Below are 144,179 nucleotides of genomic sequence, written 5' to 3'. Positions count from 1 at the left end.
TTCTAAATCATTTCACACTATATGTGCAGTATTTCTATGAGATTAATTGTGGGTCTACCAATCACCATCAGAGGTCATGGCTCGGTTTGGGTGCTTGTAGATGAGTTGACTAAACTTTGTACAGTTTATTCAATCCACTATTCCAATCTAAAGTTAACCAAGTTAGTTGTCTATAATCTGTATTGATTTTATGAATTACTCTAAAATATTGGGCATTGTTGTGACCCATGTTTACCATTCTTTTTTTGAAGACTGTTTGTAAACGGTTGGGAAGAAACAACTCAATATCCGTACTTCCACTATTCCAAAGATGGATAGGGAGTTTACAAGTGTTGATCTTGTGCTAAAGGATATGCTAAGTGAGTACATTAGCACAAAGAAATCCAATTGAAAAGGCTCTCTAGTTGGAGCTTGCTTACCACCATGAGGCAAACCATGTTACGCCGTCTAGGTTTAGTCCCTTCATGCTTAGGTTAGGTTCTCAACCTCGATCACCAATAATGGTGGGGTTGCTTACTGATTAGAAATGATAAAAGTCAAGGACTTAATCTTTGCTGATGATTTATGTGAGCATGTTACTTTCATGGAAAGTGAGAAGGGATACTCTTTAAGACAAAAAATACTCAAGTGAATTATAAATAGGCTATGCACATTATGTTGGCTATAGGCTAATTATACAAACGATTGCAAAGGGACAACAATGTGGACAATCAAATGTTTTTCTTGATTGCATTGAACCTCCTATTGAACTGTGTATCAATCAAATGACACTTGGATTTGTGAGGGATACTGCTGTGGAAACATTAGTGTTCTTACAAAGATATCACCACTTTTGTTTTTGAGGACAAAAACACTTCTCCAAGGGGGGGTAATGTCAGGCCTAGGGTAAGACAAGCCAAGGCCAAGGGCCAAGACACACATGCTATATAGAGGGCCTATATTTACTGGGCAAGGGCCTATATTAGGCATGGTTGGTGGAGATGTGCATGTGATAGTCCCCAATCCCTTACACTCCTATTTTACACAATGTGTACATGCTTTAAACATCCAACAATCCTTTGCTATATGTTTGGGTTTTCTACATTTGTTGCGTTTCTTGATACCTTTATTGGATGCAAAACTAGATGTGGTGCAAGTAAATGAAAGACTAAATGCAAGGTTGGTTGATGGTGATGGTGCTCCTCCCCTTGAAGATTTACTTTGATTTTCTCTCATGGTGCCAAATGGAGCGGTCTTACCACTTGAACACTCTTCAAGGGAAATGTCTATCTCCGTACATTAGCACAATATCAAATCATCTCTATAGACAAGAATGATTGCATACATTGCAAAATTTATGCCTTGGATGCAAAGATTTAGCTTTGAAAATTTAGGGCTAGAGTAAGAGAGAATGAGAGACCGTGGAAAGGGGGGGGGCGGTAAGGGGAAGACCCAAAAAATAGCTTGAGGGCCTAGGGCTGACCGTCAGACGGGGTGGAGAATAACATGGCATGTGATAGCACCTCTGCAGACCCGACACGCCTTATTCTCCCAATTTGAGCACGTGTTGACAACCATCCATAAGCCTAAATTGGCTATGGGCCTTGAGCCCACAACCCCACAAGGGCAAATGCCTTAACTTGGGTGAGCTACACCAAGTAGCCCATGTGGGTTGCTTACGTGAGGTTCCAAAAAAGGAATTTTAATTGTGACCATGCAGTGGTGTGCACACACATAAACACAAGGAAAAATCCTCACACACCCCTTTATAAAGCAAAATAATTAAATTAGCCAGGTGTGTGGATTAGAGAGCATAGGGGCTCATTGAAAAGCTTGCAAAGAGTACTTCAAGAGGATGTGAGTGATGCACATGAAAGGTGGAGTCGATAAAATTAATTTGAAAATCAATCTAATCAAAATTGACACAAAAGCAACATAATTGCAAATGCAAGCTAATGCACTTACTAATTGCTTCTATGTTCCTCTCATAGATGAGGGTAGTGGCTTGCAATGAATGTGCAGAAAATCTATTAGAGTCACAACATGATTGCATTGGTTATTGATACTAACGCTTTTGATAGAAAGAGAGGGTTCAAGTGTGTAATTAAGAGGATCAAGAGAGTGATTAGAAAATGTGAATCATGCCAAGTGGATTTGATACCGGTTAAAAGGATTAGGGGGGATTAGCAAGACTAGCATTCATGCTAGCATGCTTAACTATTATACTAATACTCAATGGGTACTCAATGAGAGAGAAAGTGTGTGTGTAGACTCAAATTCTAACTTGATTAATGATGAACTAACAACATTCTTGCAATGTACAAGAAGTAGCTACTTATATAGTAGCTACATGTGGCAAGGTGCACCTCTCTCAAGAGTCACATATCCATGTTCAAGGGGAATCTCCCAAAGTGCAAGGTTGAGTCCAGAGAATGGGGAAAGGTAGGGCAACTGGGAATAGTTTTTGGACTCTTGTGAAACTCACCATGCCATTTGTGCAAGGCCATGTTGGGATTCATGCCAATTGGCGGACATCCCACTTACTACTAACCCATCTACTAACTTAACCATATATACACTTATTCTTTAATACAAAAAGAATAAGGAGTTGCAACAAGTTGTTGTGCGCTCCACCCAATAGTAGGTCTCTCTCTCTCTCTCTCTCTCTCTCTCTCTCTCTCTCTCTCTCTCTCTCTCTCTCTCTCTCTCTCTCTCTCTCTCTCTGCTCTTGCACTTGCACTCGCACACGCTTCTCGTGGCACCTTTAATTGGTATTAGAGCAAGGTTTGTGCTTGCCGTTTCGCATCCAAGCGCGCTTACTTTCAAAAGTGAAAATAGGTTTTCGATTTCGGCATCGGCAAATTCAGCGTTCCGAGAGCGTTTCCATCAAGTGTCCTGGGGTTTTACCCCCCTTTTGAAGTTGTTCGTACAGTCAAAAGCTTCATCCGAGCAACGATTCAGGAGTTGTATTTTTCAACTCCACTTTTGCTACAGGTACAGGAATAGGTAAAGGACACAGGTGCAGGTTGTTCAGAGACTATTTTGGGATTGTATATAGCCGTTTTATGGCTATTATGTGCTATTGAGATGGTGTTTGGGCGGTGTTTATGGGCTGATTAGGAGCACTTTTTGGCATCGATATTGTCTCGAGTTTTTTTCAGGCATCCATCTCCTCACACGTTCTTGCATACATATGGGACATCCAAGTCTCTTACAGGTTGTAGTGTTTTGCATCAACACAGATTTCAGTGGCAGTACTTGATGCACATATGCATTGTTTTGGCACTTTTGATAGTGCTTGAGCTCTTTTGAGAGCAATTTACTCCCCGCAAGGATTTGTTTATTGCTTGCACATTTTGTTTGGCACGTATATGAGCGCGTATAATGCATCTTTCAGTATTGTTGACAGTGGATGTACGTTGAGTTGCAGAAACTACCATATGTACCTTTTGTGGAGCCGATTTGGCTTGTTTCTGGCAGTCCCGATTGTTTCTAAGATACGGTGCGGAGGCCCTTTCTGAGATTGGGCTGGTTTCTTGTCTACATAACCTTTTGTGAGGGTCAATAGCGTGAGGTTTTCTTGAGCTAGGGGATTTGTGAAATGTTGAGATCCTTTCGGTGATACAAGTTGCTCCCCTTTTTCGTGGCCTCGCCATAGGAAATGTATAGAGTGAGCTAGGTGCATTTGACGTCGTGTTGGCAGTCTTGGGTTAGCTTTTGACTTTTTATGCATAGTTAGTGGTTGATGCGCCTATCTTATGCTCTAAGAGCATTACTTTTGATCGATACTGATCTCTCGTGATAGTTTTAGATTGAGATTCTGTCAGTTTTTTTGGGGAAATTCTGCCGAATTTTTTCCAAAATTACCAATGTTTATCGCCATATTATCTTTATCTTGCAGCCATGTCATCTAGCGGTGAAAAGGATATTTACAATATCCAAAAATTTGATGGGACAAATTTTTCTATCTCGAAAGAGAAGATTCAAGATGTTCTCATACAAGGCTAGTTGGATCCTATCATGGAGTGTCCAGAGGGTGAGTTTACATATGTTGAGTGGGAGAGACTTGATGCTAAGTACAAATCTACCCTCCGTTTGCATTCAGCCAAATCTGTGTACTTTAGTATAGTTGGAGAAAGGACTACTAGAGATGTATGGGATAAATTGTGTTCCAGTTATGAGAACAAAAGTGCCACTAATAAGGTTGTCTTGATGAAGAAGCTATTTGACCTTCATATGAAGGAAGAGGGCACTATTTCTACTCACATTAATGAGTATGTGATGCGTATGTTGCTAGTGATAGACAGAGGGGCCTCACTCAAAGTCGTGCCAAAAGCAAGGAACATGGGGACTCACGTAGTAATTCTCAGGGTTCTATGCCTAATGTTGAGTGCTATCACTGCCATAGAAAAGGGCATGTGAAGAAGGATTGCAGGAAATGGCAGCAAATCAAGAAGGATAAACAATCCGATGACACTTGTAAGTCTAATGATTCAAACAAGGGCAAAGAAAAGTTAGAGGAAATCAATGTGTTAGAGTCTTCAAATGCTCCTATTGTAGAGACTCTTACAATGGTTGTTATGCCACTTACCTCTGACGTATTGGTCTTCACAGCAGATATACCTATTGAGGCTCTTGTTACAAAAGATGCGCAGTATGCACAGATTGGATAGTAGATTCTGGTGCGAGTTTCCATGTGACACCACATAGAGAGTGGTTCTCTACTTATTCTCACTCTTGTGGCAAAGTGAGACTTGGTGATGCTTATGAACTAGACATTGAGGGTGTCGGAAACATCAAATTGCATCCAAGGAATGGCACGCACTTTACTTTATGTAATGTCAGACATGTGCCCAAGTTGACTAAAAGCTTGTTTTCTGTTGGTCAACTTGATGATTTTGGGTTACAACACCACATTTGGCAATGGTTCGTGGATAGTACGCAAAGGTAATCTTGTTGTACTCACAGGTCAAAAGCATGGTACCTTGTATTTCATGCATGTGTTAGATGTTGCTCATGATTACATATCTATAGCCGAGCTATCCTCTACTGAGTTGTGGCATTGCCGGCTAGGTCATATTAGCCAAAAACGAATGAGAACTCTGACTCATTTTGGCTACTTATTAGTCTTGTCTTATGTTGACTTTCCTATTTGTGAACACTGTATCTATGGAAAACGGACTAGGTCCGTCCACTCACCATTGGGTCAAAAGCGAGATGAACCTCTAGATTTAGTACATAGTGATATTTGTGGTCCTATGTCAACCCAAAGCTCCAGGGGGGGTAGCTATTTTGAAACATAAGGATCAAGTTCTTCATGTGTTCCAGAAATTCTTGGCACTCGTTGAGAATCAGTCTGGTAAGAAACTCAAGAGGTTGCAAACTGACAACGGTGGAGAGTATGTCTCTAAGGAGTTTGACAATTTCTATGCTAAAAGGGGGATTAAAAGGCAGTTTACTGCACCATACACACCAACTCAAAATGGAGTTGGTGAGCGCATGAATCGCACGATTCAGGAAAGAGTCACAACCATGCTTTTTATGGAAAATCTCACACAAGGCTTTTGGGCAGAAGCCGTCTTGACTGCAGTGCACATTATAAATCGTTCGCCTAGTACGCCATTGAATTATGAGATTCCATAAGAGTTATGGTCTAAACATAAGCCCCACTATGACCATCTACGTGTTTTTGGTTGTGAAGATTATGCTCACGTGCCTAAAAAACTTCGATAGAAGCTAGAGCCAAGTTACACAAATGTATTTTCATTGGATATGGTGCAGATTGAGAGATGGGATATCGTCTCTCGCACCCGGAATCTCGTCGAGTCATCCGTAGTTCATATGTGATTTTCAATGAGTCAAAGATGCATAAACAACCCATCAAGGAAATAGAGGTTCGGAGAGTCACTTTTGAGGATGTTGCCTCAGAGAAAGTGAAATCAACTCAGCGCGCTAGTGATGTACCTTCCACTAGCAATGCTCTAGAGGGAGCGGATAGCAATGATCAAGGAGTGAGATGATCTACTAGAGTCTCTCGTCCACCTGCACATTTTGAGCATGGTCTTGATTACATCATGTTGACCGATTGCGGTGAGCCAAGCTACTACATAGAAGCCATGATGATGGATGATGTGGTGAAGTGGGAGCAGGCTATGGAATCTAAGTATAACTTGATTCTAGATGATGACACTTGGGACTTGGTAGAACTGCCAAATGATGCAAAAGCTTTACCTTGCAAATGGGTTTACAAGAAGAAATTTACCTCAAGTGATCCAAATCCAAAGTACAAGGCTAGACTTGTAGCCAAAGGGTTCAAACAGCAAAAGGGAGTCGATTTTGATGGAATCTTCTCGCCTGTGTTCAGGATGACAACACTTAGAACCTACTTGGTCTTGTAGCGATTGAGAACATGGAACTTGTCCAAATGGATGTGAAGATAGAATTTCTTCACGAGGATCTTGATGAGGATGTTTACATGCAGCAGCCTGAAGGGTTTGTTTAGGAGAACGCATCTCGTGAAAAGCTAGTATGTAAGCTCAAAAAGCCACTTTATGGCTTAAAGCAGGGTTCAAGGCAGTGGTATCATAAATTTGATGCATGTATGAGGTCTCAAGTGTATAAAAGGAGCGAAGAGGATCACTGCTTGCACACAAGAAAGCTAGATGATGGCTCAATGATCATCCTAGTTTTGTATGTTGATGACATGTTTATAGCTGGGAAATCCATAGCGGAAATTGCCAACTCACTTAGCAACAATTTTGCAATGAAAGAGTTGGGGGATGCTACACACTTTCTTGGCATGCAAATCAAAAGAGATCACAAACGTTGTATTCTTGAGTTATCTCAGGAAACATACATTGAGAAAGTTTTGTAGTGTTTCAATATGCAAGGGAGGAAAGCATTGAGTACCCCAATGCAGGCATTCTTGAAACTCAATAAGAAGATGCCCAAACCTGATGCTGAGCGAGTAGAAATGGCTAAGGTACCATATTCTTCAGTAGTGGGAAGTCTCATGTATGCTATGGTGGCCACAAGACTAGACATTTCTTTTGCAGTGGGAGTGGCGAGCTGTAATGGGAATGGCCTAAGAACTTAGAGAAAAGCGAAATTTAGAGTGAGCAATTTTGAGAGCATAGAGGGTGAACTTAATTGGTAGTAGCAACTCTATCATAACACTTAATTAACTAGGCATGAACAATACTTTTACAAGAGAGAGAGTGTAGAGAATATGACAACAGTTGAGGACCGGATTTATGTGGAGCCGGTCCCCCCTCCAAAAGGCATTTGTATTATAGATTCTCTCATTAAGAGAGACTTGGTACAATACAATCTTTGTGTTCCTTGAGTCCTCCTTGGCAATATGGAGATGGAAGGTTCACACACCAAGCTTTTGCATAATTTCAACAATCAATCTTAGCTTGAAAACAATCAAGAACTTGTGAACATCATTAATCTTTGTGTTCCGTAAATCATTTGAGTGCATGAAGATGTATACTTTTATGCATCAACTTGTGCTTAAAGCAATAATTAATCTACCTTGCAATACAATTAATCTACTTGCATTAAGTAATTAATCTACTTGCAATAAACCATTAGCCTTCTTGCAATAAGCATAACATGCACTTGTAGAAAGCATTAACTATCCCAAGCCTCAGTCCCAAGACCTCAAACACCTTCGAAGGTGGAGAGAGCTAGCAGGGAATGAGGGTAGGGAAGAGGAAGAAGAAACATTTCGTAGGAGAAAGAATTAGTTCCTCACTTATCATACTCTTGTTGCTAGCATACATAATAGCATAGTAATGAAGAAGAAGGATATGGCAAGCTTAAGCATTGAAGCATGGCTCTTGGTTGGATTTGCACTCCATAGCCAAGAGTGTTGGTGTAGGCTCTCAACCTCTACTTGCTTGGAGAGGGAGCTCTTGCACTTTGCATAGCACACAATGAGAGTGTTTGTGAGTGCGTGTGGGTGAGTATACCCCCTAAGCACCCCCCTAGCTTGCTTGGGTCGACCCCCCCTTGTAGCTCATGCTTGAAGCTCATTGGACCCCTCCAGGCCTAGCCAATCACAAGCAGGAGCCATTACAAGCAACATGGGTAGCCTTGGGACAAGTGTCCCCCTTTCCCCTTTGAGAGAGAGGACTTGATAAATGAAAAATAAATTAATTAAATATCCTAAATTATCATTGGACCCCTTGGGTGGCCAACCAATAGGCTTCAGGCACACCATGAGGGCAACATGGGGAGGAACTTGACAAGTGTCCTTGCTGCCTCTTCAAGCTGGGGCTTCCCTTGTGTGTGTGTGTGTGTGTGTGTGTGTTCTCTCTCATCCCCCCCCTTGTAGGCTCGCCCCCCTTCCTTGTAGGGATCTTTTTGACTTTGGATGAGCAAGCCCCTTAGTCATCAAGCATGACAAAGCACTTGAACTAGGGGGTGCTTCCACAAGCATCTCAGGCAAGCATCTCAAGGCACCTCAAGCACCTTAATCATGTAGCAAGTGAAGCACCTCAAGCATGGAGCCAGTCAAGCACCTCAAGCATCTTAATCAAGCACCTCAAGCATGTCAAGCACCTGAAGCACGACAAGCACCTCAAGCAGGACAAGCACCTTGAGCTTAGGCCGGGTTCCCACCTCAAGCTCAGCCCTAGCTTGCCTAAGGTCAAAGGACTTTTACACACATTATTGGAGGTCTTCAATGAAGCTAACCCTAAGGTCTTATGCTCCATTGGTTAACCTTGCTCTTTGATAGACCATCTCTCATTTGGGCCCCTTAACCATTGGCCCCGTGTTGAGATAGATCTATAAGCACATGTCTATATCTTAACCCTTGTTCCCGTGTATTCTCCCACATTAAGTGATCAGTTTAATATGAGAAAATCATTTGGGTTGGATAGATATTAATTTTTATGACATGAGCTGCTATATGGCAAATCCTGGCAGCAAGCATTGGGAAGCAGTGAAGCACATTCTTAGGTACCTCAAAGGTACGGTCGGCAGGTGTTTACGCTTTGAGAACAATGATGCATCCATCGTGGGTTATGCGGATGCAGACTATGCGGGTTGTGTCGACAATAGGAGATCGACATCTGGCTATGTCTTCATATTTGCTGGAGAGTAGTATCTTGGAGGTCATGTCTTCAAGATTGTACATCATCGTCCACTACGGAAGCAGAGTACATTGCATTGTCGGATGCAAGTAAAGAGGCTATATGGTTATCTCGCTTGGTCAAAAATATTGGCATTGATGAGACTCTAGTGATATATTATGATAGTTAGAGTGCTCTTGCATTGGCAAGGAATCCCGTGTTTCACTCCAAATTGAAACACATTGAAGTCAGGTATCATCTCGTGAGAGATTTCTGGGCCAAAAAGCTCATTGATTTGGTCAAGGTACACACTAACAACAACCTAGCAGATGATTTGACGAAAGCCTTAGCTTTGGAGCGGTTTACACATTGCAGTGAGTTGATGGGTATAGGTTGAAGCCACTAGATTGCTTCATGGTTGTACATACCAGGTCACTTGGGCTACGTTGGCCTTCAAGTGGGAGTTTGTTGGGATTCAGTCCAACTGGCTGGACACCCCACTTACTACTAACCCATCTACTAACTTAACCATATATACACTTATTCTTTAATACAAAAAGAATAAAGAGCTGCAACAGGATAACGTTGTTGTGCGCTCCACCCAACAGTAGGTCTCTCTCTCTGCTCTCGCACTTGCACTTGCACATGCTTCCTGCGGCACCTTCAGGCCATGTGCTCTCACATGCTCATATGATGACCAAATTGTTGGTTGTAGAAGAGATGATTCACATACCAATTGTTGTTATAGGCAAAGGGCCATAATGCCAACACAAAAATAGTTGTACTAGTGCTATTACAATTGAAATTTTGTGAGGGAATGACTGTACAATCCTCCATCCACGAACCAATCGCCACCCTGACTGTATCTAGTGGGACAAAATAACATTGCACCAAGCGTTAAGAGACCACACCCTATGCTAGGACAACAGTCATGTTAGGTGTGAGCTTTGTCCTAGAGTCACTAGAGTATGAGTCAAGGAGAGAAAAGGTGGAATATCCCACATGTAGTGGTGCAAGATTGTAGAGCTACTTAAAGATCCTTTCATAAATAAACCATTCAAAGTTTGCATTACATGTCTCTTGCTTATGGGGGTGAGTTGTGATGGGTTAGCAACTACTCAAGATCTTGTTTATGAGTGCAAAGTAATCTATCTTAGAACCTAATTTTCTTGAGTGATAATCTAGCCTACACACACTCACTTGTTTGTACAATGTTTGTCTTTCATCCACCCTAGCTAGTATGATCCCATTCCCATCAAGTGGTATCAGAGACATTACCTAGACTAGTGTCTCCTAATCTAATTAGATGCTAAGCATTTGAATTACCCTATGCTAGATTGCATTGGCACCTTCTCTAATTAGCCATTGCAATTGTAAATTTAACACCCACCTTTTGCATTGCATTTAGGTTTATGCACGAATCACTTTTCTTTTTTTCTTTTGAGATCGGTTAATGATGGGATATATACCTCTAGAGTGCCACTACCCACATTATCTGATAAAAAGGGGGGGGGGGGGGGGGGGGGGGGGGGGGGGGGGGGGGGGGATCTAGCTTGGCATCTAATTTCATGCACTTATGAAGTGATTAGCACCATTCTAAGCTCATTATTAGTTCAATTATACTATCAACATTTTCATAGTTTTGTGCAACATTGCTTAACTATCCGTCAAATTCAAGATCACGCTTTCTTACATTATTGGTGTGTGTGCATAGCTCTCCATGAGCGCACTCAGTAAAGCCATGAATTGCTCAATCTAAATATTGTTAGCTCCATTAATTGTTCTCTAATCAAGTTACCACTTTTAGGTATGTGTGTGTGTGTGTGTGTGTGTGTGTGTGTGTGTGTGTGTGCGTGCGTGTAATCTAATGTGTCTCGCGGAAGCCACCTTCTGCAAAAGACTTTTGTTTTTGTTTTTCTTTGGTATTGAGGACAAATCAAAGTCTTTGTCCACATGCAACCTGTCAAAAGCCAACCGCAAGCTTTCATATTGCCAAGAGCTACCCCAGCCATTATCGTAAGCTCTTGCTGTGAAAACGCTCGTCAACAACCCCCATCCCCGTTTTGTAAGCCTATCGACTGAGCCGCCTATACTTATACATTCCCTAAAAGCTTCCAAGCTCAACTTCTACCTCGTGCTCATCACAATTAGCCTAGCAGTGTACCAGCAATGCTTGCAATTCTCCCTCGGTGCCATCAGCTCTTGCGAGTTGCGCCCATCCAGTTGGTCAAAGCCATTTGCTTTGTTGGACTTCATACTTGCCTACGTTGAGTGTTGTCTAGGATATGACATCTTCATTTCGTTGTTCGAGCTGCTGCAACACACTCGACCTGCGCTCTCGCGTGTGCAATCTACACCTTGGCACCCCTATTCAGCACTATCATCATCAACTGCCACCCTTAGAAGGCCTCTCCTTGCACGACTTGCTACTCCAAAACAAACACCCATGCCCCTTTCCCAAGAAGAGACTCCCGTGGCACCGCCTCATCGTTGGCTCACTAAATCTCCAAGCTCTAGGGGCTCCTTCCCACGAGTTTTACTGCCTAACCTTAGCGCGCTAACAACTCCCAAAAAAGGCCCTTCCTGTGGCCAATCATGACCAATTTAGCCATTTTTTTAACTCCAACAAGGGCCCGGGGCGGTCACTTTTTAGAATGTGTATGATATCACGTGAGTTAACCGGAGAGGATTATTAAAAGACCAAAATGTATAAAAATGTATACATACAGAGGGGGGTGGGGTTTTTTTAAATAGGCTCACAGTGTAAGTATAGTATGTATATCGGGGTATTATTAATTACCTCTTGAACGCACGTGATATAGGGGTCTTTTGATAAGTGACTGCCCCGGGAACAAGGGCCTTTTCACATGACCTGGCCCAAACTTCATTTCCTTGCTAAGCTAAGGGTCTATTCCCACAAATTCAAGAGCCCCTTGTAGACAAGTTGTTCCCACCTACAGTGAACCTAAGGAGACTAAAGCGTTTCTACAAAAGACCAAGGTCCATAAGGTTATTTCAAAGGGGTATTTTTCCACTGCCAGAAGCTTTTAAAAGCTCCTTCAAACATCAAAAGCAGAAAATTCCAAGAGCTTCAATAAGCAAACTCAAAGAGAGGCCAAACCTTTCCATCATTTGTTCTCTCTCTCGGCCAAGAGAGTCTCCTAAGCTAAGACCCCTCTATTAGTACAATGGGGGAGAAGGGAATATAGAAATTTAATGGGGAAGGTTTCCACACATGACAGACGAAGCTTAGGGGCCACTTGATGAAGAAGACACTACGGGGAGTGGTCAAAACTTCACTAGATGAACAAGAGGGAGTGCATACCAGGTCATTTAGTGCACAAGCTATTGAAAAGGACGAATAAGCACTTGGGATCATTAGCACTGCACTTCATGACAACTATATCCACTTCATTGATGAATGTACAAGTACATAGAAAGCATGGGTTGTTCTTGAAGAAAACTTTGGGGTTAGAGCTAAAAGAAGTAAAGTAAGCCTTAAAAGGCAACTTTACAAAACCACAATGTATGAAGGAGAGGACATAGCTAGCCTTGTGAATAGACTTAAAAGGATCATAACCTAGCTTAAAGTAAGCCTTAAAAGGCAAATTTACAAAACCACAATGTATGAAGGAGAGGACATAGCTAGCCTTGTGAATAGACTTAAAAGCATCATAACCTAGCTTACTTACATAAAGTGTGATGTACCATAAGATGACAAAGTGGCCATGCTTTTAAGTGCACTTCCACCCTCTTATGATCTCTTAGACACCATCCTTGAAGAAAAAGAATCAACTCCATCATTACAAACGTCATCAAGTCTCTTCAAGCAGAAGAGAAGAAGCTAAAGGGCTCATCGACATCATCAGGAGGAGATTTTGTTGCATCATCACCAAGGGAAGGATATTCAAGATCATCATCAAGTGTAAAGAAGTGTTATGATTGTGGGAGAATGGGACATGTAGCAAAGTATTGCTACACGAACAAGTCTTACAACAAATGTAATAAGAAGGGACATCCTCCTTCTTGATGCTACTCAAGTGGAGAAAGCAGCAATGGCAGCAGCAACATCAAATATTACAAAGGCAAGAAACCTGCAAGAGGATCAGCTCATGTAGTGGAGGATGAAGAAGAAGACGAAGACCAAGGCGAGAACAACCTAGTATATTGCGACAATATATTGTGAAGATTTTAGCCTCTCTAGTTCAAGGGGAGGATATTTTATCATCCTTTGTGGATATGTATTAACATCCTGCATGGATACTATGTCATCCTTTGTGGATATAAGAATCTTCAATGTATTGTCCTAGTCCAAACCTCAACAGGAGGGCTGTAAGGTGTGAGCTTTGTCCTAAAGTCACTAGAGTATGAGTCAAGGAGAGAAAAGGTGGAATTATCCCACATGTCGTGGTGCAAGGCTGTAGAGCTACTTAAAGCTCCTTTCATGAATAAGCCATTGCAAGTTTGCATTACATGTCTCTTGCTTATGGTGAGCTTGTGATGGGTTAGCAACTACTCAAGATCCTGTTTATGAGTCCAAGTTAATCTATCTTGGAACCTAATTTTCTTGAGTCATAATCTAGCCTATACACACTCACTTGTGTGCACAATGTTTGCCTTTCATCAGCCCTAGCTAGCACGATCCCATTCCCATCAAGCCACCCTTTCCTAATGACAATAGAGTTGTTGTAAGATACGCTCAATCAATATTTCTACATCTCCTCTCTTACACTCTTACACTCTTTCATTATCAAGCTTATGTGTGTGCGTGTGTTGTCATAGTTTAGGTGTGTGTGTGTGTACTTGGGTTTCTTGGAAGAGATGGTGATAGGTTGATAGGTGTGTGTAAGAGCAAATTGGAAATAAAGCAACCGTTCTCCCCATCTCCTTCCCACACAAGATATATCCCTGAATACAAATTTTGATATTTGAAGTGCTACAAAGGTAAAACATATTCAAGAAAGAAATCTCGGTGTTGATTATTTTATCTTTTTTTAAAGACACAAGAATCTAAGACTTTCCTCTTTGGTTGCATGACCATGTGGACTCCATAGCAGCCTTATTGGACCGGGTGCTATTCATTCTGAAACTGCAGTGGTTTGGATCGGGTTTGCATATAAAGGTTTGCACACTATCAAACATGACCAGGCCCATTCCCAAGTACCTGGATCTAAAAATGGGTAGTTTTGGCGCCTTTTGTTAGGAGTTAGCATTTGCGTCATTTCCAAATGCCTGTTACAAATGTCTCAAAATTGGCCACTATGCTAGGGACTACCCCAAGGTAGAAGCTCTCCACATTCCAATGGTCAGGACAACATGGAGGCGTGTTGCCAAGGATGTCAGGTCCTCTGAGGAAGACACTAGGGCAGAAGTAAATACCAAATAACATGAATTGTCTTGCAAGGAGGTTGCTAGAGAGACAGGTTGCTCGTCAGTAGAGATGCAAGAGATACCAGATTCGCATGTGAGACCGCTAATGGCAAGGGAAGCATTGAGACTGAGAGACCATCTAAAGTGTTGCAAGATAAACTAGAGTTGCTAGCTAACACGCCTATGGAGGCTCAAACATCCAATGAATCTATGTCCAATGAACCCTTAAAGCCCTCCACTAATATTGATAGTTCACATGACTTAAAGTTATATCTAGTTAGCCATATTGTTCATGTCGCGGGTGCTATGACCCACACTGTCAATCTGTTAAAAAGGAAGATGAAAAAAAGTGATAATCTTTGCTCCTCTCTTTGGCACTATGTTTCTTTGTGTTGGCTTGACGGTCAAGGAGTGTGATGTGGTAGGGCTATTAAGAAACCTATATTTATTAGTGTAATTCCACCTAATAAGCTTTAAATGCACCTTAGTGATCGAACTTCGTGATCTACTCCATGAAGTTTGTTCCAAATTTTGGATCATGAGATGAGAAAACACACAAAATGATCTTCAAAATTTGTCGTGCATATACTGTTAACATAGAAGGAAGGAAGCATCAACCATCGATGCATCTTGATTGGTAGGTCATAGTGATCCTTCAATTTCCCTAGCAACAATCTCGATTGGTGTGGCCATGTCAAAAGCTGATGACTAGAATTTGGAGGGGGTAGCTTCTCATGTAACATGATGCAAAGATTATGATGTCAACTACTATGAGACTTTAATGCCTATCCATGAGGGCTAGGTTTTCAATTTTGTTGCTACCGATGGTAGCCCAAAATTTCTTGTATATTGTTGACAATGATGTTTGATCAAATTACTTTTTGATCCCCCAATCCAATGATCAAAAAATGTACAAAAGAAATTTAGGCACCCGCATTACTGATACAGATCTAATTGCTGCAAAAAATAATAATCATAGCATCCTCGTCTGATATCAAATGTGATGTTGTACTATTAACAATATTATGGCCAGCTTCATGAATACACTATGTCTATTACATGACAACGTTTTTTGCTAGCACAACATCTCAAGTAGAGCTGGCGAACACACACTACTGGCATGGAGTGAGGCAATATAATCAAGGGGGAAGCTTCAAGTTGTCTATGGGCCAAATCACACATACAAAAATACCAAAATTAACCGAAAAAAGAGATGAAATCATAAGGCGCGCCCATAAGGGTTTTTTTGTTTGTGGGCCAAATCACACATACAAAAAAACCAAAATTAACCCAAAAAAAAGATAAAATCATAAGGTGCACCCATATGAAGATGCATCTGAACAAAATGTCATCGTGCTTAATTCAAAAAAAAGGGTGAACTCTGATGCATGAGGCAAGATGATATTTTCCCTCAAAATTTGCATGGGTTCAAGAGATTTATTTCAGTTGCTGCCTGTCAACAATTTGCACTATCGAGAAATTAGCAAGCTACTGCCTGCTGAACACATCTACATGCAAACAATTTCCTAGTGTATGAACTGCACATAGAGGCATTTTTAGTTTTGCATCACAAAATATTAGTCCACGTAATTGATACAACTTGAATTATACTTATGCTAAGGACACACATGCACACTTACCCTATTGACGTTGTCTTCTCTTTTAGCCCCATTAGGTTCGTTCATCAGCTTTTTCATGTATGCCTCTGATCCAAGCCCTGTTGGAGATCAGTGCACATGGATGAGCTTGATGAAGTGACTGAATGATAAAGGCCCTATGTGGCTGGAAATCAAGCTTGCAGAACAAGTGATTTCTTTCTTTGAACCTGCTAATGGATAAATTGTCTTAATTAGCCCTCATTGAGGGATTGATTTCCAAGCTTGTTAATGTTGGGGTAAAGGCATATATGCCTTGCCTGGCCACCTAGGCTATGGGCGCCCGCCCACTAACCACCTTATTACTTGTACATATTTACAACAATAAGGGGTAGCTCATTTGCCCGAGGGATTCACTCTATATATAAAATGAGATGCCACCTGCGAGTGGACAACCCCATATATACCACTCAAATTAGGGAATATGACCCCCTTTCTACTCTTATACGACAATCAATGAAGAAAACTATCATACCCCTATCTTATATATTAAATGTAGGTCTCACATGATCTAACTAAGTAAAACTAGTCAAAGAGTGTGTAGCATAGTGTTTGGCAATGTACTAAGGAACCACTGTTGTTGATAACTAGATGTACCCTCAATGTATCTTAGTTTGACTTTCAAACTATGTGCCCGATGAGCCTGCACTTTGGCTACTTGTCCAATTTTGACCCATCAGAATTACTCAAAAAACATGGTTATAACATTGTGCTAGGTTCTCCGTGTAAATTTGCATCTATACAAACTCTTTATAGATTTCATCCCTCAACAAATGAACTATAATCAGAGAAGAATCAATTGATACAAAATAGTGTTAGTTCTTGCATGTATCTTTGTAGCTATTGACTCACAAGTTCGAAGGTAGACTCTTTTGGGAAGCCAAGATTTTGAAACACAAATCCTTCCTCTCATTTTTTCCTTTTCTCACTCCCCTCCCTCCTCCAAATATGATACCCCTCTCCCTTATTTTTAAGCTTGGGAGATAAATTATTGGGGGCCTGCCCCTAACTTATACGCTTATGTGACTTGTTTAAAAAATCCCCTCCCCTGCACTTACATGGTGCGGTAAGTTTTCCATGGTGAATCCCCCGGGCTCATTTGAGTCTTGATCCACCCACACAGCACTCTAGTCTCTCCCTCTCCCCTTCTCGCACACGTCGCATTGCATCCGCACGCACACTTCAACTGGTATCTGAGCTATGTCAGCGATCGGCGCATGTGACGGCTTCTTGGCAAGGGACGGGCCGAGCAGGTGCAATTGGGGAAATTGTGGGCAAGCAAGCACTTTGACATCTCTGCCCATCAAAGGCTTGTAAGTAAGCTTGCATGCAACAAAATCAAGTAGCATTTCTCGGAGTACTAAATTAGAAATCCCTGTAGTAATTGAGTGAAGAGTCAAAGCTTGGGAGCTTGGGTGTGTGTGTGTGTGTGTGTGTGTGTGTGTGTGTGTGTGTGTGTGTGTGTGTGTGTGTGTGTAAACCCTCTGTCCATAGATGGAGAGAAGATTCAAGGCTTAGGAGAGCAAAGTCGGCCGAGCAGGTGCAATTGGGGAAATTGTGGGAAAGCAAGCAATTTGACATCTCTACACATCGAAGGCTTGTAAGTAAGCTTGAGTGCAACCAAATCGAGTAGCATTTCTCGGAGTAGTAATTTGGAAATCCCTATAGGAATCGAGTGAAGAGTCAAAGCTTGGGAGCTTGAGAGTGTGTGGTTGTGATTACACACACACGCGCGCGCGCACACACACTCGGCGCTTGCAACGAATCGAGCAACAGTGGCTAACGAGTAGTAATTGAGGCAGATATGCAAGTGAGGGAACTCGGAGTAGTAATTTGGAAATCCCTATAGGAATCGAGTGAAGAGTCAAAGCTTGGGAGCTTGAGAGTGTGTGGTTGTGATTACACACACATGCGCACGCGCACACTCGGCACTTGCAACGAATCAAGCAACAGTGGCTAACGAGTAGTAATTGAGGCAGATATGCAAGTGAGGGAACCAAGCATTGAAGGGAGTGAGCTTTGGAAAATCAAGCAAACCTAACGATTGAGAAGATGTGTGCTCATGTGTACACACACAACACAAAAATCAATAGAGTTCAAAAAGCACCATTTGAGGGCAACAAATTATAGCAGGGTAGCTCGAGAAGCACTGACAGCGTCACGAAAATTGGACAATTGGCTGCAGCGCTGGTAATTGAAGTTCTTTTGTGTGTGTGTGTGTTTAAGTATGAAAAATCCCCTCATAATTGAACCATACTTAGACAATTGAGTTAGATAATATATTAAATAACAATATTTTACAACAAGATGTCATAAATCATTTCATATACACCAATACAAAATTCTGTATTTAATGGATAATACAATCATTTAGATCAAAAATTTGATCTTTGATCACTACAATATAATATTTGTATCGTATGTGCCCATCCTTTGGGATGAGCTTCCACTACATCTACATGTAGAAGGATCCAACTGGTACATTTGTTGGTACATTGGACGATCTTCCATTATTGCTGTAGTTTTTGTTGTAATCCCAAGGAAAGAATCTCTTACCTGTCACCATCCAAGAAACACAAGCCCGTTAGAACTGGCATTACTTGGGAAGATAGGTGTCAACGACTCCCTCCCCTTGTTATTGGTGTCAAAAATTACAGCAAAAACTAACAACATAACATAGATCGAATATTATATTAAAAGACTGAGCAATTTATTTCCGATATTGTTTTACATCATTTAATTCCAAACAAAATCGGACAGCATCTCCTTTGTAAATTGGATCAATTTTCAAAATTCCAGTCTACTGCCATCTCATCCGAGACCCCCACTTGAGGATTAAGGCTCTTTTTACATTCATTGAACTAATTTCAGAGTAAAAGTTTGCTTCAAAAATTATGCATCTATCCACTAAGAAAATATAGCATCAAAAAGTATTTTATAATTGTGAATTCACCACTATATACTTACCTTCATCCAAAGTGAGTTCCTGCATACAAAGATAGACGTACATGTCTGTAGGACCATTTTGCTAGGCGGATGTTTAAGTTGGGTAGCATGTTACTCATATACAGATTGCATTTTCAAAAGATCCAATCGTTAGCTCCTCTTCCAAGATCCTTACCAGAGGCATAAGCATATCTATAAAACTAATTGAGCTCGAAAGATCAATAACACCTCAAGCTAGTAAGTGAAAAATCAATTTAACCCAATCTATGTAAACCAGATCTGAGTGTCGAATTGCAATCCATGTGGGTAACCCAATGGAAGTTGTATGTCTACTGTGTGTGTGCTTAAAGGATCCCGCACCTAGCCTACCAGAGCCATCCTGATAGGTAGATGTTTGAGTCTTAATTTGCCTTCAGCATGTAAAAGTTTAAGAGAATATCAGAGCTAAAACCATGTTTCTGATCAACCCAAGAACCAGACAATGTTTATTTTCAGCATAAAGTAAAAATCCACAAGAAATACCAACAATCCAAAGTATTTTCATCGCAAAATGTTAGTATATGAAAAGGCCAAAACCACCAGCATCTAGAATGGGCTATTTATTTGTGATAATGTTTCATCCTTTAATTCTAGAGAAAATCGGACAGCACCTCCTTTGTAATTTGAACCAATTTTCAAAAGTTCAATCCAATGCCATCTCCTTCGAGACCCTCACGTGAGGATTAAGGCTCCATTTTTAAAGAATCTTGGAGTATGTTCAAAGTAAATTCTTAACCCTAGCTTCAACATTATGCATCTATTCAACAAAGAGAAAAAATGTTGAAAATCAGTTCCCAGCACTGAATTTATTGAAGTGAATAAGCTCAGATATATCCCTACAGCTATAGTCATACATATACCACCATAAATGTGAAAAAAGGCTAGTATCACCTGCAAAAGACCATCTCAACGTATTAGCAGGTTACATATACCTACCTGTATGCCGATCACATATACAGTCAATCCAGAGATAATAAGGAGGTGGGAGAGATCACTTCCCAGTACTTAGGCAAACCAATCAAGCCAAAGAATAAGAAGGTGAGAGAGGTGGCGTCCAAGTATTTAGTTCATGTATAAGAGGATACCACAAATCATACCAGTAAACCATATTCACATCAACATCTTGTCCATTGAAGAGAAAACATTAATTTCTGCAAGTAATATGCATTGTAAGGCAGTTAATTGTATTGAATTCTGTATTTTTATGTATCGACACGTATGACCATGAACTCAAACCAGGTGAAGACTGATATAGTCCAAAAATTCAAGCAATACAGATCAGCCATACTCTATCTATATGTAGACCAGCCTTGTCAGATATGTATCGCCTTCCAAATCCCAAGGCATACGATTTATAACCAATCAGAACTTGCAGAAATATATAGTATGCTGCCTATCACAGACAAACACCACCATTGTGCCTCTTGTGGATCATTACCATCTCTAAGAAATAGTGCCCAATACCCAATTGCGTCTAATCCGCAGCAAGGTACAACTAGCCATAGGGCACAACATATTAGATTCTCATATGACTGAATATAAATCTAAATGAGCAATTATGTATAAAAAACATTTTTATTAATTTTCAGTTGATTATGAATTTTGCCCGTATTTTGTCATTGCTTCTGACATTTTTCCAAAAGAAACCAGAAGACCATCATCAAAAGACATAAATGTGTGTGTGTATGTATGAAATGTTGGAAGTTCATGCATAAGCCTGAGTTGAAGTGCGTGTTCTCTCCTTACCACAACTCTTGTGTGCTTGTGTGTGTGTGTTTGTGTGTGTGTGTGTGTGTGTGTGTGTGTGTGTGTGTGTGTGTGTGTGTGTGTGTGTGTGTGTGTGTGTGTGTGTGTGTGTGTGTGTGTGTGTGTGTGTGTGTGTGTGTGTGTGTGTGTGTGTTTGCCATTTACTCAAGGTTCGATGGCAAACATGACATGTAGGTGAGGGGTTGTGGGACCCAATCAAGGTGAAAAGCATGTGCAAGTGCATGTCAGAGAAAAAGGACTCATACGCAGGAAACTTACCCAGCTCAAACATCTAAGCCTAATCTTTTGAATCCATTTAAACTGTAGATAAAGAACTGAGTAGGTGCAATAGCACCTACCTGAATGTTTGGGTTGAACTGTAGATGCCGGTAGTATGATCAATTTGTTATTCCAATCAGCAAGCCCGTAGGAGAGGTGATCCTCCACAAGTCCCAATAGTTTGTCAAGGTATGCCATTTACTGCAGTAGCCAAGCTCGTCCCCACAGAGATCTGATCATTGAGTCTGCGTGTGTGTGTGTGTGTGTGTGTGTGTGTGTGTGTGTGTGTGTGTGTGTGTGTGTGTGTGTGTGTGTGTGTGTGTGTGTGTGTGTGTGTGTGTGTGTGTGTGTGTGTGTGTGTGTGTGTGTGTGTGTGTGTGTGTGTGTGTGTGTGTGTGTGTGTGTGTGTGTGTGAGAGAGAGAGAGAGAGAGAGAACCATCATATGCTTGTGCAAGAAATACCGAGAGAGAGAAAGCTAGGTCCAAAAATTCACCATTACATACCTGCTGTGTACCAGATGGGGGAGGAATCGAATTCCACTAAGGCCCAGGAGTGCCAAATAATGACACGATGAAGGATGCCAAATCTATAGAGGAGGACTGTTTGTGTGTGAGTGTGTGTGTGTGTGAATACACTTCGCATGGCTTGAGGATGTCGGTACCTGAGCGCAGAGGATGCTCTATGTGCAAGTGGGCAGCAGAAAAAGACCCTGTGTGCTTAGAGATCCCGCTTATGTGTATGCGGTTATGCGCAAGCAAAAGAGACAGGCCACAAACGAGGGGGCGAGATATAATGCACTAGATTGCTTTTTGGTGTGAAGGCAATACTCATGAGAGCAGTAGAGACCACCGAATTTGATCGCTTTTTTGGTATGAAGGCAATACTCATGAGAGCAGTAGAGACCACCAATTTTCCACCAATTTTGGACACGGGAGTTCAATACAGTGGGTGAGAAAAAATTCTAAGATAGGCATAGCATTGAAAGTTGTGAAGTTAGAAGGAATGATGTAGGTAGTGAGGAAAGATCTGTATATAATCACAGCTTTGTGTGTGCCCTCTCACATGCTTGTGGATGGGTGTGTGCGTGTGTGGGTGTGGGTGTGATCACACATCTGAGTCCGTTCAGAATGGGATTACCTTATTCGAGAGTGAGTGCTTAGGTGAGCGTCTCCTCAAGTAGGGTCGATTGTGCAAGAGTGTCGATTGTCCAAGATTAAAGCACCAAAAAGGGAAGCTGTCAGCCAAGGGTTAGCCAAGGACTTGTCAGCTAGATAAGTGTGTGTGTGTGTGTGTGTGTGTGTGTGTGTGTGTGTGTGTGTGTGTGTGTGTGTGTGTGTGTGTGTGTGTGTGTGTGTGTGTGTGTGTGTGTGTGTGTGTGTGTGTGTGTGTGTGTGTGGTCTTATGTCCCATTTGTGGCAAACTCATGCTCTGAAAAAAGGCTTACGCTTGATGTCAATGGAGAAGCTTTGCACTCCTTAAGGTCTTGGTGGACTTAATATCTTGTATTTGCACAGAAATGTTCTTGCGAGAAAAGCTATGTTGTTGCCTACTCTTGTGCAACAAATTCAGCCTTGGACTCTGATGTTTGCATTCCTCAGTCAGCATGTTGTTACTTCTACTTTTGGCCATTGGCAACCCTCTCTCTGGGAGGTGGTTTTTGACAAGATGGAAGGGCACATTCCTGGATGTCCTCTTGCTTCCACTTTAGTATCTACCTGAAAAGAGGTTACGATGCATTTATCGTGGAATCCTTGGCAGGAAGGTGATTTGATCCGTTTGGAAAGTCTCCATTGGAGCCAGGCATTCGCTGTTACTTTGGTTGACCGCTCCCCTCATCAAGCTTACTTTCTCTTTGGACGTGGCATTCATGTGGTTGAGAATGTGGTGGATGAGGCCGGATACATTTTTCAGTTTCCCTTTGTTGCTCCCCGTTTTGGATTGGGCATGCATTACCGTCAGTTTTGGAGAGAGCTTCAAAGCATGCTGCTCAACTTTTTGCTTGTTTCACCTTTGCCTGATGGTGATCGCATGTTTGATTGGGCCCTTCGGGACACGCCTTTTCAAGATATTTTTGCATGTCAAATTTATGCTCTTCTTCTACCACAACTACGGCTTGATGGTCATTGTAATGCCCTTTGGTGCATGCACAAATCTGACCTCTGGTGGAGGAGGCTCCTCTCTGCCTTGTGGAAAAGCCATTTGCCTTTGAAAGAGCGCCTGTTTCTTTGGCACTGTTTGCTTCGAGTGCTTCCCGTCGGCACTTTTCTTCGGGTGCTTCATAATCGTCCTTCTTCTTGTGTTTGTTACTCGACTGCAAAAGAGGATATTTGTCATTTGTTTGGGATTGTTACGTTACTAGAGACTTCCTTCGCCGTGTATCGGCCTGTATGCGGCTCCGTCTTCCTGGGGTTGTCTTTCACAAAAGGTTCTGGGCATTTGGCATTTTCTCACCGACACTACAATGTTTTGTGGTCTTCCTTATGTGGGTCAGATACTGGACTTATTGGACCTTATGGAGTCAGCGTAATGCTTACATGTTCCATCGTACTCATGCGGACCCATTCCCTCTCTTCAAGCTTTCTCTTAGGCAATCGTTAAGGTTTGCTTTGGAAGTTGATGATATCACCTTAGAGATGCATCAGCTTTCATATGAATGTTTTTAGCTACTCTCTACAGCTGAGTAGTTATGTGCTTTTCCCCTTGTATATGATCTTTTCAGTGGGTTTTCCTCGCTTTGAGGTTTCCCACTAATAAGTTAATCAAATCAATTTACAAAAAAAAGTGTGTGTGTGTGGTCACACACACACACACACACACAAAGAGTCATCGATAATCAGTAGAGAAGAAGAGCATTTTTTTTTTCTTGGGGTGTGTACACACGCACTCTTCTCAAAGGAAAGCACAAGAAAGAGAAAAAGCCGGCATAGAGTAGCTTGGACAAAGAGAGCGAGCTTGGGAACAGAGAGGGTGTGTGTGATGTGTGTGCTCTTGACACATGCATGCACACATAGGTGTGTGTCGAAACGGGCGAGTAAGCTCGGGTTTTCCTCGATGTCGGCTTTGGGCATCGACTTTGAGCGTCGACAATATTTTCTCGTTTTCTTGGCATTTTCTTCTCAACATCGATGATTTGCATTGGCTTGGCACCACGATTCGTATTGGCTCGGCATTGGCGGCTACGATTTTGGTGATCGCTTTCGTCTGGCTGCGAAAGGTGGGCTCTCCTCTAGTGTAGCTTCACCCACGTGCCCATTCCGGAGCAGATTTGCTCAGACAGACATCCCCCGACATCCCAGGCTCAATCTAGCATTTTGGCTTTGACATTCCCTAGTTTCCAGGTTCGGCAACACATATCGATGCATAGTGGCTCCGACATACCATTTTGGAACAGTTTCTCTCGTGATCCCGACTCTTGGACGGAAATTTTTGCCCATGTGCAGTTGGTTGATTGTGCTTTGCAGTTGGTTTTCGATCAACGTTTTTTTCGACCGATAGTGTGCCAGTTTCTCAAAATTTGCTCACGGGGTGCGCTTTCTTGCAATGCAGACTCATGTATAACTATGTGGAGCATTCCAGAGAGTGGTTTTAGCACGGTTTTGTGTAGCCTATGCTATGTATGCATTTGAAAATACAACTTGAGCTAGGTATAGCTCACAAGGACCAGGTTCATAGGTTTACAACGTTCTTGGACAGGTACAGGTCCATAGAGCTGCTCGTTTAGGAGTGAGCTTGTTTGCCAAGGCCATTTGTGGATCTATTTATTAAGACACTGAGTGTTCGTATGCTTAAGTGGTATTGTTGAGATTTTTTAAGTTTTCACTCAGTTTTCAGGGGAAACTCTGTTGGATTTTTCCTCGTTTCTTGCCATGTTCTATGCGTAACTGTAGTTTTACTCTCTGATGGTTTAGTGGTTGAGTTTGACTCCCACTTTGATAAATATTGTCAACTTGGATACAATTTAGTGTCCTTGTACCTACTCTCGCAGGAGTGAGGATTGCGTATGTTTGTGTGGCTACAAACAGACAGTCATACGTTTCACAATTTTTTTGCAGATTTTTGTAGGCAGTTTGTCTTTTGGGATGCATTTTGAGCTAGTTTGCTCACTACTTGCGTATATGGTTATGTGCTTTACGCTCAGTTGAGCTCTTTGTCCTAGATTGTGTGCTTGCAGATAGCAAATTATGGAGCTAGTTTTATGCATATCTGAGTATTGATTTTGATGCGTTTGATCCATTAGGTTTAATGGCCATGTGGCCAACCGCCCATCACTAACTTCTACTAACCCTAAGTGTACAACTATACTCTTGTGTGAACCACTAACACAAAGTAGAGATTGTATTGTGCCTAAGTACATAAGATAGAGAAGAAAGAAAGGGGACACACAGTGTGTGTGTGTGTGGCTATAGTGGTGTGTGTGTGTGTGTGTGTGTGTGCATATTCATCTTCTTCTGCTGTTGTGCTCCCAAATCCTCTCCTTCATTTGGTATCATGGCTGTTTCAATCCCAAAATCTCTTCCACGCGCGCGCACTTTTAAGAGTGCAAACAAGGTTCCGACTTTGATATCAGCAAATTCAGCATTTCGAGGGCGTTTCCAGTAGGTGTCCTATAGGCGTCCTGATGTTTTACCCCCCTATTGGAGCCATTTGTGCCATCAGAAACCTCATTCGAGCTACGGTTTAGGACTTGCATTTTTCAGCTCTCGTTTGGTAGTTTGTGTTGCAGAGCTTCCATAGCCATTACAAGTACCATTGTTGTAGTCTCATCCATCTACGAGAGCCCACGGCCCATTCAGGAGTGTGTAGCCTCTTTTGGAGTGGCCTCATACACACACATAGAGTGAGAGTTTGACGGCATTGTCTTCTTCGACTACAGGTACATAGAGCGGCTTGGTTAGCTTCCTCTATGCTTCTCGGCCTTGATTTTGGCTTTGGCTACGGCATCAACATCGACTCACAGGCTACAGGTCTTAGCGCTTGTGATATTCAGGTTCCAGTGGGAGCAATTTTTTACGTGTAAATGCATATGTTGGCACTTTTGACAGTGTTTGAGCTCTTTGAGAGGAGTTTGACTCCCCGCAGGGATATTTCTTTGCATGCACATGCTTTTGGCGCATATTTGAGTGTCATGACAGACTTCTACGTCTTTGTGGATTAGTACTACCATTGTACGCTTTTGTGGAGCCATCTTTTGGCTAGTACGGCAATCCCGGCCATTTCTAAGACTTGGTCCGGATGATAGCCAATTCTGAGACTTGGCTATACGTTTTGCTGCATAACCTACATTGTTGAGGGTCAATAGCATGAGGTTTTCATTGAGCTAGGGTATTCTCAAATGTGGAGATACCTTTGGTGACACAGGTAGCTGGAGCATCGTCACGAGGCCTCGCCACATAGGACATGTATAGAGTGGTATACGTGCTTGTGACGCCGAGTTGCCGGTCTATGGTCAATTTGACATTTTATGCGCCTTAGTTGGTCTCTATATAGTGTGCTTTTGAGAGGCATTTCCCTCTTTTATGCTTTGTGAGTGACATACTTGATCATTTGTCTCGGATTTTGGTTAACATAGTCCCAAATACAAAGGAGACACTGCCAAAATTTTCCCAGAATTTTTGGTAGTTTTGTCACCATGTCTACTAGCAAAAACCGTGACATTTATGACATAAAGAATTTTGATGGCACTAATTATCAGCTTTTGGAAGAACCAAATGCATGATGTGCTTGTTCAAAAGAAGCAAAAGTTGCCTATGCGGCTAGAACTGAAGATATGCACATGACTCAGTTTCAGTGGAGGAACTTGATGAGCTATGCAGGTCTATGATTAGACTGCACCTTAGTGAGTCGGTGTACTTTTCAGTGCTAGAATGCAAGGCTGCTCATGCTTTATGGCAGAAATTATGCGACACTTACAAAAAGGATACGGTTAGCAATAAGGTTTTCATTATATGAAAACTTTTCAACCTTTGTATGGAGGAGTCAACTAGCGTTGATAGCCATATCAATGATTTTGATTCTCTTTTTGCCCAGATTCGTGCACAGCGCATGACCATTGATGATGAGATGAAAGCAATCTTTTTGCTTTGTGAAGGATTGTTATGCTTGGAAGTGTGACAAAGAGGAGGGCAAAGGTAAAGGAAAAGATCATGATGATAAAAAGGAGAAACCAAAGAGTTGGGTTAAGACTGAAGAATTGATATAGTTCGGGATGAGAGTGATGCGCAAGACATTAATATGTTGACTAAAAATATTGATGTCTTTTATGACGCACATGAAACTCTATCTTTGCAGAGTTCTATGCCATTTGAACTCCTTATTAGTGGGGAAGTATCCGTACATGGATTCTTGATTCGGGTGCTTCGTTGCATGTCACACCTCATAGGCATTGGTTTACTACCTACGAGGAAACCATTGGCTCTGTTACACTTAGTGACACTTACTCTTGTGACATTGTTGGCGTAGGTGATATTGTCATGATTATGGAAAATGGGGTGAAGTTTATCATCCATAATGTGCATCATGTTCCAGCCTTGACACGCAATTTGATTTCAGTTGGACGTCTTGATGACTTGGGTTACAAAGTCACTTTTCATCAACAGTCTTGGCGTGTTGCAAAGGGTCATCTTATTATAGCCCATGGTTCTAAAGTTGGTTCACTTTATCCACTTTATGTATCTGATAAAAACAATGTTCTTTCTATAATCAAGCTGCCAACCGTTGCTTTGTGGCGATTAGGGCATATGTCAAAAAAGGGAATGGAGATACTCTCTCGTTTGGGCTACTTACCTTCTTTGTCATTTTTTAATTTTCCTTTTGTGAGCACTGTCAATATGGAAAGCAAACACAGACACATCGTACACATTCTTTTGACAAAGAAAGAAAACCCTTAGAGCTTGTGCACAGTGATTTATGTGGGCCTATGCCTTCCAAATCCCATGGTGGTGCGTCTTATTATGTTACATTCATTGATGATGCAACAAGCATGTTTGGGTCTATGCCATGAAGTCTAAAGATGAGACCTTTTCTTGCTTCAAGAAGTTCTTATCTAGTGTTGAAACTCAGTCTGAACATAAGTTGAAAGATTTGCGCTCAGACAATGGTGGAGAATATGTCTTCAAAGAGTTTGCAGATTTTTGTTCAAGTAAGGGAATTAAGCATGACTTTACAGCTCCTTATAGCCCTGCACAAAGTGGTGTTGTAGAACGAATGAATAGGACCATCCAAGAGAGGATTATGTCTATGCTATCATATGCTAATTTACCGCAAGCGTTTTGGGCTGAAGCATTATACACAGTCATGTACTTGATCAATAGATCAACACATGCTTCATTATAGTTTTGTGTACCCTTGGAGTTATGGTCATGACATAAATTGTCTTATGAAAAACTCTGCACGTTTGGCTGTGAAGCTTATGCACATGTACCCAAGGAGCTGCATGCTAAGCTAGAACCTAAGTCCACGAAATGCATCTTCATTGGCTATCAATAAATAGCCCTTTTTAAGCATTATTCTTAATACAAAAAAAACAAGAGAAAAAAATAAAAAGCACGCAATCATGACACACCTTCCTCAGGCACCCACGCTTGCGGAACAACTTCAAAATCTGCAACAGTCACTCACATATGAACGCATGCGAAGGCAAGAACTTGAAGATAAATTATTACATTGTGCATGCACCGAATCTGTACCGGCACCCATGAAAAACAAAATTAGCAGAAAAGCCTTCACTTTCAAGGATTTTGATGGCACTAAAGATGCTAGCACGGTTCTAGCATGGGTTAGTCAACTAGATGACTATTTCCATGATGAAGACTTTCCCGAGTGTGAAATGGTAAAATGTGCATCAAATCATCTCATTAGCAGCGCCGCATTGTGGTGGAACGCCACCAAATAGCATGGGAGAAGACCATGCACCTAGCATGCATTTAAAAAAGTGTTTTTACCCCAATTTTTGCGCACACAATACAAAGCTAAAGCACGACGTCAGTGGGATTTAATTCGACAGGGTCGAAATGAGATGTACAGGGTTACATTGACCGTTTTTGGACTTGTTTAATTCAATTGCAAGCTATTGAACATGTTAGTCGCAGGAAATTGAAGCGTAAGTACATATCAGGCTTGGCACTACAAATTGGTGCTGAGATAGATATGTTCGAACCAGATTCTCTGTCAAAGGCTATTAATTTGGATCTCAACGCAGAAAAGAAGAAAGGTGGACAACCCTCTCACACTGATCAACCTGCTAACACTAACCACAACAAGAGATCTCCTTTCTCTACTAACTTTGACAAAAACAAACACCAAAGCCATACTTTTTTCAAGAGGCGTAGATTCGACAATTCTCCTACAACTGCTCAACCTCATACAAGCAACAACAACACCCAGCAACGAGGCAGCCAAAATTCTTTCAACCAACGTTCTCCTCCAAATTCTAATGGTAACAAAAAGGTGAAGTGTTGCTAAAGGCAATGGTCAATCCAATGGCTATTCCAATGGAGTCAACAGAAATTCAAGTCAAAACCCTTCAACAACAACCGTCCCAATGGAGGTACTCTTAACCTCATCGAAGATGCTACACCCGACGACAATGAAATGGAAGCTAACTACGGTGAGGGATATGATCCTGATTATGATAACGATGACAATCCATCCTTAGGTACTCTTATATCTCCTCACACTTTGTTTAAAGTGCAAGGCACTGTTAAGGGTGAAAGTGTCACCATTTTGGTAATGATGGTAGTAGCCATGATTTCATTTCCACACGATTGACACAGCAACTATCTCTCTCTGAAATATCATCACCTCACAAGGTCAAAACTATTTTTAATAATCAACATTTTAATTGTAAAACCCAAGTCACTGTTGAAGTTTGCATTGGTGAATTCACACAAGCACGTACATTTCTGGTAGCACCATTGCATGGTCTTGATATGACTTTAGGAATGCCATTTTGTCATGAATTTGACCCGTTGATTAATTATAAAACACGTACAATGTCTCTCACTCATAATAATAAAAATTTCTCCATCCAAGCAACACTGGCACATCAAAAATTTCCACTCCTCTCTCACACTCAAGACAAAAGAGAATTCAAAAACAGGGGAAAACATATCTAGTATTGGTAAATTAAATTTCTACTGAAAATGAAACTTCACATAACTCCACACACGATGAATTTCTCTCATAATTTAAAGATTATTTCATGCATGATCTGCTACCTGGAATTCCACCATCACACAGAAGACCACAAAATTGACATTATACCGGGTAGTGAACCTCCTTGTAGAGCACTTTATCGTGTAAATCCTACCACACACAGGGAAATACAAACTCAAATCACTGATTTACTTGACCGAGGCCTAATCCGACCTAGTAGTTCACCATACGAAGCTTCAGTACTTCTTGTCAAGAAGAAAAATGGAACCTTTCGTATGTGTATCGACTACAGGGCTTTAAACAAAATCACCATTAAGAATAGGTTTCCAATTCCTAGAGTGGATGATCTATTAGACAAACTGAAAGGGGCAAACATATTTAGCAAAATTGATCTCAAATCAGGGTATCACCAAGTTAAAATGTTTGAACATGATGTCTACAAAACTGCTTTTAGAACACAAACTGGACACTATGAATTCCTTGTCATGCCATTTGGTTTGACAAATGCACCAGCCACCTTCACACGCATGATGAATAGAATTTTCATTGACCATCAAGATTTTGTGATTGTATTTTTTGATGACATATTGGTATTTAGTAAATCTGAAGAAGAGCATAAACAGCATTTAACACGTGTATTTGATCTGCTTGCACAAAATCACTTGTATTTGAATCCTGAAAAGAGTTCATTTTTCCAATCTGAAATTGAATATTTGGGACATATTGTATCGGGTAAGGGAATACATATCGATCCAAAGAAAATTGAAGCCATTCAGTCATGGCCTAGACCCAAAAACTTGCATGAGCTACGTTCTTTTATTGGTCTTTGTAGCTATTACTGGAAATTTGTTCTTAATTTTGCTTACAAATCACATTATTTGACTCTCCTGTTGAAGAAAAACACGACTTATGAATGAACTGATTTGCAAGAAAGCTCATTTAATGCACTTAAACATGCTTTGACTAATGCACCTATATTGCAATTGCCTAATTTTGAAAGACCATTCTTTGTGGTAGTCACTGATGCTAGTGGAAAAGGTATCGGTGCAGTCCTTATGCAAGATAACCATCCAATTCCTTTTGAAAGTCGTAAATTCAAACCGTCTGAAACAAAGTTCAGTACTTATGATAAAGAGTTGACTGCTGTGGTACATGCATTGAAAATTTGGAAACACTATGTAATGGGTACTGACTTGATCATTGAAACTGATCAACAAAGTATCAAATATTTACTTTCTCATCCCTTAATAGATGATACATATTAAGTGGGCCGCTTTTATTCAAATTTTTCAGCCCAACATTCAACCTGGTAAAGAAAACGTTGTAGCTGATGCTTTGAGTAGAAGACCCTCACTTAATCACCTATCAACCATTACGGGAACTTCATTTGACACTATGCCTGACACTTATGCACATGATGATGACTTCAAAACGACATGGTTGCATATGCTTGATAATTCTGTGCACACATTCCTCGAATACACTATTTAAGAAAACTTCCTTTATTTCAAACAAAAATTGTGTGTGACTCAACCTTTCTGTACATTAATTATTGACGAATTGCACAAACCACCTTATGTTGGACATAGAGGATTTGCTGTAACTTTTCAAAATTTATGTCGTGATTTCTATTGGCCTACTATGAGAATGGATGTTAAACAGTATGTTTCAACTTGTTGGATTTGTCAAAAAATCAAAGCAGCTACTACAGGTAAGAAATTAGGACTTTTACACCATCTCCCCATTCTTGAAAGACCTTGGGAACACATTTCAATGGATTTTGTTACTGGTTTCCCACTTACAATGCACAAACATGACAGGATTTTGACTATTATTGACCGTTTTTCTAAATAAGCGTATTTCATTCCTTGTAAGAAAACACTCACAGCACATCAAGCTGCACTTTTGTTTCTTAAGACTGTTTTCGCACATCATGGTTTGCCTAAAGTGATTATTTCTGATCGAGATTCAAAATTTTGTAGTGCTTTTTGGACTACTGTGTTTGAAAATCTTGGCACTACACTTGACTTCACTTCTGCATTTCATCCTGAATCTAATGGTCAAACTGAAGTCACCAACTGCACTATTATTGACTTGTTAAAGGCTTATGTTTCTTCTCAACCTAAGAAATGGGATGATTACCTGCATATTCTACAATTTGCATACAACAACAACACTCACACTGCCACGGGTAAATCTCCATTTGAAGTTGTATATGGTCACTCTCTTCCTACTTCTGCTTCACGTCTTTCTAATGTTATGCCTGCCGCGCTGATAATTTCACTACTGACTTTCATGATATTTATGCAAGTGTGCATTCTGCCATTAAACACTCACAAGAACTTTACACCAAGCATGCTAACAAGCACCGCAAGGCACACCAATTCAAAGAAGGTGATCATGTTTTACTTTGCATCAAAAAACGAAGGATCAAAAGTGTTGATACCAATGTCTTTGCTAAGCTTGCTCCTCGTTTTTATGGACCTTTTAAAATTTCAGCTGCCATTAATGATGTTTCTTTTCGTTTAGACTTACCTGCACATTGGCACATACACAATGCCTTTCACATTAGTCTTATACGCCCATTCAGAGGACCCCTACCTACACACCACATTTATGAAGACTCACCTTCACCTGTAGACCAAGAAGAGAAACTCATCCCTGACAAAATAGTTGATCACGAGACCACCACTACACGCACGGGCATGGTTTATAACCGTTACCTTTTGGCCACCCTAGAGAGGATGCCAAATGGATGCCTGAAAATATTTTTCGCAACTTCCCCGACCTTCTGCACAATTTCCATCACTCACGGACCAGTTGATTTCTCTATTGAGCAACTGAGAACAGTTGCTATCCTGGTGGGAGGGATGTTATGAAACTGGGCACTCTCCTGTTGTAGTGGTCAGCTGCAATTGGGATAGCTGGCATAATGGTTAATTATGTGTTGTCTATTTATTTTCTAATTGAGTTGATGATGATTTTGTAGAGTGGAATGCGGGGAGTTGATGAAGAGGCGCCGGCAATTAGTCTTGGCCATTTTATATTTGCATAGTATTTTAGAATATCATTTCAATAAGCCACTATGGCTCTGTAAATAGTTGTAGTGGGAACTCCCCTTATGGGTCATGCAAGAACTAATGAGCTTCACTCATTTACAAAAGTGAAGTGGTTGTAAAAAGAGGGGCCTCAATTTTTGGCACCTTAAACTCAAAAATAATATATTAAATACCAACTCCACAAGAGAGGTGCCGTGGAGTTTGGGGCTAGATTTAGGCCTTTCTCTTGCAGATTCTCTTCTCTACTCTCTTATGCTATGGTTATTTTTTATGTGTACTCTCTAATCTAGTCTCCATCTCTTACACATCTCTTACACTCTCTTACAAGCATGTCTATGTCAATCTTTGTTCTGTGTGTGTGTGTGTGTGTGTGTGTGTGTGCGCGCGCGTGCGCACGCGCTTAGAAATTGGAAGAAGAGATGGACAGGTTGATGGTGATGTTTTGGAGCATATGTTGAATAGCTTAAGCAGTCGGTCTCCCCCTCTTCTCCCAACAAAGTATGTGCTATTTTGTATATGATATGTTAAGTTGATTATTCATGTGAATTATTATAATAAACTACATAGATAGCATTTTGTGGCTACAATCATGTAGGAGAAAGAAGAATTTCCTACTACATGGTTAGTTAAAACTCCCATATAGCTATAATATTATGGCTACAGCCATCTAGGAGAATCGAGACAAACTATTAAGGAATTCTTGCTAAATGGTTACTTAAAACTCCTATATAGCTATAATATTATGGTTACAACCATATAGGAGTATTCTCATTATTACATGTTTGCACTCTTACTAGATATGTGTATTCAATCTAGTAAGTTGCCTAGTAATTATATATTTTTTTCTATATAAAAATGCATCCAAAGCTCCTTGTGTCGGCATCAATAGCTGCTACAAATGGGGACATGTTGGTGGGTAGTATGAATAGACTGGGGTTGGGCTACGTGATTGCCATTACACTTGGCATGTTGGCATCGCTATCCGTGATGAACAACGCTGACCATTGTAACGGCTGCTATAGTTGTTGAATCATGCGGTAATAGTGATGCAAAAAAACGTGAGGAGAGAGGGTAATTGAAGTGTAGCGGCTAGCCATAGAGAGAAATAAATCAATAAATGAGAGAAGAACAACGTCAATATGATGGCAGCATCAATAGCTGCTGCAAATGGGGACGTGCTAGGCAATATGAATAGACTAGGGTTGTTGGGCTATGTGATTGCCATATATTGCAGTTGGCATGTTGGCATCGTTGTGCGTGATGATGCTGTTGTGCACACGGCTTCACGCCGCAGTATGTCGATCAATACCCTCCCCCTCCTCCACATTTGCTTGTTGCCCGAGCTCAACACCTCCAACAAGTAGCTATATATGCAGGCGGCAATAGAATAAGCAATAGTGTGCCTCAAGGGGAGGGCACTATAGTTGTCATTCATCAAGAGCAACTACAAGTCACATCGCCTGGGGGTGGCTTAGATGAGGAGACGTTGGCCTCCTATCCCAAGTTCTTGTACACAGCTACAGAGCAGGTTGCGACAAAGATGCAAAACCCACGTCGGGCGGCTTCTTTGCCATGTCAGTGCCTGCATCACGCACCATCAAGGATTCCTGTTGCCCCATCTACCTGGTTAACTACTGCGAGGGTCACACGCTATGCCTTCTCCTCGATATATAACCACTGGCCGCCTTCTCCTCGATATATAACCACTGGCCGCCTTCTCCCCGACTGTGGCCATGCCTTCCACGTGCATTGCATCGATGCCTGGCTTTGCTTGCATGTCTCTTGTCTCGTCTCTGTAGATCTTCTCCCCTGCCCTCTCCCATCGCGTATACCCTTCTCTCTGAGCTCATTCCTTTGGCTCGTAATCCCTTGGGGTAGGCTAATCTATGTTTGTGTACTTCTACATAATTTCTTTTTGGATTTATAAAGCGTACTCATTGTTTCCCATCACATTTCCAAGGGAAATAGTACCATTTTAGCGCCAACGCTCAACTCAACTCCATCCCTGCATTGCATGTGGTGGATAAAGCTTCCACTGGCATTTTGGCATTTGTTTTTTGGCCTACATAAGGCCTTCGTTAAGCATGGAACCCTTGGAAGAAATTGCAGACCATTGATAAAGCTTGCCACATGATCACAATATATAGAAAACCTTTTTTTGTAAAATGGCAAGCAAGTAGGGGGTTACCAGCTGAAGTTAAATTTAAAAAAAGGCCAAATCAAGTGAGATTCGGGGAGTAAGCACACCTTGCTGGCATCACAGAGGAGGGGGGAAAGACCAACAGGCATCGTATGAGGTAGGTGAAAACCAGTTCAGGTCGCACGAGGTAGGAAAAAAGGAAGAGGGCATGGTGCAAGTTCTGAAGCAAGCTTTTTTATTATGAAGGATGTCATTGGAAGCAACAAATTCATTGGGTTAGTATCTCCGTATCTGGTTCGTGTGCCAGAGTTCGAACACCAATTTTAACTATCGGCAATTTTGCGTGCCACAAGGTGGAGCGAGAAAATATTCATGAAGGTATCTACAAAGGCCACTTAAAATGGCAAGCCAGGTACGAAGTATCGGTTGGGGTAAACTCAAAAAACAACCAGAATCTCATCGAGATGCCCGTCTAGAAAGCAAAAGGTGTGGACAGAGTAGGTTGATGAGCTACAGACGAGAGCTACAGACGAGGAAGGGGCATGGGGGGCATGAGGCATCATGCAACGCAAGAACCGGACAAAGAAGACCTGCGAGGCTAGTTTTGGTTATATTTCGGCCCGCTTGCCCTCGTGGCAAAGCAGTTCATGCCGGTTACGAGTTGAATGTAGCCGTTAGGTGACCTTTGACCAAAAGGTCAACCTGCGAAGCTCACACACATTCTCGAACCCCCGACCTCGCAACCCAAAGGCACTACCCTAACCATTGCGCTGCGTGCGTGCAACTGCACAAGCTATGGTGCATATTGTACATATTTTTAAAATGTGTGTTGCGCCCCCAAAAAGCGACGTGACCGGCTGGGCAGGTAGCCTCCACCTACACGTACACAAGCAGGCCGAAATTTATCATGAGCCAGCGAGGCTCAAGCAAGGGCTGGAGTTGGCCGTTCCAGGATTTTTTTTTTTATTGTATTGTTCGCCTACAAAGGCAAGGTCACCTAGATGGTGGGTTTGCTATGATACTCACGACAAGGCGTACAATCTTTTGAGTTACACGTGTTCGATCCCCCCATCCGTTTTAGGGGTGAGTTCAAAAGCTTAGATTCGGAGGAATCTTTTGGAATGAATGAATAAAGTAGAGTGTCGCCATATGGAGCAACTTTTTTTTTTCCCCTGTGAAAGGGACATTAACTAAGTGTTTATGTAGGCTTTTCTATCTCGTTGAGGAGTGGGTCACACAATCTCACACAGTCTTTCTTATTATTGTCCTCCAGTGCAGGCCATTGTGAAATTTCACCTTGTTTAGTTAAGGCTTTAAAGGATACAGCATCCACATGTCGCCATGCTATGGCACGGTGGCTAAGGGTGTGCATCAGCTTTGCGCAAAGAGAGAGAGAGAGAGAGAGAGAGAGAGAGAGAGATGCCCTATAATGGTGCATAAGTGTAAGAGAGAGAGGGAAAGTCACGGTGGTGAGCCGAGTGGGTGTGCATGTGTGTGTGCCTGAGAGATTGAGAACTGTGTGACTTTTGCTTCACTATCCTTGTCCTTGTGGGCTTCTTTCTAAGGCCATCTCCACTTCTCTGATGGGTGGTGATGCTATGAGCTCATTTTTGCTTCTCGCAAGCTATCTAAGAGAGAGAGAGAGAGAGAGAGAGAGAGAATCAATCTATCGAGCATGATCTTCATCGAATACAAAGGGCACCAAACACAAACCTAAGCTTTGGGATAGATAGACCAAAGTGTACACACACACACAAACACAAACACAGAGCATGCTTACTAGATTGATCTTAAGAGAAGTGAATATCCTAAGGCCACCAGCCCTTATCTCTTCACACCGTACAGACATTACTTGGTGAAGCTTTTTGTTGCAAATTATGTGATGATGTGCGCTGCTGTAGTTTCTTGCTCACAAGAAAGAGATAGAGATACAAGCCAATTGGAAAGACAACAAAGGTGTCGGGACCAATTGCATTCCCAATGTGTTGAAGCCAAACACAAACATTTGGATCGAGGGGTGGAGATGGATAGAGTGAGACAACGAAAGGAGGAGGGTTTATGCTGCTTTTGTCAATGGTGCCCCTTATGTGAGTTATGCATGTATGTTGTCCCTATGGTACACAATGGTGCATCCAATGGCCATGGCTCCTTTTTTTGCCGTGTTTGTGTCACTATTATTAGTCAGATAGAGAAACTTATTGATATGCATGTGAAAGATTTTCTACCGCAATGAAGAAACAATTGTAAAATTGCTATTGCATAGTGAGAACACAAAGAAAGCATTCCACTTAGAAGGAATATTTGCACTATAAGACTAAAGGCCATGCTTTTCTTATTGTGGCAAGGCATGGATCACATACTTGTGTGTGTGTGTGTGTGCGTGCGCGTGCATGCACACACGTGTATACGTGCACGTGTGTGTGTGTGTTTATTTTTTTTGAAATATATTGTAATCTAAATAGTTCATTTTTACATTTCTTTTTAATAATCTCATACTTTATTGTGACAACAATGTTTTGAAATACTAGTGTCACTTTCTCTCTTGTAATTATTAAAGCCCTCTCAATAGCCTTGTGTTCTCTTCCATTATTTTAGTGAAGATATCATAGATTTGGTTCATTAGATATTATGCACCACTTTATTGCACACCTTTTTTGATTCATTAATTTAATATGAAAATTAAAGCTAATTCGTAAACCTAGTATTCCATGCTCTCTTTATCTTGAGGTATCTGGTGTGTTGTGTGTGTCATGTGTGCACATTTTGGGGTGTGTGTGTGTGTGTTTTGGGGGAGAGAGAGAGAGAGAGAGAGAGAGAGAGAGAGAGAGAGAGAGAAGATTAATTGCTTCACACTTTGATTTCATATATACAAACACCACATTTTAATAGTTTGTTGCTTCTCAACTTTGTTGATAAAATCACAAGGCCAAGATCCCAGTGTAATATAGAGAAGTCAAGGCTGATCTCCCTATCGAAAAATGACTCCTTTGACCCCTCTGCCTGGTCGGGGAGGTTGTTACAAAAGGGAATATTTTCAGACATCTAGGGTCCCCTTGGGGATGAATGTAAATCACAAACAAAGATTTCAGTGGGTCCTCGAAAAAATCAGAACAAAAATGAGTAGGTGGGGCTATGCTCTTCTTCCATTCCCAAGTCGGAAAAGTGATTAATGCATTTATGCTCCCTTATATTGCCTTCACTAGCCCGCTTCTCAAGATGGCGAAGTGTCACTGTAAAGAATTCTTAAAGCCAGTAAAAAGATTTTTATGAAAAAAAACCACGAAATCCTCTAGGCCATGGCAATGGGCCAGTAGGGAGTCAGTCGCTCGGCCAGTGGATCAAGGAGGCCTTGGAATTCTCAACCCTGTGGACCATGTAGAAGCTCAGTGCACAAAATTTGTAGTCTCATTGGCTAAACAGGATCAAGCTTGGGCTATTATAACCAAAGATATGATAGAAACATGTAAACTTGGTTCGAAAGGTGGTAACTGGAAAGAGGTAGAGGTTCATGACAAACTATTAGCCTCGACATGGTCTACTCTTAGTCTGGGGGGCATCTCAGGGGAATTGGTGAGGAAATGCAACAGAGCAACGAGAGTCTTAGAGTGGGGAGAAGAAACCAGATACTTCAAGAACTCCATTTTGCATTGGTCCCCCTGGCTCTCTAAAGTTGTAGTTCCACCACAAAGTCCCTATTAGATAGAAACAGCCAGGAAACTGAATAATAAGGGATTGAATCAACTTAGGCACTTTTGGGATGGTGACAACAAGAGATGGAAAACCATTGACCTTCTGGTAACCCAGTTCCAACTTAATGGCTTGGAGACTTTACTGGTCAACAAAGTGATAAAAGAGCTTGACAATGTAGTGATGCCAATTTGTGAATCGGGGTTTGAATGGAATGCCTGGAGATGGCCTAGAAGCAGACTCTTAGGAAACCCCATTCTAAATGCATATATCATGCAATGATGCACAAGAAGAATAGGTCTAGCACCCTTAACAAGATATGGAAAAAACAATGGCCGGAGGAATGGTGGGAGCAAGTGACGGAGAACATCTGGAAGCCAAAGTTGCCGCAGTACATGAAGGTATTTCTATGGAAGGTAATGTGGAGTGCTCTTCCGATGGGGGTGAAGATACAAGAGAGAGGGATTGGACCAGATCAATGCTTGGGGTGCAGGTTAGCTAGTGAGGATCTGGCCGGTACAAAGGACATCGAAATTTGGTTTTTTCAAGGCTGATCTATTCCTTGGAGGTAAGAAGTTGGGAAGTCTTGCCCTCCTAATCAGCACTCAAATTGTAAGGTACTTCTTCCATAATGTATGGCAGACAAACTGCCGAGTGTTCGAAGGAGATCCTGAGGTGGCAAGCTTCGCGGAGATTATACAAGAAAGCAAAGTGCTAATATGAACGCTTGGGCGAAAGCAAAATTTGGAAGATTGGTCTAGGACTACTCATGCCTTCTTGTCAATAGACAGTAAGTAAAGCCTATAAATTTTGTTCCAATTCGGTGGTGAAAGGCCTTAATACGAGGCGGCAAACATCCAGCTTGTAAACTTTTGCACCTCAAGTCTCGATACGAGCTTGAGGTTCGTTTTGTAATTTTATGACGTTGGAGAGGGGGAATGGGGGAAACACCCGGCACAACAACAAAGGCCTCTCTATAGCTCAGGGTATCTATCCACAACACCCCTATCCTCTCAGAAAGCACCTTCAAAAACACACTTCTCACTAGCAGACCACTACCTGCTCTTTTCCCAATGCCTACACACTCCACAAGTCCACCACACAATGCACACCTATTGCCACAGTCAGTCTCCACCCTTGCACACACACACACACACATACAGCCGCTCAATCTCACTCTCTCACACAAAACACCGTCGGTCCGGGGGGCCACACACATCCACACTGTCGGCACCGAGGGGGAACACAAGAGCAGGAGAAAGAGAAGGGGTTAAGGGGAAATGACAACAAAACAGGGCAACAATGACTTGATTATGCTTCAAAAGGCATGTACAGAGCTTGCAATGCCATCACAATGGCCATTCTTAAGAGAAATTACAAAGGGATTGGACAAGCACACTCCTCTCCCAAAGAACTCCACTTTGCAGGCTTCAAACAGCACAAAAAAACCCCATTTCATTAAAAAAATGGCTTTCATAGTGGGGGGTCTTCAACTTTGGAAACTACTTCCTAATTGGCCATCTGACATCTTAATTTGGTATCTTTTGGAAGGGGGGAGCTGCTTTGCTTCTATTTGCTCTCTAACTCTCTTTTTCTTTTTCACTTGAGGGGGGGTGCACTAGTGACATCGCTAGTGCCCCTTGGCATTTTTTATTATTTTTTACTTTTTTCCTTCTTAACCTTACCCTTTTTACCTTTGAATTTGGCCCTTTGGGCTTTTGACCCATCTCCACTCCATCTGCCCACCTGAGTTTGGCTTGGCTTGGCCTGACCATCCTTGGGTTCCCTTCTTTTCCCGTTTGGTCCGCCCTTGGACTGCCCCTGCTTGGTCTTCTTTATGGGCCTTTGTCCGGCTTTGTCGGTCGCCCTTCGAGTCTCTTACTCCTTCTCCCCTAGGCTGATGCCCTTCCACTCGACTTGGCTCAGGCCCGGTTGCTCTGCCAGGCCACTCTCTCCCTCTATAGAACTCACCTCCCTTGTATGCCCACCGAGATTGCCTCTCTCTCTCTCTCTCTCTCCACTGTGGGACCGCCCCTTGCCCTACCACTAGTGATATCGCTAGTGGGGGGGTGCTCGCTTATCTTCAAAAAGGGGGGCGCGGGATTGGCCTCTTCAATCGCCAACTTGCCACATCACCACAGCACAAGGACCCTCGACCACTGCCAGCGGCAAGCGGCGCCGCCTCACGCTACTAGTGCATAACCAGCGCCCACGAGCCGCCGACCGCCGCGTGTAGTGCTCAACACAGTGCACGCCATAGCCCAGGCCAAAGGGGAGCTCGCCTCCTTTACTTGGATGCATGTAAGTAGTCACAGGCCAGACTGTATAGTCCACTTCCCTCGCCATGGACTGCGTATGTGGGATTTTAATGCCACGTGGCAGCAGTTGGGGCGCCCCCTCTTGGGGTGGGTTGAAAAAACGCCCATTAATCTTGGAAAATACAACCTTTTTATGCCACTTCATCCCCTCGCTATTTCTTACCTGAGGCTCCAATTTCTCGGCTATAAAGACCATCTAGAACCCCGCTTTGCCGACTCCGACCCCCTTTAGCCTTGCCGCATTTCGACTCCCATGAGCTCTCAAATCGAGGCCGCAAAAGAACACAAAAAGTATCTAATGTCGCACTATCTGCAATTGATGCTAACTCCTCGCAGTCGTACCTTGCTGATCAAAAATCTGATTGACAAGCGGTCGACTCTACGGACTTCATAGATCATGTACTACATTCTCGAACTTGTTCGAGGCCCAAAAAATGCCAGATGGCACGACTCCCCATGCGATCGACTTGGCTCATCACTGCCCCCCGCAAAATCTTCATCTAGCCATAACGTGCCATCCTGAGCTCTGATTAGCAATTCGAAAAGACAAGCATGCTCCACAATTTGAGCTCTACACATCTATCTGCTGACATCCACTTGGGCCACCTGTCCCCATCTGCCATGTCCATTGGGGATCTGCAACACCTTCTAACTTTGAACTTCAGTATCTTGCACACTAGAGCTCCCTTTGATGAGCCGTCTAGACCGCCTTCTAGAGCACATTGAACACTACATTTCGAAGCACTGACTTGGCACTTTGGGCAACTTCACGTGCTATCCCAATTGAGCCACCTGTGGGCTTTTTTGGCCTAAAAATCCATTCAGCATACATTCTCGCTACCCTTTGGCTGCCCAAGACCTTGGTACCTACCCTAGCCTTCTACATTGCACGTGTTTGCAGCCTTTGCCTGACATAGATCACTTTCCAGCTTGGACCAACTTTGGTTGCACCATCATTGCCTAGCCCCCTCGTCGAACATTTATGTTCAACCAAAAGCATATTTACAGAACTTTGGAAACTTGCACACCAAACTGACAACTGGACGCACTCACAAAATCACAACCCTATGCACAGACTATGTACAAAAGCTTTACTTCCCTTCACACACTGCACACTTTAGGTGGGTTGCCCACCCCCCTTAGCTACAATCTGATGCACTCAGGCACTAGACTTCTTTCAAAATACAACTTGAGCCGCACACCGTTCACCATGTTCCTAAGAAGCTTACCATTTGCTCTTACCAACTGATAGGTCCCATTCAGAAAGGCCTTTTGCACTTTATATGGACATGTCCACTTCTTTTTGAACTTCTTCTAGAACATGAAATCCAGGTAACTCTCGTACTTCATGATCAGATCTCCCTCTTCTATTCTCTTGTCTGGCAAGTTCTGATTGAACTTGGCAACCCGCTTCTCTCTCTGATTCATATAGTAGTCTGCTGTTGCTTCTTTGTCCATCCGCAAAGCCTCCAAACTGGCTTGACACGCCACATACCCTTCAAAGCACCTAACTTTGCATGCATCGGCAATACAGCCTCCCTACCATAGACTAGCTCGAACGAAGTGAAATTTGTAGCTATTTTATAGGATGTCCTATATGCCCACAGACACGTCTCTAGATTTGTTTCCCACTCACCTGCTTATACACATACTTTGTTAGCATTTTGATGATTTGCCCATTAGCATTCTCGACTAGACCATTGCATTAGGGGTGATAGGGTGAGAAAAATCGATGTTGAATCTTTAGCTTTTCCACTAATGCACTCATAAGCTTGCTTCTAAACACCTGACCCCTATCAGAAACTAACACCCATGGAACACCAAAATGGCAACAAATGTTATCGAACACAAATTGAGCCACCACATTAGCATTCACTTCCTTCACAGCCTAAGCGTAGTCAATGGCTACTACCACATACTTCTTACCACTTGTAGACTTTGGGAGAGGACCTATGGCATCTAGACCCCCCTTATCAAAAGCACTTTGTGCGATGATGACACCTTGTGACTCTGCTACCAGTCGTCTTTCACCTATGTCTGACAATTGTGGCACATTTTGCACCAGTAATGCACGTCCTTCACTATGGAAGGCCACCAAAAGCCTGCTCTAAGCACTCAAAACAGAACCTGGTCTTTGCCCTGATGTCCACTTTCTTCATGGCATTGCTCCAACACCATACCTATCTCTTCTTTATACAGCACCCTCCTTAGCACTCCGTCACGCCCATAGTTCATTAGATCTTCACCTACCAATGTGAATTTGCGAGCCTTCTACACCACTCTTCTTCTTTGCAACTGGACAAACTCTCTGGACACTGCCCTGTACTCAAAAATCCTTCAATCTCCTTCAGAGTCTCCCTACCTGCATAAGTGGCTGGGGCCACATATAAACCTGCAACATGCAGTTGTACTTTGCTACTTGCTAATTGATCCGCCTCTTGGTCCTTCTCTCTCCTTACATGCTTGAATTTAACCTCTTCAAAAGACCTTAGCATTTTCTTGATGGAAAAGAACCAGTGCTTCAAAGAATCCCGTTTTTACCTGCCATTGGCCTAGCAGTTGCTTGATGACTAGCAACGCATCTCCCTTCACCACCAACTTGGAATGCCGAACTCTATACACTACTTCAAACCCAAATGCAAAGTGAGATACTCCACCTCATTATTGGTGTGGACATCCTCCAGATCATACGCCTTCAAAAATATAGCTTTGCCGTGTGGGTCGTGTATCACCACACCTCCTCCTGCCTTCTGCACTACCCTTCGATATGCTCCATCGAACCACATTGTAAAAGGTTTCTCCAAATCAAGCTCCTCCTTAGCTTCATCTCGCACCACCCTTGGATAGGCTGGCAAATCGACGGCCTTGCTGACAAGAATGTCCGCCAAGTGAGACCGACTCATGTGATCTACCTTGAACTCGAACTCGAACTCTTGCAGCTCCAACACCCACTTCATAATCCTCCTTCCTGGCTTCAAATGTAGCACTACCTCTGGAAATAATTGTTAGCTATCAACACAAAAACTTTGCACTCAATTAGATGCACCTTAAACTTCCTACAAGCAAAGACTAAAGCCATCACCCATTGCTATGCTTTGGTGTAGGTAGTCTCTCCTGGGCCAATCACTCTCCTCTAAAGTATATCGGCTTGCAGCTTCTCCCTACTTTCTGCAATAAAACCGCTCCAATAGCAACCGTGCCTATCGTCATAGACACATAAAAGTCATCATCTCGATTGGGAGGACACACCGCTGGAAACTGACACAAAATTTCCTTGACCCTGTCAAAAGCTTCCTGAGCTTCCTCATCCCACTCGTGACATGCATAGCCTCCCTCGGACTCTGCAGTTGAAGGGGGGCCATCGTCTAGTAGCCTGACACACCCTACTCTATCTTCTTCTTTATCTTTCTGCTCTTTGACCGTGCAATTGCTACCGCACGATTGTAATTTTCTAGGCTCTCGAAATCGATTTCTCTCTCACACTAGGATGCAGACACGCCATGAATTTGTCTAGCTTAAAGTAATCACCATTAGCCAATTGCATGGCTGCCGCTAATCCTACCCAACACTCTTCAAAATGACCCAAAGACAAATTGAACTCTTCACTTACATCTTGTTTAAGTGCCTTTAGGTTCGCATCCATCTCGACTGGGCACGGCTCCTTGCAAAATTCATGAAGAAACCTCGGTCGTAGAGCCGGCCATGCTTGCCCCGGCTTGCCTTCCAGAGCTTCATACCAAACTTTTTCTTTCCCACGCATCACCAAATGAAATGTCTCCATTTTGCTTTCCTCGTTCGGCATACGCAACGATAGCATTTACAGCTCGAAATCTCACATCCACTCGTCGTAGCCCTCCTCGACTGTGAAAAAAATCGGTCCATAGCTTCTAGCCGCCATGACTTCCAACGTGAAAAACCACTTTTTCGATCAACTGGGAGCAATCAGTGTGCTCCTCCGTGGGGGCACCAGAAGATGGAGAGGGGGAATGGGGGAACACACCCGGCACAACAACAAATGCCTCTCTACAGCTCAGGGTATCCACAACACCCCTATCCTCTCAGAAAACACCTTCAAAAACACACTTCTCACTAGCAGATCAATGTTTTCTCTTTTCCCAATGCCTACACACTCCACAAGTCCACCACACAACGCACATCTATTGCCACAGTCAGTCTCCACCCTTGCACACACACACACAGCCGCTCAATCTCACTCTCTCACACAAAACACCATCGGTCTGGGGGGGCACACACATCCACACTGCCAACACCGAGGGGGAACACAAGAGCAGGAGAAAGAGAAGAGGGTAAGGGGAAATGATAGCAAAACCGGGCAACAGTGGCTTGATTATGCTTCAAAAGGCACGTGCAGAGCTTGCAATGCCATCACAATGGCCATTCTTAAGAGAAATTACAAAGGGATTTGACAAGCACACTCCTCTGCCAAAAAACTCCACTTTGCAGGCTTCAAACGACACAAAAAAGCCCCCATTTCATTTTAAAAATGACTTTTATAGTGGGGGATCTTCAACTTTGGAAACTGCTTCCTAATTGGCCATCTGGCATCTTAATTTGATATCTTTTGGAAGGGGGGAGCCGCTTTGCTTCTATCTGCTCTCTAAATCTTTTTCTTTTTTTGCACTTGAGGGGGGGTGCACTAGCGACATCACTAGTGCCCCTTGGCATTTTTTACTATTTTTAACTTCTTTCCTTCTTAACCTTACCCTCTTTACCTTTGAATTTGGCCCTTTGGGCTTTTGGCCCATCTGCACTCCATCTGTTCACCTGAGTTTGGCTTGGCTTGGCCTAGCCATCCTTGGGTTCCCTTCTTTTCCCATTTGGTTCGCCCTTGGACTGCCCCTGCTTGGTCTTCTTTCTCAGCCTTTGTACGGCTTTGTCAGTCGCCCTTCGGGTCTCTTACTCCTTCTCCCCTAGGCTGATGCCCTTGCACTCACACGAGCCTGGTTGCTCTGCTCGGCCACTCTCTCCCTCTATAGAACTCACCTCCCTTCTATACCCATCGGGATTTCCCCTTGCTCTCTCTCTCTCTCTCTCTCTCTCTCTCTCTCTCTCTCTCTCTCTCTCTTTCCCCATCTCTCTCCACCGTGGGACCGCCCCTTGCCCTACCACTAGTGATATCTCTAGTGGTGGTGGGGGGTGTGCTCGCTTATCTTCAAAAAGGGGGGCGTAGGACTGGCCTCTTCAAGCGCGGACTTGCCATACTGTGCAAGGACCCCCGACCACCGCCAGCAACGTCGCCGCCTCACGCTACTAGTGCACAACCAAAACTGCCGCCCATTCGCGCCCACGGGCCGCCGACCACTGCGCGTAGCGTTCAACACAGTGCACGCCATAGCCCAGGCCAAAAGGGAGCTCGCCTCCTTTACTTGGATGCTTGTAAGTAGTCATGAGCCAGGCTATATAGTCCGCTTCCCTCACCATGGACTGTGTATGTGGGATTTTAATGCCATGTGGCAGCAGTTGGGGTGAGGGTGGGTTGAAAAAACCCCCGTTAGTCTTGGAAAATACAACCTTTTTATGCCACTTCATCCCCTCGCTATTTCTTACCTGAGGCTCCCAATTGCTCGGTTATAAAGACCATCCAGAACCCCGCTTTGCTGACTCCGACCCCCTTTAGCCTTGCCGCATTTCGACTCCCATGAGCTCTCAAACCGAGGCCGCAAAAGAACACAAAAAGTATCTGATGTCGCACTGGCTCAAACATGTCAACTTCACCTCCAATTTGTAGTGCTAACCCAAATATACACTTACGCTTTAACTTCGTGCGCTGACATGTTCGATAGCTTGAAGCTGAATGAGAGAATTCCAAAAACGATCAGTGTAAGCATGTACATCTTCATTTCTACCTTGTCGAATTAAATCCCATTGGTGTCGTGCGTTAGCTTTGTACTATGTGGGTAAAATTTGAGGTAAAAACATTTTTTTGAATACACGCCAGGTACGTGGTCTTTTACCATGCTGCTTGGTGGCATTCCACCATAATGTGACACTACTAATGAGGTGATTTGATGCACATTTTACCATTTCACATTTTGAAAAATTTTCATCATGAAAATAGTCGTCTAACTGACTAACCTATGCTACAACCATGTTAGCATCCTTGGTGCCATCAAAATCCTTGAAAGTGAAGGCTTTTCTGCTAATTTGTTTAGTTTTGGTGCTGGTGTACATTCCACATGTGCATGGGGTAGTAATTTATCCTCAAGTTCTTGCCTTTGCATGCATTCATAAGTGAGAGATTGTTGCAGGTTTGCGAGCTGCTCAACAATCGAGGGTGGCTATGGAAGATATGCCATGATTGTGTGATTTTCTCTCTTTTTTCTTCTTCTTTTTTAATAAAAGAAAATGGCTATATAAATATATATATATATACTCGGTATGCAAAGATAATGAGAAAATAAAGTAAATAATGAAATAATTGGTGCTTAGCTTGACGATGATGATGGTGTCCAGTCCAAATGTGGAGTAGTACCCAGGCTTGACGTTGAGAATTGGTAATGAAATAACTAGTACTTAGCTTGACATTGATGATGGTGTCTAAGGCCCTTGTGTAGGACAAGGGAAGCTAGAGCCTGAGAGTCCACCACCCAACCACCCATTATATAGGCAAGCCCCTGGCCCTTTGCCCTAGTTGGACTCCCCGTTCCACATCGCTAGCCCTTGTCTAGTCCGGCCTTGCGGTGTCCTCACATTACTCCCCCCTTAAGAAGATTTTTCGTCCTCGAAAACAAAAGTGGGGAACTTCTTCTTAAGAACACTAATGTTTTCCCAAGTGGCACCTTCTTCAAGTCGGTCTTTCCACTTGATTAAGGCTTGTTGACGTACGTGATGATGTGTATGCAACTCATGATAATCAAGAACACGTTCAGGTTCATGCGGTAGGGTAGGAGGTTCAATGAAATCAACCAAAACCTGATGGTCAATGACATTGTCGTCCCCATGTAACCGCTTACGTAAACGGCTTACATGAAACATCGGATGAATGCGAGAATGTGAAGGTAGTAATAATTTGTAGGCACGATCACCTACTCGCTTGAGTATTTTGAAAGGCCCACAATATCGGGGAGATAATTTAGGTGTCGGCCCAGTTTTCAGACTTTCTGAATGTTCTGGCACATGTAAAAATACTTCCTCCCCTTCTTCAAAGGTAACTTGCCGATGTTTCTCATCAGCGTACTTCTTATACTGATCTTGTGCTTGCCGAACATTCTGACGAGCAAGTTTCAGCATATCCATGTGGTCTTGGAGAAAATCCTTAACCTGTTGGAGTTTTTCGGTTGCCAACCCCACCGTAGCTGGTGACGTAGGTTGAAACCTGTACATGAGCATGAAAGGACTAAAACCTGTTGTGACATGCTTAGCACTGTTGTAGGCAAACTCGAGAATAGGTAAGTATTCATCCCAGTCTGACTGTTTTTTGCTGATGTATGCTCTTAGCATATCCTCTAGCACCTAGTTAACCCGTTCTTTTTGACCATCCGTTTCTGGATGATCAGTTGCACTGAGGTTTAGTTGTGTACCCAATCGTTTAAATACAGCTCTCCAAAAATGGCTGTTAAACTTGGGATCACGGTCACTAACAATGTTACTTGGCAAACCATACAATTTGTATAGATTGTCCACAAATAACTAGGCTAGTTATGGTGTCTTAACCGTTGATTTGGTCGGAATAAACTTACATAGTTTAGTCAACCTGTCTACGACCACCCATACTGAGTCATGACCTCGTACAGTGGTTGGTAAACCTACAATAAAATCCATAGAGATGCTTTCCCATTTTCCATTGGGAATCTCCAAAGGATGTAAGAGTCCTCCTGCTTTCAGGCACTCTGCCTTGTTACCTTGACACTTTTGGCAATGCAAGACATAAGCTTGAACAAAGCCATGTAGACTTGGCCAGTAAAACTGTCATCGTACGAGAGCATAAGTTTTTCTAATCCTCGGGTGCCCTGCACTTGGACTATCATGAAATTCATAAAGAATTTTGCACCGAATGTCCGTGTCCGTTGGTACACAAATTCTCCCCTTGTGGAGTAGGTACCCATTGTCGATGGTAAAATGCTTCCATCGTTGTAGTTCATCGCTTGATAAAGGAGAACTAGGTGTGGAGGTTAACTGTACACTATCGTCATTGGAGTGAGAAGGATCCCTCTTTTGAACATGGCTCCACACTTTGGAATATGCTTCATCATGCTCATATTTTTCCTTGAGAGAATCTAAAAATTCACCACGAAGTTCCGTGAACAAGAGCAAATTGATCTCTAGCATTCGACTTAGAGCGTCTGCCACTACATTGTATCGGCCTTTGCGATACCTTAGCTTGGCATCATATTCCTGAAGGATCTCGGCCCACCTGGGTTTTCGACCCTGTAAATCTGTTTGTTGTGTAAACCATTTGATGCTTTCATAGTCAAAGACAATCTCGAAGTGAGCACAATACAGATAATGCCACCATGTTTTTAAGGCAGACACTATTGCATAGAGTTCGCGTTCGTAAGTAGAATAGTTCTGCTAAGCTGCATTAAGCTTCTTGCTTTCAAATGCAATCGGTCGTCCGTCTTGTAACAGAGCTACTCCAGTAGCATGGTCACTGGCATCCGTTTCCAAAACGAATGGTTTCAAAGGATCTATAATAGCCAGTATAGGAGCTGTAGGTAATGCATCCTTGAGCGTATCAAAACTGTGTTGTTGAGCGGATCCCCACTGAAAAGCTTTACCTTTGCCTTTTAGTTGATCCGTCATAGGAACAACAATTTGAGCATAGTTTTTAACGAACCTTCGGTAAAAACCTGCAAATCCTAAAAATATATGTAATTCTTTCAAATTTTTAGGAGGAGCCCATTTCCGGATGGTATCCACTTTGGATTGATCCATGTATAGGCCGTTAGCTGAAATAACATGCCCTAAATAATGAATTTCATCTTTTAGAAAATCACATTTAGATTCCTTGGCATATAACTTGTTTGTGCATAACAACTCAAACACCTGCCTGAGATGTTGTAAGTGTTCTTCTTCAGAAGCACTATAGACTAGGATGTCATCGAGGAAAACAATGACAAATTTGCCCAAATATGGCTTCAAGACACTATCCATAAGTGTCATGAATGTTGCGGGCGCATTGGTTAACCCAAAGGGCATCACCAAAAACTCGTAGTGTCCAAACCGTGTTCGGAATGCAGTTTTAGGTATATCGGCAAGTCGAATACGGACTTGGTGATATCCTGACCGCAAATCTATTTTCGTAAAAATGCGAGCATGAGTGAGCTTATCAAACAACTCATCTACTCTTGGCAATGGGTATTTGTTCTTAACTGTAACCGCATTTAAGCCCCGGTAGTCTACGCACATGCGCATACTGTCGTCCTTTTTCTTTACTAAGAGGATAGGCGAAGCCCATGGTGAAGAACTGGGTTGTATAAACCCTCTGCTAAGGTAGTCAGCAAGATGACGTTCCACCTCAGCAGCTTCTGAATAACTCATACGGTAAGGTAGTTTACTAACAGGTTTACAACCTGCAGCCACGTCAATGCTATGTTGTACTGATCGTGTCGGCGATAATCCTTATGGCAAATCATTAGGAAATACATCTTGAAATTCCTTTAATAATTTATGTAATTGACTAGCAACATTTGCTTGTTTAGAATTAGCAATTGGTGGAATAGAGGAGAGAAGCATGCGGCGTTGAGGAATGTTCAACAGACTCAATGTTAGGAAGAAAATGAGACAGTGAGTAACACAAGAAAACCTGATCTATTTCATTATCAGAAACGAGCTGCATAAGCTCATCGGTACAAATCAGTGGTGATGAAGGTATATCTTTTTCTCCTAACAACAACACATGTGCGCCATGGGATTCAAACATCAAGCTGTTGTGCTCATAGCTACGCTTCAGTGATGGTCCTAGGCTATGCAACCACTCCCTACCAAGAATCACATCAGCCCTTTCCATGTTCATAACCTGAAAATCCAAACATGTAGAGTACCCTTGTACTTCCAATGGAACAGCTCGGCATTGAGTATCCCGTATTTCAGTATCATGTCCATTCATCATTGCTACCTTGTAGCGGTGGGTACTCGGAGTTTGAGGCAGTTTGAGTTTTTTCACCAATCCGTAATTGATGAAATTGTGAGTAGCACAGTCATCTACCATGATGCGCACCTTGTGCCCTTGCAGATATCCGTGCATACGTACTAACTCATGTGGTCCAAAGGTTGGTTGCCACATGGAAGCTGTGAGACAGAATTCATGCACCACCTTAGTGTGTGTTACTTCCACTGTAGAGAACCTTGAGGAAGACTCAAGAGGCAGTAATTGCACCGTATGCACTACTTTCTCCTTTCCCTGTGCAGCAGATTTCCCCTTGGGACAATCCTTTTTGCCATGACCTCTTCTTAAACATTGAAAACATAATTTTTCTTTCTTGGCTTTATCAAAATCCTCAGGAAAGAGAGGACTCCTGGACCCCTTGGGTTTTTTAAATGCATCTGAATTAGCAACTAGAAATTTTCTTTTATTCTGCCCATACTGAGTGCGTGTATTACCATGTATACTAGCATGCACGTGACTATTATGTGTTTTCTTGTCATCAGGATCATCATGAATATGTGCTTTCACTATGGCTTCCTCAAGTGTTTTAGGGTCTTGGGTCTTGACATACTTCTTAAGCTCGGATGTCAGACCTCGTATGAACCCCCGTACTTGTTGAAAGGTATCTAAGCCTTCCAACTTGAGGATAACGTCCCGATAGTGAGAGATATATTCAAGGAGTGATGGATATTGGTGCATGGAACATTTGTCCCAAGCCTTTCAATTCCGATCGGCCTCGTTTGTAGGCAAAAATTCCTTGCTAGACATTGCTTCAAAAGCTTCCCAACTCTGTGGTATGATGTTCTTCTGCTTGAGAGACATCCACCATTTGTAGGCCTTGCCTTCCAGAGTTAAGCTCGTTTGTAGAGCTCTGACTGCATCCGGAGTACGCCGTAAGGCGTGAATTCCATCTCACTTGCTGAGAAAGATATTTAATGCATCCTTATTGCGGTCTCGGTCTTCCCCCTTAAAAATCGATGGTTTGGTGTCTTTTAACAATTCATCCACCTCTTTTGCAGTGAGAGTATGCAACATATCAGCATTTGGGCCTTGCCCTAGAGTAGAAATTCCCTGCCCTTGTGTGGCAACGTGCTCATGCATGTGCGTGTCAGCAGGACTCTTAGACTGCTGATGCATTAATTGAATTAATAATGTGGATAGTTTAGTAACATTTTCATTTAAAGCTTTAATATTTTCATCCATGACTGTCATGCGTGTCTGAAGTGCACAAAATTCTTGAATATCGAGCAATTCGTAAGTATCTTCTCCTGCCGTAGCGTCGTGGGTACTCTCCTTAAGAGGATCCTGCCGCGGGCCATCAATGGCAGGATCAGGAGCACTTTGCTCAAAATCGAATGTCATATTGATATCCGAATCCATGGCTACACAGTGCGGTGAAAGAAGTACTCAGAAAAAATACCTGATATTGAGAGCACTTGCAAAGTATAATGAGCCTTGCTAACTCCATCAAAATCGAGAGTAGTCCGGTGGAAAGTGATTCGAATTGTCCGCCGTATATGGAATTCCTCTAGTTCTTGATAGTCAAATCAATTAGGCTTGAAAACGGTAATTGATTTCACCAAAAAGTTGTACTGCAACTCCGCCAAATTGGTTGTCTTGAAATCTCTGAGTTTCTGCATAATTTTTGTCGGAATGTGTGCCGGATTCATCGATGTCGTCCTTTTCGGCCTTGCCGTACTCGCACGTAGTGGAGTAGGGGGGGGGGGGTGGGGTACCCACTGTGGGTACCACCCCTTATGCTTTACAATTTTTGTGTATGGCCACTACCCCTAAGGGGGTTGGGCGCCCTTCAAATGGAAAAATGAACGCACAGTCGGCAATGGCGCCAAACGGGCAGCGCGCAGGGGTTTGCAATGCTTGGGGCGGACGATGCCAAGCCCGAGGGGCTTTGGCCCTGTGTCAAAAAACGCTGAGCAAGCCCTTGCACCTCCAACAAGCCCACGCGCCGGCCGTTTGGTGCTCCTGCACTCGGCGGCTCTCCCTTGCCAAGCTAGCGGGCCCACGGGCTGCGTCTTCGTCGACCTCCTTAGCAAGGGGTGATCCCCACTGTGTTGGACCTCGACATGCAAGCCTTGAGTGGCTAGAAGCACCACGCCCTTCCCCCTTTCCCGAAATAGACACAAGCTCTGATACCAGTGTAAGACAAGGGAAGCTAGAGCCTGAGAGTCCACCACCCAACCACCCATTATATAGGCAAGCCCCCTGACCCTTTGCCCTAGTTGGACTCCCCGTTCCACACCGCCTAGCCCTTGTCAAGTCCGGCCTTGCCGGTGTCCTGACACCTTGAGGATTGGGCGGTCAACTATTGGCTATACCTTTAAAAGGTAAAATTAGGTTTGAAAAGCAAGGGCATCAACCTGTTACACAGGCGACCGCGTGAGAGGAAGGGGGGGTCGACAGAGACCGCGGCAAAGGTTTTTAGTCTGTGAGGAAGAGATAAAGGTGCTCCAATTCCCTGGGCGACCCTGTTGGCACCGGCCTTGCAAAATTTAATGGAGGTCAACAACAATGACTTGTGCATGCAAGAGAGGACTCCCACGGCCGTGCTTGTCGTACTCTCAAATTTTGCTTCCCGAAATTCCTTGGTGATGTCTCCGTCGACTATTTCAAGAATTCTTTTGAAAATTGTTCTGCTTCCTTAATTCCACCTCTTCTTCTTCAATCCAATTGAGAACTTTACTCTCGTCCTTCTCTTCTAAAGCCCAAATCAACCTTTTTGAATTCTTTCAAATCCACTTCTTCTTGCTTCCTTGATCGTATCTGCACATATCCATTAAATTTAGTAATTATCTTGAATTAAATGCTGCACATACCCTTTTTGGCTATCATAAGCAAAAACTATTGAATAAATTTCCAATTAATGTCGATAAATTGCCGATCAAGCTTTGATGTGCAAATCTGATCTTGCCGATCGAATTTCCTTTGTAAAATTGAAAATCACGTGCTGATTGAGCAGAACCAGACGCACTAATACCACTGTTAAGAAGGAGATGGGGAGAACAATTGCTTCAATTTCATTTTGCTCTTACACACACCTATCAACCTATCACTATCTCTTCGAAGAAACCCAAGTACACACACACCTAGACTATGACAATCCACACAACATAACATAGTATAAGAGAGAGGAAGGAAAAAATTGAGAGCATCTACACAAGAAAGGCCTAAAGATTGTAGCCACAAACTCCACATCATCTCTTGTGGAATTTGGTATTTAATATTTGACATTACTTGTTGGTGCCAAAAATTGGAGGCCCCTCTTTTACACTTAGTCCATTTTAGTTATGAGTGGAGCATATCACTTATTGCATGACCCTCTTAGGGTGAGTTCTCACTATCCTATTTACAAAGCAGTCTCATTGGCTTATTGATAAAAGATCTAGAACACTGTACAGATATAAAATGGTCGAGGAATTTATTGTTTACCGACTCCTTCTCCTCAACTTCTAGAACTCCAATCTACAAGTCATCAACTCACCGTTAGTTTAAAAAATAGAAAGACAGCACAATAATTACCCATTGCGCTCCAGCTATCCCAATTGTAGTTAACCACATACAACAGGAGGGTGCCCAGTCTCATAACACCTTGTTCTTAATTGTTTTCAATCAAGATGTTAACTTCATAGCATTAAATATAGTTGAAATACCACAATTTACTACAAAAGGAGAGACATGGGCTTTAAGCACAATCTTCTCTCTCATCAGTCATTTAACATAAGACTTTGTGAACAATAAAAGATAATATCCATCTTGAGACATTTATGGATCTTGTACATGAGAAATTATGTAAGTGAACTATAGTAGTAGCCTATGGATCAACCATGCCAAGTAGCTTTGGCATAGCCATTCGTATTTTTATTGCAGTTTCATATAAAGCTTTTATGGTCATTTTTCCTCCAAATTGAACATAGAAAATCGTATTTAAATCGGCTAATAATCACGTATATATTTACTTCTAAATGGCTTTTGAATGCTTCCAAAAACATCGAGCTTGTTGGTATGACAATTCTCATTACATTTGCAAGTCCGATTTGGACATTTTAAAGTATTCTATTTCTCTAGCCTAGCTAGAGAGAGAAGATTATTATCTGCGCCTTGGACTTTATTCTAAATTTGATAAAACATTGTAGGAGGTTAGAAAATAAATTCTAATGATTGAGCTTCAATGGGGTTTTTCCTTAGCTTTATTTGACATAGGGTCGGAGGCATCCTCTGTCGTGTGATAAAAACTACTTTTGGGATCCTTAGATTAGTGCAGGGAAAAACTAATCTCGAGATTAGTTTGGGGAAAAACTAAACTTGAGATGCGGCTCCTAATCTTGATATGTCCCACCCCCTCACACATGGATTTGAACCCTTGCCACCAGGCAATGCCCTAGCCATTACACCCACATGCATCATCTTGTTTTAGATGTGGGGTCGTGAGTGTATAAGTCCACCAATCCCGGTCTCCAAATAAAACTAATCGCGTGAACCCGATAATAGTTTTTAAGATCTATGCACAAGATTAAACATTGCGGATGCCATTGCACATGGACCATTGCCCACGTTCCCAGTTTATGTCAAATAAAGCGGGGGGGGGGGGGGGGGGGGGCTTTTGCCAAATTACAACTATGGGGTTCTTACCAAAGTACAACTTTGGTGACACGATGCCATCTTTTGTTCATTGAGACAATCCATCTCACTAGCCTTATGGTTCACTGTGTTACCTGTAAGGCGGTCAAAAGACATATAAAGATGAAGAAACTCCGCATAACCAATGTCATAAAAATTAATATCTATCCAACCCAAATGATTTTCTCATATTAAACTGATCACTTAATGTGGGAGAATACACGGGAACAAGGGTTAAGATATAGACATGTGCTTATAGATCTATCTCAACACGGGGCCAATGGTTAAGAGGCCCAAATGAGAAATGGTCTATCAAAGAGCAAGGCTAACCAATGGAGCATAAGACCTTAGGGTTAGCTTCATTGAAGACCTCCAATAATGTGTGTAAAAGTCCTTTGACCTTAGGCAAGCTAGGGCTGAGCTTGAGGTGGGAACCCGGCCTAAGATCGAGGTGCTTGTCCTGCTTAAGGCGCTTGTCGTGCTTGAGGTGCTTGACATGCTTGAGGTGCTTGACTGGCTCCATGCTTGAGGTGCTTCACTTGCTACATGATTAAGGTGCTTGAGGTGCCTTGAGATGCTTGCCTAAGATGCTTGTGGGAACACCCCCTAGTTCAAGTGCTTTGTCATGCTTGATGACTAAGGGGCTTGCTCATCCAAAGTCAAAAAGATCCCTACAAGGAGGGGGGCGAGCCTACAAGGGGGGGGGATGAGAGAGAACACACACACACACACACAAGGGAAACCCCAGCTTGAAGAGGCAGCAAGGACACTTGTCAAGTTCCTCCTCATGTTGCCCTCATGGTGTGCCTGAAGCCTATTGGTTGGCCACCCAAGGGGTCCAATGATAATTTAGGATATTTAATTAATTGATTTTGCATTTATCAAGTCCTCTCTCTCAAAGGGGAAAGGGGGACACTTGTCCCAAGGCTACCCCTGTTGCTTGTAATGGCTCCTGCTTGTGATTGGCTAGGCCTGGAGGGGTCCAATGAGCTTCAAGCATGAGCTACAAGGGGGGGTCGACCCAAGCAAGCTAGGGGGTTGCTTAGGGGGTATACTCACCCACACACACTCACAAACACTCTCAGGGGGGTGCTATGCAAAGTGCAAGAGCTCCATCTCCTTCTCGAAGCTCCTTGAGAAGTAGAGAGCCTACACCAACTCTCTTGGCTATGGAATGCAAATCCAACCAAGAGCTATGCTTCAATGCTTAAGCTTGCCATCTTCTTCTTCTCCATTACTATGCTATTATGTATGCTAGCAACAAGAGTATGATAAGTGAGGAACTAATTCTTTCTCCTATGAAATGTTTCTTCTTCCTCTTCCCTACCCTCATTCCCTGCTAGCTCTCTCCACCTTCGAAGGTGTTTGAGGTCTTGGGATTGAGGCTTGGGATAGTTAATGCTTTCTACAAGTGCATGTTATGCTTATTGCAAGAAGGCTAATGGTTTATTGCAAGTAGATTAATTACTTAATGCAAGTAGATTAATTGTATTGCAAGGTAGATTAATTATTGCTTTAAGCATAAGTTGATGCATAAAAGTATACATCTTCATGCACTCAAATGATTTACGGAACACAAAGATTAATGATGTTCACAAGTTCGTGATTGTTTTCAAGCTAAGATTGATTGTTGAAATTATGCAAAAGCTTGGTGTGTGAACCTTCCATCTCCATATTGCCAAGGAGGTCTCAAGGAACACAAAGATTGTATTGTACTAAGTCTCTCTTAATGAGAGAATCTATAATACAAATGCCTTTTGGAGGGGGGACCGGCTCCACATAAATCCGGTCCTCAACTGTTGTCATATTCTCTACACTCTCTCTCTTGTAAAAGTATTGTTCATGCCTAGTTAATTAAGTGTTATGATAGAGTTGCTACTACCCATTAAGTTCACCCTCTATGCTCTCAAAATTGTTCACTCTAAATTCCGCTATTCTCTAAGTTCATAGGCCATTCTCATTACATTGGTATCAGACCATTTGGTTTCTCTTTTCTTGCTTAAGAAGAGGGGTCCTTAAGTAGCCTATAAATGGTTGATGTTGTTAATTATAATAGGGTAAGTGGAACTGGGATCTAATATCGGTTTTGTTAAGCCCACTATGTGGGGGATGGTGCACACCTCGGGAGCTTTGGACATAATAATGGATTCTTTTTAGACTTGCCTACGGCTTTACCATTATTGAGCCATAAGAAGTCCGAAAGGAGCTAGCCCTTGGCAATTCTGCTATGTTAGACCTACTCCTCTACTCTCTATAATTAACCACTTTGAGCCGTGGGTGTAGATACTTAAGAGCCGATTTTCAAAGGCTAAGAGGAGTGGCAACTAAGGTTTTGAATTGCCAAAGCATACACTAAGTACATACATAAATTCTGTTAACATGGCTGACAATAATCAAGAGAGTAGAATGAACATTGATAACTTTGATTTTGCACATGAAAGTGCTAATGATGATGCTCCCATGTTTATCAAATGTCTTGTTTCTAAGCTGCAACAAGCTATGGAAAACCCATTCCTACAAGGTGAAGTTTTCCAACAACTTCATAGTTATGGGATTCTCCAAACTCCCCCAAAAGAGAGAGCACCTGAGAAGTCTCTTCATGAGATTTCCAAGAGAGGGCTCTCTACAGCGAGAGAAGAGGAGAACCCATACGAAGCGCTTAAATGTTTATTAGCGGGCTTACCTCCATCCAATAAGAAAGATAAATTCTCTACTTTAGAGCCTTCACAAAGAGGAGGAGAAGGAAGTGAGTCTTCCAATACTTCCAAAGATATGGCTCCAAGAAGACGGCAGCCTCAACGATCTCCAACTTCCCCCAAGAGGGAAAGATCACTGCAAAGTCCTCCTCCTCGTTATCACAAAAGGGAAGAGAGGTACCAAATAAAGGAAAAGGAGAGAAAGAGGTCACCCTCTTCTCCATCTTCATCAACTTCCTCTTATTCCAATGAAGGTAGCGGCTCTTCTCTCAAAGAGCCCAAGAGGAAAGGCCATCGCAAGTTCTATCCGGTATGGAGAAGGTCCAAGAAGCTAAAGAAGTTCAAAGAGGGAGGGAAGAACACCACTTTCCTTGCCTATGCTGGCACCTTTGGTGCTATGGACAAGGTCTTGGCCTTCATCCAACAGCTTGATGCGGCCTTTGGTGATGAGGGCTTCATAGAGTCCTCTAAACTGCGTCAAGCATCTATGCATTACCAAAGTTCCCCTCGACAATGGTGGGATAGCCTACAAGCCCAAAGAAAAGCTCCAAAGACATGGAAGGCTTTAAGAGCCTCCATCATAAAACAGTTTCTGGCAAGCAACGCTCAAGAAAATGTCCTCACAGAATGGCAAAACTTGAAACTCTCTCCCTACGAGTCTATCCAAAAGTATGTAGATAAGTTTTGGGATTTATTTCTCAAAGCCACTATCTACAAAAAGATAGACTTTGGGGAGCAAGAGCAACAATTATGTGCGGGTATTTCTGAAGAGAAGGCCGAGTATATTAACTCACAAAGGCCTAATACCATATCGGCGGTCATACACCATAGTATGGTCGCCTCTCAAATCGATTCCCAACAAGGGGTTAAGAAAAACTCTAAACCCATGGAAGTGAAGGATCAAAATGAGCCTAGAGGGAGGACTAATGCTCAAACTTCCTCCAAAGGCAACTCTAGCAACACCGATAACAAAGTTAAGGAGAAAGGAGTCTATAAAGGTAAGAATAAACTCTCTGCAATAGAGCTAGAGTGTTATCGTAAGGATAACAAATGTTACATGTGTGGACAACAAGGGCATGTCTATCGCGCTTGTCCCCAAAGAAATGCACGCAACAAGCCACCTCGAGTTTCTATGTTGGAAACTCCAAAAGAGGATGCTTATAGAAAAAGGCTTTTGTTTTTCCTATGCTAGAAGATATGTACATACATGTTTATGAGTCGGGTAGTATCCTATCCCTTGTAAATATGCATGCTTTCACAAGTTAATGAAAATTTATATTTTCATATATATGATTTCTGTTAGAAAGTCTATAAATGAATTTAATGTTTCAACCAATAACAATATTATTAAATAAATAATAATTTAAAAAAATGGGAATCAAGAGGAATTAGAATTGTCTAAATTCCTAAATGGGTTCCAAAATGTTTTTAATGATGATACCCCCGTGAGCTATCTCCACAATGAGGGGACAATGGCCATACAATGGAGCTTTTACCATGAAGCTCATTGCCTAATAAGCCTCCTTATTGAGCTTTACAAGCTCCACAAGAGGAGTTCAAAAAGGCAATAACATGGACTGGTAAGTTTCCAGAGAGATTCAATAATTAGGTCACATTATCTCTAAAGGTGGTATTTCTATGGATCCACAAAAAGTAGAGGTAATAAAAGATGGCCTAATCCAAGGAATCTACATGAGTTGCAAAGCTCTAAAGGTATGAGTGCATACTAAAGATGCTTCATAGGAAAAATCCATGCTTATAGCAGGTCCAATACATGACTTAACAAAAAAGAACGTTAAGTATACATGGACCACAAAGAGAGAAAAATACTTCTAAAAAGTTTAAAGAGAAACTTATTTCTCAACTTATGGGATCTCTCAAAGCTATTTGAGGTCCAATGTAATGCCTGGATGATTGCCTTTGAGCAAAACTTTGCTTCAAGAAGGGAATACCATAGCATACGAGATTCAAAGACTCGACTCCAATGAGCGAATGTTGGTCATATACAAAAGGACCTATGAGCTGTTTTAAATGCTCGAGACACATGGAAGTACTTCTTGCGGACTCCATTCATGATGCAAACCAAGCTCTCGGACAATCAAATGAGGTAGGAAAATTTCTTTTTGCAACTTAAATTCTACTTTGCTCACATTGCTGGCAAGCACAATCATGTAGCCGATGCACTTTCCCAATGGCCAAGGATAGATAGGATATCAATAGCAACTTACAATGAGCTATGTTTTATGATAGTTAAATATGCTTCTAACCCAAGCTTTAGGGATATGATAATAGCCTTACAAATGGAAGAAAAAGAACCACTCACGTAAAAGGATGGTTATCTTCCATACCTCAATAGGCTATATCTTCCTTGCTTCCCATGCTCCTTCCATATGCGGGGCAAAGAGGAATTCGAATTTGCTCCGCTAGGAGTAGAAGCATACTTGTATTGGCTTACCAAGAAACAATAACATACAAGAGAATGTTTCAAAATGTATGGTATACCAAAAGATGAAGTATGAAAAAAGGACCATGGCTTGCCAACATCTAATAGTGTTGGATAGAAATCCTACCATGACCATTAACTTTTGATAGAATCTCTAACCCTCTTATGTCGGCCTACTATTCCAATGGATGGCCAAAAGATACAAAACTAATAACCCTTGATCTACTAAAAGCCTGTGATTCGAAGTAGATCAATGCTCAAAATGAGAGAAGTAATTATCTTAACAACAATATGTCTCTAATAACGTGAACATACTTCTATGGAGAAACTACCTTTCAAGGCTAAAGACGGAAGATCCGAAAGTCCCTTGTAGCTTAAGATACCTGGGAAGATCTTCATTGCAAAAGAGTATAGCCGAGATCAAAAAGAATCTTTTTACAAGATTAAACAGGCTATATCCATTTATTAGCTAGGCAAAAGAGGCTCCTGCCGTTAGGCACAAAAGAGCTTTATCCTTCTTTTTTTTTTTTTTTTTAGGTTGGGTCTTACTAAACTTTTCCAAGGCTCATCTAAGGCAAATTACACACAAATGAAGACCCGCCACAGATCGAGGATGAAGCAGAGGAGATCCAACCCAAGTTCATCCTTCAACAAGAAGACAAGGTATTAAGAAATGGTAAGATTACTGACAGTATCTTATTTAATTATCCTTTCAAAGATGCTAAATGCATGCAAAGAACATGGCTTAAGGATAATATGAACCTTGTTAATGATTCTTACAATGACACAAAAGAGTAAGCAAATGTAAAAGAAATGCATTTTAAATGATCAATGTTTTTGTCTTATAAGACTCTCTTTTTATGTTTTGTACACAAATTTTAAAGTATGCATACTTAGGATCATGTTTGTGGTGACTACGTCTCCCAAACACCAAGTAGACCTTGTCACTCTACTTTGGAAGTATGATATGGACTAAAAAAGAGCAGACATGCTTGTGGCAGACAATGTCTCTCGAGCACCAAGTGGATTAGTCATCCACTCTGGAATGATGTCGTAGGGTAAAATTGGATCCTCTACCCGCTAAGACCAATGGACTAATGGGTGAAACTTTACCATCTCTACCTCATAGTCGAGGACGACTATGATTTCAAGAGAGAGGTAATGTCATAAAAATTAATATCTATCCAACCCAAATGATTTTCTCATATTAAACTGATCACTTAATGTGGGAGAATACACGGGAACAAGGGTTAAGATAAAGACATGTGCTTATAGATCTATCTCAACACGGGGCCAATGGTTAAGAGGCCCAAATGAGAGATGGTCTATCAAAGAGCAAGGCTAACCAATGGAGCATAAGACCTTAGGGTTAGCTTCATTGAAGACCTCCAATAATGTGTGTAAAAGTCCTTTGACCTTAGGCAAGCTAGGGCTGAGCTTGAGGTGGGAACCCGGCCTAAGATCGAGGTGCTTGTCCTGCTTAAGGCGCTTGTCGTGCTTGAGGTGCTTGACATGCTTGAGGTGCTTGACTGGCTCCATGCTTGAGGTGCTTCACTTGCTACATGATTAAGGTGCTTGAGGTGCCTTGAGATGCTTGCCTGAGATGCTTGTGGGAACACCCCCTAGTTCAAGTGCTTTGTCATGCTTGATGACTAAGGGGCTTGCTCATCCAAAGTCAAAAAGATCCCTACAAGGAGGGGGGCGAGCCTACAAGGGGGGGGGATGAGAGAGAACACACACACACACACACAAGGGAAACCCCAGCTTGAAGAGGCAGCAAGGACACTTGTCAAGTTCCTCCTCATGTTGCCCTCATGGTGTGCCTGAAGCCTATTGGTTGGCCACCCAAGGGGTCCAATGATAATTTAGGATATTTAATTAATTGATTTTGCATTTATCAAGTCCTCTCTCTCAAAGGGGAAAGGGGGACACTTGTCCCAAGGCTACCCCTGTTGCTTGTAATGGCTCCTGCTTGTGATTGGCTAGGCCTGGAGGGGTCCAATGAGCTTCAAGCATGAGCTACAAGGGGGGGTCGACCCAAGCAAGCTAGGGGGTTGCTTAGGGGGTATACTCACCCACACACACTCACAAACACTCTCAGGGGGGTGCTATGCAAAGTGCAAGAGCTCCATCTCCTTCTCGAAGCTCCTTGAGAAGTAGAGAGCCTACACCAACTCTCTTGGCTATGGAATGCAAATCCAACCAAGAGCTATGCTTCAATGCTTAAGCTTGCCATCTTCTTCTTCTCCATTACTATGCTATTATGTATGCTAGCAACAAGAGTATGATAAGTGAGGAACTAATTCTTTCTCCTATGAAATGTTTCTTCTTCCTCTTCCCTACCCTCATTCCCTGCTAGCTCTCTCCACCTTCGAAGGTGTTTGAGGTCTTGGGATTGAGGCTTGGGATAGTTAATGCTTTCTACAAGTGCATGTTATGCTTATTGCAAGAAGGCTAATGGTTTATTGCAAGTAGATTAATTACTTAATGCAAGTAGATTAATTGTATTGCAAGGTAGATTAATTATTGCTTTAAGCATAAGTTGATGCATAAAAGTATACATCTTCATGCACTCAAATGATTTACGGAACACAAAGATTAATGATGTTCACAAGTTCTTGATTGTTTTCAAGCTAAGATTGATTGTTGAAATTATGCAAAAGCTTGGTGTGTGAACCTTCCATCTCCATATTGCCAAGGAGGTCTCAAGGAACACAAAGATTGTATTGTACTAAGTCTCTCTTAATGAGAGAATCTATAATACAAATGCCTTTTGGAGGGGGAACCGGCTCCACATAAATCGGGTCCTCAACTGTTGTCATATTCTCTACACTTTCTCTCTTGTAAAAGTATTGTTCATGCCTAGTTAATTAAGTCTTATGATAGAGTTGCTACTACCCATTAAGTTCACCCTCTATGCTCTCAAAATTGCTCACTCTAAATTCCGCTATTCTCTAAGTTCATAGGCCATTCTCATTACAACCAAGAACCAAAACCCAGGAGGTGCCACCCTTTCTTTCAAAAGGAAGGACTGATAGAAGAATGGATCGCATCCTTGCTCCCTAATAATCGCTCTTTTGTTTGAGGGGGTGAGATTTTTGATGCATCACCCCTCCTTGTCTATTGTAGTATCTCGTCCATCACTCTCCATCTCCTATGCACCCAACAACCGGGGCAAAGTAAGAATGTTAGGTGCACAACTTAGGTTTTCAGGACCATCGGGTTGGAGTAGTGGAGGACAATGAGACAAGCGGTGAGGAAAAGGAAGAGGAAACCAAAGAACCTTACTTCTTTATCCTTTCCACTCCCCTTAGGAAAAAAAAGAGTAATCGTTTACTTTTTCATTGTTTTCATCAGCTACATTTTTTAGCTTGCCTTGAAAAATAAGTCAATTGAAAATGGAAGAGGGCATACCATGGAAGCTTGGTAGTGGGAGGGTGACTCTGTTAGCTATCCTTCAAGCTATGAAAGAAAGTTTCTAATTTATTGAACGAAAGACATGAACGTGGATATTGGAGGAGAAGGGAAGAGGTATGATAAACGATGGGATGATATATAAATTACAAATAAACACAGTGTGATTAAGACATTTGCGAGAAGAAGACGATAGGTAGAGATGTTTTTGTGTTGTTTTGCATGTTGCTATGGTGGATGTGGAGATAGCGTATAGATCGTGGAATAGTCATACCAAAGAGAGTAAATTGTTCAGTAAATTGCATCTGGTGAATTCATTGGCCAAAATAGTCTATTGTAGTTTCATGCAATGTAGTTGAATTTGCAATGTGTTGTTGCAATCCATAAAGAAGCAAAAAAGTACAATTTTTTTTATATGGATGTTTTTTTTGTTGAGGGTTTATGCTAAAATCATCAATGAAAATGAGACTAGGGAAGTCATTAATCTTATGAACTAGCAATGGGAACATTTCAATGAGAGAAGAGAATTGTGAGATTGCTGATGTAGCTATGTGCATTGTAAACTATGGCTATCTTGAAGTTTTTGCCTTTTGTGGTTGTGATATGGACATACAATATTTCAATCTTATTATTTTTTATGATATGTGATGTGTTCGTAAAGGTTTCATTGTAGTAAATTTCCACCTCCATGATCACATCTTTAGAGGGTAACTCTAAACCCCTCCAAAGAGACTATTTTTGTTGTTTATTCCCATGGGTTTCTACGTCCAAGAGAGCAACATGAAGGGGATAGGATTCTTCTCATGCATCTTCAAACAAGGCTTCTGAAATTTCAATAGCTTGTCAACAATGCAAGCATCTAAGGTAACTTGGAGAGGAGGCATACCAAGTTTTGGAGTAAGGATCCCTTCCACGATGGGCACAATCAAAATTTGCACATTCTTCCCACAAGGGAAGCAATATCCACCTTCTTCAGTAAAGCTTATCTTTGTGTCCTTGCAGAATGAGCAAGTTTTGCTAATCAATGCATCATCAAAATTGGACACCTATCACAATGGTATCTAGAAGCCATTGAACATTCATGACCAAATTTGTCACCTCTTGCTTAAATCCCATTTCCTGCACTTGGCTATGAATTGTACTATCAAGAGCTTTCTTCAAGTTATCACCAAAGACTGGAGAGATGATTGTAATGTCAAAAACAAAAAATGTGTTGCTTTTTTCTTTCCATACACCTACATTCTGAGCAATGTCTATGAAAACATTACCGACTGCAAATTCACAAAGATAGCTTTTTTTCCATGAATAAATATCAGCTGAAAATCAAGACTATGTTTAGAAAGAATTGCTTTCTTTAAGCGAGTTCTAATTATTCAATACTCATAGTTCCATGATTGGTTAGGTTTGGTCCATCAGTAATAGTAAGCTGACCACAAACCACTCCCTTGTGAGATTTGATAATATTGACTTGTAAAACAACAAAGGCAAATTTTCTCTTAATTGAGGGTTCAACAAGTGACCTTGCTATAAGATTTTGAATAATCATCTCCTGCATAAAAACAACTGCAAAATCAAAGGCCCCCACCCTCACAATTGAGGTTGTTGCATTCACAACCAAGGAGTACTTGGCATTCCCACAATTTGCTTGTTTTTTTGGAACTACGACACGCCCCCCGTCCTAATGAAAAAACCAAAAAAAAAAAGAGACAAACATTTATCAATGTAATGTTCTGTTTTCCACCAATGTAAATGTTTGAACACTCTGTCCATCAAACAAATCGACCTTCAAGTACTTCTTGAAATCCTTATTGGATTTGAAGGTGCTATATTTGCTAGGGAAAACCGAACCTTTGTATCAATAATTTGAGAGATAGGGAACAAGATTGGATTGTATGGCAAACAATTTCCCTTAAAAGCAATCAAAGCTTGCTTTTTATCCAATTGTGCCTCTTCAGTTACTTGGGCTGAAAATTCCTTAGAGGAGGATTTCTGAAAGGAATTCACAAACAAATTGCTACCTTTTCTCTTATTGTCAAATAAGAAAATATTTCTAACAATAGGGAACTTGGAATCCTCTCCTCTTATACATCAACAAGAAAGTCTTCACCAATTCCAAAGGCATCATTCAGCAGGTGCAAAAAAAATTGCAACGAGGATGATCCAAGGGTGTTATCTAAACAAGGAAGGTGTTCTTGGGGGGGACAAAAGGCTAGAAGCCAAAATATCATCCAAAAATGGAGGTGGATCAAGGACTTCATGACAGCATGAAGATTTCGTATCTTCACAACAAAATTAATATAGAATTTTATTTTTGAGCCTTCAACTTATAGGGTAAGAAGTAAGCAAGAAAATTCAGGTTTCAATTTGAGTTTCAAGTACCTTTATCCACATCCATTTTGGCTTCCATGATGGAAAAGTGAAAATATATGTGGACAAATTTAGTCGGCACGGACCGGCGTAGTTCCGTGCCCAGAGGTATTGGCCCCAAAATCTAGCGCCCCTTTTGGTATTTCTTTTTATATTAATGCTTGAGCGAAGTTACAACTCTCGTGGGACCTCTACTCTCAGACTCTGCATCTAGATGCTCTGGAGAGTGAGGTCCCTAGTGGTCAATAGGGCCTTTAAAAGATGTTCAATTAACATTTCGTTTTTCTCTCCCACCTTTTGTATATGTACCCCTCAAGCTCTTACTGTTTTTGTTTAGTTAGTTTCTTTCTTTTTATCTAGACATTGTATCAAATTCACCATGATGTAACTCTTTGGTTGCATATGTCATTTTGGCCTTTAGAAGACAAATTCAAACTCGACAAAGAAGGATTCTGCCGCAAGCTATGACCACAACAATACTCGATAGCACGGTTCTCATGCTAAAGTAGGCTTCTAACACGAGATTAGGCTTCTTAATAAAGGGAGATGGCCAACATTGAGCATATTATCTTCACTATAGAATACAAGGGTACTTGAGCCAACTAAATACAAGCCAACTCTGCTACCAAGAGTTGCTTATATAGAGTTGCAAACATGCATAACCTCATAATGTAGTCCTTTAGAGATCAAGGACAACCCTATAATGTTTCTAAAACCCGTCTATTTTTTTCCTAACAATGAAGTAGAAATCTTAAATTAAGTAGCAATTATTTTTCTTGAGTATAACAATATAAACTTTCATACTTATGCAAATACTCATTCTGAGTTGATGAAAATTAAAATCTACTTAGGATAGTCTTATGGATCTACATAATTTAAAGAACATAATCATATAGACACCCTCTCAAGATAACAAGAATATGGTTGCATAGGAATCAATATAATTATTTTAATAAATGAAGTAGCATTAAATGCAACTTCAAGATTTTTGGTTAGGGATACTTCGTGAGAAATTGAGGAAGCTTAGACATTTTGACAGAATTGGCATCTAAGGAAAGTAAAAGCCACACATGAACTTGAATATATGAATGCATGAGTATTCATAAGTTGGCCTATACAATTCTTCCGGATACTAGACAACACCTACACATATCAAGAAGGGAATCTTTAGCCTTTGTAACCTTTTATTGAATGAAACAATTGAAATTTTGAAATTTTGACACTGCATATGGTCTTCATTGAAATGAGAGACATATTTACTGCACCATCAATAGCACTCAACAAAGCCCACATGAAAGCATTTCCAAAAGCAAGACATGCTTTGCATCTGTACACATATAGCACACTCATATCTCGACTTCCTATACCTTCAAATCCATTTTTGGATTGAGCAATCCTCCATTACAGGCAAAAAAAATTGCAGAGATAATGTCCAATCATATCGCAACTCTCTAAGTGATCAATAGATATTATTGGATTGATTTACTCGATTGGAATCATCAATGTGTGGGAAGAGACCCATCGCGCATGATATTGTGACAAAACTAGCCATCAAGCTCATAAGTGTTGTAAATGGATGAATATTGAGGGCTATTCATGGGAAACTTTTATCTCCTTGACCTCACACCCATACATAACATGCAAAGACATAACATGTTTGACTTCACATAACCTATTTGACATGACATGAGGTGACATCATGCCCATGAGCCATGGGTGCATAACAACATCAACAACTCGAACCATTGCATGCAAGATCCTCACAAACATACAAACCAATTTGACATGACATGCAACGAGATAATGCGCATGAGCCATGCAAGCATATTAGCATAACCATCTTGAATTGTTGCAGGCATGGTCATTTGAATGTATCATAGGATAATAACGTACCACATGAATGAGACTAGTGATTTGAAGTCAAAAATTTGTGTAGCTCATTCAAGTATCTAGACACGCATATCCTCATCATACAAAAGAAACCAAACCACAGACGAAAGGAAACCTGCACATGATACATTCAAATTTGGAGATTCACGTAGCCCGAGACAACTAAATCACACAAATGAACCAAAACAGAATTGCAAATCTATGCAAGAGAGAACTAGCTAGGCAAACAAACAAAAATGTTCATAGAAAGAACTCCTACACTAACTGAGCTCAACTATAGGCCTTCACATGCCACGCCAACAAGCTTAACATCAATGCTCAAGAAGGGCAGGCAATCATCCTCGATGGGGTAGTGGGTCAAAGTGACATGATGAAAGAAAGGCAGTAACCCAACAATCTATGTATTGGTTATATCTTTATAAAGGTTGTATCATAGCGCAAGCGCTAGACACATACACGCATATAACACTGTCACTATCCTTCATGCAATCAAAATACACACACAAACTGAACACTGATTTGCTAACTACATGAAAGGTAGTGTGCCATGTTTCTCCCTCATTCTGAATAGCAAACACACTCACAGACTCTCAAAATACACAGAAACACACAACAAACATGACACAAGACATTCTTGCCGCATTCATAATTTCAGTAACACAGTTATGTCTGCGATTTAGCAAAACAACTCTATCTAATTCTGAACCTCATGCTACCTTTTCACATCTCATCACTTTCTTAGGTTCATTTAGTCTCGCTCTATCCCCCGTTTACACCTGGCAACCCGATGGTTGATTTTTCCAAAAATACGACTCTTAATCCACAATCCTTGATCAAGAACATCTCAGTGCTAGCTACTAGATAGAATGCAACGCAAAGTTCCTATAACTTAATCCAAGATATGCAATATACAAACTACATAGCCACTAAACATCGGCCAATTTTTCCAAAAGATTACAAAGAAATCCCATTTTGTGCATCTCTTCACAATCAATAGTGAATTCCAAGTGCAAACTTCTACGGGGACTTGCCAATATTTAGAAATCGTCATATATAAACATATCCAATTCACTTCATACATATAAACTTTGTAGAACCAATAATCGATAAGCATATTAAACCTTCTTAAAAATCTGAATTATGAACTTTAGACAGAAAATTTTAATCTTCAAAAACTCCAACGTGAGAAATATCTGCAACTTCAAACTGCAAGAACATGCTCATATAACTCATAAACATGTCTAAGATCATCTTCATCCACCGATTAGCTACAAACATCACTTCAAATAAATCGACATTTACTTCAAAGTGAAGTAAGGTTCGATGTTGAAAATAAACTTTGCCACTGTCACACAATGCTTCTTCACATCTTCAACATTTGTGGACATGGATTAACAACTTGAGATCCAACGGTAAATTTAGCTTCTTCAAAAATCTGATTTTCCTGAATTTGTGGAGCTTCAAGTATTTCTTGTTTTCTCATCCAAAAATACAACTCTTGATTGAAGATTTCTTGTTTCTCATCATCAAGAGAAAATAGAAATTTTCAATCACATTATTCTCCTCAATCAGAACAGCAAAAAAACTGCATATAAGGACCTCTCTGCTATGTAGACTTCTTCCATGATGTAGAATCCTTATGTCATTGAGTATAAAGACATAAAACCAGTGAGATAAAATAAGATCAGCATCATCTTCTACATGGCTATAGTCGCATAGAGAGACTAAAGCATCTTCGTGAAAATTCAAATAGTTAGCTTCAGGTACTAGCACAAAACCATTGCTTTAACATTCAAAAAACCATCAGCAACATTGTCATCAAGAATTTTTTCATGTAGAGAATATAGACCTTCAAGAACATCATCAAAGCTCACATAAGAATCCTTATGGTCAAAAAGATCTTGTGATTGAGGAACTCTCTCTTCACAACCCAACTGAGACTCCATAAACTCATGATCCTGACCTTAAAGACTCAAAAATTTGCCAAACTGATTTATTTCAGGTCCACTCTGATCTAAATCAGAGCTACACAACAACATATTAGTATCTTTTTCACCATCTTCAAACAAAACATCATCACCTTGTCCAAACGGTTCTCATAAAAATAATCACAAAAATAAGAATTTGTTTGCAAAACAAGCAAATCAATAAAATACTCTTCAATTTCAGCACTTCTTGAATCATATTCACCCTCCGAAATGCATAAACACTTCAAAAAAAACTAAATCATCTTGAAAGACATCAAGTTTCTCATGCTTCTTCTCAAAATCATCACAAAGGCATGATCATTTGCAAAAAACAATCATGTTAGAGAAATTTTCTCCCAATTGAACATCTTCTAGACCATTTTTAGACCTCTGTAACTCCATCAAATCTTCTGAAAACTTTGAAATAGCTTCTATCTCTTCAGAATCAACTTTTAGATATTCAAACAAAGCAGCCTGATCTTCAACTTGAGACAAGTCAACTTCCAAATCAACAAGTTTTGCTTCATTATGCTTCTTTCTTCCTTCTTGAAATGCAACATGGAGAAACCTTCCAAATAGAAATGACTTATGGAAATCGGAGTAGTCAAAAACACCACTTGAAAATTTAGCATGAATTTTGTTTGTGACTGAAAATTTAAGAATTGATTTTTTTAAGCATATTCATGATCAAAACATGCATTGGATGGATCCCACTTCTCATTGAGGTTATGGGGTTGAAGATCTACCTTTTTAGGGTTAAAGCCCGATGTTGGTTTAGGGGTTTGGATCCCAATGAAAACTATCTTCATATTTATCTTCCAAATACACACCTGCTTTTTGCAAATGCATGATTTCCTTCTTAGTAGAACAAGACTTTTGTCTCCTACCCTTGTGCTAAGACACATAATCTAATGCATCTTCAAGCGAACATTCCAAATCATCTATAGCTTCTCCTTTACTACATGAAACATATTCCTTGATGATGCTTTATGATAACGCTTCAAAACTTTCAAAAAATTTGTGAAAAAATCACCCATACAAAAGTATTTGCAAACATCTCCCATAAGAAGACACCCAAGAACAATCTCCCATAACATGGTCATGTTTCAAACAAACAACACACTTCTTCTTCTTCTTCTTCTTATCCATTTTGAAATAAAAAATCAAATAGAACGGAAGCCTCACATTCATTGCACCACATCAAATGGAATCTAAACGAGTTCTTGAAGTGGAGAGCATAGGATACAATACCTAGATCCACATACACATACTATAAGACTGCTAAAATCAAGAATTGATATGCAACATTCGAAACATGACTTACTTGTGATGAATTGAACTCCATAAATCTTTAGAAATCTACTTTGCATGAATTGCTAAACAACTTTCAAGTTCAGGTTTTATTCATGGCTAAATTTTAAGAAAACTGAATTTCCATTGGTTTGCGCTTTGTTGGCGAAACGACTCCTCTATTGAAATTATTGTACTCTCTTCTTCTTCTTCTGCAAATGTCTCTTCAAAATTTGAATTTAAACTTGAAAGTCCTTCAACCTTCTCATCCTGAAATGGGTCGATAAAGTGTACATTTCCCTCTTCTGGAGAATTGGGCCCTCTCCCAAAACTCGCTTCTTTGCAAAGCGACTCTTTTCTCTGATGAATATCCCCTTGATGTTCTTCTCATTTTATCTTTGTCGGACATGCATACACCAATTTATCACACATATCACAAAGATAACTACACGACTTCACAAAGATAACTATCTAATTTCAACATTTTTATATGATAGGCACCCTTTGTTTCTAGTTCTTTCTCCGTTGCAATTGATATTTTCCCTCATCAATATTCCAAATCAACATTCTTCCTTTGCTCTGCTATATTTGAAATTTAGGGTGCCTAATTGACTGCGAAGAGCTGTCAGGAATCAAAATCGCTCGAAACGTGAAAACTCCATTGAAGGCTCAAACCGGCTGCAGAATCGCCAAAGTGTATCATAGCGCAAGCGCTAGACCCATACACATATATAACACTGTCACTACCCTTCAGGCAATTAGCATACACACACAAACTGAATACTAATTTGCGAACTACAGGAAATGCACTGCACTATGTTTCTCCCTCATTCTGAATAGCAAACATGCTCACATACTCTCAAAATACACAGAAACACACAGCAAACGTGCTCACATACTCTCAAAATACACAGAAACACACAACAAACGTGACACAAGACATTCTTTTCGTATTTAGGATTTCAGTTACACAATTATGTCTGCGATTCAATAAAACAACTCCTCTATCTAATTCTGAACCTCACGGTACCTTTTCACGTCTCATCACTTTCTAAGGTTCATTAAGACCCGCTCTATCTTTCGTTTACAAAGGCTTCACAAGCCACACCTACAAGCTTAACGTCAATGCTCAAGAGGGGCAGACAATCATCCTCGGTGGGGTAGTGGGTCGAAATGACGTGATGAAAGAGCGGTAATAACCCAATGTTCTAAGTAACATGTATCCCTTTATAAAGGCTAAAAACCCTAGCCACATTGCCTATATAACAAACAATACACCTAAACGTAGACGATGCCTTCCTTTACATCAAACACCTATCTTTAAAATGCTCGTAGCAAACAAAATTTCACCCCGCCCCACACCCACACACATAGACCTTCTTTCGGCATGCGAAAACAAACATTTCAATATTTTACCATATCAACAACTATATTGGTAATTAGATGTACGCCTATCATGCTCCTCCACTAAGGCATGTTTTAGAAAGGTTGTGCAGGTTGATAGACAAATTTGAAATGTCAAGCGGGTGAATGAGAGATAAAGAATGAGCATTTTGTAATGCATAGAGTTTGGGGTAGGGCTTATCCCTTGTTGATGTGAATATTCTCTTAGGCATAGTCCGATCTGTCCAACATTGAGCACCTTTTTCAAAGTTCAACTAATCATGACAAGCGTCCATAGAAAAGTGGTTCACATCCCGTAGTTTTCTTCTCAGGTATTTAAATTCTAACTCCTTAACACCCCATAATTTTGACTTGCAAGGCATGCATAAGTGGCATGGTGACACATGAAACACTTCAAGTAGAAGTGTTACGGCTTGCTTATGTCTCCAATGGGGGGGTCAAATAGACCTCAATCAATCATGGAGCACGAAGATTTGACAAGCAAGAACGAAGAGAAACGAAAGGGCGCCAACATTGTTATGAACTCTCGATTTGTGAGTCCGCTGAGTGCCCAACCTCCATCCCCTCTTGAAAAGTAAAGAAATTTTTTGGGTGACCACCGCAAGCTCTTCCTAGAGACTCTTATTTACACATCCTACCTAGCGATACGCACTTACGAAAGAAATTAGTTTCGAAAGCTTTTGGCAGGGCCGGTATGAAAAGTGAGCACTGTCGAGATTGTTGAAAAGGGCGAAAAAGGTGACGCGACCTTCCTCTTCTCTTCTTGGGGAAGAGCCAAGACAACCACCCCCAGCCGCAGATTCCCTGTCACACACTCCTCGTAACACCCCCCCTCTCTTTCTCTCGCTCCCCCCCCCCCCCCCCCCCCCCAACACACACACGCACGCACTCAACTCAGCGGGAGATTCTCGACAGCATATCCAGGTATCTTAGCTGCCTCCGCTTTGTAATGTGTGTGTTTTAGTGATAGAGGGGCTGCTGTCACTGCATGCGAATGTTCAACGAGAAGACGAAAGAGCTGGGTAGTTTTGGGGCTCGCGTACGTAAACCAAACAAGGTTGCTTGTCGGTTCTGGCGCGCGCGCGAGAGAGAGAGAGAGAGAGTCGCCCAAATACTGCAGGTTGGAAAGAATGAGAGTATAGCTTAACGGAGCTTCGTGGGTTTCTTGTCACTTAAGGAGAGAGAGAGAGAGAGAGAGAGAGAGTTTCCGCCCATGTACTGCAGCTTGTAAAGACTGAGAACGTGAATTGGCAGGTTAGCTTAACGACGCTTTGTGGGTTTTCTTGTCAGTTGGCTGTTGGTACAGGGAAGATGGGTGGAGCTGAGCGTGTGGTGTGTGTGGCATGCCTTCAATTCGCATGCACAGATGATGCAGAAGACAACGTTAAGCATGCTGAAAGGTCTTTTTTTGACAAAATTTGCATGAATTGAATGCGTTAATTTTTATTGTGTCTCAATACGTATGTCAGTTTGCAGGAAACCTCACTATCTACCCTGATTGTTCTTCTGGTCTTCCAGGTTGGTTCGGGAAGCGCATGCAAAGGGTGCACAAATAGTGTTAATCCAGGTAAATGCAGCTTTTTAGGGGCATTTGTATTTTTGAGCTGGAATTCCTTTGCATTGTACTCTCCAGAAGGTGGACAGAAATTTTTGAGAGAGATCATATAAGTCAATTGTAATATCACTTGTCATGAATTAGGATTTGTAGGCCATGCTCAGCTTGTGTTGTGGTCACCAAGGTTCATGCCTTCTGATCACACCCCTCACTAGGAGCACCGATGTAAGTTTAGAGTGCCGCTATTAGAGATGCAATTGCAGAATTTATCTCCACCTTTTGAGTTAGAGGAATCCTACCCAAGCCCCGATACTGTGTTGAAATCCATGGAGCTACGCCTCTTGCACTCTCACATGGTAATGACAAGATTCACACAATTAGTGGGATACACAGAGCCAAGAAAGTTGGCAATAGAGAGAGTAAGATTCGGAAGATAGAGAGACAAGAGACTAACTGCGTGATTATCAATTCATGGGAGACAAAAAGATTTGATTGGTGTGCGCCCCTTCATATCTGGGTGACTGATAGGTGCAATTGGGCTTGCATTTCAACACTCCCCACGGCCATCCTAACCTTTTTGTTTCCCTCTTGCGGAACCACTCCAGGCTTGGCGATGGTGCATCTTTCTTGCCTCCTCCCTCTGCGAACATCGGAAGGGTTTGATTGTGTGAAGAGGTTACAACTTGGTAAATTAAAGAAACCATTCCAATCAGCTCGCAACGCACTCGATTATCTGTAAATTTGAGGAAATGCAGCAACAATCAGTTGTATCTTATCTCTTGACTGAAATATCTGTATCTGTTCTGTGAAACCTGAGATCCTCGGAATCATCCCAAATCAAGATGTAAGTCAGCCCGCAAATATCCTCCCAGGACTGCAACCATTGATCCGACTCGAAACAACTGCCCCAGATAGGATAATCTTCTTTGGAATTCAAATGACAGACTACCTCTGCGATCAAGCACAAAACTGATGAAACGGGTTGAGTCACTTGACAAGGCAATAAAAAAATGCAACGGTACTACAACGGATGGAAAATCAGCAAACTGAATTAAAAAAGAACACTTAGTCGAGAGAATGGGGGGCGGAGTTCCCCACTCATAGGGATTGCGTCCCCCCCCCCGCCCCCTCCAAAGGAAAAAAAAAAAACACCTGCGTTGCAGTTACAATTCTTCGTGTGAGCTCACTCACATAATCTGAGTCACACTGGCACTCCCAACCTCTCATTTATAGGCACTGGGCTCCAAAAGAAACATTATAACATCTATTTACAATAATGGCCAAAAGGACATAAAAAGTGTTGCTATTACGAATTGGTGCGCCATGTTAGCAAATATGTATGCTGCCAGATCAACAGACCGTACATTGCCACTTTATCTGTTCGTATGGGCTTCCCCAAGAGGAGTAATTGCCTTGGATTACGCCTGCGAAACATGCACAACAACAATAATCAAGGTGGATAGAGAGTATTACAGACATTAAATACAATACACAAGGTAAGAAAAAAAAACGTTGTACGGTACAAAACATTACTTTGAATCATAAAATACGTTTAGTACTAAACTATATATATGTTTAACTTGTATGTGTGTGTATCTGTGTGACCTTGTATGTGTATATTCAAAGCGTGTTTGCTTATTAGAGACAATTAGAAACCTAATACAATTGTCAATCTCATGGCATGCAAAATTTGATTAAAATAATTGAAAATTTTCATGTGCGTACATTTAGAAGGCAAGCAATTGAAGCAAAATCAGTCGGTATGTTAGTATTGGATGATCAAGACTATACGAATCGAATTTAATGTCTTGAACAATAAATGTGCGAAATTTATGCAATTTTCCACTAATCAATAGATACCGACTTCATGCACACATCGTCACAACTTCTGACGAGGGCATCCGACTTGAGTAGGAGAGAGAAGCTGGAGCCTAGTTGGAGTTGGAACCAAAAGGTGGATCCGATTTCCAAACAAGAGTCCAACAATGCGGAAATTGCAGCGGGAAATCCGGCGCAATTCGCGGCACATTTTTTGGGTACTGATCTATCCGTCCATGCGTGGTAGCATGGATGCAGGGGCTTTTTTGGTGACAGTTAAAAGCATTGACTTTTAAGGCTTTTGGAACCAAGTTCTTTAAACCAGTTGCCTTGTGGAGCTTTTAGCTCTTGTAGCCAAGGGCCTTTTAATACGAGTTGAGTTTTTGGATGAGTGCTCCTCTTGGCAGTTGTATCAGAGAGGAGTTATTCTAGGTCGACATGTCTATGTCCACACCTTCTCCCCTCGGTCTCTTTCAAATTATCTTATACTCCATACAAGTAAAGGAGTCGTAAAGGATTGGGGTAGTCTAGAGCTAGATTGTACAGGCTCTTTTCCGTTGCATCTAATAACATTTGCTGATCAAATGAGGCGGTTGTTATGATTCAAGTGTCCATCACCCAAACACAACTGAGGTTGCAGAAGAGAGATCGAACCTATGTCGTAGAACAAATTCACCAACCCCTAGCTGGAATTGACTGTATAGAAGACGTTTTTAAAAAAAGCCAATTACGACAAAAGCAAGGTGAAGAGGATGGGTCAGGGTTTTACTACCTTCTCCACAACTCATCTAGGAACATGTACCAAAAAGATGGGCACATCAAGGCTAGCTAGCTAATTGACATTAATGAAGTAAGAAAAGGGTCTCACGTTAATGGCAAGGTTAGCTTGGTTATTGTCACTATTCGCTCACGAGGATTTATTTCCCCATAGTGTTGGTCTTTTCCCTCAGCCTTTACAATGATGGGCAAATACAAGGTGGTATCATAGAGGCCCTTTTCCACCAATCGAACACACCTGATCCATTCAGAAAATTATTAGGGGAAGTTTCGTTCTTGTGAAGAGCATTCCATGATGTTACCCTTTGCCCGGGGCTGTAAAGTCTAGAGAAGTGTTCAACTCATACCTTTCAAGTGAAAGTCCAATTGTTCAATTGAACAGGACGACACCATGTGCCAACGGAAGGAACAGACTGAACCGAATTTAGGTGATTCAAAACAATTGAACTGAAAGAGAGACGAGACACGGGAGTGACAGAGTTCCACCCTTAGAGTGAACTGGCCCCAAACTGTAGCGCCACTTTCGGTATTTCTCTATATTGCTTGAACCAGTTACAACACTGGCAGCACTCTTGTGCATCTCCCGCGCGTAGAATGCCAGAGAGTGAGCCCTTGGTTCATATATAAAGGCCCTTGGCTATCAAAAGTAGTTTACATGAAAAGCATCAACTCTCAGAAGCATGTGCCCCATGGGCTGTCCGTATAATGTGCCACTTTTAGCACTTGTCATTGCAATTCACAAAAGCGTCTGTATAGCCTGCCACGTCAACGCGTATCGTCGCGGAAATCCGTACTGCAAGCCACTTCATAAGCTTTTACGTAAGTGGTTTATTCGATGTGTGTGCGCTTTACTTTTAGGCCCCATCGGACAAGGGTCCCCTATGTTGTTGGCGGTTAGGGTTTTAATCTAACTCTATTTTAATAATAGGCAAGTTGACACGGCACGGCAGAGCCTAGTGCGCAAATGCACTGGCCCCAAAGACTGGTGCCCCTTTCGGTATTTCTTCATTATTTCTCACATCAAAGTACAACTCCCGAGGGTCCCCTGCTCACAGACTTTGCGTCTAGATGCTTTGCAGAGTAAGGTCCCAAGGGCTCTTATAAACATTACAAGGGATGCCTAAAAGCAGAGCCCCAAAAGAACTTTCCTCAAAAGCACTAAACCCCCAAAAGCTAGCGCTAAAGCTGCCAGTGCGTTTTGCAGAAGTCCGTACAGCTTGCCACGCCAGTAGCGTAATACACGGACGTCCGTACAATTGCCACGTCATTAGCCTTCATGCAAGTTCTTCCTTGTGTCCCTTAGGCCCCATCGGATAGGGTCCCATAAGTGGTAGGAACTGAACTTTTAAAATTTGGCCACTTAGCAAGACTTTAAAGTTGATAAAACTTCTTCCGCATCTTTCACTAGGGATATGACCGCTCTCTGTTCGGAGTTCGTCCTTAGGTCATGCCATGGCATCACTTTGTGACATAATAAGACATACTCCCCTCTTGAAAGAATCTCGATCACGCCTGCAAAAACAGACATAGGACAAAAACTAGTTCAATAGACACTGATTCGGAGTACTGACACACTAGACGACACATATCCAGTACTTGCATGAAGACGACAGTCATTGAACATTCACATCACTATCCCCGTCGAGATCTTAGATGAGAATCATGGTCATTGTAACATATTTAGCAATCACATTCCAGACCTCACCAATCTCTGACTGTAAGGTGAACCGGAAGTGAATGTTGAACTTTGCTCAAGATGAGTGCTCCGAACTGTGCTCAAGGTTCCTTTTACTTACGGAAGGGAGAGCCTTCCGTTCCTTTAGTGAGAGAGTGCAATGGACACAAACAAAGTGAATAGACATTGTGCATGAATGTGCTGAGACTTAGAGATAGAGAGAGAAGAGAATACGACACCAGAATGTTGTCAAAACCATCCTCCGAAGGCCCCACTCTCTATGGCGAGCAGTCTACTTATGATTGCACAAATCTCTACAATGCTTGGACTTGCCGACGATGTCGATGACGATGAGGACGACGACGAGACGGGCTGAAATCTGAAAATGCTAAGGGCTGAAATCTGCAAACTTTTATCTGCTGAATTCTGACTCTATGTCGATGACGACGGTACGACGACGATGCGCTGAAAACGCTGGTTTCACCTACTAAAAACGTTGGATAGGGAGGCTGAAAACGCTGATTTGATCTCCTACAAAAATGCTGATTTCACATGCTGCAAAAACGCTGATTTGCTCTGCTGCAAACACTGGACAGCAAGGCTGAAAATGTTGTGGCTGCTGATGTAAAACCGCCTGCAGATCAGGCTTGAAAACGCTGGCAGATCTGAGGTCTCGATGCGAGGATCTACTGCGGTTTCGGGCGGTTCGCAGATGCTAATGGCTGATGGCTGAATTCTGAAAAACGCTGGCTGATCTGGGAAGCACCAAAAACACCAGGCTGTCTGTTGGGGGAGGTCTTGCTGAGAAGGTGCCTGTTGAACACTGGGTTCCTGCTACCTCTTTTGCCAGAAAGTCCTAACCCTGGTTTGCTTATATATTATCTTAGCAAAATTGCCCTACCTAGTTCCCAACAAAAGTCACTTAATAAATCGGTGAAAAATGTCAAAAATAGGGAAAATAGGTTTAATGCACTGGAAAATTTCCTTGATGGATTCTAATGGGATTCAGGAATGCTGATGATCATGCTGTGTGCAACCAGAGGATATGCATCTACTTTGAGTGTCTGGACATGCACGGTCTGCGAACAGACTCACAAAAGTGCTAGATCACTTTCTATTCTGGACTGACTTGAGTGGACTGAATCCTGGTCATGCTGTAGCTTGTCCACGGACACATAGGGTTGGATGTGTCATGTGACATCCCCTCCTTTTCAAAGTGAGGTACTGGTACCGAACTGTATGGCGTCGAGGGAGATCGCCAATAACATCCGGAATCCTGGAAAGGACTCTTCGCCGGCCCACTTTGATGTGTGGGTCGTGCGATACTTGAACTTCATAAAGGTCTGCAACGCTTTCTTCTTTGGGCCGCGCCGAAAGCGACACAAAGTCTGTTGTGGCTCCTTCAATGCTTCAACTTCGTTTAGAGTTACGCTTCTTCCTTCTTCAAGAATCTCCATGGCAAAGAATTCTTGAAACCACTTTCAACACAAAAATATGAACATACCTATTCCATGTAAAGTGATTGGAAAAAATCTCGTGTTCCTCAAAGACTGTGCATGCAATAGAGATGAACAAATAGACGGACTGCCAAACCGTTCACCAGACACACGCAAACAATGAGATCGAATCTTGTCTTTCTGATCTAAATCAATCAACTGTGGCTATTCACAACGGAAATGCCCATGCTTGGTGCTCATACTTTCTTGTGCTCTTTCTATGAAGGTGTCATGCCAAGGAAGAGACATGGAATGTGACTTCCTTGAATGCAAACAGTTCATCTTTTCATGAGAAATCCGCATACATCCGTGCTCATCCATGAGTGAAACGTGCTCAACGTACAATATGTCATGCATAGGAAAAGGGATCACATAAAGATGCTGACTAAAATACGGGAAACGATCACGAATGAAACACTCGAACATTGCGTGCTGACAAGTCATTCGAACACATAGTACTTCCTGTAAGGGTTCTTTGGACCTAGGCTCCAGAGCCAAGATCGGTTCGTCATGTTTGATCGAATCTGCCGCGGGGGGGGGGGGGGGGGGGGGGCTGTGGACCTCGAATCGAAAGCCAAGATCAATTCTTCGTGATTGATCGAATCTGCAATGAGGTTAGCTTCACTAGACAAAGTATCAACTAAACCATCGTCCTTGTGAACAATCACATCATCTTCCTGCAAATCATCATGCTTGTGAGAAATCACATCTTGATCATCATGCTTGTCCTTATCATCCAAATTATCATGCTCATCATTATCATGCAAATCCTGTGTGTCATGCTTGGGAGAAGAGGAGATTGAGAGAGTCTCCTTTTCCCGAATCTCTTCAATCTTCGCCTGCACATTAGAAATGAGAGAGGAAGAATGAACAACTTGCTTGCGATCCAATTCTGTTTTTCTTTCTGCGTACTTGCGCAAATTCTTTGGCCTCCAAGCGTAATTGCTCGCGCTCACGCTCCATGGCTGCCATTCTTGCTTGGTGCGACGTTGTCATCATATCCATCATCGTCTTGCACCAAGCCTCCATAGGATCTGGTGCAATCCTTGGCGTAGATAGGGAAGGGAGAGGGTCGGAAAAACCACTTGGTGTGGAAAATTCTTCTTTGCCTCTCTCATGGTCATCACCTCCGAGCGAAGTATCCATTCCGCTTCGAGTGATGACCATCCACTGAAGTCTTGGGTTCTTGTGGTCTTGGGTTCTTGTGGTCTTGGGTTCTTAAGTTCACGAGGAACTTGGGTTCTTGGGGTTCTTGGGTTCTTAAGTTCATGAGGAACTTGGGTTCTTGTGGGTCTTGGGTTCTTGGGGTTCTTGAGGTTCTTCTTTCGCTTGCAATCTGTGTTAGAGAGGGATCTTCTCCACCCGAGTTCTGATCTTTTCTGCGGGCGCACCCCTTGGTGGCCTTGCGCTCACACAAAGGTTGCTTTTGCCCACCTCACCTCGATTGGCAGGCCGCTAAGTGCACGGACCGCTCTCAATGAGTGAAAAGAGGCACAAGGGGAGGTTGGACAAGCCCTTCTTTCTTGGGATTCTTGTCACTCTTCAAAAACACGATTAGGAATTGACACGCCCAAGAAATCTTGGGTTACGTGCGACCTCAACAAGCAAAAAAAACTTATGTGGTTTTTTCCTTGAGTGATATTGAACACTGCCAAAGCTCTGATACCAATGTAAGGTGCAGCGGAAGTGAATGTTGAACTTTGCTCAAGATGAGTGCTCCAACTGTGCTCAAGGTTCCTTTTACTTACAAAAGGGAGAGCCTTCCGTTCCTATAGTGAGAGAGTGCAATGGACACAAACAAAGTGAATAGACACTGTGCATGAATGTGCTGAGACTGAAAGATAGAGAGAGAAGAGAATACGACACCAGAATGTTGTCAAAACCCTCCTCCGAAGGCTCCACTCTCTATGGCGAGAGCAGTCTACTTATGATTGCACAAATCTCTACAATGCTTGGACTTGACGATGATATCGACGACGACAAAACGGGCTGAAATCTGAAAATGCTAAGGGCTGAAATTTGCAAATCTTTATATGCTGAATTCTGACTCTATGTCCATGACGACGGTACAACGACGATGCGCTGAAAACGTTGGTTTCACCTGCTAAAAATGCTGGATAGCAAGCCTGAAAATGCTGATTTGATCTGCTACAAAACCGCTGATTTCACCTGCTGCAAAAACGCTGATTTGCTCTTGCAAACACTAGACAGCAAGGCTGAAAATGCTGTGGCTGCTGATGGAAAAATGCCAGCAGATCAGGCTTGAAAACGCTGGCAGATCTGAGGTCTCAATGTGAGGATCTGCTACGGGTTCGGGCGGTCAGTAGATGCTAACGGCTGATGGCTGAATTCTGAAAAACACTGGCTGATCTGGGAAGCACCAAAAAGGCCAGGCTGTTTGTTGGGGGAGGTCTTGCTAAGAAGGTGCCTGTTGAACACTGGGTTCTTGCTGCCTCTTTTGCCAGAAAGTCCTAACTCTGGTTTGCTTATATATTATCTTAGCAAAATTGCCCTACCTAGTTCCCAACAAAAGTCACTTAATAAATAAGTGAAAAATGTCAAAAATACGGAAAATAGGTTTAATCCACTAGAAAATTCACTTGATGGATTCTGATGGGAATGCTGATGATCATGTTGTGCGCAACCAGAGGATATGCATCTACTCTGAGTGTCTGGACATGCACGGTCTGCGAACAGACTCACAAAAGTGTCAGATCACTTCCTATTCTAGACTGACTTGACTGGACTGAACCCTGGTCATGCTGTAGCTTGTCCAGGGACACATAGGGTTGGATGTGTCATGTGACATCCCCTCCTTTTCAAAGTGAGGTACTGGTACCGAACTGTATGGCGTCGAGGGAGATCGCCAATAACATCCGGAATCCTGGAAAGGACTCTTCGCCGGCCCACTTTGATGTGTGGGTCGTGCGATACTTGAACTTCATAAAGGTCTGCAACGCTTTCTTCTTTGGGCCGCGCCGAAAGCGACACAAAGTCTGTTGTGGCTCCTTCAATGCTTCAACTTCGTTTAGAGTTACGCTTCTTCCTTCTTCAAGAATCTCCATGGCAAAGAATTCTTGAAACCACTTTCAACACAAAAATATGAACATACCTATTCCATGTAAAGTGATTGGAAAAAATCTCGTGTTCCTCAAAGACTGTGCATGCAATATAGATGAACAAATAGACGGAGTGCCAAACCGTTCATCACACTCACGCAAACAATGAGATCAAATCTTGTCTTTCTGATCTAAATCAATCAACTGTGGCAATTCACAACGGAAATGCCCATGCTTGGTGCTCATACTTTCTTGTGCTCTTTCTATGAAGGTGTCATGCCAAGGAAGAGACATGGAATGTGACTTACTTGAATGCAAACAGTTCATCTTTTCATGAGAAATCCGCATACATCCGTGCTATCCATGAGTGAAATGTGCTCAACGTACAATATGTCATGCCTAGGAAAAGGGATCATATATAGATGCTAACTAAAATACAGGAAACGATCACGAATGAAACACTCGAACATTGCGTGTTGAGAAATCATTCGAACACATAGTACTTCCTGTAAGGGTTCTTTGGACCTAGGCTCCATAGCCAAGATCAATTCGTCGTGTTTTATCGAATCTGCCTGGGGTGTTGGGGGGGGGGGGGGGGGGGGGGGGGGGGGGGGGTGTGTGCTAAGGACCTCGACTCGAAAGCCAAGATCGATTCTTCGTGACTGATCCAATCTGCAATGAGGTTAGCTTCACTAGACAAAGTATCAACTAAACCATCCTCCTTGTGAACAATCACATCATCTGCCTGCAAATCATCATGCTTGTGAGAAATCACATCTTGATCATCATGCAAATCATCATGCTTGTCCTTATCATCCAAATTATCATGCGCATCATTATCATGCAAATCCTGTGTGTCATGCTTGGGAGAAGAAGAGACTGAGAGAGTCTCCTTTTCCCGAATCTCTTCAATCTTCGCCTGCACATTAGAAATGAGAGAGGAAGAATGAACTACTTGCTTGCGAGCCAATTCTGTTTTTCTTTCTGCGTACTTGCGATCAAATTCTTTGGCCTCCAAGCGTAATTGCTCGCGCTCACGCTCCATGGCTGCCATTCTTGCTTCGTGCGACGTTGTCATCATATCCATCATCGTCTTGCACCAAGTCTCCATAGGATCTCGTGCAATCCTCGGTGTAGATAGGGAAGGGAGAGGGTCGGAAAAACCTCTTGGTTGGGAAAATTCTTCCTCCCCTTTCTCATGCTCATCACCTCCAAGCGAAGTATCCATTCCACTTCGAGTGATGACCATCCATTGAAGTCTTGGGTTCTTGTGGGTTCTTGTGGTCTTGGGTTCTTAAGTTCACAAGGAACTTGGGTTCTTGGGTTCTTAAGTTCTCGAGGAACTTGGGTTCTTGTGGGTCTTGGGTTCTTGGGGTTCTGGAGGGTCTTCTTTCGCTTGCAATCTGTGTTAGAGAAGGATCTTCTGTTCACCCGAGTTCTGCTCTTTTCTGCAGGCGCACCCCTTGGTGGCCTTACGCTCACACAAAAGTTGCTTTTTCCCACCTCACCTCGATTGGCCGGCCGCTAAGTGCACGGACCGCTCTCAAAGAGTGAAAAGAGGCACAAGCGGAGGCTGGACAAGCCCTTCTTTCTTGGGATTCTTGTCACTCTTCAAAAACACGATTAGGAATCGACACGCCCAAGAAATCTTGGGTTACATGCGACCTCAACAAGCAAAAAAAAGTTTATGTGGTTCTTGTGGTTCTTTCCTACAGAACACTGCCACAGCTCTGATACCAATGTAAGGTGCAGCGGTAGTGAATGTTGAACTTTGCTCAAGATGAGTGCTCCGAATTGTGCTCACGGTTCCTTTTACTTACTGAAGGGAGAGCCTTCCGTTCCTATAGTGAGAGAGTGCAATGGACACAACCAAAGTGAATAGACACTTGTGCATGAATGTGCTGAGACTGAGAGATAGAGAGAGAAGAGAATACGACACCAGAATGTTGTCAAAACCCTCCTTCGAAGGCCCCACTCTCTATGGCGAGAGCGGTCTACTTATGATTGCACAAATCTCTACAATGCTTGGACTTGCCGACGATGTCGACGACGATGAGGATGACGACGAAACGGGCTGAAATCTGAAAATGCTAAGGGCTGAAATTTGCAAATCTTTATCTGCTGAATTCTGACTCTATGTCGATGACTACAGTACGACGACGATGCGCTGAAAACGCTGGTTTCACCTGCCAAAAACGCTGGATAGCAAGGCTGAAAACGCCGATTTCACCTGTTGCAAAACGTTGGTTTGCTCTGCTGCAAACACTGGACAGCAAGGGTGAAAACGCTGTGGCTGCTGATGTTAAAATGCCAGCAGATCAGGCTTGAAAACGCTGGCAGATCTGAGGTCTCAATGCGAGGATCTGCTACGGGTTCGGGCAGTTCGTAGATGCTAATGGCTGATGGCTGAATTCTGAAAAACACTGGCTGATCAAGGAAGCACCAAAAACGCCAGGCTGTCTGTTGGGGGAGGTCTTGCTGAGAAGGTGCCTGTTGAAAACTTGGTTCTTGCTGCCTCTTCTGCCAGAAAGTGCTAACTCTGGTTTGCTTATATATTATCTTAGCAAAATTGCCCTACCTAGTTCCCAACAAAAGTCACTTAATAAATAAGTGAAAAATGTCAAAAATAGGGAAAATAGGTTTAATGCATTGGAAAATTTCCTTGATGGATTCTAATGGGATTCGGGAATGCTGATGATCATGCTGTGTGCAAGCAGAGGATATGCATCTACTCTGAGTGTCTGGACATGCACGGTCTGCGAACAGACTCACAAAAGTGCTAGATCACTTTCTATTCTGGACTGACTTGAGTGGACTGAATCCTGGTCATGCTGTAGCTTGTCCACGGACACATAGGGTTGGATGTGTCACGTGACATCCCCTCCTTTTTAAAGTGAGATAGTGGTACTGAACTGTATGGCGTCGAGGGAAGTCACCAATAATATCCGGAATCCTGGAAAGGACTCTTTGCCGGCCCACTCTGATGTGTGGGTCGTGCGATACTTCAACTTCATAAAGGTCTGCAACGCTTTCTTCTTTGGGTCGCGCCGAAAGCGACAAAGTCTGCTGTGGCTCCTTCAATGCTTCAACTTCGTTTAGAGTCATGCTTCTTCCTTCTTCAAGAATCTCATGGCAGAGAATTCCTGAAACCACTTTCAACACAAAAACATGAACATACCTATTCCATGTAAAGTGATTGGAAAAAATGTCGTCTTCCTCAAAGACTGTGCATGCAATATAGATGAACAAATAGACGGAGTGCCAAACCGTTCCTCACACACACGCAAACAATGAGATCGAATCTTGTCTTTCTGATCTAAATCAATCAACTGTGGCTATTCACAACGGAAATGCCCATGGTTGGTGCTCATACTTTCTTGTGCTCTTTCTATGAAGGTGTCATGCCAAGGAAGAGACATGGAATGTAACTTCCTTGAATGCAAACAATTCGTCTTTTCATGAGAAATCCGCATACATCTGTGCTCATCCATGAGTGAAACGTGCTCAACGTACAATATGTCATGCCTAGGAAAAGGGATCACATAAAGACACTGACTAAAATATAGGAAACGATCACGAATGAAACACTCGAACAATGCGTGCTGACAAATCATTGGAACACATAGTACTTCCTATAAGGGTTCTTTGGACCTAGGCTCCAGAGCCAAAATCGGTTCGTCGTGTTTGATCAAATCTGTCTTGGGGGGGGGGGGGGTGCGTGGACCTCGACTTGAAAGTCAAGATCGATTCTTCATGATTGATTGAATCTGCAATGAGGTTAGCTTCAGTCGACAAAGTATCAACTAAACCATCATCCTTGTGAACAATCACATCATCTTCCTGAACCCCTCTACGCCATACCTTGGGTTCTCTCTCTCTCTCTCTCTCTCTCTCTCTCTCTCTCTCTCTCTCTCTCTCTCTCGCTTATGCACCCGCGCACTCACATGGTATCAGCAGCTTAGGCTTTCCATGGCTTGGGACAACGCATCTCTGCATCAGATTCTCCTCCCAAGGTCAGCATAACCAGCGTTTTGCAAACAATCAGGCGTGCGATGAGATCTATTGATTTCCCTGCTATAGCGCTACCATTTTTGGACATCTTTATCACGGAAAACCCCTCCAGATCCATTTGCGTTTTTGAACTTCATCTGCGTTTTTGGGTTTTCAGCCCATTTTCAGCGGTTGTATTGGTCAATTTGTGTCGTTGACACCTTCCACAAGTTGCTGGGCACCTAGGGTACCCATCCAGCCTTTGTTTTTTCAGCAAACAGAAGGTTTTTGGTGCCAAAAATGGCAGCAAAAGTGGGCTGCAAATTGATTTGCGTTTTTGCAGCAAGAGGGCAGCGATCAGCTTCTGGACCCCAGATCTTGCCACTACCTACCCGGCTTTGCATATGGTGCATTGCCTGCGAGTATCCTCTCTGTCTTCATCCGATTTCAGCCATTACCCCTTGCTGTTATCTCTGTTTTCAGCCCATCTGGGCCAGTGACAGTGATTCACCACCCTTCCTATACTCCTCTGCACTGCTCCGGACCATGCCGGGAGCGTACGAGCATGCTGAAAATCGCTGGACAAGCAGCGTTTTCATCACCTCGCAGTTGTGTTTTTGGGTGGACAGCAGACACATGACTTGTGTTTTTCACAGAGTATGAAGTTACCTCCTGCCAGGACACCATCTGATGGTGGTCCGTGCGGTCTCTCTGTGATTGCTGCAGTACACGGTAGTTTCGACATCGGCTTGATCATTAACGGGCGTACGATCCTTGGGAGATCCATTCATTCCAGCCATCATTCGGCGGTTTCACACTCTAGAGGGGGTGGTGACTTGTGGTTTGCTATGGATACACCTATGCACTCATCAGAGGAGTTCACACGAGATATGGCCATGCTATGGATACACCATGACCTCGACACGTCAGATCACTTGCTCACACAGGAGCATCCACATGGACTTAGGGAGAGGATCTTGGCTCTCTTCTTGGACAGGTTCATTGCTTGGATCTACAGATTGGAGTGGGACTTCAGTGCTTTGGATTTTTTTGGAGAGTTTACCCATGGGATGTGGGAGATCCGCGACTACATCCGGACTCACCCGGAGCTTGGCTTGGATGGTAGTGCAGTTGCTCTTCTACACTCCTGATCATTTGGATTGCTACCTTCAAAGTTGCTTACACTCACCCTCAATAACCTTACAGCAGACTTATCCCCCAACCTGGGCAGTAGGCCACTTCCAGCTCATTCACATTGAGAGCCACATCGACATGCGGTTTGGTGGCGTTGTTGGCGCAGATTCTGTTTTGGTTGACACCGAAGGTTTGGAGGCAGGAGATACAGGCAAGATGGGGCAGACACATTGGTATGGCCTTTCCTCTTCTCAAAGACCCTTCACAATGCAGACTGTTGAGTCTAGCTTTCCCCTCATCTTGGATTACCCTACCTACTGACAGGACACCATCTGGTGGTGGTCCGTGCGGTCTCTTGGTGACTGCTGCAGCTTACGGTAGCTTCTACAGTGCAGACTATTTAGTCTGGCTTGCCTTGTTTCGGAGGACGTTTACGGTGCAGATTACTACATCTGGCCTTCCTGGAGTTTTACACAGCTTAGCCACTTGGCCACACTGGGTTGCAGGTTCATGCATTGACAGGCTTCCGGTCATTGGCACGACGGTTCCTGGGATTCTCCATTTTCTCCTGACGATTTGACTACAGACACCACAAATCCTATCGGGCAGGACACTTGCAGGTCTATTGGCACTTATTTTACGACAGGGAGTTGTTTTCACACTCAGTTTCGGACCTTCACGCAGTATCTTCACACTGTATCGGCAGAGTACAGCAATTTGCTACACTGCTCGTGATGGCATCTTTCCACGGAGATCTCTCGAAGGTTGGGACACCCTAGACTGCTACTACACTCGCAGAGTCTTGTCCTTCAGTGGACATCGCAGCCGACATCTTCGTCATTTGCCTCACATCTTCGACTTCATGTTGTTTGTTCAGCATCGGGTGTTGAGAGGGGGTGTTAGCTTACACCACTCTGCTGCTTCACAGGTCTAGGGCATACTTGTACAGCTAGTATGTCTCAGGGTTGGCCACCCATAGCCTAGGTTGCTCCTGGTTCGGCCGCCCGCCCACTTTTGTTCGGGCACCCACATATATTTCCATATATCATTTTTCTGCTGGGTAGTGGGGATTTTTATCAGGCCTTGCCCTACCTCCCCTTGGGCACCTATTTATAGGGCCAGGGAGGTACCCACTTCCACATCTCTCATCACTCAAAGATCACACATCTGATTGTATTGGGTCTCTTGCTCATGGTAGTCATGGAGGGCTGATCGCACCCTCTTCACCATACCTTGGGTCTCTCTCTCTCTCTCTCTCTCTCTCTCTCTCTCTCTCTCTCTCTCTCTCTCTCGCTCGCACACGCGTACTCTCAGAAAAATCCTAGCCATGTGATCCGCTTTGATCGTTTTCCTGACGGGAATGAAGTGAGCTTGCTTGCTAAATCTATCCACAATGGTCCAGATCGCATCATTTCCAGTTTGAGTCTTTGGGAGATCCATAATAAAATCCATGGCAATACTCTCCCAAGGTTGATCAGGCACAGACAAAGGTTGGAGTAACCGAGGCGTCTTATGCCGATCGTACTTTACCTTTTGGCAAACCAAACATTCTTTGACATAATGATCAATGTCTACTCTAAGGCTTGGCCAACAGAAATATCTTTCCAATGCTGAAGTCGTAGGGAGGATACCTCGATGATCCGCATAAGGTGAAGCATGTGCTTCTTCCATGATTTCTTTCTCAATGGTACCGCCTCACAAATTGCTTGGTGGTGGTAGAGGTAACCATCCCGGATGGAAAAGGGATATTCATTCTCTCCGTTTTGTAACTTGCTCCAAATGGAGGAAAAGTCTAGGTCATTCTGATACGAATCTGGAAGTGATTCCCCTGTACGAAATTCCGCATTTTGCGTTGGCTTGTTGACGTGGCAGATTGTACAGAATTCCAGATTTTATGCTAGCTGCACAGGAATATTGTTTGTCCAAGAGCTTATGGACCATGGTGCGGTCGGCTACAACCTTATGGAAGAAATTTAACCCTAATCTTGGTGCAAGTACTAGAATAGAAGGCTAGTCGTCTTTTCGAGCTCCATTGATGTCGAGATTGCTTTTTAAGTTTGAGTTTTGTTTAAACTTGTTTGGTGATCCTGTTTGGAATTTGTTTGAAATGGATGGTATCTATTTTGAACCTGCCTTGGTGCCAATTTGAAATGTTTGCTCTGGTTTTAATACTGGTTTCAATGATTGTTGATTTTACTCCCGGGTGGAGAAGTGAGAACTGTTGTTTTGGTATTGTCTGAACCTCGGAATGATGCAAATGGGATGTCTGGGCAGCGTTTCGTTGTATGCTTAAAAACCTCGGAACGACGTAGACGAGAGTGTTGTTGTATGCTAGAAAACCTCCGAACGACGCAGACGGGATGTCTGGGGAGCGTTTGGTTGTATGCTTGAACCTCCAAGTGATGCAGGCTGCGGTCTGGGGAACGTTTGGTTGTACCAGTCCTCTGAGCTCATGGCTTGGACCTTTTTAGGTTATTTGCGGGGGGAGTGATGAGGTAGTCGTTGAGTAGTTTCATACCGCAGACTATCTGTCTCGGGGGAGTGCTCAGTGGCGCTGTTCGTTGTGTCTTGTAACATGCATATGTGAGCATTTGTGTTGCATTGTGATTTGCCAACCACTGAATATTTCTTATTGGATGAGATACTTCTGGGAAGTCAACGACCCAAGATATCAAGAGTTCCGATCTGGAATGAAACTCCTTATTCGATGAGATTCTTCTAGGAAGCCAACAACCCAGGAAATCAAGAGCTCCGATTTGGAATGAGAAAACTGATTGTCCCTCCGAATGACCCTCGGAAATTTTTGAGCTAACTTGAGTTGTTTTGCAGATATGCTGTAATCGCGGACGATTACTTTCTTTCAAGGAGGGATGTCACAAATTGCTGACGTGTCAAGCCACTGAAGAACAGTGAAGCCACTGAAGTAGGGCGATAGACTTTGGCTTTGACCTGAAATTCTTTACTTTACTTTAGACACACACAGAGAGAGTACTTCGCAAAAGGAACCTACAACGGGAATTAACACTTACGTACACACACGGATCGGAAGCTAGAATGCCCCGAGCAGATGCCGACAACCTGCAGACCCCAAAATTGGCGCCCCTTTCGGTATTTCTTTTTACTTTGAGAGGGTAAATTACAAAGTAGAATCCTTGGAATTCTTTACCTGTATCCAGCTAGATACCACCTGTTTTGGCCAAATTTCGGCAGCATAACAATCCCAAAACTTGCGCGAAACCTATTCCCCTGCTGGAACTCACTTCCACTCGCATAAACCCTCTGATTTCAGCCCAAAAACAGTAAGTTCAGCTCGCTGTATTTACTGGTTTTTGCCCTGTTTTCAGCCCTAAACAGTCTCCGAACTGTCCTCTGTCAGTGGGGCACTGTTCCCAATGGTTCCGGTGTCCGTATGGCTGAAAAACAATCAAATTCAGCGCATAACCAGCACTAAAATTGCACCTGTACGGTGAGGTTATCACCCTCACCGGTGCTTGCTTTTGGAGTAGCAGTTAGCTACTCCTGTTCCTTCGCAAGGAGGCTCTTGCCTCAACACAAAAGCATGAAACCACAAAACTGTACATCAGTCAAATGAAGAGCCCTCTTGTGGGGCATCACATAACTGCACATAAGAGAGAGAGAGAGAGAGAGAGAGAGAGAGAGAGAGAGAGAGTAGTGTGTAGTGTGCAGGTCATCACTCCTAGCACCACACTATACATAGAGTGGAAAGGAAGCACTCCATAGCTTTTAACCTGTGAGGAAAGTGCATTAAAATGTGCCACTTGGCACGATTACAAGCATTTTTCCGTTTCAGGGTTGCCGCCTAAAAATCTCCCGACTTGTTGCCTAGTTGACTTCGCGGCAAAGTTGTAAAATGTTCCCTTTGTCATTCCGAAGGTAATGACGCGAACACATTTCACGGCCCAAAATAGCAGCTCCCTAATTTTTAGGAGATGCTTCCCTTGGGCTCCCACTGGTCTTCTGACCATCTATCCTCATTGGGACCGCATCCAAAAGTGCAATGTGGCCCAACTGTCGGATACTTTCTGTTGGTGATCCCTCCTTGACTTTATGCCTTTATTGAGTTCACTTCCGAGTATCCACCAACTTGCTAAGTGCGACGGAGGGACCTACATGACCTTGGACTGAGCCTAGACATTCTCTTACTATACGAATTCTAGTGCCGACCAACTTCCTGTCTGCGGGTGAAACTACCGTTCACATTGGCCATACAATGTCCGACCATTTGCAACTTCAAAAAGAGGGTCTCAAAAATAAAACAGAAATCATTGGAAAGAAACTCACAACTAAGGTTAGCAGTTGCCACGTCCTCGTGACATACCCCCCTATTGAAATTGCAAACATCCTCGATTGCATACCATAAATACACGCCACTGATGATCTTGTGTTGTTAGCACTCTTTTATCATCGCATGTACCCGCAAGAAAGGTCGTAACACATAGATACAAATGACTTAATGAGACCTTCATACTTTTGTCATTTCTATCTATTACACTCAATTCATATGTACATTTGATGTGCTAGCCCTATCATTACCCCTCCTTTGCACACGTTGGGTTGGGGCATAAGTAGGTTGTAATCCAAAGGCTTCAAGGTAAAGGTGCAATACATTTGGTGATTTTGAGAGTTCATGCTCTTCCATCCACTTTGCATCCATAGGCGGATAGTTTTTGAACTTCACCAAGTAGCGTCATGCAACCTGTCCTTTAACTTTTCTATCCTTATGCGCCAAAACTTGCTCAGGTACAAGGATCTCATCAAGTTCCTCAACGTCTCGCTGATCCTCATCTGACATATCTTCAAGCACATCACCCACGAAGGGTCTTAGAATACTCACATGGAACACGTTATGAATCTTCCACTCATCAGGCAATTTCAGCCTGTAAGCCACATCGCTGATCTTGTCAAGCACTTGAAAAGGCCCATAGTAACGCATGCTGAGCTTAGGAAACAGCCGTTCCTTGCCCTTCATCTTCTTTAACCTTGCCTTTTCGAACCTTAACAGAACGCAATCACCAGGTGATAACAACAATTCACGACGATGACGATCAACAGCCTTTTTCTGCTTTGCCCGAGTCTTCTTTCAAGGCAACTTTAATTTTCTTATACATTTCATCCATGTTCTTAACATATCGATCTACCTCAAAGATCTTGTCCTAAGTATGCAAAATGGGAGGAACCTTTTTGCCGCCTTCAACAATCTCAAAAGGTGCCTTGCCAGTCGAGGAATACACCGTATTGTTGTACGCATACTCAAGCATAGGCAAATACTGTTTCCACTTGCCCTTATTATCTGACACATAACATTTCCAAGACAGTAGAATTAGCCTCTTGGAACTGCCCATGAATTTGTGGATGAAACAAAGAAAAGAACTTTGAGCGTAGTGCCCATGTTCTCAAACAATCCTCTTCAAAACAAACTTGTCATGCGAGGATCACGATCACTGACAATCGATTGTGGCGTACCATGGTACTTAAACACATTGTACATAAACAAGCGTGCCATCTGATCAGATTTTATCTTCTTCCTGACAGGGATAAAAGGGCCTGCTTGCTGAACCTGCAGATAATGGTCCATATAACATCATTCCTTGTTGGCGTTCTTGGAAGATCAAAGATAAAGTCCATAGCAATGCTTTCCCATGGCTTATCCAGAATCGGTAGTGGTTGTAACAGTCCTCGTGCCTTTTGCCTGTCAAACTTCACGCATGCTCGCACAAAGGCATTCACATCTCTCCTCAAGGTAGGCCAATAGAAGAATGTCTCTATCGCTTTAACTGTCTCATCAATATCACGATGCCTTGCATACGGTGGGACATGAATCTCTTCCATGACCTTATGTCGCAATGGCCTAGTGACACAAAGTCTACCATGCATCATCATAAAACCATCTCTGAGGAGGTAGTGCTCGTGATGTTGCCTGTTATGTCCCGCTCATGGGAGAGGAGATCCAGCTCAGACGCCATCAGGATAGGCGTCCAGTGTCCGGGCGGACGTAGTGTGAACTCAGCTAGTTTGGCCGGCCATTATTATAAAAGGGGAGGGCAAGGCCTCATTTGCAATTATCGACCCCCACTGGCAGAGTGCCAGTGGTTAGCCCGCGAGGTCACCTCGAGGAGGTGAGGCCGGGTGGTATGGGACGCTCGGTCTTACAAGTGCATGCCTACGTCCTCGGACGCTGCCCCAGCACGGGGGAGCTGCCGGATGGTGGCTATGGTCGGGTGGTTCGTCCGACGCGTGTCTGTAAGAGGTCCGTGTAGCCGGGAGATCCACTCCTTGCGTTCATTTCATGGTATCAGAGCCGGCTTGGCTACTGAATGGATTGTTTGCACACCTACGGGCTGGTTAGAGTCGGATAATCATTGTTTCATGGAATTTTTTATGAAATAATTGTTTAATCGATTATTTTCTTCTCATGAGCATGTTTGCAGGTGAAATTTAATGTGTTTTTCGCTGATTTTTTATAAAATTCAGCAATCTAGCAAGTGGAAGTGCTGAAAATTAGAGGATTTTTACTGAATTTACTGGTTTTCAATGAAAATCAGCGTATTTATCATTAACTTGCTGGTTTTAGATTAAAATTCATCATACTGTATCCTTTCAAATCTATCTCTGTAATGCTCCTTTGTGCGAAGTGCAGAGAGAGAGAGAGTCACCTCCTCGACTGTGAGTGGTCCTCTTCTCTTCTGTTAGCGCTGAGGCTGTAGAAAAGAAGCATGACAAGCTGGCTGTCCAACGCGGCTCCAAACTGGCGCTCGTGAGCGTGGTGGTCACACGCATGCACGCTGGGTGCACGGGGGCTGGATTCTTCTCCACGCGTCCACAGCAACGCAGACAATCGTCGATTTTTTTTAACGCTGAAGAGTCTTTGGACTTGCATTGAGGTTTTTTTTAAAACAAAACACCAAAAAGTTGTCCTTTTATTTTATTCAAGTGGCCAAGGACACTTTGGGTTTTTTTAAGCATGGTCTGAAACCTGCAAGTTATAAAATAACCACTTACAGAGAATGAGTTTTTGCAGAAGAACTCAGTTTTCAGCCCTCTGCTTCTCTCCCGCCACTCCTCTCTCTCACCTGCTCGCACTCTCGCGCTCCCGCCATCGCCTCCTTGCCTTCGGACGCGTACGCCGATGCGTAGCGCTCTTCGGAGTTCAACTTCTCGCGATCAAAAAGTGCAGAAAAGGCCCAGTTTCGCGTGAAACTTCCAGTTTTTCACGCACTTTGCCATGTATTACTCGAGCTCGGATGTGCAGCATGACAACACGCCAGGTAATGTTCAAATTCCATTCACGCATGCTCTATACACATGCATTACAAGTACTTTCCAGAGCTTCGACCAACATGTTATCGCTCTGGAAAATACTGCTCAGTCGACGATTGCGCGTATTCCTAAGGGCGAAACCCATCTCTAGCAACTGCAGATGCGGATTGCTGCTTTTGGGCGTTCACAGGGTGGTCCAACTACCACGATTCCGTACAAAACTACAAATTTCTCAGGGGAGGAGAAAGAATGTACGGAATTGGCTGTAAATAATTTACTGCATCAGTGGACCACGTATTTTGACCTCCGTGGGGAGCATGATGAACGGAGGATTCAAACGATTCTTCTTTATCTGCGCAGTAAGGCGCTTACCTAGTGGCGCGACATGACATAGAAGCCTACGACGTGGGCTGACTTCTGTGTGAAATTCAAGAGGTATTTCTCTAAAATGGATCCTTTGAAAGCTTACGCCAAATTGCAGTGTCTTTCGATGAACTTTTGATAAGTATACGATAGCTTTCAAAGAAGCGCTCAGCTTCTGCAAGGTGGATTCCACGCACGCAGTGCACATGTACTTGTTGGGATTACACGAAGATTACCGTTGGTCCTTAATCAAGGACAAAGCCTGGACTGATGTCGAGGATGCAGTGGCAAAGGCCAGGATGTTCCATTTGATAAATGGAGCGAATTATGAGAAGAAAAGAACTGCGGACCATCAATCCGATGAGGGCGCTTCGAGGAAGCGACCTCGATTTCAGCATAAGTCCAAATCACCGCCGAGATCTTCTCAAGAGAAGAAGAAAGCCAAAAATGCTTCAATTGCTGATGCAGTGAAGAATGGAGCTTACTTCGGATGTGGCCAGATGGGTCACCAAATCAAGGATTGCCCCAAGAAGAAGACAAAGAAACCGCAAGGTCGTCCTTTAGTTCAGATTCACGAGATCTCAGGTAACTCTGATGTCATTCAAGTTGAAATCTATCATTTAGCGCACAATTCATGCACTAATTGTACTTTTAGCACCAAAGTATTTGGTAAGCACGATGTTCTCCGTTTCCCGGGGAAGATCAATGGTCACGACGTGACCGTAATCCTTGATAATGGAAGCTCACGCAATTTTGTGGATGCAAAATTGGTGCAAAAATTGAGCCTGTGGACGTGCGACAGTGACCATGAGTATCGCGTGAAGATGGCTCGTGGCGAGGATACGGATGTGTGGAATCGGATGGTTCCAGATTTGTCGCTCGAGCTAGCTGATTACAAAGAGAACCTTGATTTCCACATCATACGCTTGGACAGAGCAGATGTTATTTTAGGAATTCCATGGTTTTATGATAAACAAGACTCATTGTATATAGACTATGTACATCACTCTCTTGTTTTTGTTAAGCAAGATATTTCTCATGTATCTGTTTCACTTTGTAATCAGATTTCTGTAAATAATGGTTTTGCAATACCAGTTGTTATTGCTTTGAAATGTATAAAGATACAAAGTCTTCTGATGTTGACTTTTATCAATGTGTCCCATCTGCTTGGTTTGAGTCATTAGTGCTTGGTACTTTTGTCACTGAATTTCATAAAAATGTTTCATGTTCTTCTATTGAACTTGGGGATTCCGACGAATCGAACCTTATCCGAGAAATCATGACCGATTTCAAGGATGTTTTTCCTGATGATCTACCTCTTGGCTTGCCGCCTTCGAGAGGAGTAGATCATGGCATTGAGTTGGTGGCTGGTAGTCAACCCTTCTCAAAGCAACCCTATCGGTTTAGTAAAACCGAGGAGGACGAGATTCAACGACAACTGAAAGATTATCTTGACAAGGGTTTTGTTCGGCGAAGTAAATCCCCGTGGGAAGCGCCAGCGTTACTTTCTTGAAAGAAGGATAACACTATGCACTTCTGCGTGGATTACAAAGGGTTGAATAAACTCACTGTTAAGAATAAGTATCTGCTCCTGTGCATGGACCATCTGATAGATCGGCTCCTTGGAGCGTTGTATTTTACGAAGATAGACCTGCGATCAGGCTATCACCAAATACGGATCAAACTGGAAGATATTCCTAAGACAAGTTATGGTCACTATGAGTTTTTGGTCTTGCCTTTTGGTTTGACCAATGCTCCTGCTACGTTTCAGCAGATGATGAATGATCTGCTGAGACCATTTTTAGGCAGCTTCATTGTTGTATTTCTCGATGATATCTTGATCTACAGTTGAAGTTTGTCTCAGGACCTAGTGCATATACGCGCAACTTTGCCCGGTTGACTTTGCGGCAAAGTTGTAACATATTCCCTTTGTCATTCCGAAGGTAATGACGCGAACACATTTCACGGCCCAAAATAGCAATTCCCTAATTTTTAGGGAACTGCTTCCATTGGGCTCCCACTGGTCTTCTGACCATCTATTCTCATTGGGACGGCATCCAAAAGTGCAATGTGGCTCAAGTGTCGGATACTTTCTGTTGGTGATCCCACCTTGACTTTATGCCTTTATTGAGTTCACTTCCTAGTATCCACCAACTTGCTAAGTGCGACGGGGGGACCTACATGACCTTGGACTAAGCCTAGACATCCTCTTACTATACGAATTCCAGTGCCGACCAACTTCCCATCTGTAGGTGAAACTACCATTCACATTGGCCATACAATGTCCGACCATTTGCAACTTTAAAAAGAGGGTCTCAAAAATAAAACAAAAATCATTGGAAAGAAACCAACAACTAAGGTTAGCAGTTGCCTCGTCCTCGTGACATAGTTAACAATTGCCACGTCCTTGTGACAAACAGAGCCAACTTGGAGATCTCGGTCGAGGGGCCTAAACCCTAAGAGAAGCAACAGAAGCAGCAGAAGAAGATCCAACCAACCTAAGGTTCTCATCCGATGGGGCCTAAGGTAAAGCAGCCCACACACACGCAAAAAAAGCGTAGAATTTGATGATGTGGCATCCTGTACAGAATTCCACATTTTGCGTTGGCTTGCTGATGTGGCAGATTGCGCGGATTTTTGGATTTTATGCTGGCTGTTGACATGGCAGAGCTGTACGGATTTTCCTGCTTTTGCGCTGGCTACTTTTGAGCACTTGCTTTTGGGATAGTTGCTTTTGAGTTTGAAAGATTTTCATGTAACTGCTTTTTATGGCCAAGGGTCTTTAGCCAAGGGCTCATCTCTGGTATGTTTCAGCACGAAGGTGCAGAGGGTGGAGTACCGGCATTGTACTGAGTTCAATTAATATAAAGAAATACCGAAAGGGGCGCTAAGGTTTGCAGCCAATGCTCTCTAGGGTGGAACTTCGCCACTCTTCGTGTAGTCTCTCTCTTTCCATTCAGTCGTTATTTGAAGTGCTAAAAGTTTGTTCAGTCTGTTCTTTTCTATTGGCACGTGGTGCCCGTCTTGTGACATGCACCCTGCAACTTATCGAGAATATCATCAATCTGAGGAATCAGAAAGTGATTCTTGATAGTGATCTTGTTCAGAGATCCATCGTCTATGCACATTTGGAACATGCAATCTTTCTTCTGCACTAGTAAGACTGGAGAGCAATAGGGCGAAGTACTTGATCATACTAGACCTTTTTCCAGAAGCTCGTTGGCTTGCTTCAAAATTTCCTCTTGTTGAGCAAGAGACCCTGTAAGGGATTGGTTTGGGACAGAACTACCCGATACGAGATCAATGCAATGATCTTCCGGACGTTCTGGAGGTAGCGTATCTGGCAGAGTGTCTGTGAAACAATCCTTATACTTTTCAAGAAATTGAAAACGTTTAATGAGCGAACTCTCATTAGTTTATCTTTTTCTCGTGCGAAAATCATGTAAGCAGAAACGCACTTCTTTATTTCCTTTTTAATGGAGATATGGCTGACAATAGGGAATAGCCAACCCCTTGCATCAACAAAAATTTTAATGTTCTTGCCCTCGTGCTCAAAAGCGAGGTGTCTTTTCTACATAATCTCGGACCGGCTGCATATGGTAGTGCCATGGCATACCCGAGATGATATCACATCCCTCGATCAGGGTTGTTCTCGTCCGTCGGACAGAACGAGGCGTCCGGCGGCGTCTCGCCCGGTCAAGGCGTCCGTTGCGTCCGGTGGTTTTTTAGTTCGTTTGATCAGTTTTTTAGTCCGTTGACTGTGCTTTTGTTTGAGAGGTTTTTGGGTTACCTTTTGGCATAGGATCCCTCCCACCTAGCCTAGGATCCCCCACCTCCCACATGCCTGAGCCTCCTCTCTCTCTCTCTCTCTCTCTCTCTCTCTCTCTCTCTCTCACACACAGACACACACACACACACACACATTGCTTTGGATTCCATTAGACTCCTCTCTCTCACTCTCTCTCATTGCTTTGGTCCTTCACCTTGGATTCCATTAGTCTCCTCTCTCTCTCTCTCTCTCTCTCTCTCTCTCTCATCCATCCTCTCATCTAACTCTCTTGTTCAAGGGCAAGTATCTACACTCTAAATCTATATATGGATGCCCTCTTTCTGTTCTTCTCCATTATGTTCCAACCCAAGGCTCAAGCTCACGAGTCATTCTCAAGCTCTCTCATGAGTCATGAGAGATTGCTCAATGGCTCAATGAATCCAGGATAAGCCCAGATTCACCCTTAAAGGAAAGTGCAAGGTATAGACCCATGGTAGTCACCCACAAGACAATATAACCATCAGCTCCATCATGCATAGTATTGACTAAATACCACGACATCCCCACTGTGATAATCAATTGTCTAATTGTCCCAAGTGTATTGCATGTTTTTATTTTTGAACGTACGTAACCATGTCGTACGACATTTTCTAGTTCGATGAGTACCGTACATCTTCGTACGTGGACAAAACGTACGTGACCGTACGAGACCACCCCGCCCTCGATGGGTGCCATCAAAAATGATTCGCGGTCCTTGTACTCCCCAATCCGAAGATTGAGTTGTCCTTGCATGGGAGTTGCATTGGTGGTCAACCCCTCCAATGCCGATCCGGAAGTAACCGTAGTTCCAAGCTGAGCCGGTGTGAGGCCCAAGCGTCCTGCAGTTTCCAGTGAGATGATGTTGTTTGTCGATCCAGGGTCATAGAGGATCAACACCCGCTGGTTATTCACAGATCCCAAGCCTTTAAGGAGCCGACTCTTTCCTTTTTCTGTTTCCGTATTCCCCTGCACATTAGGAATGGAATTCGAGCTCGGTAGAGCAGGTTCCTTCTTCGATTGTTCCTTCTTCGAAGATGCTTGTTCCTGTCGTTGCTGCCGAACAGGGCAGTCGGTCTTCATGTGTCTTTTCTCACCACAATAGAAGCACCTTCCTTGTTCTTTGAAGGTTTGTACTTGATTTGGCGTGAGATACTTGAGCCGTTTGCCGGTACCCTTTGGCTTCTAGGTTGATCCGGGTCCTCAGGGGGACGCTATTTGCCTTGGTCGCCATGATCATCATAAACCGCTCGTTGCCTTGCTTGGTACGTGCTATGTTCCATCCGTTGGGGGCTACCAGTGGAGTGTAGATCCTCGGCAATGATTGCCAATTCCATCATCCGCTGAAGGGTATCGTGGGGTAACACCTTCATGCTCTTCCGAAGCGGTTGCTGAAGGCATGCTTCGAATTTTCGCATCTTTTCCTCGTCGAAAATCTTCATGAAAGGCGTAACTTTTCTGAAGAACCTACCAATACTTGTCAACATAAGCCGTGACTTTCTCATGTTCCTTTTGGGCGAGCCAATCCCATTCCTTTCGAAACTGTTCATAAATTCAGTTTTGAATTGCGCCCATGTTGTGGTTTGTGCACCTTCCAGAATTTTGGCTAACCACTAGTTGCTTGCTGTCTCCTTGAGATGCATCCCAACATGACGCAACTTGGATTATTCGGTGAAGTTCCTGTTGGCAAAAGCAACTTTAAACTGCCTGATGAAAGACAGTGCCTTGGAGATGTCTCTTTGTCGTGTGTAGTTGTCAAACTTGACATCCTTGTCACCGGATTTGAAAACCCGCATCTTGCGATGACGGTTGCGGTTATCCTTCTTGAACTTGGGCTTCCGTAGGGAAGTAGTAGGAGTTTTCTTTTTTGGAGAAGAATTATATACTGTATGAGAAGTAGATGTAGTAGTATAATCAAGAGAGAATGATGGAGAAGAGATAGAGGCATCCTTTCGTTCGTTCATTTTCTTGGCCCTTGCTCTTGGAAGGCCCTTTGCCTTGATCCGGAGATGCCTTGTGCGCTTCGGCACCTCTTTCCACATCTTCTTCCTACGGGTTTCTACCACCGGCAGGGATTTCCTGATGCCCATCGGCATTTGTTCCTTGCGGCTTCTTGATTCCATCCAAAACCTTTTGGACAGCCGGCAGTGAGATAAGCTGCTGCAATTCCACGAGTTGAACTCGTACTTGTTGAAGTTCGTCTTAAGCGGTTCTTCTGTGGCTCGTCATGGTTCTTCCCGTGCCTTCCCCGAATCTTGCTTCTTTGCAGAGGAAGAGAGGAATCGGAGCTCTGATACCACTGTCACAAAAGGGAGCACACACGAATAATCAACGAGCTGAAAATGAATAAACTTTTAACTCAAAAGAGATGAGCGAGAAGATCGACATAGTATTGGGGACCTGAAGATGGGTTGGTTCCCCCCCTTAAAGAGGATCTTTACTAGGGAGAATCTTTTTTACAAGCACAAGAATTGGAGTGACCCTTGCGTTCTAAATCATCAAACTCGATGGTCAATTCCTTCCCGTGCGGGAAATTCCCCAGAGATGAGCTCTCAATTCTGTCCATTTGTTCCTAGAGCGTGAAGCCCTACAAACCGTTCTTGATTCTGTTCCCGGAATCCCTGAGCATAGACCAAGGCCTCCTTGCTCCTTCTCTGTGATGGCGTACCTGCAAAAGCACAAACACGAAACAACAACTCGTATCGTGAATTCACAATTGGTACTTGTCGCTCTGAGTGCGGTAAAGCGAAGTCCGTGTACTGGCTTCTCTCGATCACTTGCAGTTTCCTAGTGAAAGTGCTCCTTGTTGCTAGCGTTGGTGATTCTACGAGGCTGAGAGAGAGAGAGAGAGAGAGAGAGTGGGCTGCTTTTATAGGCTCCCGCACCCAGTAGGAATAGCTGGTGCGGTGCCGGCCGGAATAGAGGTTGGAGGTAGCGCTAGAGAAAGGGGAAGGCTGGCGACCTTCTGGCGAGAGAGAGAGAGAGAGAGATTAGCAGGAATAGCTGGTGCAGTGCCGGCCGGAATAGAGGTGGGAGGTAGCGCTAGAGAAAGGGGAAGGTTGGCGAGAGAGAGAGAGAGAGAGAGAGAGAGAGAGAGAGATTGCTACGTTAAGTTCAGCCATATAAGCCTAGTGCTTGCTTTAAGTGTTATTAAGTGGGCGGCCGGTCACTTTTTTAAAAATGTGAACCTAGACAAAACTTAGTAAAACTGAGTGAGCTGAAAACTGATGTTATACAGTCACATTCCAGGCGTCCCCGGATGCAGTTCTCAGGCACTGTGTTAAGTTCAGTCATACAAGCCTAGAGCTGATGCAATGCAAACACAGATTCCTCACGGCAAAGCATCTGCTTTTGTAACAAACTTGGACACTCCAAGTTAAGAATCAACCGCGACAGCACCAAATAACCACTTCAAAACAATTCACAGATCACAATAGATTTGCACTGGCCCGGCGGAGTTCCGTGCCTAGAGATATTGGCCCCAAAGACTGGCGCCCCTTTCGGTATTTCTTTTTGTATTAATCAATCATCAAAGTACAAGAGAGCGGTTAGGGTTTCACTCTCAGACTCTGCGTCCAGATGCTCTGAGAAGTGAGGCCCTCACCACTAATTTAAAGGTTACAAGGGATGCCCAAAAGCAGAGCCCCAAAAGCTTTTAAAATCAAAAGCATCAGTTCTCTCTCTCTCTTAGAGTCTTTTCTCTTTTTTTTTTTTTTTTTTAAAAAGCAAAAGCAAAATTCGCGTCGCTCATCATTTTCCAAAAAAAAATAATAATAATAAATTTTTTTTTTAATAATCCGCCTCCGCGATTTTCGGAATTTAGGGTTTTTGGCAAAAATTAGGGTTTGCAGGAATTTTAGGGTTTCTGGCAGAAATTAGGGTTTCTGCTGTCCGCCACGTCATCACTTTGTGACATACCCCCCTCTTGAAAGCATTGTAATCGACCGCGATTACGCCTGCAAAACCGACAAAAGCCATAAACCGTCTTAGCAGACACTGACTGTTAGTACCTACGTACTAGGAACACACATCTAGCACATGTACAAAATCGACAGTCACATCACACGACATCACAGGACATCACCAGACATCACAGGACATCACATGACATTCAACATTCATTCGGATCTTAGACCATGATTTATCGGCAATGTAGCTAGCAATCACATCTAGGTCCAATCGGGACCTCATCGATGTCCGATTGACTAACCCCTATTGCAACCATGTCTATTCGAGATCAATCAGACCAAAATGCTGCAGTCATTTCGGCTATCAGTTCCTGCACTCACAAGAAGTCAAGAACAAATCAGTATCATAATCAGGAATTCCATTTCATAAAGTCATCCAGCAGAATACTGTCAGCTCTCAGTATCCCTGAAGCTCAAAGAGACATCAGTGACTTTAGTATCAAAATCGAGGCATCTGTTGACAAAGGAGTGGAGCGACTCCCCTCTTGTGCATCCCACTGCACCAGATCTTCGGCCAAGCTGAGTTTCTGGGTTCCGTTTGGAGTAGACTATGCTAAACCAAAACATCGAGGTAAAGTTTCACAATCCGAGGAGTATCTGCTAGGTCCTCCTCCTCCATCCACTTCGCATCAAATGCAGGAAAGTTCTTGAACTTAACCAAGAACCGCCTTCGGACTTTACCCTTATTCTTCGTATCATTATGTGCCAAAATTTGTTCAGGAACAAGGATCTCCTCGTTTTCTTCCACTTTGGGTTGCTCATCAGGCTCCCCATCATCAGGCACATCACCCTTAACAGGTTTCAAGAGACTCACATGCAATGCATTGTGAATCCTCCAAGTATCCGGCAGTTTCAATCGGAAGGAGACATCATTTATCTTGTCAGTAATCTGGAAAGGTCCGTAGTATCACATACTAAGCTTTGGAAAAAGCCTCTCCTTTCCCTTTTTCTTTCTTAGACGTGCCTTCTCAAAAGTAAGAGCACCCAATCATCCTTCTTCAGTTTCAAGTCGCGACGATGGCGATCCGCTGCCTTTTTCTGTCGTTCTTGAGACTCCTGCAAAGTCTCGCGAACCTTGGCAAAAGCTGTATCCAAATCTCGCGAATATACATCCGCTTCAAATTTTCTAATCTTTCGTGCTCAGGAAGGATGGAACCTTCGCAGCAGTTTCAACAATCTCACATGGCATCTTCCCCGTTGAAGAGTGTATCGTGTTATTGTAGGCAAATTCCACCAAAGGTAAGTTCTTTTCCCATTGAGTTTTCTGATGCGAGATACAAGACTTCAATAAATCGAAAATCACTGAATTGGCAATCTCAGATTGCCCGTCAGTCTGCAAGTGGAACGATGACGAGAACTGCAACCGCGTGCCAATGTTCTCCCAAATTGCCTTCCAAAACCAACTCATAAATATGGGGTCTCTGTCGGAGAGAATCGTCTCAGACGTGCCATGTAATCGGAAAATCATCGTGATGATTCTGTATTCTCGGGAGATCAAAAAAAAATGAAATCCATTTCAATATTTTCCGAGGGGTGGGTGGGTATGGGTAAAGGCTGTAACAATCCCTTTGCCTTATGCCTGTCAAACTTGACCTCTGGCATACCAAGCAACTGCGCACAAACTCTTCCACATCCTTCTTGAGTCTCCGCCAAAAGAAATATCTCTCTACCCCTTTCGTGGTGGTAGCAATGCCGCGGTGACCCGTAAAAGGTGGACAGTGGCAATCAGTCATAACCTTTTCCCTCAACGGCTGTGTAACGCACAACATAGTCTTTTTCATCAAGTAGCCTTCCCGAAGGGAGTATCCAGCTACTGTCTCCCCATCCCGTATCCGTGTGAAAATATCTGCAAAATCTGTATCTGTGGCACACTGATCGACCATATCCTCGAAGCTCCTATGATGTATCGCGGAAATAGCCAGAACCAACGGTTTCCGAGACAAAGCATCTGCCACCACATTCTTCTGTCCCTGCACATGGACAATCTGGAAGTGAAATTATGACAAGATGTTCGCCCACCGCATCTGCTTTTCCGAAAGCTGCTTCTGTGACAAGAAGTAGCGCAAACTCTGATGGTCTGTAAAGACAATAAAATCCGCTCCGAGTAGGTAATGCCGCCACTGAGTAAGAGCATGGATAACCGCCAAAAGCTCTTTCTCATAAATCTGTGCTGTCATCTCCGGCCTAGAGAACAAACGGCTCTCGTAAGCTATGACATGGCCTTCTTGCATCAAGACCGCACCCAGACTACGACCACAAGCATCACAATATACTTCGAATGACTTCTGCAAGTCCGGCAAAGTCAAAATAGGTCCCGTAGTCAATTTCTCTTTCAATGTCTGAAAGGCAGTCACCTCTGTGGGTCCCCACGAAAAAGGTACTCCTTTCTGTGTCAAGATATGCAAAGGGGAAGCAACCTCTGCAAACTTTCGTATGAACCGCCTGTAGTATGAACATAGTCCCAAGAAGCTTCTAACTTCATGGACATTCCTCAAATCGGGCCAATCACGGATAGTCTCTATCTTGGCCGGGTCCATTTGCACTCCTTTTGTGTTGCTGACACAATGTGTCCCAAAAAGTGTATCCATGGTAGGAAAAAATTCACTTTTCTTTGCATTAATCACTAGCGTGTGATCTCGTAATGCCTAAAAGACTTGAAGCAGATGATCTCTGTGTTCTGCCTCATTCTTCGAGAAAACAATGATGTCGTCAAAGAAAGTGCCAACAAATAGCCTGTACTCTCGAAAAATCCTGTCCATCATCCGGTTAAATGTCGCAGGAGCATTGGTTAAGCCAAAAGGCATCACCAAAAACTCAAATAACCCAAAAGTCGTCCGAAAAGCTGTCTTGTAGACATCTCCTGGCGCTATCCTGATCTGATGATATCCACTCTTCAAGTCAATCCTGCTAAAGCACGAGGATCCCTGTAACCTGTCGAGTATATCATCGATCCTAGGAATCGGAAATCTGTTCTTGATGGTGATTTCGTTGAGAGTGCTATAATCGATGCACATTCTCCAAGATCTGTCTTTCTTCAAAATCAACAACACTGGAGAGCAATACGGTGAAGTACTAAGCTGGACAAGACCCTTTTCCAAGAGGTCTTTCACTGAGTTCATAATCTTTTCATTCTGTACTCGGCTCACACAATAAGGTGGCCGATTCCGTGGTGTGCTTCCAGATATCAGATCAATGGTATGATCTTCAGGCCCTCTCAAAAGCAATCGGCATGAGCGTGGAGAAAAAAATCTTGGCGTTCTTTTCTTCAGGTCAAAACATATTCAACTTTTATCCATGGTTCAGTTCTCCCAAAAGAATGAGTAAGAAAACTGAAGTTCATCAAGTACAATCTCTAAGCCCTTCATTTATCAAAGTCGCTTTCTCGGCCCGGTAGTCAACCACGGCGTAGTTCTTGTGGTACCAAGGGATCCCGAGTAGAACGTCACTCACGTGCCCTGAACACCCCTGTCATTGCAAACGAAGTTTGCCAATGCTCGGTGTAATGGCAACATCCCATCCGGGTGCCAGTCGAACTACCTCCGCCAGTGGCGTCAGTCTGTCGGGCGCAGTTCCAAATCGAGCCGCCAATTCCAAGTGAAAAGAAGTTGGCCTTGGCTCCTTCAAAAGAGCTTCTACATCCTTCACTTTGCCCCAAAAAAAAACGGCAAAGTTTGTACTTTCATTCATTTGATTCGATGCAAGTCCCACGCCATGTGGTACCAGTTCTGCTTTTCTATCTGCCTTTTCTGCCACATTCCTCAGCTGCTCTCGAACTCTCAGACCTGTCGTCGTCTTTATCATTCTGTTCTTTCTGTGCCTTATCAGGGCACTTTGCGGAAATATGTCCATGTTTCCCGCATCCAAAGCACTTCCCCTCTCTGATGAAGCGAGCTCTCTCCTCAGGAGTAAGCTTGGGTCGTGCATCCTTTTTTTTTCTCTGGGTTGCTCTTTTTCATTCTACTTTCATTCCCAGAAGTCTGTTTGGCTCGTTGTGTCATGGCCTCATCTGTGGGGTAGGTCAGACTGCCAGAGTGAATGGCAAAGCCCCGCTTCGCATGACTCATCAACTCCTGAATAGAAGCTGACTTCTGTTCCAAGCAGTGATCTCGGATCTTTGTAGGTAGACCCAAGGTAAACTGCTCAATCTGTTCTCTGAATGAGATCTTCTTGAATGAAGAGGCGGGTAAAAAAGAGCTCCAGAATCTTTCACAATAAGAATTCACTGTATCGCTCTTGGTCATCCGGAGATGGTTCCAAGCAGCTCGTATATCTCGCTCAAACTCTTGAGTCAACCAAGAAGAAATAAAAAGCCTCTTGAATTTCAGCCATGTAACCGGCACAGTCTTGCTTAATAGAAGCGTGGACCACCAAGTACGAGCATTCCCCTCAGAGTAAGAGGCAGCTCTCCGAATCTTGGAGTGCTCTGAATAGCGTCCTCCCGCGAAAGCGATGTCAAACTGCTGTATAAGAGACAAAGCCTTCGAAGCATCTGAGTATCCTGAAAAGTATCAAACTTGATCGAGTGGCCACCTTCCTTAAACTCTCGGACTTTCTTGCTGTTATCTTCGAGAAAGTCATACTGGTTGGCTTTGTAAAAATTCTTCTTGTTCGCATAAAACTTTCCGTCATCGGAATCTGAGCTGTCTGTAGACGAGTCCTCAGTAGAACTGTCAGTCTCTGGGCGAGATGTAGCCTTCTTTGCCTTTTTCTTGCCCGTTCCGAAGCTTTGTGTCTTGCTTCGCTTTTTGCTTTTTTCCTGTCTTCTTCGCTCTAATCCGAGGAGCTAGAAGAACTGTCAGAAGAAGAAGAAGAAGAACTGGGTACTCCTTCAAATCGAACACGCTTCTTCCGTTTCTTTGCTTTGTCGAATGTCGACTGACGACCCAAATATCCCGGGAAGTCAGTACCTTTGTTCTGCTTTTTGCCGTGCTTTTTGCCGTGCTTTTTGTCTTTCTTTTGCACGTCGAAAAGCTGAGCAATCCGTGCATCAACCACGTTCTCCAGTTCCTTCTCCGTATATTTCTTGGAGGTAGAAGGTTTCTTGAGAGCGGGTTTCGGGAGTGGTGTTGTGGTTCTCTGCCACTCCATCTGTACCTCTTTCAAAGAGGTCTGGTTCATATATTTTACCATCTTCGGGTCCTTGGCAAAATTGAGCATCATCTTTGTTGCATCGCCAATCAATTGACGACGCTCCATCTCTGTTTGCTCCGCCTGAGTAGGCCGAGGCGGGCCATACTCTCTGTCTGAATCTTCGTTGTGATCCCAGCCCGCATCTCCAGATGCAGAGGGAGTCGACTGATCATTGCCTGAAGCCATAGGTGCCGCGGAAAAAAATTCGGGGATCGGATTTCCCGTAGAAGAGAAATCGGCCGTGCTCTGATACCACTGTAACAAACTTGGACACTCCAAGTTAAGAATCAACCGCGACAGCACCAAATAACCACTTCAAAACAATTCACAGATCACAATAGATTTGCACTGGCCCGGCGGAGTTCCGTGCCTAGAGATATTGGCCCCAAAGACTGGCGCCCCTTTCGGTATTTCTTTTTGTATTAATCAATCATCAAAGTACAAGAGAGCGGTTAGGGTTTCACTCTCAGACTCTGCGTCCAGATGCTCTGAGAAGTGAGGCCCTCACCACTAATTTAAAGGTTACAAGGGATGCCCAAAAGCAGAGCCCCAAAAGCTTTTAAAATCAAAAGCATCAGTTCTCTCTCTCTCTTAGAGAGTCTTTTCTCTTTTTTTTTTATTAAAAAAAAAAGCAAAAGCAAAATTCGCGTCGCTCATCATTTTCCAAAAAAATAAAAAAAATAAAAAAAATTAATAATCCGCCTCCGCGATTTCCGGAATTTAGGGTTTTTGGCAAAAATTAGGGTTTGCAGGAATTTTAGGGTTTCTGGCAGAAATTAGGGTTTCTGCTGTCCGCCACGTCATCACTTTGTGACAGCTTTCCTTGGAAAACACTTAAAAATATTTCGCTTTTTAGAAAAAGCTTCTTAGAACCCATCTTTATTCTTGTGCTTACGTCTTTACGGGTATTCCTTTTTCCAGTTCGGATTTCTTGCCACACCAATGGAATATCCGTTTCCTAGTCTCTCCAATCGAACTAACGGTACAACCCCTTCGTGATGCTTAATGTCACCCATCATATGACACATCAGAGTTGTCCGGTCCTTATGGCTTTTAATAATTCTAGTAAATCTACAATTCCTAACCTTACAGTTTAAGTGCACACAATTAAGTATCCTAATTTCAATAAATAAAAATTACTCAAAAAATAAAGAAAATAGTCCATTTAGCCACAATTTTTAAAATCGAAAGTCGTTATCAAATACTCATACAATCCAAAGGACGTCCTGAACGCTGGTTTTTTTATACATCTCTAGGAACGATATTGATCTAATGATAGCCACTTTTCAGGTCGATTCTTCTGAAACATGTAGATCCCTGTAGCCTGTCCCGTATATCATCGATCCTGGTAATTGGAAACATGTTCTTGATGGTGATTTTGTCAGGAGCCTTCTAGTCAATGCGCATTCTTCTCCAAGATCAATCTTTCAACACTAGCGAACAGTAAGGTGATGTATTGAGTTGAATGGGACCCTTCTTCAAAAGTTCTTTGGCTTTGCTAACTCTGTAAGGTGGCGAGTTTGGTGGCGTACTGTTGGGAATCAAATCAATGGTGTGATCTTCAGGATGCTGAGGAGGTAACTCTCTTGATAAGCTGTCACGAGGACGTGGCAACTGCTAACTTTAGTTGTTGGTTTCTTTCCAATGGGTTTTGTTTTATTTTTGAGACCCTCTTTTTGAAGTAGCAAACGGTCAGACATTATATGGCCAATGTGAACTGTAGTTTCACTCGCAGACGGGAAGTGGTCGACACTGGAATTCGTATAGTAAGAGGATGTCTAGGCTCAAAGCAAGATCATATAGGTCCCCCGTCGCACTTAGCAAGTTGGTGGATACTAGGAAGTGAACTCAATAAAGGCCTAAAGTCAAGGTGTGACTACCAATAGAAAGTATTCGACAGTTGGGCCACATTGCACTTTTGGATGCGGTCCCAATGAGGATAGATGGTCAGATGACCACTAGGAGCCCAACGGAATCATTTCCTAAAATTAGGGAACTGCTATTTTGGGCCGTAAAATGTGTTTGCGTCATTACCTCCGGTATGACCAAGGGAACATTTTACAACTCTGCCGCGAAGTCAACTGGGCGACCAGTTGGGAGATTTTTAGGTGGCAAACCCGAAACGGGAAAATGCTTGTAAATGCGCCAAGTCGCAGAATTTCAAGAACTTGCCCCTTCCAGAAAAGTTGGCGCTGAATTTTTAAGCTGGGAAGAGCCTCACTTTGCTTTCTGCCACAGGTTAAGAGCTATGGAGTGCTTCCTTTCCCTCTATGTATAGTGTGGTGCCAGGAGTGATCCCTTGCACGCTACACACTGCTCTCTCTCCCCCTTACGTGCATTTATGTGATGCCCCACAAGAGGGCTTTTCATTTGACTGATGTACAGTTGTGTGGGTTCATACGCGATTGCCGAGGCAAGAGCCTCTTGCACAGGTACTGGGTTAGCTGGTGGCTAATCCCCCTCAGGTACAGGTGAATTTGGAGAGGTTTCACGTGAGAAATCTCGTCCGATTCAAAGGGCAAGTAGCCCTACAGGTGCGGGAGCTCGAGGTCTTGCTACAGATGCGACCGGTACACAAAACGGAGCCCAAAACAGGGAATTACAGCCTGCTGTGTATTTTTGTAGGTTTAGGGTTTCGGCCCTAATACCCCCAGGAGGTTCGGGGACGCGAGGGGACCGTTGTAGAGGTAATCTGGCGCATTTTCAGGGCAGAAAACAGAGAATTCAGGGCGCTGCAGATTCTCACCAGGTTTTGCAAAGTGTCCGTATGCGTTGGGAAAGTCATCTATTGCGTGGGGATATTGACTGTGAAGCGTCCTAGTACAGTTACGTTGCCGAAATCGGGCCAGAACAGGTGTTTCTCAACCTAGATTATGCGGGGCAGCTCGTAGGAGATCACAGGTGTCATTCCCTCTGTCTAAAGAATAAAGAAATACCGAAAGGGGCGCCAATTTTGGGGCCTATAGGTTGTCGGCGTCTACTCGGGGCATTCTAGCTTCCGAGCCGTGTGTGTATTCAAGTGTTAATTCCCGTCGAAGGTTCTTTTTGCAAAGTGCTCTGAGTGTGTGTCTAGAGTAAAGAATTTCGGGTGAAAGCCAACGCCTACCGCCCCACGGGCCGGTTTTAAGGTTCTGTTGCCGGGACATCAATCAAGAGTGAGCCTCGGTTGTTTTGGGTAAAGCCACAGAGTGCAGGAACGCGGGATTACACTATGGCGACAAAGGGAAGGGCATTATGGAAGAGGGTTCCTCGTCGAAGGACAGGCAAGAGATCCCTATGGTTGTCGAGATTGGCGAGAGCTCACGGCCACGTCAGTCTGTACCTCTTGTCAATGTGAATGTCCCTCCACTAGTACAGGGCTTTATGACTGGGCAACTTAAGGATGATGCGTTCAGGACTCAGTTAGTTGCCGCGGTAAATGTCTTTTCGAAGGTGGTGCAGAATCCAAGGTTTATGGAGTTCTTGCAAGCGCCACCAGTGCAACAGCAAAATAGGCAACCTACACCGCGTACGGAGCTTGTTGAGGCTCAAGCCCAAGTACTTCATGCATTTTGTTGTTCAAACAAATCATCAGACCTTGCGGTACTTCTTGACACAGTCAACGTTATCCGAAAAGCATATGCGATGGGCAAACATTCTTTCATGTTCCACTTCCAGATTATGCATGTGGTAGGCAACAAGATTGTTGTGGCTGATGCGTTATCAAGGAAGCCACAACTTTCAGCTATGTCAATTCCTTATCGTCATGAGCTAGATGACATGAAGGAACAGTATGCTACTGATGAAGAGTTTGCAAGGATCTTTGAACACTTGCAAGAGGGGCAATACACGAGCACTACCTCCTCAGAGATGGTTTTATGATGATGCATGGCAGACTTAGTGTCACTAGGCCATTGCAACATAAGGTCATGGAAGAGAGTCATGTCCCACCGTATGCAGGGCATCGTGGTATTGATGCGACAGTTAAAGCGCTAGAGACATTCTTCTATTGGCCTACCTTCGAGGAGAGGTGTGGATGCCTTTGTGCGAGCATGCATAGTTTGCCAAAAGGTCAAGTTTGACTGGCAAAAGGCACCAGGGCTGTTACAACCACTGCCGATTCCGGATAAGCCATGGGAAAGCATTGCTATGGACTTTATCTTTGATCTTCCAAGAACGCCAACAAGGAATGATGGTATATGGACCATTATCTGCAGGTTCAGCAAGCAGGCCCATTTTATCCTTGTCAGGAAGAAGATAAAATCTGATCAGATGGCACGCTTGTTCATGTACAATGTGTTTAAGTACCATGGTATGCCACAATCGATTATCAGTGATCGTGATCCTCGCATGACCAATTTGTTCTGGAGAGGATTGTTTAAGAACATGGGCACTACGCTCGAGTTCTCGTCTTCGTTTCATCCACAAACTGATGGACAGTCAGAAGAGGCTGTCTTAGATCTATTGAAATGCTATGTGTCAGATAATAAGGGCAAGTGGGAACAGTATTTGCCTATGCTTGAATATGCGTACAACAATACAGTGTATTCGTCTATTGGCAAAGCACCTTTTGAGATTGTTGAAGGCGGCAAAAAAGTTCCTCCCATTTTGCATACAAAGGACAAGATCTTTGAGGCAGATCGATATGTTGAGAACATGGATGAAATGTACAAGAAAATTAAAGTTGCCTTGGAGAAGACTCAGGCAAAACAGAAAAAGGCTGTTGATTGTCACCGTCGTGAATTGCTGTTATTACCTGGTGATTGGGTTCTGTTAAGGTTCAAAAAGGCAAGGTTAAAGAAATTGAAGGGCAAGGAACGGTCGTTTCCTAAGCTCAGTATGCGTTACTATGGCCTTTTCAAGTGCTTGACAAGATCAGCGATGTGGCTTACAGGCTGAAATTGCCTGATGCGTGGAAGATTCTTAATGCGTTTCACGTGAGTCTTCTAAGACCCTTCGTGGGTGATGTGCCAAAAGATATGCTAGATGAGGATCAGCTCGAAGTTGAAGAACTTCATGGGATCCTGGTACCTGAGCAAGTTTTGGCACATAAGGACAGAAAAGTTAAAGGACAAGTTGCAAGACGCTATTTGGTGAAGTTCAAGAACTATCCGCCTATGGATGCAAAGTGGATGGAAGAGTATGAACTGTCAGAGTCACCAAATGTATTGCAGCTTTACCTTGAAGCCTTTGGGTTACTGTCACGTGACATATCCAACCCTATGTGTCCGTGGACAAGCTATAGCATGATCAGGGTTCAGTCAATCCAGTCAGTCTAGATTAAAGTGATCTAGCACTTTTGTGAGTCTATTCGTAGACCGTGCATGCCCAGTCACTTAGTGTAGATGCATATCCTGTGGTTGCACACAGCATGATCATCAGTATTCCCACCAGAATCCATCAGATTCCATCAGGGGAATTTTCCAGTGCATTTAGCCTATTTTACCTATTTTTGGCATTTTTCACTTATTAATTTAAGTGACTTTCCAACAAAAGTAGGTAGGGCAATTTTGCTAAGTTTGTATATAAGCAAACTAGAGCTAGCACTAAATGGCAGAAGAGGCAAGAGGAGCCAAGCTCAGCAGGCAACTTCTCATCAAGACCTTGGCGGTTTTCCCCACCAAGCAAGAAGAAACAGAACCTCTCTTAGCGTTTTTGACAAAAGCATCACAGCCTGGCGTTTTGCATCATCACATCATCCCCAGAACCCCCAGCATACCTAGCGTTTGCATCAACAAGGAATCGCCAACAGAAAACATCAGCCTAGCGTTTTTGGTCCAACTTCAGCCTCTAGCGTTTTTGGTCCCAGATTCAGCCTTTGTAGTTTCAGCAATGCAGCGTTTTTCATCATCGAAGAGTAGGAGATTCAGCCCATAAAGAAGTAGCAGATTCAGCCCGGAAAGACCATCAGTTTTCAGCCTTAAGGAGCCTCAGTTTTCAGCCCTAAACCTGCAGATTTTCAGCGTCAAAGACCCACAGAAAACAGCCCCCAAATCCGCGTTTTTGGACTAGTCGCAGATTTCAACCCATAGCGTTTTTGGACAGCAGTAGAAAGATTGCAGATTTCAGCCCTAGTGTCGGTCTCGTCGTCCCCGTCGTCATCGCCGACATAACCTAGACTTGCATCAGTCACATGCATTCCCATTGTACCAGATTGTGCAATCATAAGTAGACCACTCTCGCCGACGAGAGTGGGGCCTTCAGAGGAGGGTTTTACAACGTCTCTGGTGTATCTCTCTTCTCTCTCTATCTCTCAATCTCATACACTTGCACGCACAGTATCCATTCACTTTGTTGTGATCATAGCATTCTCTCATTAAGAACGGAATGCTCTACCTTCCATAAGAAACAAAGGAACCTTGAGCACAGTTCGGAGCACTCATCTTGAGCAAAGCGCAAACATTCATTCCGCTGCACCTAACAGTTACAACCTACTTATGCCCCAACCCAACATGTGCAAAGGAGGGGTAATGATAGAGCTAGCACATCAAATGTACATATGAATTCAGTGTAATAGATGGAAATGACAAAAGTATGAAGGTCTCATTAAGTCATTTGTATCTATGTGTTACGACCTTTCTTGCAGATACATGCGATGATAAAAGAGTGTTAATAGCACAAGATCATCAGTGGTGTGTATTTATGGTATGCAATCGAGGACGTTTGCGATTTCAAGAGGGGGGTATGTCACGAGGACGTGGCAGCTGTTAACTATGTCATGAGGACGTGGAAAACGCTAACTTTTAGTTGTTGGTTTCTTTCCAATGGGTGTTTTATTTTTAAGACCCTCTTGTTGAAGTAGCAAACGGTCGGACATTGTATGGCCAATGTGAACGGTAGTTTCACTCGCAGACGGGAAGTGGTCGGCATTGGAATTCGTATAGTAAGAGGATGTCTAGGCTTAGATCAAGATCATATAGGTCCCCCGGTCGCACTTAGCAAGTTGGTGGATACTAGGAAGTGAACTCAATAAAGGCCTAAAGTCAAGGTGTGACTACCAACAGAAAGTATCCGACAGTTGGGCCACATTGCACTTTTGGATGCGGTCCCAATGAGAATAGATGGTTAGATGACCACTGGGAGCCCAACGGAATCATTTCCTAAAATTTAGGGAACTGCTATTTTGGGCCGTGAAATGTGTTCGCGTCATTATCTCCGGTATGTCTAGGGGAACATTTTACAACTCTGCCGCGAAGTCAACTGGGCGACCAGTCGGGAGATTTTTAGGCGGCAAACCCGAAACGGGAAAATGCTTGTAAATGCGCCAAGTGGCAGAATTTCATGAACTTGCCCCTTCCAGAAAAGTTGGCGCTGAATTTTTAAGCTGGGAAGAGCCTCACTTTGCTTTCTGCCCCCACAAGTTAAGAGCTATGGAGTGCTTCCTTTCCCTCTATGTACAGTGTGGTGCTAGGAGTGATGCTCTGCACGCTACACTGCTCTCTCTCTCTCTCTCTCTCTCTCTCTCTCTCTCTCTCTCTCTCTCTCTCTCCCTTACATGCAGTTATGTGATGCCCCACAAGAGGGCTTTTCATTTGACTGATGTATAGTTGTGTGGGTTCATGCGCGATTGCCGAGGCAAGAGCCTCTTGCACAGGTACTGGGTTAGCTAGTGGCTAATCCCCCACAGGTACAGGTGAATTTGGAGAGGTTTCACATGAGAAATCTCGTCCGATTCAAAGGGCAAGTAGCCCTACAGGTGCGGGAGCTCGAGGTCTTGCTACAGATGCGACGGGCACGCAAAACGGAGCCCAAAACAGGGAATTACAGCCTGCTGTGTATTTTTACAGGTTTAGGGTTTCGGCCCTAAACGGACCCTAATACCCCCAGGAGGTTCGGGACGCGAGGGGACCGTTGTAGAGGTAATCTTGCGCTTTTTTGGGGCAGAAAACAGAGAATTCAGCGTGCTGCAGATTCTCGCCAAGTTTTGCAAAGTGTCCATATGTGTCGGGAAAGTCATCTATTGCGTGGGGATACTGACTATGAAGCGTCCTAGTACAGTTACGTTGCCGAAATCGGGCCATAACAGGTGTTTCTCAGCCTGGATTATGCGGGGTAGCTCATAGGAGATCACAGGTTTTATTCCCTCTGTCAAAGAATAAAGAAATACTGAAAGGGGCGCCAATTTTGGGGCCTACAGGTTGTCGGCGTCTGCTCGGGGCATTCTAGCTTCCGAGCCGTGTGTGTATTCAAGTGTTAATTCCCGTCGAAGCTTCTCTTTGCAAAGTGCTCTGTGTGTGTGTTTAAAGTAAAGAATTTCGGGTGAAAGCCAACGCCTACCGCCCCACGGGCCAGTTTCATAAGCCTTTACGGAAACAATATTGCCGAATAGCACAACAAAACCACTCAATCTGGTCCCTCAAGATAATCTTCCAAAACAAGGACACTAGCCAGGAAGTAGTATCCCAAAACCTATGGCAATAGTCATCCAACATGTCTTTGTTAGTCATCCTCAGATAATGTCAAGTCGTGATGACATCTTCTTCGTATTCGTTTGATATCCGAGTTGGGGTGAAAAGTTTCTTCAATTTTACCCAGATCGTAGGTGCGTCTCTACGTAACAACAAAGTAGACCACCATGTTTGTGCATTTCCATTCAAGTAAGATGCCACCCTTCGCAGTTCTGTGAACCAACCTCCTGAGAAGGTGACATCAAACTGTTGTATAAACTCAAGGGCTCGACAAGTGTCCTGGTAGCCTGAAAACGTCTCAAACTTGACGGCCTAACCCTCTTCCGTGAACTCCTTGGTCTTCTTGCTTATCTCTTACCTATCTGAAGAGGATGATCCTCTGAACTGCTAGATGGCCTCCCATGCCTTCTATACTTTTTTTTTCCAAAAATCTACTTTCCTTGCTTTTCTTGCTTTTTCTTCGCTTCAACCTCACTAGATCTAGAGGATGACGAACTATCGGAACTCTCTTAAGACAAAGAAAAGTCCAAGTCATCTTTGAAACGAGCATGCTTCTTGGATGTGCTTGCTACCTTGAAAGTCGACTTCCGGCCCAAATAACCGGGGGAATCCACCGATTTCCTCTTCTTCCGAGAGTGCTTCAAGCCTTTCATTATTTGGTTCATCTTCTTGTCAAGAGCTCTGTCCAGCTCTTTCTGCGAGTACAGTTTCCGCTTTTTTGCACTAGTCCGTCCTTTCAGCTTTCTTCTCGATCTGAGCGGAGAATCAATGGCCTCTCGCAATCTTGCGTGAATCTCATCCATCGGGTAAGTCTTCAGATGCTTCACATATTTCGGGTCGTGGGAGTACTTCATCAATCTTTTCACACACGTGTGAACCTCCAATTGACGTTTGTACTCACTCCCCAATGGCAAACTCCCCCCCCCCCCCCCCCGAAAATTTGCTCAATTCTTCATTCTTTTCTTCAGTTCTTCTTGCGTTGGATTTCAACTTTCCTCTTAGTGAGAGGTGTTATCTTTGTCATATTTCTCGGCAAGAACCCATGTGTGCTCTTGGGTTCTTTATGGCTTATGCCCCTTAAGACAGAGCGATGAAGACGGGAGCGCCCCCGATGCGCGATGGATTAAGGGTGGGAGTCGCTAACAAGTCCGAGACAGGGACACGAAGATTCTTTGACAAACAAAATCTTCATTGCTCTGTCAGATTCTCCTCGAGAACCTATGTGCGTTGCAAAAGGGATCGGGTCCTCTGTAGAAGAAGAATCTTTCTGAGCTTTGATACCACTGTTACACGCTTGGACACTCCAAGCAAGAAATCAATAGCAACACACGAATAGAAACTGCAAAATCATTGAACTTTGAGAGAGAGAGAGAGAGAGAGAGAGAGAGAGAGAGAGAGAGAGAGAGAGAGAGAGAGAGAGAGAGAGAGAAGAAGAAGAAGAAGAAGGAGAAGAGTATTTTAACGTCTTAGGAAACTATCCCAAGAGACCTTAAAGATCTATTTGACGAGGAGAGTTGAACTCAAAACCAGTTATTCGAGAGGGAAATCGCATAACCAATCTACCACACTTGAGTGATAGAAAGGTCATACCATTTTCCTCTTTTTATTAGCACATCTACACCACACACCCGAGAAGAGTATTTTAATGTCGTAGAAAACTATCCCAAGAGACCTTAAAGATCTATGAGAGAGAGAGAGAGAGAGAGCACGGCGGAGTTCCGCGCCCAGACGCATTGGCCCCAAAGACAAGCGTCCCTTTTGGTATTTCTTTATTATTGCTCACACCAAAGTACAACTCCCAAGGGTCCTCTGCTCTCAGACTTTGCGTCCAGATGCTGTGCAAAGTGAGGCCCAAGGGCCTCTTATAAACATTACAAGGGATGCCCAAAAGCAGAGCCCCAAAAGCTAGCGCTAAAGCTACCAAGGTATTTTGCGGAAGTTTGTATGGCCTGCCACGTAAGCAGCGTAAAACACGGGCGTCTGTACAGTTGCCACGTTATCAGCCTTTGTGCAAGTTCTTTTTATTCCTTGTGCATCCCTTAGGCCTCATCGGATAGGGTCCCATAAGTTGGTAGGAAGTGAACTTTGAAAATTGGGCCACTCGGCAAGACTTTAAAGTAAAACTTCTTCCACATCTTTCACTAGGGATAAGACCCCTCTCTGTCCGGAGTCCGTCCTTTAGGTCATGCCACGTCATCACTTTGTGACAATCGTCTCGATGAACACTCCCCTCGCAAATAACCATCCAAGTTAGGCCATGAGCTATTCAACGACTCCCTCATCACTCCTCTCGCAAATAACCTAAAAAAGGTTCGGGCCATGAGATATAGAGGCCTTTTACAACCAAACACTCCCAGACCGCAGCCTGCATCGCTAGGAGGTTCAGAGAGTAAATCCTGCTCGGACTTTCTTGTTAATACTCCTCTCGGGAAAGCCCGAGCCATGAGTACCTAATCCTGTCTCAAAACGAGAATCAAGCAATCTCAAATTGGCACCAAGACAAGTTCAAAATAGATAACATCCATTTCAAACTAATTTCCAAACAGTATTTTTCAAACAAAGTTTAAAAAGTATCTAAATACAAAAAATTCATTTAGGGTTTTTTTTCGGATAGTCAAACTTTAAGGACGATTAGTTTGTCTTTCTGCATCAAAGTGATTGTACGGTTCCTGAGCTGGAGTGCCGCATCATTCTTGTCGTGCCAAGGCATGCCTAAGAGAGTGTCGCAATTGCCTAATTGCATGATGTGGAAGTCTGCCTTTCCATGGTATCCTCGGATAGTGATGGGAAGAGCACCAATAAGGGGTACCACGTTTTGAGTCTACCCAATTGCTAACTCGGCTTCAAGTTCTCTAGCTTGTGGATCATAGTCAAAGTCCATTTGCTTTAAGAAGTTAGGATGGATAAAATTTTTGGTGGCTCATGGATCAAAGAAAATAAGTGATTTGAAGCCGTTGATTTTCCCATAGGCTGTGCACAATTCATTAAAACTTTCGAGATAAATGCCATACATTACAGGAACAAGTCCAATTGCAAGTCTAGCTCGCTTAGCCGGAGGTGGTACGGAGGATGTGTCGGCTGTCGGAGCAAGGGCAGGCTTCTGTGGGTCTATTTGTTCGTTGTGGACAATTGTAAAACTTATGCCCTGATTGAAAACATCCAAAGCATCGGCCTTCTTGTAATAAAGTTTCTCATTGTTGTAGCGTCGAGCGAGACCTTTGTGGTTGACTTTCACGAGATTCACGTGGGTTTGTTCGTTGTGGTCAAGGATTCGGAGTGTTTTCTAGGTTTTTTTTGTAGTAAACTCTAGCTTACCCTTCATAAGTTTGTATCCGACCACAGCATGGTCCATAAGTTCTTGCATTGTTGATACTTGTTTAGAGTCCTGTAAAGGTGATGTCAGTCCAATTGTATATTGCTCGCATTGGTCCTCCAAGGGAATCAGCTTGAAGAAAGGCACGAGAAGTTAGATATCAAGGAACCTTTGGTTGTAGTCTTCCATGGTCTCCGTGGCAAGCATTTTCAAGTTTCCCCACTCTGACAAAATTTGGACTTCTATCAGGGAGGTCATATAACTTCGTGCAAAAATAGTCTTGAAAGCATGCCAAGTCGTTGGAGCATGCGGTTGGGTGGCAATTGAACTTCACCACTACATAGCATTATCTTTGAGAAATCCCGCAGCTTGAGAAATCTTTGATTCTTTTGTGTAGTTTCCTGTCACGTGCACATCTAACCCTATGTGCATGTGGACAAGCTACTTCATGAGAAGGGTTCAGTTAGCTTAGGAAGTGTTCTGGCACGTTTGTGAGTCTGTTCGCAAGCCGTGCATGTCCAGGCACTTAAAGTAGTTGCATATCCTCTGGTTGCACACAGCATGATCATCAGCATTACCATCAGAATCCATCATGAGCATTTTACAGTGCACAGAACATATTTTCCCTATTTTAGCCATTTTTCATTTATTATTAATAAGGGACTTTGTTGGGAAACTGGGTAGGGAAAATCTTGCAAGTGACTAAATAAGAAAAGCTAGCACTAGCACTTTCTGGTAGAAGAGAGGCAGCAGGGAACCAAGTTCTAGCAGTGCACCTTCTCAGCAAGAACGGCAGGAGGACTTAGCGTTTTTCAGCCATCAAGATCAGCCTAGCGTTTTCAGCAACTGCAGATCAGCCCCGACGTTTTGCAAGATGTAGATCAGCCTGGCATTAGCAGATTCCCTAGCATTTTTGCAGCAGATATCCCCTCAAGCCTAGCGTTTTTGGAACAGCAAATCAGCCCTAGCGTTTGCAGTTTCTTGGCGACAGAACCCATTTTTGCATCAGCGTTTGCAGTTTTCAGCAAAATCGTACTCCACACAGCAGCCAACAAACCTTGCAAATCTCACCTACCCGCAGCAGATCCTCGCCACACGGTGAGATCAGCCAGCGTTTGCAGATTCAGCCCGCTCTTCGCAGATTTCAGCATCTGCGTTTTCAGCACATCGTCGTTGCGTCGCCGTCTCCGTCTCCGTCGTCGTCATCGACATAGAGTCAAAATTCAGCAGATACAAGATTTGCAGATTTCAGCCACTAGCGTTTTCAGTTTTCAGCCCGTCTCGTTGTCGGCAAGTCCATTGCATTTAGACCTTTGTACGAGGATTGTGCAATCAATAGCATAGACCTCTCTCGCCATAGAGTGGGGCCCTTGAAGGAGGGTTTGACAACATTCTGGTGTCGTATTCTCTTCTCTCTCTATCTGTCAGTCTCAGCACCTTCATTCACAATGTCTACCACTTTGTTTGTGATCATTTGCACTCTCTCACTAAAGGAACGGAAGGCTATCCCTTCCGTAAGTAAAAGGAACCCTTGAACACAGTTCGGAGCACTCATCTTGAGCAAAGTTCAACATTCACTTCCGTTGCACCTTACATTTCCCAAGGCATAGATGTCATCAAATTGTTGGAGGAAGTGTAGGGCTTTCTTCCTATCTTTCACTCCAAAAAAAGTGAAATTTTATTGTAGTCTGGCCATCCTTGAAATCTTTTGGTTGGTTTGGTGCAAATCGTAGATGTGGATAGTAGGGCTATCCATAAGGGTTCAAACCATTGTACTGAGGAGGTGCTGGTGGTGGGGGAGGTAGTGGCAACAAAGTTGACAAACGCCATTGTAACAGACAAGGTCAGACGGCTGTACCATGTTCCTAAAAACTCCCCCAAGTGGAGGCTGAGTAGGTTGTCGGATGAGGCTCTTGTACTTCAAGGTGTCGGAGGAGGTGGTACCACCTAGGGCATCAGAGGGGACAACAAAGGAATTGTTGGAAAGTTTGCAGCATCAAAAGATTTTGCTGAGATTGCCACGAAAGTATGTCGCGGAGCTCGTCAAGAAGAAACTGCAGGTACTCTGTAGAATCTAGAATCGCCATCTTGCTCTGTCTGTTCTTGTGAGGACCAGTATGCTTTCAAAAAAGCACACAATTGGAGCGCTAATACCACTATAACAGGACGGCACCACGTGTCAACGGAAAAGAACAGACTAAACAGACTTTAGATGCTTCAAAACAATTGAACTGAAAGAGAGAGACTTCACACAAGACACGGAGTGACGGAGTTCCAACCAAGAGTGCACTGGCCCCAAACTATGGCGCCCCTTTGGGTTATTCTTTATATTGCTTCAACGAGGTACAACAGTGGCAGCTCTGCTCTGCATCTCCCGTGGGTAGAATGCAAGAGAGTGAGCCCTTGGTGCATATATAAAGGCCATTGGCTATCAAAAGCAATTTACATGAAAAGCATCAACTTAAAAAGCATCTGGTCTCAAAAGCATGCGCCCCATGGGCTGTCCGTATAATGTGCCATGTCAGCACCTGTCTTTGCAATTCGCCGAAGCGTCCGTACGTCTTGCCACGTTAGGACGTATCACGGAAATCCGTATTGCAGGCCACTTCATGAGCTTTTACGTAAGTGGTTTATTCGGGTTGTGTTGTGCTTTACTTTTAGGCCCCATCGGACGGGGTTCCCCTAAGTTTTGGGGGTTAGGATTTTAAATTTGACCCTATTTTAATAATAGGCCACTCGGCGAGAATCTGTAAGTTCGTAAGGACTTTGTCTTCTTGGGCTTCTACTAGGGTTTAGGCCCCTCCGCCGGGATCTGTGGGCTGACTAGGGTTAGCGCTAGGGAATCCTAATCCTTTGGGTCTTCAATGGCTTGACACATCAGCAGTTTGTGACATTCACCACCAAGTATGTCCAAGAACCTTTGATCTTTATGCTAATGGTTATGTTGCCGTCAATGTCATGTGGATGATTACCATGATTCTATAAGTTGCACTTTCCTTTAATGGTAAATTTGGGCTTTTTCTCGATTCATCTCTAGGTATTTAAGAGGTGGTCAAAAGTTAATTGTTTAAGCATTCTTCAAATTGTAGTTTGTGACTCTCTGATTTAGTTAATTCAATTTGAAAGGGCTTTGGGAAAAAACTTTTTCAGGAGCTTTTTGAAGGCTACTATTTCTGTCAAGCCCAACGAGGAGACTATTTTGCACGAGCAAAACCACGAAAAGGGCACCCCACAATATTAAGGTGAGGGTGTTTTAACATTTTTGTGACCCACAATATTGCGTTAAGGTGTAACAGTTTTGTGAGTTGAATGGTGAGCGGAAAGTATGCATAGTCTGGGCACTCGGTCGTAAGTTCAGTAGTGACTTGAAAGTATGCATAGTGCTGGTTGCAGGGGTCGTAAGAATTTCCTAATACCAGATAGATTTGTTCATAAGCAGTAACCTTGTCAACCTTTTTGATACAGAATGCAAAAACTGGCCAAAGAGTTGGATATGGTGATACCAGTGAGCTTTTTTGAAGAAGCAAACAATGCCCATTATAACTCAATTGTAGTAATTGATGCAGATGGGACAGATCTTGGCTTGTATCGTAAATCTCACATACCAGATGGACCTGGTACGAATGAACCTTGATTTTCTTCTTCTTTTCCTTGTCACCCAAAAGCATGCAATACTATGTCTCTTGCTGTTAGGGTATCAGGAAAAGTTTTACTTCAATCCAGGGGACACAGGCTTTAAGGTGCTTTTTTTTTCTTGCATTTACTGTGCTTTATTGAGTAGCAATATATACTGAAAGCTAAACAAAAGTTTTTGCTCCTACACCAGGTTTTCTCCACAAAGTACGCAAAGATTGGTGTAGGTAAGATGTATGAGTTTAATAGTGATGAGAAACACGTGCATACTATGTATAATCATAATTAACCAAAATAAATACATACACATGTTGTGCACAGTACGTGTACATCATAACCCCCCCTCCCCACCCCCAAAACACACACACAGACATACAACGTGCGTTTGTGTGTGTATATTAGATATCTATGTGTATATACATCTGTACTATGTATAAAGGCTTGGGTTGTGGTCTAGATGGGCTCTTGGTCAACAAGCGTTTTGTATTTAATGGTTCCAAAAATGTGCAGCAATCTGCTGGGATCAATGGTTTCCAGAAGCTGCTAGGGCAATGGCACTGATGGGTGCAGAGATACTTCTTTATCCAACTGCCATTGGGTCAGAGCCACAAGATCCAGGCCTTTATTCATGTGAACATTGGAGAAGGGTGATGCAAGGCCATGCTGGCGCCAATGTGGTATACATTCTTTTTGGACTTTTACATTTTATGCAGTGGAAAATTATAAAAATGAAATAAGGAGAGGATCGTCTTATTTGGTTATAATTTTGTCTGCCTCTTTTATGGAAGATGATATAAGAGTTGGACAGAGTTGTTCTGCATTGATAAGTTGTTTGTTCGGTCTTTGGTTATAGAATCTTTTGGAGGCCCATTCAGTGAAAGGTGTGATTCAAAGCGAAATCGGATTTCTTGATATGCCTTTGTGTTTGGATGGGTTTTGTTTTATTTTGTTTTTTCACCCTATTTGGATCAAACTTCAACAGAATGTGACCAATTTTGTTCTCTGCAATTCTGTAAAGACAATTAGTAGTATGTTTATACTGGATAAGCTGATAAATTGCCAGCCAAATTCTTCCCTTTGTCTACAAGTGATTGATTGTTCTTTAGCGTATTCTTGAAGTCTTTCTCCCTCTAGCTATTGCTTTATGGCATGTTTGTTCTAAATTTAATGGTGCTATCATGGTTGTGTGGAGTGTAGGTTCCCTTGATAGCTTCCAACCGTGTAGGTAGAGAAATCATTGAGACAGAGCATGGTCCAAGCGAAATCACTTTCTACGGTTGCTCTTTCATAGCAGGTGAGGTTTAATCAGATATATTCAAGTAGCTCACACTTTTGACCAATGAAAACTGATATTTGAAGGGGAGATGCAATTATGATGCTTTTCAGGGCCAACGGGGGAGCTGGTGGCAACAGCCGATGATAAGTGCGAAGCAGTGCTGGTTGCAAAATTTGACTTGAACAAGATTAGAGAGCAAAGGCATAGCTGGGGAGTATTTAGAGACCGGCGCCCTCACTTGTATTCGGTTCTCCTTACTTCAGATGGTCATGTACCATCATCAAATGGTTATGCTTGTTAAAAGTGTTGTGCTGATTGTATATTTGACCTGCAGGTCAGATTGGATTATCTGCCTTTTGGAACACTTTGTATAGTGTAGTTTTTTGGTGTTACTTATGCCCTTGGCCAACGGGGTCGTAGCTTAGTGCAATTGTTTGTGTGGGTGCACACGGACCTGGGCTTGACTCCCAGCGGCACTGCAAGTTATTCCTCCAAAAATGTTTCCTTTCAGGTTTTCCATTTCACCTCCTAGGACTATTTCCTTGTAACAATCCTGTGTATTTGGAAATTTACCAAATGTAGTGTGTGTGTGTGTGTGTGTGTGTGTGAGAGAGAGAGAAAAACAGAATTTTGGTCTTGGGTTCATTACAAATTTATGAAGAGACATGGTCAATTGTACATTTGTCACATAACCTTAGGAAATATATGCATGCGCTATATGACAAAAATCTAAAAAGGGTAACACAATGTCTCTTGGGACTAGAATAGTGTTGAGGAGCTGGTAACTATGCTTCTTTCTTGTGTTAAAAAGTAAAAAGTGCACAGAGAGAAGGTATAAACCTTTTAAAAGTCTTGGCTTTTTCTTCCAAAGTTAATAAGCTTGGCAGTGTTCTTGGTTGAAAGATTCTTGGTTTTGGTTGGCAGCCAAGATATCAAAGCTATTAGTGCCCATATTGTGCATCCTTTTTTGGAGTCTTCTCGGAGAATGAATTGTTTGCACTATCTAGCCCTTTGCCATCCAATTATATCCGTGTGGTGGTTGGTACTCTATTGTAATGCAGTGTATGATATGATTTAGCTCTCTAAATCTATGGCTAGTTGAAATGAACAAGTCGTTTAGGCCCGATCACTCGATCCCATCGATCGATCGTGCCAAAGATACGTGTGACAATAGAGGAATGGGAAAAATATATAATTTATTTGAACAGATTCTTTTTTTCTTTTGAACCTATGAGATGTGAAAGAAAATAGATGAAATAGAGGGAGAGGAAAACTACTTGTACCATATGTATCCATGTTGATCAAAATTTATTGCCTTTGGGGTAGTGAATGAGGCTAAGGATTCCTCGTATCAGAAAGAAGGCCTCAATGTCAGACGTAAATGAATTGGTGTGGAGGGAAAGAATTTGGCACAATCGGTGCACCAACTGCCAGTTGCAATGTAAGACTTTCGCTAGCTACTTTGAGGATCCCAATGCTCCAATACAATAGGCAAAATTGTGCAATGCATAGTTGGCTAGGAACTACCTGCAGGGCCTTCCCAACCACATCCGCTCCATCCTTTGCCTTGCACACATTGGAGCCATCTTGCTCGTGATCTTTAAGGTGTACATGGTGAGTCGGCGGCCTCAGCAGTGTCGATGCATATATAAAATCACTACAACCCCCTCATTACTAGTTTCCCACAATGTTGTGTGAACCACCTAGCACGAGATGGACCCAGTGTACTACAAGTTGAGGGAACGAGTGTACCATTGTAGTGATTGAAGTAGGGACTATTGTCTTTTGCTCGAGAATGACAATCAAAGCTTCAATATGGGCAAGAAACTATGTGAATTAGTCTTGGGCTCATAGCCATTCAAGTGACATGAAAGGAGAAGGACGAAGAATATGGAGGAGACATTTCATCAGCCATGATTAAAGAGCTAAATTTTTAAAAATATGTACAATTGAATCGATGGACAATTATTAATATTAAAAGCCATTAGATGAACAATGAAACAAATTGAAGGCTACAGCTAGAGTTCATTGATATCTAAGTGAAAACACAAGAATGTGATCATAAACCATTGTCTAATCTTTCATCCTCTAGGAGGTCTGAAGCACCAAAATCGTCTATCTTAATATGATCTTCATCATCAAACTTTATCTTTGCCTCTCGTTGTACATCTTTATCCTCTTCTAGTCCGTCTTCAAGGCAAAGTTATGTCGGCTAAATATTATCTCCCCAAGGGCACTTGTCTCAACCTTAGTATCTTCATCCATATCCTCTCTAGGTTGTATGTTTGGTTCTATGAAACAAGTTTCTCCACTACATCTAGTCCTTCACGTTCTTGTCACTAGCTCAATGGGGCATATCAAAACCATGTTATGATATTTTCATTTAGAAATTTTTCAACACCCATTGCTTCTTTTGGTTTTATATGTTCTGCATCTACCCCAAATTAGTGGAGAAATTTGCCAAAGATTACCAATAAATTTCCACTAAAGTATGTCGAGGGCTTCAAGGGTCCCACAAAGTCAAGTTCCCACTTTCAAATGGGCCGAGTGGCAAAATGGTTGATGTCTCATTCGAACTCTCGAACCCATCTACCCAAGTCATTGGCAAGGATCACAAAAGCGGTCAATGTCTCATTCAGACTCTCAGACCGCCTACCCAAGACATTGGTAAGGCTTCATGGAGCTATTTAAACAATGAATAGAAGTTGGAGGTTTGTTAGGCTCTCCTCATCTTAGATCCCATGTTGGATCTAGGAAAAAAAACCAACTAATCATAGTGTTTTGGAAAAATAGTGTGTCTCTTTGATTAGATAGCACCATCATGGAACTCACGATGAGGTCACTCTTGTTTTTGCACAAAATTCTATTGAGACCACCACTACCAACCCTTAACTATTCCACATCAAAGATAAAGGTCTCAAAATTCTTAAAACTAATATTGGATATGGCCAAAGCATTCAAGCTATCCAATCTATGTGTTGTTGTCACTCGTATGACTTCGGCTAATTTGGACAAAGTCGATTAAGGTGTGAGCTTTGTTGTGCCTTTTGTGTGTGTGAAGATCCTCTACTTATGTGGAAGCTTATCTGAAAAATTTGTCTAGACCATCTCTAAACCATGTGTTTGGTTTACATGATAAGCTTAGTTAACAGTCTTAGTTGGCTAATAAGCCTAGCCCATATCTACCATGTTACCTTACTTGTGATGTCATTCACTATGTGTGCTAGATACTTAGCTTAGAGCTATACATTGAGCTTATGTACACAATTTTAAATAAGCTAATGAAGTAGAGTTTATTGTTTCAAGGTTATTTCTCTTTTTAATTGAGTGATTTGCGTGTAATTAGTCTCTCTCTAATATCTTTAATTATGATCCTACTATGAATGGTACACTGGCTTATCCACTATAGCCACTTATACCAACAAGTGGTATCAAAGTTTTACAAGGACTAGCATTTTCTAGCTCTAGTGGGTCCTAATCTCTATGTTAGATTAAGTGTGATGCCTAGACTTCTTTGCTAGTCGGTCACTTTCTTTCTCTTTAGTGTAATATTCAATAATCAAGCACAAATGGTTACCCTTGCAGATTGAGCAAGTTCTTGACTTAAATTCTTGAGCCACTACTCTAACTCTTGTGGTAATGCTTGATTGAGTAGTTTTTTTTGTGTAGATAATTTTTCACTTGTGTGTTAAGTGTGTCTTAATAGCATCTTGATTGTGTGATTTTTTCATATCCTTGCATCGACGTAAGGGTGTGTTCTTCATTGCCAAATTCATTGCTAAACTCCACTCTAGCCATTAAGAGTATGGGTTATGCAATTGATTGATCAAGAATTTATTTGGGTGAGCTTGATTCCTACCAAAAACATATTGTCGATCAGCATAATTTATGGCTCATGCTTGTTTTAATTGTAGGTGGCATTGAAACTTCTTTCATGCATTCTCGTGTCCACCTGTGCACTCTATTTCACCCTTCACTGTTCTTTCTCTCTTCTTTTCCTTCATATGCCGGGAAGAAGCATATTTATTCTCCCCTACACTCGTGTTTTCAAGTCCATTTACACATACAAATTCAATGGTAGCACTAGCCACTATGTACCTTTGAATGCAACCTAGCTCATGGATTATACTCCATGCTACATCATGTGTGAGAATTCCCTCCAGAATCTTTGTTTCTGCACTCTAATGTATATAAATTGTTTTGTCAAAGAAAGATGCAAAAATTGTATCTTTTTTGCATAGACCCCCGGGGAGGGGATCTCTTAGTCATGGTAGCTCTTCTATTAGCTTCCATGAGAATTGCAACCATTTCCTCAATACTTTATTTCTTCCCCAACTTTGAGTGTGATGAAAACTTTAACAAACATGTCTTTCTTTGCAAGGCTATGGAGAAAAAATCATTAACATGTCTTTCTTCTTTTGACCAACGTTATCAGGAGAGAAAAAATGCTTAATACCTCCAAGCGTTTTTTTCCATGTATTGGCATCTTGATAAGTAAGATTATAAAGATGCATTTTTAGAAATAACTTTGAAATATTGATGCTACCATAGAAATTAACTTTGAGAGATGCCTAAACCTCCTTTACCATCTTTGTAAGACCCAAACGTGATGAAGTAGAATATAAGCAAGATTGAGACCGATAAGAGCGCATTTCATTCTTTTGGATCCAATTAGAATGTCTAGCCAGATTGGTACAAATATGCTTCTTGTGTCATGACCTTCCTTACGCCTTCTTTCATCATGAAAAGTTGCATTTTTGTTTTCCACAAAGAAAACCCTATTTGTGAGGACTTATTACTGGTAAGTTCATATTTGGAGACTCTAAGAGTTGCCATGATAAACAAAATTGAAACCTCACGTATTAGCCTTGTTGTATGCTTCTATTGAAAATGCCTAAGAGAATGGGATGCTGGCACTGGTAGACTCGGAGGCTAGATGATGCCTTTTGCAATTTCGTGAGTAGGTTGCTAGTGTTACATATCCCTTGAGGGCATTATAGAGCTTGTGAGTGCACGTTATGAGTGTGTGGATGGCAAGGGGTGCTGATGCATGTGATAAGCCTATTGTGGCACAAAACAATGATGTTGGCCCTGGGTGGTGCAACCAATGGTGTTGGTCCTTGGTGGAACAAGTGATGGTGTTGGCCATTGATGGCCCAAGTGATCAAGAGCACACGCGCGTGCACACACACACACACGCACACACACACACACACACACACACATACAAACACACACACACAGAAAGAGAGATCAAAAATTGGAAGTTCACAAAGCTCCAAAAAGCCACAATGTTGGCCATTTTTATAGCCTTTTAAAAATCATTTTAAAAAAAACTTCGGAGGAAGAGCCAAAAGAGTGTTAAGTCGCTTTAAGAGACTAAATCTCTTATAGTCCAATATCAGATGGACAATATTTAGCCATTACAAAATGGGCCATGACTATTGGCTTATACAATCCCTCGTGGATAATATGAGAAAGCCCTTAAGATAATTTGAATAAATATTCTCAAAGATCTAATGAAAAATACTCTATACTAAAAATAGTAAAAGCGTGTTAGAATCAAGAGAATGTGATAGACAAGATGCTAATGGAAAGCATAATAGCTATATTAGCGGATATAAATTATACATTCTAGCACTAGGCTAGCACATGATGCACTAAATGCACAAATACAGAACTCTAGACTCAAAATAGGGTGGAGGTGGCACTATTTATGCATGTGGAAGAGAATAGTACAAATCTAGATGACCAATAGGATTAGGATGGTCTTATCTAGAGGTAACCATTCCTTTTAGACCTAACACAAAGGAAGATGAAGAGGAAACACATGTTCCTTCACCAAAGGCATAGAAATGAGTAATCGGAATAATTTTTGTACAAATAGTATGTAGTTCCTACATTTAATTTCTTTCATGTTTTTTTCCAATTTCATGATATCCTTATGCATGTGATTCTCATATATACCACTTGCACACAAAATGCATGAGATATTGATGCATGTGTTGTGTATCCATTCATTACATGCTTAAAAACCATTGTTAATGCATAGCTAAGCTTTAAAGGATGTAGCAAAGCTCGAAAAAAATGGATGTGGTTACTTGTGACCAAATCACAAGTGAATTGCCTCTAATTTGTTCATCCTTTTGTGCAAATGAGCTTGAAATCCTTCTCGATATTAGTTGTTCTCTTATCATCTTTGGCTAAATTTGACTATACATGCTTCCAAAGCTTTTTAGCTTTAGGGAAGCTCCTCAAAGGATTTTTTGAGTGATGGGCTTAAAGACAAATCAAGCAATCTCTTATCCAACTATTTATATTCTACTCATTGCTCAAGCAAGTCTTGTCAAGCTGGTTGTGATGGTAACAACATCATTCAATCTTAGAATAATGTGTGGGCACTACAACATTATCTCCTCAACTCTTCACGTTAGCTAAAAAGATTCCTTGAATTTGTATTTATCATTTTTACTAGCAAAAAAACTATTATAAGCAACCACTTTGTAGCAAGAAAAGTCTAGCGTGCTCTCTATAGTGGGTGCTTCTGCTTCTCATTGCAATATGCATGAAACCTCACTCCAACAGAAAGAAAACATCACACAACAATGGAACAACAACTCAAAGCACAACAATAGACTCAGAACTCAATGGAGCTCAACAAACTCATAGAGCCATACAGACTTTGGCAGGCAGGATACTCAACTCCAAGCCCAGGACTCACAGGTACAATTGAGGTGTTGAGGCTCCAATTTGTCTTGGGTGCAGAAGTGCGGTGTTGGTCCCAAGACTCAAGACTCGAGACTCAAGATGCTAGACCATAGAAAGTAGATGATGTCCCTGACAACTAGAACCAGCTACAAATATATACAATCATAAAGTGCCAGCACAATAGCTAGAAACTAAGTCTATCTCCAAACTATGGTGGTGGTGATATGGCCACAGTGTTCACTAGACCACCACCCATATCACTACCATGTGCCACTACTCAGGCGAGAGTCCATCTAGTGTGAACTCCATACCAACTACTAGTAAATGCTTGTCATGTGCAAGTGACATTGTAGCTCTACTACAAGTTGCTTGCCATAAGACCACTCACCGTCTCGGTAAGAGAAGACATTAGAACTACAAAAAGAAACTACTAGTACATTGAAACATCTGAAAAGAAGGATTTGTTATTGTACAATAAAGAGGCTGAGATGAACGTCATGATTTTGTCACCCAACAGAAAGAGCCGCGGCACTAGAAGTGTCAACCTCCGGAGGTGGAGCAAGACCGATGATGGTAGCCTACTATTGGACTATATGCGATTGCACCCTGCTCTCTACAAATTGGCTCTCTGTAAAAGAGCAGCCATGTACTGCTTAGCACATGAGGGCACTTGATTTCACCCTCAAGGCTTGTCGCAATGCAAAAATGGTGGCATCTTTGTCCGCAATTGGGCTATCTACGACACACAAATATCCCTCCATGGCCGAATTTGTGACTCAGTGGTGTTGGTGAGTAATAGCCAATGGCTATGCTCCTAGCTCAACAATAGCGATAATATTCTTTGAAGCTTGCAATATCTCCTCAGAGAGCCAAAATAGTGAAGTAGAGTCTACCACAACTGAAGATCCGGCAAAGGTGTATGGTGTTATAGGGCTTACAAGTGGCACTGCAAGTGAGCTAGTAGCATGCATACATAGTGGGTGAGGCTGAGATAGGTATAAGAGAAGAGGTAAATGCAAGTGGGGTGTGGGAAATAGTCATCATGGCAGGAGTGAAGATGGAAGAATTAGGAAGAGGAGCATGTGAGAGAGAAGCCTCGGTTGTAACATGAAGAGGGTGATCAAAAATGGTAGAGCTGATCACTGGCTCATTAAAACTAGGGGTGGAAGCATAAGGGGAGCATCGTGGAAGGTGCGTCACCCTAGTCTAGCTCTCTGAGAATGGCAAGGGAAGTAATGACTCTCTAGTGTAGAACTAGGGGAAAAAGCAGAAGGGGGAGCATTGTGGAAGGTGTCTCACCCTAGTTTGACTCTTTGAGAATTGCAAGGGAAGTAATGACTCTGCCCTGTCTTTCACTACTTTTTCCCAATTCTTCTTCTTCTTCTTTAGTGTTGGATCCACAACACTTCCAAGAGATTTTTTCTTTGCTTTTGAATTCACACGTTGCATATCCTCATCCACGTCTACAGGGCTAACATGGATGTTGATGACCCATGACAACACGGGGGATGCAAAACATTGACAGCTCTATTGCAAGGATTGCACTTGGGCTTTAAATATTTTTTCCCTGGACTATAGTGATGTAGAAAGAATCAGATGAAACCCACAAGGTATAGTGTGGATCAGGTAGTAGAGTCCATCACAATGTGGGAACATCGTGGGCACATCACATCTTCCCTTTGACTCTGACCATAAAGTAATACTTGAAGACGGATGTAATTACACGAATCATTGTGCACGTAGTCTTCTCAAATGTCATGATATATGTTGAGTGACAAGCGTAACCACCAACTTGATAAGTCTCTCTCTATTCCCCGTCACACTTTTGTGCACTCATACACATGCACCACTATATACAAACACGAAACATATACCTAGATCAGAGCACGCACAGTGGCACGCTCTTTTCAAACATCATGATATACACCGTGCAACAAGATTAGCCATCAGCCTGATACATGCACACAGGTTGTTCGCAACAAGCCAATTTCAATGGTTAACAGTCCATAATGATCCAATTCAACTTTGAACAACATTAAAAGACTGCAATAACAAGCCCATAGACCAATATTAAAAGGGTTAAAAATACACATCTTAAAACAACTACTACAATAAGATAGATATGGACCAAAACAAAACAATACAATAGACTCATATTTCTCTAACACTGGCGAAGAAAGGTGAAATCTAGTTGTCCTCATCGCTAGTGTGATTGTTGTCATTGTTAGCTTTACTGTTGTCATCGTTGGCTCCATTGGCTTGTCCTTGAGCAGCAATGTATGTCATCCACATTTCTACCCAAGCCTCCACATGTCATTTGAAGGCTACACTCTTGTGGAGTGCGATAACTATGCTCCCCCCAAATCATGGTTGCATTGTTTGCAATAGCAGCAACTTGCTCAGTATCCCCTTCAATTGGATGTGCATTTCAATGAAGATCATACATGGTGTTGAATATGGACGTTGTGGTATCATTGACTGTACAAAAAGCCTCCTTCTAGTTGCGTGCACTTTGTGTTGGGCATAAATTATTCATAGCATACAGATTGTTGAGAATGTAATTAGCATGCACATTGTTGATGGGGTCAACGCGAGGGGGTGGTTGATCACGATGAGGGCCATGCCCGCGTTGTGCGGGTGGCCCATGTTGATCGCGTTGTACGTGGTTTCCCCTTGGCATGGTAAATATGTGAATGAGAGAAGACTAAAATATTAGCTTGTGGAGAAAAAAACATAGAGAAACTTGCGAATGAATGAAACTAGTGTTTTTTTGGCTATTTACAAAGAACCCTGAGTGACTTTACTTCTAAGATCATTTGCACGATGTCCTCCGTAAGATTTTCAAATAAATAAAGTGGAAAAAAAAATCTCACTAAAAGATTAAACACCTTCGATTGACTTGCCTTCAAAAATCAAAACAAGATCACGAAAATTAAAACATAGTGGCGAGCACATAATACACGATACTCATCGAAAATTAAAACATAGTATTAACAACAAGTAAGTTTTGATGTGCCATTACATAAAGAATAAGTTCATATGAAGTAATCAATAAAAATTGGGATTTAGGTTCCTGGTGGCCGCAATTCTTGTGGCGGTTGAGCTATTGGGGCGTGCGCAGGTGGGGCCCCATGGGCGATGTGGGAAATAGTGCCCTATAGAGTGGTTGAGCATGGCTTGGCCAACCTGGAACTACAGTTGGAGGCCTACTCGGAGGTGGAGCAGATGGCACAATCAAATCCTCGTGGTGACGTCGTAAAGGCAATGGAGGTGGATGTGACTGTGTTGAATGTGATATCTCACCCACATGAAGAGTCGATCCTAAACCACTAGGAAGTCGTTGCTGCGATTGAACACGTGCTAGAAACAATTTGCAATCTCGGTCAATGATGATGCAATGTCATTGTAGATGCTTGCACTCCATTGCCAAGCCGCCGTCACATCCTGCAAGAAAATCCAGAACTACATCCCCAATCTTTGTCAAGGTACCCAACAACCATCTGTTTACAGGAGCACAAACATTAGCGAGCATTGCAATGGCAACTACCGAGCAAAGAAGTCCCCTCCTCGACTTATCGAGCAAAGAACTTGCCCTTCTCCACTCTAGGCAGAAATGGTGCTCCGAGGACATCTAGCATCCATGGGGGGATGGGAATGGAGAGAGCTTTGGAGGGAAAAAAATTGCTCAACTAAGAATTTTAAATAATAAAAAATTAAAAAATCCCTCCAAACCTCAATTTTTGGAGCGAGCTTTGGAGAGGGATTTTTTTTCCTTACTCTCTCTCTCTCTCTCTCTCTCTCTCTCTCTCTCTCTCTCTCTCTCTCTCTCTCTCTCTCTCTCTCTCTCCAAAAGTGTGTGTGTGTGTGTGTGTGTGTGTGTGTGTGTGTGTGTGTGTGTGTGTGTGTGTGTATTTCTCGGCTCACGGAAGCCTCCAAATATCTACCATCCCTCCTTATGGCCAAGAGTGCCATATCCTCATGCAATAGTACTCCAAGCTTCCCCTGACTCTGTTCTCAACTCCATCCCCTCGTCTTGTGGTCGATGATGTACCTCATGCCCCTCTCCATGTAACACCCCTATTGGATCTCCTTCCCAACATCGGTAGCACCCTTTATACACTTGTTTTCTATCATGGACCTCCCCACCAACAACTCATGACCCCTAAACACTTTGAAGTTTGCATAGCACTTCTTTTACGGCCTTCAATTTTAGCTTTATCTCTTTAGCTATAGTTCCACTCTCCCTCTTATACTCAGTCCCTGAAGCGTTCAGTATCTCCTACAAGCGATCCTACAAGCAACCATCTCCATTGTTTCATGCCCCCGCAGGAGTAGCCCTTGCATGATAGCTCCTGGCGATGTCATAAAGGCAATGGAGGTGGATGTGACTGTATTGAATGTGATACCTCGCCCACATGAAGAGTCGATCCTAGACCACTAGGAAGCCGTTGCTGCGATTGAACACGTGCTCGAAACAATTTGCAATCTCGGTCAATGAGGATGCAATGTCATTGTAGATGCTCGCACTCCATTGCCAAGCTGTCGCCACATCCTGCAAGACAATCCAAAACTGCATCCCCAACCTTTGTGAAGATACCCACCAACAACCACCAGCACAAACATTAGTGGACATTGCAATGGAAACTGCCGAACAAAGAAGTCCCCTCCTTGACTTACTGAGCAAAGAACTCGCCCTTCTCCACTCCAGGCAGAAATGGTGCTCTGAGGACATCTAGCGTCCATGGAGGGATGGGAATGGAGAGAGCTTTGGAGGGAGCTTTTTCTAGAATTTTTGATCGACTAAGGAATCAAAAATAAAATAAAAACTCCCTCCAAAGCTCCCTCCAAAGCTCAATTTTGGAGCGAAGGGATTTTTTTTCTTACTCTCTCTCTCTCTCTCTCTCTCTCTCTCTCTCTCTCTCTCTCTCTCTCTATATATATATATATTTATTTATTTATTTATTTATATGTGTGTGTGTGTTTATGTCTGAAAATCCCCTCATAACTAAACCATACGTAAACAATTGCATTAAATACTACATTAAAGAACAATACATTAACACAAGACATCATAAAAGTGAGTATACCTTTCGTGTATAGAATATGTCCTATCTTTATCAATTAAAACATTCTGCATTTAACAATCAATATGATCTTTGCTCATAACAAATTAACATCTTGGTGTTGTATCTGTATGCATCCACTTCCTGGGTTAAGCCTCCACTAAACCTACAAGGAGAAGGATCCAGTTGTTACCTGCATCCATACAAAAACATTCAGTTAGAATTGGCTATGTTTGTGGGTTTTGCAAGTGTCGACACTGGATCCAGTTGTCATCCACGTCACACCTGTAGACCTAGTTTACATCTTACCCTTAGGATTGACTATTAAGTTGAGATTTTTAAGTAATATAACCTTTGAGTGTAGAGTCATGTATCCCAATATTCGCCAAGTATACTCAAAATAGTGCCAGTATCTACTACCATATATGATACAAATACCTCTGTAATTTTGGCTTAAAGATCATTGCAGACCACCTAACAAAATTCGAGCACCATCTCCCTTGTAATTTGATTAGTATTTCCAAAAATCTCAGTTAAAAGTTCATATTTTACTTGGATTTGTGAAATTTCGGCAGCATCTCCTTTGTAAATTGGATAAAATTTCAAAAAAAACCAAAAAATCATGCCATCTCACGGAGAGACCCTAACAAGAGGATTAAAATCAAGCCATTAAAAAAACCTTGCAACACATAAGGAATTACTTTGCAGCCCAGCATATCCTCATACTCAAAGGCCAACTTATATCCTTTGTTCCGATGCTCCTGTTCTATATACTCAATTTTATTTAAGGAATGGATAACACAACCTTCATGAATCCCAAAAAACATACTTAACTCAGTCTAACTTGATTGTTTTAGGAGCAAAAGTGTTAAGTATGGAGCCTAATTTACCCTTGTAATTTTCTGTGGTAAAAGCGCACATTTGTAAGGCCCCCATTATGAGGAGAAGCCATCGTGCGTGAAGGAAAATCACTCACCGGAAACCAAAATTTTCACGGACAAGAATCAGGGGCAACTTTAAGCCCCCGAGACTTTTTTTTCGTCGAAATATTCTTTTTCGCCGGAATATTATGGCCGGAGGGTGGCCGGAAAGTGGTCGGAAAACAACCGGTCGGTTGGCCGGTGGTCGGAAGTCAATGGCCGGTGGCCGAATTCAAAAGCGGACTTGTCTTCTCAAGGGCGGCCACACATGGGCGGATTGGAGGGTCCGATTTGGACTTATTCGCACAAGGGTGGCTACACATGGCTGTCTCTCATAAGAGAGGGCAGCCCTTTTGGCCTATAAAAGGAGGCCATTTCTACACACATTTCATAGTGTGAAGTTGATGCAACAAGGTAAGTGTGAGGTGGTGAGAGTGAAGCAAGGCGGGAGCTCCATTAAGGGTATAATCCCTTTGTAAACTACTTCTTGTTTTGAAGTACTAAAGCCATTGAGTGGCTGCTTTCCCGTGGATGTAGCCCACATTGGGTGAACCACGTATATCGTGTGTACTCTCTCTCTCTCTCTCTCTCTCTCTACTCTATAATCTCGTGTATATAAATTTGTCTCTCTCCATTAAGTAATCTACTCAATTATCTATTTAGCTACGTCTTATTTCCTAACAACTGGTATCAGAGCAAGGTTTGCTCGTAGCTAAATTATCTCAAGGAAAGGATTCCTTGAATTGAGTGGGAGTTATGGCAGAGGAAGGGAAGCTCAAGATTGAGAAGTTCAACGGCAAAAACTACCAACATTGGAAGATGCAGATTGAAGACTATCTCTACCAGAAGGACCTCTATTTGCCACTAGGCGGTCTTGCGAAGAAGCCCGCAACAATGGCAGATGAAGCATGGATTGTCCTTGATCGAAAGGCACTGAGAACAATCCAGTTAAGCTTGGCGTCAACAGTGGCCTTCAATGTTTTGGAGATGAAGAACACGGAGGACTTGATGAAGTCACTTGACGACTTCTACGAGAAACCATCGGCATCCAATAAGGTATTTCTTATGAAGCGCTTGTTCAATCTAAAGATGGCAGAGAATGGTTCAGTTGCAGAACACCTAAATGACTTTAACACAAACATAAGTCAACTTCGATCAGTGAAAATCAATTTCGATGACGAAGTGCGAGCTCTCCTTATACTATCATCTCTACCGGATAGTTGGGACAGCCTTGTGATGGCTGTAAGTAATTCTATCTCTGGCACAAATACTCTTAAGTTTTATGATGTTGTGGGTGTTCTCCTAAGCGAGGAAATGTGAAGGAGATGCACAGGAGAATCATCAAGTGGTGCACTATCAGTGGAAACAAGAGGAAGGCCTAAGGAGAGGTTCAAAAACCAAAAGGGTCGTGATCGCTAAGGCGGAGCAAGTCACGCACAAAGTTAGTTCTTGAATGTTGGAACTGCGGCAAGAAGGGCCACGTCAAGAAGGATTGTTGGTCCAAGAAGAGGAAGGAGATAGAGTCTCAAGACAACAAGCCAACATCGGAGGCCAATGTGGCAGGTAAAGTAGAGCAAGATGCTCTAATTCTCTCATTAGACAATGTGTCTAATTCCTGGATAGTAGATTCCGGGGCTTCATTCCATGCGACACCACACAAGCAACATTTCCAAGACTACACCAAAGGTAATTTTGGGTATGTATACTTGGGAGATGATGAAGCTTGTGAGATTGTCGGCAAAGGTACAGTTTCTGTCAAAACTGCTAACGGAAATGAATGGAAGCTTAAAGATGTTAGGCATGTTCCTTCTCTTCGCAAAAATTTGATCTCTACAGGACAATTGGACGATGAAGGTCACGACATTGCATTCGAAAACAAACGGTGGAAGATCTCAAAGGGATCTTTGGTGGTTGCCAAGGGTGAAAAAGTCGGTACACTTTACTTGTGTACTGTTAGCATGCAACCTTCAGCTTGTGCATCAACTAGAGAAGTTGAGAGTGCGGTGTGGCACTACCGACTTGGGCATATGAGTGCCAAAGGAATGCAAATCCTTCAAGCAAAGAAGCTTCTACCAGGTTTGAAAGAAGTGGACTTAGAGTTCTGTGAAGATTGTGTTTATGGTAAACAAAAGAGGGTAAAATTTCAAAAATCACGAAATGAAAGAAAAAATAAAAAACTTGAGTTGGTTCATTCTGATGTTTGGGGTCCTGCAAGTACACCATCACTTGGTGGCTCATTGTACTATGTAACATTCATAGACGATGCGACTAGAAAAACATGGGTTTATGTCATGAAGAATAAATCCGATGTATTTTCCATATTTCAAAGGTGGAAAGCCTTTGTGGAGAATAAAACAGGTACCAAGGTTAAATGCCTCAGATCCGACAATGGAGGCAAATATTGCAGCCAAGCTTTTGAAAGCTTTTGTGCTAGCAATGGAATTCGGAGGCAAAGGACAACCCCAAGGACACCTCAACAAAATGGGATTTCGAAAAGGATGAACAGGACAATCATGGAACGAGCACGAAGCATGCGGCTACATGCAGGCCTACCGCTTGAGCTTTGTGCAGAAGCTGTAAGTACGGCTGTGTACTTAATCAATCGATCACCCTCAACGGCATTGGATGGGGGAGTTCCAGAAGAGGCATGGACAGGTAAACCGGTGAATTATGCATTTCTCAAAGTGTTTGGGTGTGAGGCTTTCATGCACATAGATAGAATCCTAAGATCAAAGTTAGATGCAAAGTCCAAAAAGTGTTTCTTCATTGGCTGTGGAGAAGGAGACTTTGGGTATCGCTTATGGAATCCTGAAGATGGTAAAATCTTAAGGAGTAGGGATGTAATTTTTAACGAACAAAATATGTACAAAGATTACTTGGAAAGAAAACAAACAAAAGAAACAGGTGATGAGTACATGGAGCTTGAGGACGGTGAAGACTAAAGGACTCCAAACAGTGACAATGTGCAACAACGTCAACCAAATGAGGAGCCTCAACCTATTCCCCGAAGATCTACAAGAGCAAGTAGACCTCTAGAAAGGTTTGTTCCTTCCTTCAACCATCTCTTGATCTCAGATTCTAGAGAGCCGGAATCATATGAAGAAGCTATGCAACATGAATCCAAAGAAGAATGGACGAAGAGCATGCAAGTGGAGATGGACTCACTACATCGCAACCAAACATGGGAGTTGGTTGAGTTGCCTAAAGGTAAGCGGGCACTTCAAAACAAATGGGTGTACAAGCTAAAGGAAGAAGAAGGTGGGAAGAAAAGGTACAAGTCTAGGCTTGTGGTAAAAGGTTTTTCTCAAAAGAAAGGTATTGACTTCAATGAAATATTTTCTCCTGTTGTAAAAATGAACTCAATTAAGCTTGTATTAAGCCTTGTGGCTGCTCATGATCTAAATCTCGAGCAAATGAATGTAAATACGGCATTCCCTCACAGTGACTTAGAGGAGGAAATCTACATGCTTCAACCAAAGGGGTATGAAGTAAAAGGTAAGGAGAAAATGGTTTGCAGATTAAAGAAGAGCTTGTATGGTTTAAAGCAAGCATCAAGACAATGGTACTTGAAGTTTGATCGATGGATGTTGGATCATGGATTCACAAGATGCAACTCGGATCACTGCGTCTACACGGAGAATTTGGGAGATGGGAAATTCATCATCCTAATGTTGTATGTTGATGACATGTTGATTGCAAGTGCTAACATGCAGGACATCAAAGACCTAAAAGAGGAGCTGTCCAAATCTTTTTCAATGAAAGATTTAGGTGTTGCAAAGAGGATACTTGGTATGAAAATATCAAGGGACAGGACGAAGAAGACAATAAAGCTATCTCAAGAAGATTACATCAAGAAGGTACTAGAAAGGTTTGCAATGCAGAATGCAAAACCAGTTTCTACACCTTTGGCTGGTCATTTTAAACTAACGAAGGATATGTGTCCAAAGACAGAAGAGGAGATAGCCTATATGTCTAAAGTTCCATATGCTGCAGCGGTAGGTTCTCTAATGTATGCTATGGTCTGGACAAGGCCAGACATTGCACATGCAGTGGGAGTTGTGAGTAGGTTCATGGACAACCCAGGTAAAGAGCATTGGCAAGCTATGAAGTGGATACTTAGGTATCTAAAAGGGACAACAACAAATGCTTTGTATTTTGGAGGAACTGATATTTTTCTAAAAGGGTATGTTGATGCAGATATGGCAGGTGACAAAGATACTTGAAGGAGCACTACTGGCTATGTGTTCACGGTTGGAGGCACAGCAGTAAGCTGGGCTTCAAAGCTGCAGAAAGTGGTTTCACTTTATACCACGGAAGCAGAGTATGTAGCAATGACGGAGGCAAGCAAAGAAATTTTGTGGCTTCACAGATTCTTAGAAGAGCTTGGATTCAAACAAAACAATTGTGTCTTGTACAGTGATAGCCAAAGCGCTGTCCATCTTGCGAAGAACTCAGCCTTTCATTCAAGGACAAAGCACATTGAGGTGAGATATCACTTCATACGCACTCTTTTGGAAGAGGGACAACTAAAGCTAGGAAAGGTGTATACAAGTGAAAATCCTGCAGACATGTTTACAAAGGTGGTCAACAAGGAGAAGTTGAGCTTTTGCTCATCTTCAATCGGCATTCAAGGATAAGAAGCCAGAATGGAAAGCAGTCACAGGTTTGGTTTGGAGATTAGTCTCCAAGTGGGAGATTGTTAAGTATGGAGCCTGATTTACCCTTGTAATTTTCTGTGGTAAAAGCGCACATTTGTAAGGCCCCCATTATGAGGAGAAGCCATCGTGCGTGAAGGAAAATCACCCACCGGAAACCAAAATTTTCACGGACAAGAATCAGGGGCAACTTTAAGCCCCCGAGACTTTTTTCGTCGAAATATTATGGCCGGACGGTGGCCGGAAAGTGGTCTGAAAACAACCGGTCGGTTGGCCAGTGGTCGGAAGTCAATGGCCGGTGGCCGAGTTCAATGGCCGGTGGCCGAATTCAAAAGCGGACTTGTCTTCTCAAGGGCGGCCACACATGGGCGGATTGGAGTGTCCGATTTGGACTTATTCGCACAAGGGTGGCTACACATGGCTGTCTCTCATAAGAGAGGGCAACCCTTTTGGCCTATAAAAGGAGGCCATTTCTACACACATTTCATAGTGTGAAGTTGATGCAAC

At 42.7% G+C, this 144,179-nt stretch overlaps 1 protein-coding gene and 1 pseudogene across 4 annotated transcripts; both read left to right on the top strand.

Moving 5' to 3' along the window:
* The first annotated feature begins 34,452 nt into the window (after positions 1–34,452).
* LOC147463780 (putative RING-H2 finger protein ATL71) lies at positions 34,453–35,188 on the top strand (annotated as a pseudogene).
* A 39,246-nt stretch (positions 35,189–74,434) lies between these two features.
* On the top strand, positions 74,435–127,004 carry NLP1 (nitrilase-like protein 1). 4 transcript variants are annotated; one of them, XM_086490864.1, is made up of 10 exons: positions 74,435–74,593; positions 74,960–75,069; positions 75,188–75,236; positions 124,544–124,659; positions 124,883–125,034; positions 125,111–125,157; positions 125,244–125,277; positions 125,561–125,727; positions 126,248–126,344; positions 126,437–127,004. In XM_086490864.1, the coding sequence occupies exons 2-10, from the start codon at positions 74,981–74,983 to the stop codon at positions 126,625–126,627; spliced, it is 942 nt and encodes a 313-aa protein (XP_086346990.1). In that variant the 5' UTR covers positions 74,435–74,593; positions 74,960–74,980; the 3' UTR covers positions 126,628–127,004. The 4 variants fall into 4 exon arrangements, with proteins under 4 accessions (XP_086346990.1, XP_086346982.1, XP_086346997.1 ...); XM_086490856.1 differs by lacking the exon at positions 74,435–74,593 and adding an exon at positions 74,636–74,789; XM_086490871.1 differs by lacking the exon at positions 74,435–74,593 and having other exon boundaries at positions 74,818–75,069.
* Positions 127,005–144,179: the final 17,175 nt, after the last annotated feature.

Source organism: Adiantum capillus-veneris, chromosome 2 (assembly GCF_014529385.1).
Source record: "Adiantum capillus-veneris isolate H3 chromosome 2, ASM1452938v2, whole genome shotgun sequence".
Classification (NCBI taxonomy): Eukaryota; Viridiplantae; Streptophyta; class Polypodiopsida; order Polypodiales; family Pteridaceae; genus Adiantum; species Adiantum capillus-veneris.
Note: the sequence above shows the minus strand (reverse complement) of the source record. Positions and strands in the feature narration are given on the sequence as shown.

What these genes read in the sequence shown, in the direction of transcription:
- NLP1 (XM_086490856.1), top strand. Translation starts at nt 74,658, where the DNA reads ATGCGAATGTTCAACGAGAAGACGAAAGAGCTGGGTAGTTTTGGGGCT. An exon ending in GCCATGCTGGCGCCAATGTG is followed by an intron (nt 125,728 to 126,247) that starts GTATACATTCTT and finishes TGTGGAGTGTAG; the next exon opens with GTTCCCTTGATAGCTTCCAA. An exon ending in CGGTTGCTCTTTCATAGCAG is followed by an intron (nt 126,345 to 126,436) that starts GTGAGGTTTAAT and finishes GATGCTTTTCAG; the next exon opens with GGCCAACGGGGGAGCTGGTG.